Raw genomic sequence first — 121,896 nt, forward strand, 5'->3', positions numbered from 1 at the left:
GCAGGGAAGAGACCTGCCAACATGGTGATATGGTGATGGGGCCTCTCTTGCCCGGGGCTGGGGTAGGAGGGAGGTAGGGGAGGAGTCGGAGGTACAGGGAGGGCCACGTGCTCACAGGACAGGAGGATCTACATCTGCGGCCTTCCCCTTGGTTCCCACACGCAGGGGTGCGGGGTGCAGAGCCAGCCCCAGAAGGCTGCGGGGTGGATTGCTGAGCTCGAGCTGGAGCGGACGAGGGCCTGCCGGCCGCCTGCTCTGGAACCCGCGCGAAACGCTTCCCCAGAGATTTGCCGACGTGGCTCTTCACTGCTCTTGGCATTTGGCGCTGCGGGCGAGCGTTCGCCTGGGAGTTTGATTCTCTTTCCTTCGCAGGCAAACTATATTTTGCGTCTCTTTTGGAAAATGCTTATTTTTAGCCTTAGAAGTCGAATCCGTGTTTTTCAATTTGTTTCCGCTTTCTCAATGGTCCCGCCAACATTGGCGAGGCATTTTGAGTAAAAAATTCACATGATTCTTTTTTGTTGTTGTTTAAATTTATTTTTTAATGTTTCTTTTTGAGAGACAGAGAGAACCGAGCACGAGTGGGGGAGGGGCAGAGAAAGAGGGAGACGGAGAATCGGAAGCAGGCTCCAGGCCCCGAGCTGTCAGCACAGAGCCCGACGTGGGGCTTGAACCATGAGATCCTGACCTGAGCCGAAGTTGGACACTTAACCACCGGAGCCAGCCAGGCGCCCCCAAAATCCACATAATTGTTAAAAGTGGGGAAATGTTCTCTAGGTGCCTGTTTTTTTTTCTTATTCTCCATCTGCTGGCTGGTTTCCTGACCCTCCTGTGCACGAATATGAGGTCCCTTTGGTCTACTCTGTATGTCTCTTCTTTTAGAAATTCTCTTCCGTGGTCTTTTTGCTTTGCACCCTGGAATACTTATTTACCCTTCTAAATCATTATTTCCATTTTGGGGAATGTTTTCCCCACCAGTGCTTCTAATAACTTAAAATTTTTTTGACAGTTATGGTTTATTTCTAAGAAGTCTTTCTTATTTTTTATAAACAGTCCTTTCTAATGACAAGATTGATTTATTGCTGCCATATCCCTGAAATGTTTAAATCTTGTTAAATTGTCTTCTACTGGGGCCGCTGGGTGGCTCAGTCGGGTAAGCGTCTGACTTCAGCTCAGGTCATGATCTCACTGTGAGTGAGTTCAAGTCCTGCCTTGGGTTCTCTGCCGTCAGCACGGAGCCTGCTTCAGATCCTCTGTCCCCCACTCTCTCTCTCTCTCTCTGTGCACCTCCCCTGCTCGCTCGCTCTCCTTCTCCAAAATAAAGAATTTAAAAATAAAAAAAGACTTAAAAAACTGCCTTCTGCTTTCTGCATTCATTCTGTCTTATCGGGGCCATTTATGGACTATTAATTTGGCATCCTATTTCCAAGTGGCCAACCTGCTCAAAATATCCTGCTGTCTGCCTGTCTCCAATTTCACCTGTGATACTACAGCCCCGTTGTTTTGTTGGAGATGCGGGCTCTGTTGGTATCTGTTGGCGGGCCGTAGCTTAGGTAGAGAGGGTGTTGGGGTGATCTGATCTCTTGGGAGCTAAAAGTGACCCTCCTGAGCGGTGGAAGCCTGTGGGGGTTATTCTCTTCCCGCAGTGGCCACAGGGAATTTGCTGGGTACGGAAGCTTCCCCTGCAAGAGAATGGATGGTAAACAGGCCCGTCTCATCTGTACCCTCTCCATTAACACCTACAGCACCGAGCGCTGTTGATAGCACCCATCTCTGGTTTGGATGGTGAGAGAGTATTTTCTTTCCACATTAGGATTCCTGGGTGAGGAGCCAGGAGAGGGAGGAAGATCAAAACAACCTGTGTCTAGACTGCACTTTTGCTCACAAGTGCCTGATCGTTAACGGCTGGGGGTGGGAGGGACTGAGGCGTACCAGCTTCCGTGCAGTGTGATATTATTATATAATCCATTCAAGGCAAACGGTAATAGTTTAGGAAGAGGAAATCCTTGTTCTCTCGTAGTAGGTAATAATCATTTCCTACCTCAAGCCCATCAGTACCAGCAAATTGTTCTGCATGTGAAAGAGGTCGGAATGTAGAATCTCCTAGAACTTTCACAAACAGGGAAAAAATGTAAAATCGCAAGGGAAGAACTTCATCTAAATGGTCATATTTCATGGAAGCACGTGTGGGCTATATTAAAAACTGTATGTTTTATGGAATACTACTTGGCAATGAGAAAGAATGAAATCCTGTCATTTGCAACAACGTGGATGGAACTGGAAGGTATTATGCTGAGTGAAATAAGTCAGTCAGAAGGACAGATATCGTATGTTTTCACTCATATGTGGATCTTGTGGGGGAAGGGAAGGGAAGGGAAAAAATAGTTACAAACAGAGGGAGGGAGGCAAATGACAAGAGACTCTTAAATACAAAGAACAAAACTGAGGGTGGATAGGGGGGTGGGGGAGAGGGGAAAACGGGTGATGGGCACTGAGGAGGGCATCTGTTGGGATGAGCACTGGGTGTTGTATGGAAGCCAATTTGACAATAAATTATATTCATAAAAGAAGAAAATAAATTAAAAAAAACTGTATGTTCTAGTTAAAGACCTGACATTACCTGGCTGCAAGACTCACTACATAGAAAGCTATAATAATCAAAATAGCATGCTATTGGTGAAAGGATGGACAAGTGGACCAATGGAACAGAATAGAGAGCCCACGAATAGACTCACACAAGCATAGTCAATTGATTTTTGACAAAGGAGCAAAGGCAATTCAATGGAAAAAAGATACTCTTTTCCATAAATATTTAGTGGCAGAATTGGATGTCCTCATGCCAAAAAAAAAAAAAAAAATGTGAATCTCAACACAGACCTTGCACTTTTCACAAAAATTAACTCAAATGGATCATATACCTAATGATGCAACTTGAAACTATAAAACATCTGGAGTGTAACACAGGGGGGAGATCTACGTGACCTCAGGTTTGGCAATGAACTTTTAGATTCAACACCAAAAGCCTGATCCATGAGAGAAAAAGCTGGTTAACACATGGTTCAAAGGATGAAAAGACAAGCCACACACTGGGAGAAAATATTTGCACAACACATATCTAATAAAGAACTTCTGAAAACATGCAAAAAACCTCTAAAAACTCAGCAATATGGAAACAATCCGCTTTTTGGAATGGGCAAGATATCTGCGCAGACACCTCTCCACAGGAGATATACAGGTGGCAGATAAGCACGTGAAAAGACGCCCCTCATTATGTGTCACTAGGGAATTGCAAATGAAAATTAACGGTGAGATACCACCACCCGCCTTTCGGAAGGACTAAAATCCAGAAACTAACAATAACAAATGTCTGCGAGGATGTGGAGGAACAAGGACTCTCACTGCTGGCAGGAATGCCAAATGGTACAGCTGCTTTGGAAGACAGTTTGACAGATTCTTACTGAAGCTTACCATAGTCTTAAGATACGATCCAGAAATCGTCGGTATTCACCCAAAAGAGTTGAAAGCTTAGGTCCACGCAAAACCTGCACACGAACGTTTATGGCAGCTTTCTCCATAGTTGTGAAAAGCTGGAGGCAACCAAGCTGTCCTTTGCTAGGTGAATGGATAAACCAACTGAGGTACACCCCTACGATGGAATATTATTCAGTGATGAACATAAATTCGTAATCAAGTCATGAAAGGACTTAAACGGAGGAAACTTAAATACATATCGCCAAACGAACAAAGCCAGTCACAAAGGGCTACGTGCCATATAGAATTCCAACTATGTGACCTTTTTTTGGAAAAGGTAAATCTGTAGAGAGTAAAATGCTCACTGGCTATCAGAAGTTTGAGGGAAGCAGGAGACATGAATAAATGGAAGCTAGAGGATTTATTTTTATTTTTTTTTATGTTTATTCATTTTTGAAAGACAGAGAGAGAGCACAAGCAGGAGTGGGGCAGAGAGAGAGGGGGACACAGGATCCAAAGCAGGCTCCAGGCTCTGAGCTGTCAGCACAGAGCCCGATGCGGGGCTCGAACTCACAAACTGTGAGATCGTGACCTGAGCCGAAGTTGAACGCTCAACCGACTGAGCGCCCCCCAATCGCCCCTAATGGAAGCCAGGGGATTTTTATGGTAGTGACACTATTCTGTATAACTGGAATACCGGCTACACGATATCAAGCATTTGTCAAAACCCAATTTAACTGAACCACACAGAGTGGACCCTAATGTAAAGTGCAAATCTTAGTTAACAATAGCACATCCATATTGGTTCATTAGTTATGACAAATGTAGCACACTAATGCAAGATGTTAATAATAGGGAAACTGTATGAAGAGAAGAAGGGATATGTGGAAACTCTTTGAACTTTCTGCTAAATTTTTTGCAAACATAAAACTGCTCTGAAAGAATAGTCTATTAAAGACAGTCTATTAACTAAAAACAAAACAAAACAAAACAAAACAAAACAAAACTATATTTTCCTATCCATTCTCCTTCAATTTTTCCCAAGTGAAAATTGAGCCAAGTGAAACACGGAAGGAGCAAGAAAGAACATAAAAGCCTTTCTGGCTGTATTGGCTCTCTCTCTTTTAATTTTTTTTAATGTTTATTCATTTCTGAGAGAGAGAGAGAGAGAGAGAGAGAGAGAGCACAAGCAGGGGAGGAGCAGACACAGAGAGAGGGAGACATAGAATTCGAAGCATTCTCCAGGCTCTGAGCTGTCAGCACAGAGCCCGATGCGATAGTCGAACTCAGGAACCATGAGATCATGACCTGAGCCAAAGTCGGAAGTTTAACCAACTGAGCCATCCATCCAGGCGCCCCTGTATTGGCTCTCTCTCAAATAATGCCTGCACTCCCCACTCCCCACATGGCTAAGTAGTTGTGTGATCCGTCTTGCCTTTTCATTTGGACGGCATGTTCTTTAAGGTAGTTAGGTTCCTTGCATGTAGTAGATTCTGGATGGCAACTAGCTAGATCAGCCTAATTTTACACCAGTTTTTCAAATTACTTTTGATATTTCAGACCCAAAGAGGATACATTAGCAAACACACTGCCCTCAGCAGGGAGAGAATAAGACACAAAATGACACCATTGACCTTATCTTCACATGCGTTTTCTACTGGCAAAACGCTTTTACATGGTCTTCTTCAAATGCATTGTCCAGCCCAATTAAAGGATGGACTTTTAATAATTCAAAACTAACGTTTCATATTGTGAGTAACCGAAGAAAAGGAACTGGTCAAGGCGACAAAAAACTAGAGGGGATATAGAAGCTCCTCTGAGTTTTCACTACCCAACACTCATCACACAACTGTAGAGGTCTTTAAACTCCCTGGGCTTCTATCCAAGAAGAAAAGAAATCTTGATCTATGGTTCATTTAACTAATTATAATGTAGATTTTGAAGAAAAAGGTAAAATAGTTTACTTGGTGTGACAGGCTGAATAGTGCCTCCCCGCCCCTCCCCCAAATGTCCACACCCATCCTAATCCCTGGAACCTGTGAATGTTATTACTTTTTTAATTTCCAAGTATTTTTTTTATTTTATTTACTTTGTTTGAGAAAGAGAGAGTGAGAGCAGGGGAGGGGGAGAGAGAGAGGGAGAGAGAGAATCGCAGTCAGGTTCTGCGCTGTAAGCACAGAGCCTGATGTGTGGCTGGAACCCACAAACCATGAGATCATTCCTTGAGCCAAAACCAAGAGTCAATTGCTTAGCCAGCTGAGCCCCCCAGGTGCCCCAAATATGTTACTTTATATGGCAAAAGGGACTTTGCAGATACGATTAAGTTAAAAATCTTGAGGTGGCTCAGTTTGCTAAGCATCTGACTTTGGCTCAGGTCACAATCTCGCAGTCTGTGGGTTCAAGCCCTACCTTGGGCTCTGTGCTGACGGCTCAGAGCCTGGAGCCTGCTTCAGATTCCGTGTCTCCCTCTCTCTCTGCCCCTCCCTCACTCACACTCTGTCTCTCTCAAAGATAATAAATCAACATTAAAAAATTTTTTTTAATTTTGAGAGGGAAGGTTATCTGGGGTCATTAGTATAGGCCTGATAGGATTACAGGGTCCCTGTAAGAGGGAAGCAGAGGCGTCAGAGTCTGAGACAAAGGGGTGACATGATAGGGAAGTGGGGTGGGGGGAAGAGGACAGAGTTTTGAGGAACTTCCATGCTGGCCTTGAGGGTGGGGGACCGTGAGCCCCCCGAAAGAATGTAAGAATTTCAAAGAACACCACGGGAACGTAGGCATCCTTCAGAAGCCAGTGAAGACAAAGAAATGGATTCTCTTTCCTAGTGGCGACAAGGATACAACCCTGCTGGTGCAATGGCCTTACACCAGTGACACTGATTTTGGATTCCTGACCTCCAGACTATAAGGAAATAAATTTGAGCCACTATATTGTGGTAATTTATCATAGCAGCCATAGGAAACTCATATCTCCAGGCAAACACAATCCACTTAGTAGTAGTTTTCACTCTGGAACAAATGGATTTGAAATGAAGAAAACAACAATAAACAACAACAAAGGATGTGTTATGTGTGCACGCGAGCATGCACAGGAAAATACATGCAGTCGATCCGGGGACTCCAAGAAACTGAAGGTCTACTAGGGAAGGACTAGAAGATATCTAGGAATCTTGGATTCTACATCAGGAAAGAACTCAGATCCAACCAAAAAGAGTTGATTTATAATGACTGGACTTAGTTTAAAATCAAGAAAAATGCAAATATTTGTGATTCTTTGTAGATCAGACTTTTTAAATGTATTATTATTATTTTTATTTGAGAGAGAGAGAGAGAGAGTGGGAATGGGGGAGAGGGGCAGAGGGAGAGAGAGAAGCTTAAGCAGGCTCCACACTCAGTGCAGAGCCCAATGCCGGGCTCAAACTCAGGACCCTGGGATCATGACCTGAGCTGAAATCAAGAGTTGGACACTCAACAGAGTGACCCAGGTGCCTGTAGAGACAGGAAACCATCAAAACCCTAGAGGAGAAAGCAGGAAAAGACCTCTCTGACCTCAGCCGTAGCAATCTCTTACTCGACACATCCCAAAGGCAAGGGAATTAAAAGCAAAAATGAATTACTGGGACCTTATGAAGATAAAAAGCTTCTGCACAGCAAAGGAAACAACCAACAAAACTAAAAGGCAACCAACGGAATGGGAAAAGATATTCGCAAACGACATATCGGACAAAGGGCTAGTATCCAAAATCTATAAAGAGCTCACCAAACTCCACACCCGAAAAACAAATAACCCAGTGAAGAAATGGGCAGAAAACATGAATAGACACTTCTCTAAAGAAGATACCTGGATGGCCAACAGGCACATGAAAAGATGTTCAACGTCGCTCCTTATCAGGGAAATACAAATCAAAACCACACTCAGATATCACCTCACGCCAGTCAGAGTGGCCAAAATGAACAAATCAGGAGACTATAGATGCTGGAGAGGATGTGGAGAAACGGGAACCCTCTTGCACTGTTGGTGGGAATGCAAATTGGTGCAGCCGCTCTGGAAAGCAGTGTGGAGGTTCCTCAGAAAATTAAAAATAGACCTACCCTATGACCCAGCAATAGCACTGCTAGGAATTTATCCAAGGGATACAGGAGTACTGATGCATAGGGCCACTTGTACCCCAATGTTCATAGCAGCACTCTCAACAATAGCCAAATTATGGAAAGAGCCTAAATGTCCATCAACTGATGAATGGATAAAGAAATTGTGGTTTATATACACAATGGAATATTACGTGGCAATGAGAAAAAATGAAATATGGCCTTTTGTAGCAACGTGGATGGAACTGGAGAGTGTGATGCTAAGTGAAATAAGCCATACAGAGAAAGACAGATACCATATGGTTTCACTCTTATGTGGATCTTGAGAAACTTAACAGAAACCCATGGGGGAGGGGAAGGAAAAAAAAAAAAAAGAGGTTAGAGTGGGAGAGAGCCAAAGCATAAGAGACTGTTAAAAACTGAGAACAAACTGAGGGTTGATGGGGGGTGGGAGGGAGGGGAGGGTGGGTGATGGGTATTGAGGAGGGCACCTTTTGGGATGAGCACTGGGTGTTGTATGGAAACCAATTTGACAATAAATTTCATATATTGAAAAAAAAAAGAATTTTTAAAGGACAGTGCCAATTATTGGAAGAAGTAAATGTGACTGAGACATCAGATCCCACAGCTGGAGGCCAGGAGACTACATTTGACAGCTGTCCCCTTCACACTGTAGTCAAGTCTCAATTTTGTTTTTGAATGGTGAGAATGGACATATCCAGCCTGCAGAAGACGTTTTGTCAGGGAGCTCACTCCCTCAAAAGGCACCAATTTCTTCTTCTGGTTGGAGACAAAAGAAATATACCTGACCTCAAGTTCAGTAGGTAGGAGAAAGGAGAGAAGCAGCAAGAGAAAGTTTCGGTGTGGAAACTGTACCGGGAGGGTTACAGTAGGTGTGTGATAGAAGCAAGCAGAACCTTGTAAGATGAAAGGGTGCGTCGGACTCGGACAAGGAATTGAAGGATCCAAGCTGGAGTCAGGCTGGGGTGAACCCCAGACACTCCTTCACTGAGGGCTCTGCCTCCAGGTGACAAGTTGCTTCCAGACATCAGCAGACTTGGAACTAATTTTCTTGGTTCTGCTTTGCTTCCGTGTACGGTGTGGCCACACCCCGAGAAGACGAGGTAATTGGTGAAGGCTTTTGCTGCCGAGGAGGGAGGTTGGAGAAGGTTGGAGAGAAAAGGACTCCTTTATTTTTTTTTTTTTTAATTTTTTTAATGTTTTTTTCTTTTTTTTTTTTTTGAGACAGGGAGAGACAGAGCATGAACAGGGCAGGGTCAGAGAGAGGGAGACACAGAATCTGAAACAGGCTCCAGGCTTCGAGCTGTCAGCACAGAGCCCGACGCGGGGCTTGAACTCACGGACCTCGAGATCATGACCTGAGCCGAAGTTGGCCGCTCAACCGACTGAGCCACCCAGGCGCCCCAGAAGGACTCCTTTTCAAAGAACGAACATAAAAAGGAGAGAGACCTCTAACTTTTAAGAACTTGATTTGCTGGTATCGATTTTCGCAAAATACAGTTAAGTGTGTGAATCATTAGTAAGATGCATACTGTACGTGTAGCTCATAAGCAAATTCTTTTTACGATAAAAATTAAAAGGACACACGTGGGTTAACCATTTTTCCAAATACAATTAGCACACCATGAAAGACAATGAGCTCGAGGTAGAGTTTGAATGTCAGTATCTTGGGGGTACTAAGATGTTTGGGGAGATAAGAGAACTCAAGGTGTGAAAGGAGGGTCAATTGCTGAAGATCGACACAGTGAAATTATCTTATTTAATCTCCTTACTGATTATAGTGAGTGCAACTGCCATTCAAAATGCCTCCTCACTGATGTTTTAATTTTGCTCCAACATAATTTTAAATATCTTCTGGGAAGAGGAATGATGTAAGACTTCACAATGATCTAGACTACACTAGATCTAAAAGAGGAATCTTCCATTTACACAGCTGTCAATTGTCAAAATGCTGGTTTCTCTCTCAAAGCATTAGTAGACCACAGCGAGAGTGAACTTCTCTAATTGCCAAGTTAGGAACGTCTGTATTCAACTACAATAACAAAAGGAGTGTGTATATAAAACATTATCATTTATCTGGCATACACAGAGCGAATCAGAAAAAATTTGGCTTTCACCTTCTGGACTTGGCCTTCCCCTGGTCTTCCCCATCGCAGTACAGAGCATCATCACCCTCCTCCTGGTCCAAGCCCTTAAAATACTGTCCGGTTCCATCCTTGGCTTCCATATCCAATCAGCAAGAGTGCTCGAACTACCTCAAAAACATATGGCCAATCCACCTTATCATCTGAGTTCAAAGCCACCATTATCTCTTAAGGAGAATACTGTAAAACCCTTTAAATTAGGCTCTTGTCCCTCATTCATCACACTACTGTTTAAATTGCCACTTAAAATTTCAAGTTATCCCTCCCCTGATTAAAACTCTTCATTGGCTTCCCGCTGATTACATATATATTTTTTTTTTAACATTTATTTATTTTTGAGAGACAGAGCATAAGCGGGAGAGGGGCAGAGAGAGAGGGAGGCACAGAATCCAAAGCAGGCTCCAGACTCTGAGCTTTCATCACAGAGCCCAATGTGGGGCTCGAACTCACAAACCGTGAGATCATGACCTGAGCCAAAGTCGGATGTTTAACCCACTGAGCCACCCAGGCACACCCCGTACCCCCATCCCCTGCTGATTAGGTTTAAAATGCAAGCAAGCCAAACTCTTTATCAAAGGCTGAAAGACGTTGAACTAGCCCTTTACCTAATGTATTTGGAACAATTAGCTTCATTGAAGCCCAATTTACATACAATAAAACTTACCAATTTTAACAGTACACTTCAATGAGCTTTGACAAATATACATAATTATGTAATGTCTACCACACTCATGATATAGAACAATACCATCAACCCAAAAAGTTCTCTCCTGGTCCTTTTACAGTTAATCTTCTCTTCCAATCCCCTGGCAATTTTTCTCTGGAAAGGGCTAGACAGTTAAAGAATTTAGGCTTTGCACCCCATATAGCTTCTATTACAACTACTCAAAAGCAACCGTGATATGCAAATAGTGCATAAATGAGCATAGCTGTGTTCCAATAACATTTTATTTATAAAAGTAGTCATCAGGACAGATTTGGCCCACAAGGTGATAGTTTTCCAACCACCGATTTATAGTCACGAGATTTTGAAAAATGTAGTTGATTATTTCTTCGGTATAGTTTCAGTTCCTCTCTCTGGCTCTCCTAGTGGGACGTCAATTACACATATTTTAGATCATTTAAAATTGTGCTGAAAGTCATTGATGCTTTGTTCTTGCTTTGTTTTGTTTTGTTTTTAATGTCTCCATGCTTCCTGGATAGCTCCTACCCCTGTGTATTCAAAGTTGAGCTTTTCTGCTTTAATCTCACCCAATGTGTTTTTCATTTCAGATGCTGTATTTTTCATCTCTAAAAGTTCCATTAGGGTCTTTTTCACATCATCTGTTTCTCTCCCCTTTAGGATCTTCTTTTTCTCTCCTTTCTGAATACGTGGACTGGATTTATAAGAGCTGTTCAAAAGTACTTGCCTGCTACCTGCATCATCCCCACATTACGGGTCTGTTTCTTTTATTTTTCTACGGATTATGGGTCAATATTCTATTTCTTGGCCTGTCTGGTAATTTTTTTAAGATTTTATTTTTGAGGCACCTGGGTGGCTCAATCAGTTTTCAGCTCAGGTCATGATCTCATGGTTTGGGAGTTCGAGCCCCGCGTCAGGCTCTGTGCTGACAGCTCGGAGCCTGGAACCTGCTTCGGATTCTGTGTCTCCCTCTTTCTCTCCCCTCTCCCCCTCACACTCTATCTCTCTCAAAAATAAACATTGAAAAAAAATAGAGAGAAAAAGATTTTATTTTTAAGTGGGCACCTGGGTTAAATGTTCAACTTCTGGTTTAGGTTGAGGTCATGATCTCACAGTTCATGAGTTCAAGACTCGCATCAGGCTCTGTGCTGACAGTGTGGAGCCTGCTTAGAATCCTCTCTCTTTCTCTCTCTCTCTGCCCCTCCCATTCTCTCTCTATTTCTCTCTCTCTCTCTCAAAATAAATAAATAAACTTTAAAGATTTTATTTTTAAGTAATCTCTACACCCAATGTGGGGCTTGAATTTACAACTCTGAGATCAAGAGTTGCATGCTCCGCTGATTGAGCTAACCAGGCGCTGCTCTAGTTATGTTTTTTATTGGATGCCAGATATTGTGAATTCCATGTATTGATTGCAGAATTTTGTTGTAGTCCTTTACACACTGGTTCATAGTTAAGGTACTTGGACTTAGTTGGTAAACTTTGAGGTTTACTTTTGATCCTTGTTGGTGTTGGTCCAGAGCTGTTAGTCTACAGCTAATTTTGCTTTTCTTCTAAGTTGACATCCTTCTGAGGATTCTATCCAATGCCTTTGTTTTGTGAGACTCTTCCATTTGGCTGATAGGGGCATAGATGATTCCCAATCTGTATGGGCTCTGAGAATCTTCTACATTCTCCTTTCTGGTGGATCTTTCCTTGGCTTTGGGTAATCTCCTCTCATGAATGCTCAGGTCAATACTCAGCCAAAGACTTGAGAGGACACCTCTGCAGGTGTCCAGGGCTTTCTCCTCTGGACCAGGACCCACAAATTCCATCCAATCTTTGAGCTTGGACTCTTCAACTTAGCAAAACTCCCAGGGTCTGTTGGGGTTCCCCCGTCCCTGTACTTAAGCCTGGAAACTGCCACCCCATCGAGACCTAGCGCAATCGTAGGGATCACCTTATTTTTTCCCTTTTCTCAAGGATCACAGTTACAAATACATGTTTTCCAAAATCTGAAAACCAATGTCTTATATATAATTTGCCTAGTTCTCTAATTGCTTAGGGCTGGAGTGTAAATCTCACCCCTGTTGCTCCATCGTGATGGAAACTAGAATTCCCCCTGCCTGTCTTTTGACCTTATCTTCTACTTATTTCCCAGATTCCACACTGCTTGAGGTCTTGCTCTCCTTTGGCCCCTTGAATCCACATCCTTCTCTCTTTCTATTTGTCACACACTCTATCCAGCATGCTTTTGGTGTAGATTTTTGTTCACCACTCTCTTCGTATTTAGATCTTAGCTCAAATGCTACTTCCTTGGAGAGGATTTGTCTAACCACTGATACAATTCCTACTCCTCTGGCACTCTGCTCTATTTCCTTTATTGCACGTATCGCTCTGAAAACACCCTAGTTTATGTACTTGTTCACTAGCTTACTACCCGTGTCTCCCATCAAAATGGAAACTTCATGATGGCAGGCTCTTTGCTTTGCTATTTCACTATCCTATCCCAGTTCCTAGACCAATACCTGAAATGCAGTAGACACTCAATAAATATTAGTTAAAATAATACACATAAGGAAGCACTGGAGTACATCTCAATATCCTACGCTTTCTACATAATAACTGATGCCTCTGGTTATTTGAAAACAACAGAAAGCCCTACATTTCATAAGTAGAATAATGTGAGTAAATAGTGATACTGTAAGCAAATTAGGATGTTTATCAGGTAGAAGATCTGTCAAGGGCACCTCAAAAGCAGTCTCGCCTTGGGTAGCAGGTTGATAGACTCTCTAGATTCTGTCCAATGTTTCTGCTTTTGCGAAGGCAGCTGGTGATGTTCATGTTGCTACATCCTGATTGTCACGCTCATTGCTCGTCATACATGACTTACGATTTTTTTACATAGTCAGTAATTTCCTTCTTTGTAAATACGTTCTTTGTGTGGCTCCAGTGATACAATGCCACATTCTTTTGATGGTCCTCCCTTGGAAGCAGGCCACTTGCTTACCCTGACTCATCTGAGTCCCTTTCCCAACCTCTGAATGGCGAGGTGCCCCCAGAGCTCAAACCTCTTGACCTTTTCTTCTCTCTCTTTACTATCAGCTCTTCTCTCTCAGTCTGGGTCCTCTCAGGTGATGGATACCACACAGTAATATAAGTGAAGGAAGTTTAAAATAAGGAATTAGAAAGCCATCTTGGAAGACTATGCAGATTTCAAGGGAACTCTAATGGCCACCTTAGCCCAAGGGAGAGTGCTTGAAGGACAGGCTTGGCAGGGGTTCGGCCCTCACCGAGGAAGGCGAGGCTGAGGCCCACTGGAAGGAGGAGAAATTTGCTGGCCCACTGTCACCGGACAAGCAGGAACAGCCCTCTGGGATGCAGGTGAGCTGAGGCTGACGGGTAGGTGTGCTTTGGGGGCTGGGTGTCTATGTTGGGAAGGTCAACAGGTGCAGGAGAGCTGTGGTTGATGATGGGATAACAAGGAGTCAGTAGGACAAAGGGGGTTACAGGTGCAGAGGGGGTTGGGCCACCAGGCACTGCGGGGGCCGGGAGCTGGAGAGGCCTGGCTCTGCTGGGACCCGGTGCACTTCTGTGCCAGGCGCAACCCCGACGGCTGGACTATGGCACAGGAAGGTTGTCATGTCTCCCAGCACGTGTGCATGGGGCCGGGTAGGGTGAGGAGGGTGTGAGGTAGCAGTGATCCGTGCTGCAGTATCGGCCCAGTGTCTGGGGGTCTCAGCCAAGCTGCCACACCTAGGTCAAGGGCTTAAGAAAGCACTGGAGTGGGGGTGGGGCAAATGCTGGGGAGAAAGAAGTAGGCCCTGGGGCACCAAGCACCGGAAAAACCATGCAAGCAGCATGAAATGGTGGATGAGAAACACAAAAAGTGCCCTCCCCAAACCCAGTGGTGAACTCCAGACCCGGGACAGGAAACCACTCCTCCCGCGCTGCGTCATCAGTACCTCTAGGGACAAAGCTCCACACCGTGTCAGCTGGCAAAGGAAGACCATCCAAGGACCAGATCCCATGGCAGAGATGGAACGGGGTGTTGGTAACTGGCCGCGACCTTGGTGAGTTCTTCCAGTCTCACCGCTAAAAATACCATCTACAGACTCACAACTCCGAAATTCGTCTTTCCAGCCACACCCCTGCCCTAAACCCCTGCCAGGCGGATCCAGGTCCTGCTTGATGTCCACACTTGCTTGTCTACTAGACTGACACTTAAGTCTCTAAACAGAACTCAACTTACCCCTTCCTCAAGATGAAATGACCAATTCTGCTGTGAACCTAAACTTGCCCTAAAAATGACTATTAATAATAACTAATAAACTAAGTCAAAAACCTAAAAAAAAAAAAAAAGAAAGAAACAAAACCGCCTTACTCACCCCGACTAGGTAATGGTACATCTGTCTTGTCAGTTCCTCAGACTAAGAGCCTCGGTGACATCTCTTTCTCTCAGATCCCACACACTATTTATTCATCAGATGCTACGGGTGAAATACAGAAATACACGCAGAATCTGGTCACTCAACAGCCCGGCCACGTCCACCATCCTGGTCCACGCGCTCATCGTCCTCACCTTGGGACTGTTGCAATAGCCATAAAACACAGTGGCTAGAGCAATCTTGGGAGGGAGGGAGGTCTGTGTCATTGCCATGCTGACGTCCCTGCGACGGTTCTCCAATCCCCTCAGGTAGAAGTCAGGCTGACAAGTCCTGCAGAGCCCTCCAGGTTCCCATCCCCTTGGGCTCCCACATCTCCTACTTCTCACCCCTTCCTCCTCTACCCCCTGCCCCCCATACCAGTGATGTCAGCTTCCTCTCTGTTGAACATTCTGGGCAGGTCTTTGAACTGTCCTACTTCTTGGCCTGGAACTTCCTTTCCTGACCATGGCATGGCTTGCTTGTTCCTTGGCTTCCTTCAGGCCCTATCTAGCTCAGCTGTAACCTTTGGAAGAAGGCCTGGCTGATCATCCTAGTTAGGACTGCAACGTTACCTCTCCTCCACCATACCATTCCTCATGCCCTTGAGCTGCTTTATTTTTTCTCAAAGTACGCATAGTGTGCACATTATATAATTTATCATATTTGGCAATTCTCCCCAACGTATTCTTCTTTAGGGCAAATCTGTGTGTCTATTTTTGTTCACTGCTGAGTCTCCAGTGCCTAAAACTCTGTCTGGCATATAGAAGGTATATAGATAAATACATATGAAGATACATATTAAATATGGTTAAATATTTAAAGATATATAATAAATGGTTACCCAAACGAATTCCATGAAAAAATATTATTCAATATAGTTTAAACATTTCATTACCTTCACATTCTTTGAACATAGTAGGTTATACGTAATATACAGACTACGGAACAGATGGGGAATGTTCATTTAGCAACGACATTCCAACTCCACCTGCGGATGAACGGGAATTCCCACCACAAATATCATTCACTGCTGAAAAGATGTGTATCTCATAAATTGCATACGCTGTGTCTTGAGTAAATCAAGGAATAAACTAGAATTCTTTGTGGGATTTAGTATTGTCACCTTATCCTCCATGGTCCCTTTTCAATGCCTTCACTTCTTTGTAAAGAAGTCTTTTGTTTGTTTTCTTAGTAAAGCTGGAATGGCTGAAATTTGAGGAATCGGAGCGCAGGATACAGAGGCAATCTCACACTACACGCTTACGCGGTTATTCTGGAGGTTAGATTTCCCCTACACTTCAGAACCCAAACCCACATTGCCTCCCAACATCTAGGCAAACTGTCACAAAGTCAGGTCCTTTACTCCTCCCCAACTTGTGTCTTAGCCTCATTCACTCCTCGACAGCAAATGGGCTCTGCAATTGTTTTGTTTCCTCTCCAGTACAGGGGAAGCAAGGGGGCTATTAGAGGTGGGCACCCTGAATAAGGAGGCAACTCACAGCCAGACCGGGAGAGAGGCCAGACGATCCAAAAGGCACAGAACTTGAACTACTGTAGTTGATGCCCATGGATCCAGTCTTAGATAGATCAGTTGGGCATGCACCCAACTCTTTTCAAAAAGTTGTAGACATGTGTAACACTTGCAGAAAGCTGACATCTGAAATTATAAAAAGAATATAAATCACGTATTTGGTTGCGCTAGATAAATATAGCATTTCTGTATATACTGTAGACATCTCTATACGTGTATCTGCTTCTAGCACATTTTTTACCAAAGAAGGAAGTTATTCACATCATTATATCTGACAATGACACACTTAACCATGGGGAATTAACTTATAAATACAACTTTATTTCTTAGTCAACAAACTTTCTAAAGAGTTCCATCTATGTAGGCTTGCATGTACGTGTACATTTTTTTTGGCCTAACATAGTTTTAGTGATATTTAATAATACACTGTTTCTCAGCAAAGGTAATGAAACAAAACAAGCTTAACTCATTTTATTACTATGTCGTTTCCCATTTGATAAACTATGTATCTAGTAATTTCTAACAGAAGTTATCAATCTACACATCCACCATCTCCTACTTCTAAGATCTAATGTCACTCACCATGCATACACAAATGTGCACACACACGTGCACATGTACACCCGTATCCATATGCACACATACATGTGCAGATCATTTGCACAAAACTGGATTTCAACAATGTGATCGGATTGTAACTGTTTTAGTAACTCGCTTTTTGGTCATATTGATTGCAAAAAATAAATAGGAAAAATGGGCCTTTTAAAGGGCTGCAGGAAGTTCATAATAAGTAAGCAATATATTTTTAGTTATACGGGATCAAAGGAGAGGGAGAATAGTATGAACTAATTTAGTTTATAAACGAAAGTTTCTAGGCAATAAACTCAATTGATCAGAGTATGATGCATTTAATAAGGTTAACGTAACAGCTTGGGTTAATATGCAGGGCTCTTAACTACAGAAGGGGGAATGCTGTTACTGCCGGGTTGGAATGAAGTTAGCATTTATTGAGAACGAAGTTAACAGGCATGCTACCAGCTGCTCCTTCGCTCGATTCAAGCTCCGAATCTTCCAAGAGACTCTACTGAGGCAAATCCCCCTCAGGAACAGCAATGCTGTCTGTCACCCAGATCTACCCCTGGATTCACAGTTGAGGCCTACGGAGAAGTAAGAGTAACAAAGACAAGTGAACACTGATAGAGTGCATCTGCACTCGGGTCGAAGCAGCAGTAATCGTGGCCAGGGTCATGAGCACAACAGCGATAGTGAGTAATCTCCAGAGGGCACCTTCAGAGACCCAAGCACCGGCTGGAAGGGGGCCCTCCCTGTTTTACTAACCTTGAAAGTTGGATTTGCCTGTGGAGGAGCTTGTGGCTTTCCTTACGTACGTAAATCTTGCTGAGTCTACACACCAATCTGACGGAGCTATTTTTACGGGTCTTAATTTGGTTTTCAATAATGAGCAAAACAAGCAAACACACGTATCTTGCTTAATTACTAATACGGGAAGAAGAGAATGCGGATGATTCTATGAAAGCTCATTACTGAGAAATAACCCCAAAATCAGATTTGGGCAACAGGGAATTGGGAGCATTGTGTTTTTAAGGGAGTCACCTCAGGTCAGATCGAGCGGATGATCATCAGACCAAAGACTGAACTTCGCCAGGAGCACCTCACACCATCGGGATCACACCGATGACAACCAAGACTACGGCTTATACTTTGTGACCTCATGAAGTTGCCAGCACAGACACACCGATTTTTGTTACCCAGATCTCACTACCTGCTTCACAATCAATGGTTCTTAGACTAGAGGCATAAAGGCCCCTGAACTTTGAATACTTGGTTTCTGGATTCAATTTCTCCCGGGGGGGGGGGGGGGGGGGGGAAGGCCTGATTATAAAACCTTTAAGACCACAGGCTGCTCTTCAACTATGAGGACACTATTACTGACTCATCCTCCCCCCACCCCCAACCCCCACTCCTAGGAGGATCCACTGATGACCACTGGCAGGCTGTGATTAGTACTGTGATCTGTGACCATGACTACCTTGAAATTAACCAGCTCGACTTTGTGATCAAACCTCTTGGCTCGACCAACATGTTACCTTAACCAGCTGAGGTGTTAATTATGTGTAAGACGTTAAAGAAAACCTCACGACTTGCGTATCAAGTGAACTCAAACTGGGAATTTATAAGCTTTAATGCCTATCTATAATCAAAAGTAACGGTTCCCAAATTTAGCTCAAGAAATCACCTCAGACCTACTAAGTAAAAATCTACACGAGGCATTAGTTTTGTTGTGAAGCTTCCCTAGAAAGTCCTGGTGTGCGATTAGGTTTTAAGACACCAGGGAACTGCGGCTCCTCTTTTGGTGACAGTTTTTGAAATGCTGTGGCACTCTTGTGTAACCTGAATGATTACAACCCTTGATTTCTTTGAGAATGGACTGCATTATTTTTTAATTGGCTCAAGTCAGTTGTGGTGAATATGGATGCCTTATTACAAATTTGGGTAATACCAATTCTGGTTAAAAAAAATCATTAAGAATGCTTTTCTTAGGAGTATTGGAAAATGGGTTTGCAGGCAAACTTAAAATTTTTAAATGGGATGAAGACAGTGTGCCTAGATTTCTTACTCTGAAGGCCATTCATTCCCCTTCCTTCCACTTCTTGGTTTAGATGTTTAAGTTACAGGTTTTCAACAGACTTACTTAATAGTTATACACACTACACTGGGTGCCTATGGCGAGAGCTACACGGAAACAGGATGCAGATTCTGTCCTACTCCCCACCGGATCCCATGCCCTTCAGATAAACCTTCTCTTTTGGCCTACAATCCCGTTCCATTTAAAAATTAGTCCAGTGGTTATTTTTTTAATACAGAGGATAGCATCATCTAGGAAATAAGATTAATTCTACAGATATTGGTATCTGTTATCAGTTATATCAACTTAGTATAAACACAGTAATTTGCATATACCATATATACCAATACACACAGCTAGTAATACCGATTTTTCTCTTACGCACAGTCTGTTTCACGAGGTCAAATTCTCCAAGGAACACTTTCTAATAAATCAACACAAACTTTCACCAAAATACACACACAAAAAATCTACTTTCAGATTCCAATTCAGTTTCTAAAGTTCTGTCCATAGTTTACCAAATCAACCAGTTACTGGGAACACATGAACACTCATTAAAGCGTAGGTTTTGGAATCAGACAGATTTGGGGCCAAATCCCCACACCCTATTAACTATTAGTAGGATCTTAAATGGGTTTTTATATCACTAAGTGTGAGTTTTTTCATAGCGTGTTGTGGGAGTCGAGAGGGCTTTAAAATCAGTGTTAAATACCATCTGAACCAACAATTAGTCTACATTTTCCACTTTTTCCCTAGTTGAAAACCAAGGATGAAATCCTTTCCATTTATAGAAGTAAAACATATAATGCTTATACCATGGATATTGTCATGCCTCCAATAATGCAGTACAAATTTCAATTTATTAAGTTCTTTTAAAACTTTCTTCTAAGACACTTAGTGATCATTAAGCACATTCATCTGCGACTCACCGAGTGCCTACACCCACCGCATGCCAGACGTGCTGAGGCGAAGAATTGTAACTGCAGGAAGTTTTGAGACTTAGATTTTTAATTTTCTCACACTGCAAGAATTCTTGGCTTCATGTATTATTTGAACTACACTTTGTTACCCAACTATTCAAATTTGAGAATTTAAGTTACTAAAAAAGATACAAGCCTATCTGGAGCTCCTCAGATCATTACAAGGCCACTTTTGCATGGTTCACTGGAGGTTCAACTTAAGACCCTAATATTGGACGATCAAACATTTAAATGACACAATCACAAATTTGCTACTTGTCAACTTTTTCAATGACTTTCCAGGACTTTCTAGCTATTCATGTTCTCCTGAGAGCTAGCTTCGTGATGGACCTCTGCACTCCCACTTGCTAAACTCACGGTCTCTCTTAGGTCTCGCCTTACTTACTTCTGGCTGATTTGGTTCAGGGAAGGCACACAATAAAGAAAATGTTCTTTAGAACGCAGGATTTGATTTTGAGTTAAGCACCTATCGTCAACCACTAAAGTATGTAAAAGTTTCACTAGGATTCCAGAATAGGAGGCATCACCTCCTGTTTCCCTTCCTACCCAAACTGATTATCAGTAAAATATGAAGATGAACTACCTCAAGTTCCACTTTGAGACGTTTCATGTATTATCTTTTAAGTTTAGTTTGTCACACAACATTCTCTAACCTTCCTTCATGTGAATAAGATACGAAGAAAAATAGTGAGTTTATAAACAGAAAGCCATGTCAATCTACAACATGGAATTCAGGCTCAGCAGTCAGAACACAGGATCAAACCCAGGTCCAACTTCATGGCTCTGCCATCTCCCGGCAGTAACCTTGGGCAATGTTGATACAACGAACAGTTCTCATCTCATAGAGCTGATGTGACAACGAAGTTAAATAATGCACAGAAAGCGCTCAGAACAGTGTCTGGCACATGGTAATAAGGACTTAAATGTTTTTAACTGTTTGCTTAACACTAATTATCCCTGCTTCAGGGAATGGAGATAATTCATAATCATTTTGCTAACCTGGCACGTTTTAACGTTCCTATCCATGGAGTACAAAATACCAGACTATATGCACCATATAAATAAAGTGTATGCTCTTCAATTTTGACACCTAACAGTTTTCTTCCCAGTAAATACCAGACAGCTTATATAAAATTAGGCTTTAAAAATTGTCTTAAGTGACAGTAGACAGGCAAAAATAATACCCTGTATATTCGAAGGGAGTCTCTAAAACTGTGAACAAAAGTAGCATTATCTGGATCTAACTTATCAGAATTATTTTCCAGACTGAGGAACTAAGTAACATTTCGAAGGCTGAGACGATGCCAACCCAACAGCTTCCTAGGGATGTAGGTGTAATCTTAAGATCACTGGTTGTCTCCTAAGCCTTTCCTGTTACTCACACAAACACTGTGGGGAGTGGACCATCAACAGGGCTTTACTATGACAAGGATTCTTACCCAGAAGATGCATCAGCATCTTGGGGGTTTGGGAGTGGTACATGTCTGTGTGTATGAGTCTACACAGGTGATTCTCATATCCTTTACAGACGGACATCTCTTCTGCCGTCCCCTTTTAAAATTCACTGACATAAAAGAAATCCTTGCATTCACAACCACATTTTATTCTGTGAGGCTGTGTTCCCTAGTTGCAACGAATTTTCAATCTTATTAAATAATATAGCTATATAATAACAGTTCAAAGGAAACACCGTCCTGGGTTTCAAAATGATAGCAGAGAATTACAACTCAGCAAGTGAACACAGATTACATCATTTTTGTAGTTAGAAAACTATGTATCCACCCTCAAAATTCTTCAAGTAAGTCATCAAAATTTATTCACATCAACAGGATTAAGTGGTTAGGATGTATTCCTCTTTAAAATTAAGACATTAAAAACCAGATATTAACAGCATGAATAACCTCTTGCTGAAAAGACGGTAACGTCAGTATGTACCGTTATGAGCTAAAATAATACGAGTTAAAACATAAAACTGTTAGGGGACCCAATTTTGTTTTTCAATGCAGTACCATTCTGCAGCCATTCAATTCAACTGTAGCTCAGAAATGTGTTTCAATGTATTTGTAAGCATTTAGAGTATCAAGCCGGTGCTCCCAACTGACAAGTGTCTCTAAGCTCTAGATTTGATCTGTACATCCATTCTTGAGAAAAAAAACATAAATTTAACTCCACTGATTTCTAGTACTTTAAGATGGCACTTAAACTTTTGCTTACTGAGACTTCAAATGAAGTTTTTACCCCTTTCGTATTTATTAACTTGACCATCTGAGCTGTTCCATTTCCCGAGGTGTTATAATTATTTAATTCGGAATTGAGAGCAATAAGAAAAGCGGTGACATCTCAAGTACCAGTATCTTTCCGTAGACAAACACCTTCCCATTACAGAAATCCAGTTATGTAAACATCAGAAGGCTGAGCCCGCCAGCTTTCCATTTTACACCTGCCCTGCTGTCACTCAAGTGTGGTAACAGTACCCTGAGAATAATGCTCATGGTAGTTTTCATCTGCATCTTAACTGCATCATGTAAAAGTGGAAAATGTAGAGATTAAGAGCATGAGGCTTGCGATTCTACAGTCCAAAAGGAGACAGAATTCAATGCATTGCCAACTCTAAAAGGAAAATTATAACCCAAGACGCATGGGGAAAATATTTACGTGGAGTTTTTAATCCATATTAGAATTCAGTTGTTGTAACTTGACCATAAATTTAAACAGAAACCATCTTCCGAGACATACATTCTAATAAATGTATCAACAGTACTGATAGTCAACCAAGAGTCTGTTATTTGAACTCATTAGTAACATTTCGCTTTTCTATCAGACAGAAACCTATAGTGGTTTGCCCCGATTACACAGCTGAAACATTGTCTTATGAAAACAAAATGAGACAAAATTAAATAAAATTGAAGATAAAAATACTCTGGAGTTAAAGCAAACTATAATCCTTGGCGGATCAATCAGGTAAAAAACATTGGTGAAAGTTGGAAGCACAGGATAACTGACATGAATCTTCAGCACAAAGTACATCTTTGAGAACATGAAACGATGACTCTTTGGAGGACAATAGCTGAATACCCAAGAATCATCAGGTTTGAAAAATATTGCTTATCACTTCCCAAAACACAGCTGCAAGAACTGAAGATCTCATTAAAAAATATTAAGGTAATCATATTTATTGCATCTTGAGAATGCGTTTCAAAACAGAAAATTAACAGTGCACCCCAGCTTCACCAAAATATATATTTAAGAGAGGGGCAACCTAAGATATTTATAAACAAAGTATAGGCTGCATGTGCTTTTCAAAGGGTCTGAATTAAATACAACCAGCTGCCAACTTTGTGCTCTGACATACTTGAGTTAGTGGGTGTGTGTATACGAAATCATTTATTTTTGTCTACAATAAATGAAATAAAAACACTGCCCTATACAATCCACTATTAGCAGTGAGTACAACAGCAAAAAATTATTGTACAATTTATACATACTAAAATATTTTCTCTCTCTAGAGATAACGCAGAACAAAACCTAATCATTATGACTTAATGTGGGAAATCTCAAATTACAATAGGGAAAAACGAAATCAGGGAGTGTATGGAGCCCCAAATAAAGGTTCCTGGTCATAAGGCTGTAAGATTAGTAAGTGCAAGTGGTAGAATAAAGCATGCTCAAATGTATGCTTGGGTCTTTGTACATCTATCAAACCTTTAAATTAAACAAGACCAGCCGAAGAAAGGTCTTAAGCAGAGCAAGATAACTGGGGACTGTGTCGTTTCTTTTACCATTTTTGTTACCCAACTTATACAATGCGCAAAGTGCTAAGCAACACTACAAAACACATTTACGTCAACACTGAAGACCTGGGGAAATGAAATCCAACGATTTTATTTTAATGAGCTGTATTTTCTAAATTTTTGTTTTATTTTTTCCTGTTTTCATACAGTATTGAAAACAAAACGCAGCACATTCACATTTTCCCGAGGAACTGTAAAGATGATCTCTACAGGGATAAACGTAAAGCCTGAAGCTCAATCAATTGATGTTGAAAACTCTCAAAGGGAGTAAAGGCTTGATCTGAATGGTCTAGAACATGTACTGTAATTTAATAGCAGAGATGGCCGTCTTAATATTTAATGATTTAAAAGAACTTCTCAGTCCATGCGAAAAGTACAGTCCAATAAATCAAATTTCTGAACGCATTTTATGCTACATATGTGTATACTTTGCGATCCTCAGGTGTTCGTGCCAAATATTCTCTCTCAATAAGTCCTTCAATACGTTTCTTAATAACAACTGGACTTGGTAAGAATCGAGCCTTCAACTGCTGAGTTACCTAGAAGAGAAAGAACAACGAATTCCTACCAGAAAATTTAAAAAATATTTAACATTTCCATGTAAACACACAAAAATTCTTACCTCTGAACAGAACTGATGTGTCATTTTAAGATTCGTATCAAACTCTACTAATGTGATTACTAAAGTCAAAAATTGACTTTGAAAATCAAAATAGGTTTTATTTGAAAATGTGATGTATGGGTCAGAATATACCTCATCAGAACGTGAATGCTAAGGTGGGTCAGTAGTTGAATTAGGTGGAATATATCAGCATGAATGTATACCACACTATGGCTTAACCATTTTGATGCTATCATCTAAACTTCTGGGTTATTCTCCCATTCACAGAATTTCGGAATCATAACGTCTTTAAGAGCACAGACTCTGAACCCAGAGTATCTAGATTCAAATCCCAGCTCTTCCATTTACTAGCACTGGGACCCTGGAAAAGTTAACTTAACCTCATGAAACTGATGGCAACGTCTGGTCCGTTGTAAGGGCTACTGCTGCTGCTCTTTTCTCCAACTGCTGTCAGGATTCTAGGTATTGTGACATCGCTAATAACAAAACAGTAACGACAGCAGCAGCCGAGGTCTGACTGTGCACTGTGTATCAGTCACTCTGTATATGTTAACTTATTTAATGCTCTTAACCCTGCAAAGTGAGGACAATAGCCAGGCAGCAAGACTGACATAAACTGAAAGTAAACCGAACCAATAGTTAGAGATGAGAATCTAAACCTTTCCGCCCCCAAAGTTCATGCTTTCCCCACTGATCTACTCTGCCTCCCTGCCTCTCTTGCAGAACACCTGTCCACCCACAAGCCAGTTTCCTTTTTTTACTCCTGTTGGATCATTTCCTCAAGACCACAATGGATTGACAATTCTTTGAAATCTGAAACTTCAGTACTTTCCCCCTCCAACTAAAATCTATCTCCTTTCTAGTATGATCACTCCACTATCAACACACTTGTTCCCAACCCACCTGAGATCTCTCACCCTCTGACCCTTCCTTATGAGCTACTAGTAAGTAACTTCTTCTGACCTTACCTCCTTCTTGACAGGGTCTGGATCACTTCAGCTATACTGTCAACAGTACCCTCAACTCCCAGATTCCTTTGGTTCTCTTCCACAAACACCCGTTCCACGTTTACGACACCATTCAAAATCCACTACTCAGTTCCCTGCAGGGTAAAGTTGTTTTTACACCTTTTGGGCAGACCAGGAATCAACAAGATGTAGCCCACAGGCCAAATACAGCCCCACTGCCTGTTTTTCTAAATTCTTCCTGGAACACAGCCACACTTAACTGTTACTGGTGGCTGCTTTCGCACTACAACTGGCCATTGAAAAAAAAGTCGGCCAATCTCTGGTATAGACTGATAACACACATTTAATGTGTTCTAGTTCAGCAAGTTCCTGAGCACCATCCCCTCACATCCTGTTTCACGCAGGGAAGAGAGACCACTTCAGTATACAGTTCCTTCGACTCCCACCTCCTTACACATACACATTTATTCACACTCGTATCCGCCCTTGATCAGCACACACCCTGCATCCTGCCCTGGGTCCCAAGAGGGGCACATTCAGTAGCATCTTTGTTAACACATCTACCATCCGCCTGTACTCCTTACACAGCTCGCTCTCCCTTCCTCTCCTAGACTCTGTACGTCAACTGTCCCTCAATCCCATCTTCTTTCCCTTCCTTCCTTAACCTTAGCGTTTAGACACGGGGAGTATCTTCCCGCCAGAAAAACAAAATCCAGGACGCCTCAACTTAACACCCAGTCCTCCAGGTTTGCTCTGCGCCCTTTCCCATGAGCCAACACCTTGAAGGACAAGGCACTCTCCTGGTTTCCCCTCCACTTCCTTCCTCTGGCCCGGCCAGCAGATGTCCACTCTACCAGAGCAATGCAAATGCCAGGGAAAACCCATGAGTTACCTAATTGCCAACAGGTCTTAAGTGTTTGACTTTTTTCACTTTTTGAAAATTCCTGACCGATCACTCTTGTAATTTTCTTCCTTTGCCATGTGATATAAACTCAGCTCGTGCGAAATTCTGCTCACGGACATGAAGAACACAGCGGCACACGGTCCCTCCTTCCTCCTTCGCCAGAAACCGACGTGTACTCGACTCCTCTCCTTTCCCACAGACGGCCAGTCGGTAAATGGTGACTTCCCGTTTGTCTTCACACAGCTCTCCCCCCTCTACCAATATTTATTCAGCCCTAATCATTGCAATGGCCTTTCAAGGAGGCTTCCCCTTCTTCGTTTCCAAATTTATAATATGTAAGCACTCAATAAATGGTAAGTTTATTTATTTTTGGAAATAAAAGTAGACTGTTTAACATCAAAGCATTAAGTAGCAGCAAAATTTTTTTATCCTTCAAGTGACAATATTCTTACTACTTTTATTACAAGGACATTAGTTCTCAAAGTGCACACATATCTGGATGTACCCCTGTGCTCAGTTATCAAGTCAGTGCCATACTTTGTAAGTGTTACCTGACTATGGTTTCCTTATTGTAAAATTAGATTTCAAATAACGTGAATATAGTTCTTCCCTAAATTTGAACCGTTAGTATTATTTTGCCTTTTCGACCCTGATCTAGCCCCGCAGCGCCCTTACCTCTGCTACTAATACATTGTGCTGCATCTTCTTTCTGGACTTCATTATCCGCACTATAGCAGCTTCTATCTCATGTTTTCTGTCGTCGTCTACTTTCTGCCTCGTTTCTTTCCTTTCTGGGTCAGATTCACCTTGTTTGGCAGCAACTAAAAGACAAAGACATTTACCATGTAATTACCACGTAATGCAAAAAATGTAGTTTAGAGACAAAGATAATTTAGTATTATCCACATAGACCCATTTCAACCTGAGTATACACTTACACTTATTAATTCTAGAGAACATTGAAGAGAACATTCAAGAAGAACATTCAAAGGGGCCTACTTCAACGTTTATTTTCACAAATATTTAAACAAGTAACGATCACTGATATAAAAATTCTGCTTATTCTTTTTAAGTATTAGGAATTTAATTTTACAGAGATAATAAAACCAATTTTGTTTTTATTAAATACAATGATTCCTCTCCTGGAAGAAAAATGGTAGCTGGATATATTTAATAGAAAAATTATCAGTAAATAATTTTCATTGCTGTGACTTCCAGAGGTCAACTCGTACTTTACCAACATAATGCCAAGATATCTTAAGAGGAGAAAAGAGTTCTATATTGCCAAGATGTAGTTAGCTCAATTTAAATAACGAGAAAGCACCACTGGGGTGTCAGCTGAAAGAACTCCAGAACAAGTACTTTATTTGTTCCTCTCACAGATTATCTAAACAATTTATCGTATGTCTTAATTTTTCTTTATGTCACAATCTCGCTATCACTAATGCATAGTACATTCCAACCTTTCGGAGAAGAGAAGTCTTACTCTGTTATTGCCTACTGTCTTCAAGGCAACTACTCAGGAATAAATACAGAAGTCCCTTTCTCTTAAAACTTTGCTCTCACTGAAGTAGCAGAAAAAGAAAAGTAACAGATTTTTTGTTTATCTGGTCATCAATAAGAGATAGATAATGAAGTTTTGGAAGGCAGAAACTGGAAAATTACAAAGAACCGCCTAAGACACTGCTGGCTTAGGCACGGGCACATCCACAAGAGAGCGGACTGTACAGTTCAGAAGATCATTCTGGTGTGTATGTCCACTCAGCGGTTTCTAATTAGAATCCCTTGGTTAAGAATTCTTTCAGTACCTTTTTCCAAGTTAAAGATAATCAGTATCTTTTTTTTTTTTTTTAATTTTTTTTTTTTTTCCAACGTTTATTTATTTTTGGGACAGAGAGAGACAGAGCATGAACGGGCAAGGGGCAGAGAGAGAGGGAGACACAGAATCGGAAACAGGCTCCAGGCTCTGAGCCATCAGCCCAGAGCCTGACGCGGGGCTCGAACTCACAGACCTGCGAGATCGTGACCTGGCTGAAGTCGGACGCTTAACCGACAGCGCCACCCAGGCGCCCCAAAGATAATCAGTATCTTAAGAAGAGAAGAATTAGATTAAAATGACCTCCTAAGAAAGAATAATGCTTTTACTCAAAAAAAGCCAACGTCATTAAAAAAGAGAGAGGGGGGGAAGGAGAGAGAGAGAGGGGAAGGGGGAGGGGGAGAGGGAGAGGGGGGGAGGGGGGGGAGGGAGGGAGGGAGAGAGAGAGAGAGAGAGAGAGAGAGAGAGAGAGAGAGAGACTTAGACTTAGAGTAAATAAAAATCAATGTAATGGGGAAACCTTAACTAAATCCTGGACCTAAAGAGTAAGATATGAAAGGCATTTTATTTTATTTTTTAATGTTTATTTTGGAGAGACAGAGTGTGAGCGGGGGGGTGGGGAGAGAGAGAGAGATGGATGCAGAATCTGAAGCAGGCTGCAGGCTCTGAGCTGGCAGTACAGAGCTTGGCACAGGGCTCGAACTCATGGACATGAGCTGCAAGATCACGCCATGAGCCGAAGTCAGACGCTTAACCGACGAAGCCACCCAGGTGCCCCTAGAAAGGCATTTTTGAGGCAACTGTGGACAAGTGAGTGGAGGTGGTATAAAATATTTATTTATACAAATAAGTATTATGGAATTATTAATTTTCTTGGGTGTGATACAGTATTACAATTATTTTAGAAAATACCTTATTCTAAGGAGATAAATGTATGCTTAAGTATCATGGTGGGGGAGTGTAATGTTTGCAGATTAATTTAAAATGCTGTAGCAAATATATACACATATGAAGGGGGAGGGTGGGGTCAAGGGCACCGGAGCAAATGGGACAAAAAATTTAATGACTCATAAATACAGGTGACAGCCATACATACCTTTGTCCATTATCGTGTTTCTCACTTTTTCTATGGATTTGAAAATATTTAAAATAAAAAGGTGGAGAAAAGAATTTTTTAATTTTTTTTTTTAACGTTTATTTATTTTTGAGACAGAGAGAGATAAGAGCATGAACGGGGGAGGGTGAGAGAGACAGGGAGACACAGAATCTGAAACAGGCTCTAGGCTCTGAGCGGTCAGCACAGAGCCCGACGCGGGGCTCGAACCCACGGACCGCGAGACCATGACTTGAGCTGAAGTCGGACGCTTAACCAACTAAGCCACCCAGGCGCCCCAAGAATTTTTTAAAAAACAATCTGTTGTGTTCTGCTAGATGTGACCACCTAAATAGGCATATTCCAAGATAAATGGGAAGGCTGTGGTGATACACACTGGATTAGGAGGTTTTATAAAATGTGAGGGCAGAAGCTCACTCTCAGTCTCGCACAATACCCTTCCCTTAAGAAGAACATAACAGAGGCACATGCTTGTGTAAGGGGGTACAGATGTATCTAGCTATATCTGGGAAAGGGTTGGGGAAAAGTGGGATGCAGTAGTGGGGAAAACTGTTAACTATGGAAATTGCTGCAGATTACAGTGAAATCTAATTTTTTTTTTTTAATGGCTATTTATTTTTGAGAGAGAGACAGAATGCCAGCGGGGGAGAGGCAGAGAGAGCAGGAGACACAGAATTCAAAGCAGGTTCCAGGCCCTGAGCTGTCAGCACAGTGCCTGACGTGGGGCTTGAACTCACAAACCATGAGATCACGACCTGAGCTGAAGTCGGACACTTAACCAACTGAGCCACCCAGGGGCCCAGTGAAATCTAATTCTTCTCAAAGGTTGCGTTATTTGAGTAATATTTTTAACTTCTTTGTCTAAACTTCGATTCCTGACTATAGTAAGAGCAGCATAATTAGGTTAGGACAGAGTCTTTGCATCTTCGATTATGAGCCAAAAGGCAAGGATGTATTTTGACAACTTAGGAAACACCCATGTGGTCACATATCACCAGAAAGAAAATTTTAACTTCTACAAAATATTTTTAAGAGCCATGATAATCTAAGTGCCATTCCTAAATGAAAACATTATTTATTCCTAGAATTTTATAGCTTAAAAGAACTTTAAGAGATCCAGCTGAATTCCTTACCATACAGAACTGTATTCCTATTTTAATTAAAGTGTTATATACGCACATTTAACATCAAAAATAAAAAATTCTATTTTCATCAGATCTAAAATACTACACACACACACACCACTGCCACCCCAAATTAAAAATCCAGAGAGAAGACTATTTTTTTTTGAGAACAAAAATAGTATCTGAAATTATTATTGCTGGACATAATGGAATCTAGGATTATAAAGAGTTACTTATTTAGGGTAAAGCAGGGTGAGGTTTGGTAATTCAGATTATGTATCACCATACATCTTCCTCTAAATCTAGAATACAAACAAGTCCTGAAATCCAAAACCTGTATCTACCTAAACCTGTAAAGTCTTATGCCCTGCACTGGGGAAAAAAAAGATATTTTATTCCATGACTTTTTAAGCATAGTTCTGTTTTTATTTTCAATTTACATCTGTGTCCAAACATGAGGCTATTTTTGGTGATGAAGGTACAATGATATGGTCTGCAAATATGGGACAAATTAGGTAATGCTTTAAAAGAGACACCACCCTGCTTCAGAAGGCATACAAATCCAATCAGGGTCAAAAAGGTCAGTAGAAGTGTGCATACAATGTTTTTTTAATGTATTCTGGTAATCAGTTACAGATTTAACATTAAAATAATTTTTAAAAGACTCTTATAATATAAACACAATTTTTTAAAGTTAAAGAAACTACAGTCCTTTTAAACTTATTTTAAGATACTATTTTTTTTTTTTTTCCAACAGTAATTTATTTTTGGGACAGAGAGAGACAGAGCATGAACGGGGGAGGGGCAGAGAGAGAGGGAGACACAGAATCGGAAACAGGCTCCAGGCTCTGAGCCATCAGCCCAGAGCCCGACGCGGGGCTCGAACTCCCGGACCGCGAGATCATGACCTGGCTGAAGTCGGACGCTTAACCGACTGCGCCACCCAGGCGCCCCTAAGATACTATCTTTCTACAAAGACTACAGAGCTGTAATGGATGAGTCAGTCCTGTGAAGCTTATCTAATAGTAATTTTGAAATCAGGGAACAAACTATGTTAGAGGTTTAAACATGAGCAAAGGTAAAGTGCTTTTTTCCCCTTAAATACATAGAAAACACACGTTGTACACTATGTTGAGTATATAATAAACAGGATGCTCATTATTAATTAAAAATAAACACATTAAAAATTGTTCACAATAGGGTCATTTCTAAGCTTTTAAATGAGAGATAATATGGGTTTTTAAGGTTTTGCAACTTAAAAAATACCCATCAAAACATAAACAGCTGCATCTAAAAATCAAACTTTAGATAAATTAACCCCCAACTCTGACAAATTTGTAAATCAGTTTAAAAAAGATGTCCATCATTAGTTAACTCAACCAATTAAAAACAAACATTTTATAAATACTAATCTATAACAAAATTGTATTTACCTGTTGAAAACCAAATGGAAATAAATACCTTGTTCACACTACAAATTACTTTTTAAAACGCTCACCGTACTTCGATTCAACTGTATTTTGACAGGAACACATATGAATAGAGCTGCTTTAGTCCTTAAACCTCCGTGTCACACAGCATCAGAAACGCAGTACTGCTTTTGAAGAAAGAAATCCAACAGATAATAATTTTTTCAGAGGAAAAATATAATTCCAGATACCTGTTTGAATCTTGACTCTGTGTAGTTTGGATGTGAACTGATCATTAACTGTAAATATGTGACCATTTTCTATTTCCTTTGACTTGGGTTCTTTCGTGAGAACCCGCTGGGTTGGTTTACCACAGGCGAGGGACTGCAAGGCTCGAACAAGCTCTCTTTCAGGAATATCGGTCTCTTGTTGAATTTCCTGAAATTTCACCAGATTGACAGAATTAGACTTTTTGAAAGATTAAAGCAGATCAGTTAATTACTAAGTAAAATCAACCGAACAGGAGAGAGAGATAATTACATGAAAGAAATAATTTACAACAAAGAATTCCCTGATTATTAGGACACTTCACTAAAATCTCACTTATTTGAACAAACTAGAGGAAAAGGTGATTCAAATCACAAAATATTGAAAAGACATGTACTTTTTTATTTCAGGAGATATAAGGCCTAGTCTGAAAATGTCATCCAGCAGAGATTATTTGGGACCTGCTCTACTATTTAAGTAAAAAAAACCGAAACAAAGTGTTAACAAACACGATTGCTTTTGGAAAAGCTCTACGATCCTACAAGTGGACCCACACTACTTCTGCTCAGCAACTTCTTTTATAGAAAGAAGCAAAGTCAGCCCAAAGCTAAGGCACTCTACCATACAATCAAAATTGACAATCCGTGTTGACCATTTACTGCCTGTATGACCAAATGAAAAAAACGTTAATAAGTTCCTGGTAATTAACATTAAACATGAAAAGAAGTAAGAAATGTTTTCAATCCAGGTGATAATTTTTGCTTCTTACCATGGTATGAATAAAATGCAATAGTAAAAACAAAAGCAGTTTAGAGAAGAATGAATGTGTAATGTCTTGATTCATCATGCTCCTCTTTGGTCCACGGGACAGTAAGGGAATTGCACATGTATACGATGTAGTTCCTACATGTCTACAGATGTATGATGCCACCCAGTCTTCACAGCAGGGCAGATCGCTTTGATTTACTGTGTAAAAGCTATTCTTTCTCAAGAGCAGCTCAGGAAGAATAGGCATATTGATCGTGTAACTGATCTGGAGAGTCATTCTCTCTTTCACAGGAGTCTGAGCACCAGCGTGGGTTTCTCTAAAGGACTATCAGTGAGGAGTGAAAGAAATGCGAATTTTAGTGATGATGAAGCACACTCCTTTGCCTCAAATGATCTCTGTATGTCTCCATACTTCAGCCATTTCAAATACTATAAATGTTAAGTCCTGGCAAATTAAATAGGTGCTATTATTACAATGTTGATTATAATTATTATTATGTGTGACAAATGACTTACTCACATATTCTATTGTTTAGTCATACTGAGAGAAAACTAGAAACTCCTTCTTAGGTGATATTTTACAATTACAGATCATTCCCAGAGGTGACTATTGCAATTCAGTGTGCATCCTTTAGGACTTTTCCTATACATCTACATATCCACACAGGAATACAAATCCATACACACATGCGTATGTACAGGAACATGCCCATTAATACACCAGTATTAATGTTAAATATAAATGGGATACCTCCTCTGTAACATGTACTTTTCCCATTCCGGCACATGTACCCTTTCATTTTCTTTTGCTTTATTACCTTTTTGGTAGAAGTCTTCTACCTTTCTCGCTAAAATGAGTCCTAGGAAACGATTATGATTCTTATTAAAATATTGCTTTCCTCAAGTTATCTTCTGATTAACTGATTTTTATATAAAAGTTGATTTTTCATCTGAACTCTTCTATAAGAATGTTCTCAGGTGATTATCATAGTTGACAATCACCCTGCCTACAAAATTTTGTCAACTCCTGATATTTTATAAATTTCACTTTTTCTTAGTGTTAGGACCTGCAGAACAATGCTGAATAATAGTAATAATTAGGCAGATATCCTAAAATCTGTTCCTACCTTTCATGGGCAGAGGTCTAATATTTTACTACTAACTACTGCTTGCTTATTAGGTCTCTCGTTAGATATAACCTTATGACTGACATTAAGGGGATTTCGTTCTATTCTTAGGTGGCTAAGAGTCCCCCATATCCTGGAAATATGAAATGGAGACTGGCTACTACAGATGCTTTTTGTGTATCTATAGAAATCATTAATTGATTTTCTCCTTGAAATGTCTGGCAATACAGCAAATGCTCAGTTAACTTTATGATGATGATGAAGGAGGAGAAGAAACCTTAATTATGTTAACAAATTCCTTCTTTGTATTCCAGGGATAAATCCTATTTGGACACACGGAATCATTCTTTCAATATGCTGCGGAGTATGACTTGCCAATATTTAAGATTTGCGCATCTTTTTTTAAGTTTACTTATTTATTTTCAGAGAGAGCACAAGCGAGTTGGGGAGGGGCAGAGAGAGAGAATGCCAAGGAGGCTATTCGCACAGAGCCTGATGTGGGGCTTGATCCCACGAACCATGAGATCATGACCTGAGCCAAAATCAAGAGTCAGACACTTCACTGACTGAGCCACTTCAAGCGTCCCAAGATTTGTGCATTTAAAGTTGAATAACCTATAGCTTTTTCTTTTTTGTATTCTCCTTGTTCACTTTTAGTAATAAGGTTATGTCAACCTCACATATTTCCAAGAGCAACAGGTGTATTTTGCTTTCTGAGGTGAAAAGTTCTCTGTACAGCTTTCAATTTTAATTTGCTAATTATATTATTCAAATCTTCTAGAAGATCTTTTTTATTGTCTTGTCAGGACATTTGTGAAGGATTTCTGTGATTGCAAATTGTCTATTTCACCTTGTATTCCCAAACACTTTCCTTTATATGATGTGAAATTATGTTATTAATGATGTTAGCACTTCTTCATGAGATACCAATTATCACTGGTTTTTAACTGATTTCTATTTAAGTGCTACTGCCTAACATTAATTTTGCTATTATCCATAACTAGTTTTTATATTTCAGACTCACTCAAGAAAATTTAAGAAGTATAATAAAGAACATTCAGAAAAATATATATTAATTAATATCTACATGCCTTTCAAAAACCAAATGCTAGTTACTATAATCTAGGGTAGAAACTACCACTTTATGTATTTCCTGATTTTAGCTGTTTTAAACCGTAAAAAACTTCTATTCATTAAAAAAATACATAAAAAGAGAAAAAGCTTCAGCAGCTTGACTACCATGGATGAAATGTGACACAACATATAAATGCCACCTTTTGCAGGCAGCTTCTGAGATGGCCCATAATGATCCTGGTATGTTTTAGCCTTGTGTGATCCTCTCACAGTATTGGGGCTAACTTGGGTGATCAAGAAAATAAGAAGTGACCGTATGAGACTTCAAAGGCTAGCGTCATAAAGGCATGCCAGGTTCTGCCCGGGGCTCTTGGACGGCTCGGGTTAGGGAGAGCTTCCCACTGGTATGCAAGGACAACTGAACAGCTATGTGGTAAGGGCCACGTGAAGAGACACGGAGACCTCTTTTATCAAGAGCTGAAATGAACTTGCCAGCTACGTGGAAGGAAGAATATTCCAACAGCTTAGAAGTGTATTTTCCAGGCACAAACATTAGATGACTGAAGCCCCAGGTGACATCTTCACAACCTCATGAGAACCTGTGAGCCAAAACTCACCAAATGAGCCCCTCCTAAACCTCTAACCCACAGAAACCAGGAAAGATGATAAATTGTTAGAGGTTGTTTTAAACTTAAGTTTTGAGATGTGTTATGTAGCATTAAATAACACATACACCATTTTACTGAACTTATAAAGAGTACTCAGAGTTAAAAAATCAGCCTCCTTTTAAAGTATTATTTTCAACTATCCTCTCTAATTTGTGGAGGTGAGTTGTGTAAAAGAGCCGGCTAATAACGCTTACACAGCAGCCTAGAATGCAACATACGGTGCGAGTACAAACTTCAAGTGCCTTCTCACAATGCCCCCTGTTCAAGATGCAAGCAGCCAGAAGGCTTTGGAGCCACAGGAATGGCATTCTACATATGCCATTTATGCTCAGGCATCTGGTTTGTTACTTAGCTAACATTTGAAATATTGGAGGAATTTTCTGCCTAATTTTACCCTCTACTTAATGATGCTCATTAGTATCAGTGATCCCAAGTCGGTTGGGAAAGAGAAGAGTAAGCCTGAACCACTAAAATTACTAGCAATTCTAATAATGGCTTTAGAAAATGAGTTTATGTTTTTGTCTCATTATTTTCACCAGCTCTTTATAAAGTAGGACTGAAAACCAACATTAATTAGCATTTATCAGCAGTTTACTTTGCTTAAAATATATTACCCATGGTAGCTGCAGATTAAAACAGTCAAGCTGTTAGAGATCATTTAATTCCACCTCTGTTTGAAAAGGCTTACAACTTGAGCAAGGTACTCAATACTTGCTTAATTAATACCCTTGGGACTAAATCATATGTAACTTGCGCTGGACGGTTGAGGTTACTTCCCTAGGTAAGACACACCTGGAAATAGATAAGACCAAGACCTCTTGACTTAGCCACCAGACCTACAACACTTGGGTTTCAAAGCCTTTCCTTTAGGTGTATCCCATAAAAACAATAATCTCTTAAATGCAAGCACGAAGGTAGGTATAAAATAGGCCTACAGGGGTGCCTGGGTGGCTCACCTGACTCTTGATTTTGGCTCGGGTCATGGTCCCACGCTCACGCGACTGACCCCTGTGTCAGGCTCAGTGCTGGGACACTGGGCGTGGAGCCTTCTTAAGCTTTCTCTCTCTCTCCAAAATACCTACAATTCAATTCTGCCCTAAATTTCAATTGAACTTATTTCTATGTTCACGGTATCTGAAAATTAGATTTCAATTAAGAATAAATATGGCAATAATTTTACAGCTTTTATCTTAAATTTACACTTAAGAATCACATGATCTTGGGGCACCTGGTTGGCTCAATCGGTTAAGTGTCCGACTTCAGCTCAGGTCACGATCTCACGGCTACTGAATTCAAGCCCCACATCAGGCTCTGTGCTGACAGTTCAGAGCCTGGAGGCTGCTTCAGATTCTGTGTCTTCCTCTCACTGTCTACCCCGCCCCTCTCATACTCTGTCTCTCTCAAAAATAAACAAACATTAAAAAAAAAGTTAGGAAGAATCACATGATCTTTATTTCCACTCAACATACCTATTAAAGGCATGGGAAAAGACTAATTGCATTTAACGTAATCAAAGGTCTTGGTGGAGGAAAGAAAAAAAAAGATGGGTATAAAAAAGAAATTTGACACTACCAAGATAGTGTAAAACTAGCACTAGACATAGAAAGCGATCAGATGTGATTGCTCAGAGTGCAGAAACAGACCTACACATATATGGTCAACTGATTTTTTTCATAAAGGTGCCAGGTAATTCAAAGGGAAAAGAACAATGCTTTGGACAAAGAACAATGGAATGAATAACTGAATATCTGTTGTGTGGGGGGAAATAATTCTTAATTTTTACTTTATTTTTTGTAAGTAAATTCTAACATTTCTTAGACAGGATATCAAAAGCCATGAACTATAAAAGGAAAGTGGCAACTGGACTTTTTCAATATTAAAAGCTACTGCTCTTCAAACAATATCATTTAAGGAAAATGAAAAGGCAAGTGACAGTGTGAGAAAATATTCATACCACGCAGATCTGACAAAGGATTTGTATCCAAAATTTGTAAAAAGCTTTCCAAACAACCCAATAAAGACAGGAAGAGGCGCTTCACCAAACAAGACATGTAAGCGGCCCAGGAACACACCCAGGATTCTCTGCGTCTTGATCGCCATCAAGGAAAGGCAAGTTAAATCCACAGTCACATACAATTACACGCCAAATAAAACAGCTACAATTTAAAAGTATTAAATTCTGTAGACGATATGGGGCAACTGGAACTCTCCTACACTGCTGGCAGGAATGTGAAAGAGCACAACACTTTGGGACATCGTTTGGCCGTCTCTTAAAAAGTTCAACCCATCTTTCTCTTCCTAACAGCCTAAACCTGAGAATGACTCAAATGCCCATCGCTAGGTAAGTGGGTAAAGAACATGTAGTAAATCCATATAATAGAATATCATTCAGCAATAAAAGGAACGAACTACTGAAACCATACACACACCAACATGGATGACTCAAAAACACGTGATGGACAAGCACAACACATATTCTATGATCCCATTTACAGGAAATTTTAGCAAGGCGAAACTCATGTATAGTGATACAGAGCAGATCACTGGCAACGTTGGGACAGTGAGCTGGAACACACTGCAAAGGAGTATACACATTTAGGGGGTAATATTCTAGATCGTGATTGTGATGGCACTTATACAAGTTCACAGATCTGTTAAAACTCCTAAAATTATGCACTTAGATGGGGTATGTTTTATCATGTAACACTCATGCTACAATAAAGCTGGTTTTTAAAAAAATGAAATGAAATGTGAGCCAATAAGTATGTGATGGTCAGATAGTTCCATCGCCCAATTTTACGTTGTTTTCTCTAATGGTACTCAAAGGTTACTTAATAAAAATAATACTCAGGGGCGCCTGGGTGGCGCAGTCGGTTAAGCGTCCGACTTCAGCCAGGTCATGATCTCGCGGTCCGTGAGTTTGAGCCCCGCGTCGGGCTCTGGGCTGATGGCTCAGAGCCTGGAGCCTGTTTCTGATTCTGTGTCTCCCTCTCTCTCTGCCCCTCGCCCGTTCATGCTCTGTCTCTCTCTGTCCCAAAAATAAATTAAAAAAAAAAAATACTCAAATGATAATAACTTTAAAGGTTATTCAAATAAAGACCCCTGGTAACCGGGGAGAATCAGAAACAATACAATTGCTTAAAATTTATATAAGCGACACATACCTCAAACGTGTATTTTTCTCTATTGTTAAAGAGCATTAAAATGGTCATCTGGAAAGTGGAGACCTGCAGTATGTGCTTCCGTGTATTAGAGCCAGTTACTTGGGCCCCTCCAACACCAACTTCGGACCCATCTTCCTGTTTCATTTTTTAAAAAATACAAACAAGATAGAATTATCTCGTGGTAACTTTAACAGTATGTTTGAAAGGTAAGCACTGTAATATCAACAACTGTTCCCATAATAAAACTACCTAACTTATTCCTACATAAAAAGGAAACAGAACTTAAAAAAAAAAACAGGTACGTGTATATGTACGTATGCGCACACATGCACACACACACGCACACTCATTCATTATTTAGGACTGTCCTTTTTTTTCCCCATTATGAACATTTTAATATATCTGAGCAAGTAATGAATCAACAATTCCTTATAGTGATAGCTAAAATTATTTTAACAGTTCAGGATGGAATAAGACTTAAAAGACAACACTGTCATCATACTCCTACAAAAAGTAATAGGGGCTTCTTTCTGTGTGGTCTAAGATCAAATAACAGCACAGGATGAGGGAAAAAATCTCTGCCATCCTTAAGCCTGTTTCTGCTCTATGATTTAAGTACAAAGTAGAAAGTTAAGCCTTCAGCAATTAACATGCGAATTGTTTTTTAAAACCCACTATCTATTTAACCCAACTTCAAAAGAAAACATGATTATTTAGGAAAAAACCCTCTCCTTTAAAACAAAAGCAAGCAATAATTAAAAGCTGAGTTCGTTAGTATCCATAACCTTACTACTTACGCTCAAATATTTAATAGTGTCAAACATGAACTGTAAAGAATATTTTCCATTTCATTTAAGCATAAAAATTAGAACAGGTGTAGACATTAACAATATTTAAAAAAGCGGGGGGGGGGTTAGAGTAACTTATATAAAACCATTAGGACTATTCTTAAAATACGGAATAAAACTGTTATTTGCTGCCTAGATGACAGTTCAGGTATTTTTCTTTTAATGTTTTTCTAAAAGATTTATTATTTATTACTTTCTTATTTGAAGGCAAATGACTTTGATTTGAATAATATCCAAGCAATGCAAGCAAGTTATCAGTCTAAACTTCACAACGTTGGATGTAAAAAAGCTATTACGTTTTTTAAACAAAAGCAATTCACTAGTGCCTTGCTAATTTTTAAAGTAAATACTTTGGTAGTATTTTGTACATCTCACAAATGCCATGTTAATTTTCCTGGTTTTGATTTACTGGAAACAAAGATTATAGGAGATGTGAGAATTCTGAAAAGGGAACTAACAGCTTTGTATGCTCTTAAATAAGCTTTTATTAGCTTATGCAATACTGTCTCAAATCTAATCTTATACATAAAATGCATCATTATATTATTATACATTCCTGAAGGAAGGCTACTGAGTCTTCATAGTGTCCAATAAAGAACAGAAGGAAGGAAGTTAAAGCCAATTTCCCCTTGTGAATATTTCAAACAGGTAGGAAAATAAGAGGAATACATAAATTACCCAGGTCAACAAAAATCAGAAATCAATTCCATAAACTAATTTCCAGTTACTTAATGTAAGTATGTTCCAACTGTCAATAGTTACCTTTTTAACTGGTCCGTAAAAGGTGGCATTGAGATCTGCAGAACCCATATGATGCTGGAGCGTGAGCTGTCGACCACTGTGTTTGGCTAAGTAAAACCTTTAGCAAATCAAACCAGGTTTTAGAGAGTCATGTAAACTTACATATTTGAAATTATAAACTACAGGATAATAACCCTTAACAAGTGTCTATGTGTAAGGGCGATATTAATTGCTATTAGTACACTTTGCCCCTGGCCTGCAGATCAGCTGCTACTGTCCCTAAGACCACTTTTCTCCACAGTAACCCAACAATCCGTTTGTTCAAAGCCATGGGCAGACGTCCACAATACAAAATACACTAAGGATGAAGACACTAGTAAACTGGCCCTTTGAAAAGAGTTTACACAACTCATTCTCACACATTAAAAAGCATGAAGAATACGTTTGCCTTTTGAACATTAGGTAAAACATGAAGTACAGTCATCCTCAATCAGGAACACCACTAATGCTCAAGTTTATTTCAACTTTGGACAATTACGTGTACTTACAAATACAAAGTTTGATCTATGTTTACCTTCTGAATATCTCAAAAGCATGTCTTGGTGCTGGTGGGATGTTGCACTTTGGTGTGGCTGACTGAGTGGGCCAATATCCTGTTGTGAGCACCCGGACTGTGAGATCAACACCACCTAAAGATACCTGTGTAAAAGATAAAAAGATGTCCCCCACAAATTAACTAGGATTTGTTTTCCGTTCCATATAGACACTGTGTTAGAGTTATCCAAGTAGCTCGCTCCTTGTCCAATATCTAGCAAGTAAAACTTAACTTCTTAAAGGCTAGAGCCATCAGTGTTTTCCAAATTTTAATTGTCCTGGCAAGTATTTGCAATGATTGCTTAAGATGTTGGCTTTAAAATAATGACCAAGAGAGAATTCTTACTATATAAACAAAAGTGTTAACGGTATCACTGAGAAGCATAAAGTTTTGGCCGTTATGTCTTTTTAGATACAACGTCAAGGTGTCATGGAAGTATCATTTTAGAGAAAATTCTAAATCTTTCATCTTAAGGTATCCACTTTTCATCTCAGCTTTTAAATATTTTTACCATCTTAACACACAACCTAATATCTCACGCTAATATCTCATTCACATTTCCACTACATTAATCAAAACTTTCATGTTTTCACATGTAGTTCTTATTTTAACAGCCTCTGCAGAAGACGCTGCAGATCCAGTTCTACAAAGTGTGCTCCACAAATACTGCAAAATGGGTAACTATCTCTACAAAATAGATGCTAGCATTACTGTCACAGTGAGGTAGTTTCTTCTTTATCAACAAATTTCTAAGAAAACAAGAAAGCACATTAACAGTAACTTTTTAAAGTTTTTATTTTGAGAGAGAGAGAGGGAGCATGTGCGAGAGCGAGTACGGGAGAGGGGCAGAGACAGAGGGAGAGAGAGAATCCCCAGCAGGCTCCATACTGTCAACACAGAGCCTGATGCAGGGCCCGAACTCACAAACTGCGAGATCATGACCTGAGCAGAAACCAAGAGTCGGACGCTTGACTGACTGAGCCACTCAGGGGCCCCAACAGGAACTCTTAAGCGCAAATGAAATATTGTTATTGATATTCACAGCTTGTTTTAAACCATTATTCCATATTTATCTAACCTGGATGATTAGTGATACAGATTTTTTTTTTTTAAGTCTTTATTTTTTTTGAGAGACAGAGCGTGAGCAGGGGAGGGGCAGAGAGAGAGGGAGAAACAGAATCTGAAGGAGGCTCCAGGCTCTGAGCTGTCAGCACAGAGTCCGACGCGGGGCTTGAACTCACAGACTGTGAGATCATGACCTGGGCAGAAGTCAGACGCCTAACCGACTGAGCCACCCAGGCGCCCTAGTGATACAGATTTTTTTAAGGAGATAAATTTCATAAATATCAAGAAGTATGCCCCACTCAGATCTCCTGAAGAACTACTCAAGCAGCTGAAGCTAATAATCTTAGACAATGCACGGGAGAGCTGACCACAGGAGACTCTTAGATGACGAACAGAGGTGGGCAGTGGCAGCGGTACATTTCCAAGTGGCAGTAATGGCGCCACAACTTGGTTCAATCCCTTCTCCCACATACCCATACATCTTGCTAATTTTCTTTTTTTTTTTTAACATTTATTTATTTTTGAGACAGAGAGAGACAGAGCATGAACGGGGGAGAGAGAGGGAAACACAGAATCTGAAACAGGCTCCAGGCTCTGAGCTGTCAGCACAGAGCCTGATGCGGGGCTTGAACTCACAGACGGCTAGATCATGACCTGAGCCGAAGTCGGACACTTAACTGACTGAGCCACCCAGGTGCCCCCATCTTGCTAATTTTCAAATCTTTCCTCAGAATGTCATTTTTTAAAGGAGGCCTTCCCTGACCACTCTGCCACTACAGATTTCCTATTACCTGTCACCTGCTAAGGTGCTACGTGCTTGTTTATCTCGTTCTCATCTGTGACCCAGATTAGAATGTAAGTTCCATCATGGGAGGGAATTCTGTCTGTTCCATTCTCTGTTGTATACCCAGTGCCCAGAACAGTGCTTGGCATAGAAGGCACTTAATGCATTCATTATTCATTAAGTGAGGGGAAAAAAAGGAAGAACCTCAAAGAAATATTCCTTTAGTGGTCTGCATCTCCTCTTCCTAGCTGTCTTAGTAAGTAATATTTTGAAGACATTCACCATATATTCAAAGGCAGTACACGACAAGGGCAAGTGTACTGGGACTGAAGTAACAGAATCGGCTATTGAGTTAGGATACTACCTGCTGATATAAGTAAATAGAAATATAACAGCAAGTCTGTTTTTCCTGCCCCTCCCTCAGTTTTTAAAATAAAAAAACAAGAGAAGTGCCCGAGTGGCTCAGGCTGTTGAGCATCTGACTCCCGATTTTGGGTCAGGTATTGATCCCAGAATTGTGGGATCGAGCCCTACGCTGGGCTCTGCGCTAGGCATAAAGCCTGCTTAAGATTCTCTCTCTTCCCCTCTGCCCGCCCCCTACTCAAAAATAAACTCTCAAAAATAAGCAAACGTTTAAAAAAATATATGTGTAAGATTAGTGGAAGAAAAAAAATAAACAGGAAAAATAATTACATCTCATGAAAATATATTAGTATATCGGAATTAAGTATAAATCTCTAAATAATCTAAAAAAGAAAAAAATACCTAGGATAATCATATTATTCAGTTCCTGCCCAACCAAATTTCTATTTGTCACAGACTTGTATCTTTCCTGCTCTCAACCCTTCTCCACAATCAACTTTGAGGCAAATCATACAACTATATATAATGGGGAGAGACCAGAAGTCCCTCTAAGTCAGAATGCCTTAATATATATAAATGTCCATTTCTATAGAATTAGGTATTTTCACATAATTTGGCTTGTGATGACAAACAGAAGTGAGAGTCTCATATCTAAATGTCAGAGGAAATGACCTCCAAATTTTTTAAATGGCTGTTATGTCTTTTTTTTTTTTAATGTTTATTTAATTTTGAGAGAGTGAGACACAGAATCTGAAACAGGCTCCAGGCTCTGAGCTGTCAGCACAGAGCCCAATGCGGGGCTGGAACTCACGAACCATGAGAACATGACCTGAGCTGAAGCCGGACAATTAACCGACTGAGCCACCCAGGTGCCCCGGCTGTCATAGGTCTGAATTACGAAGTTGTATAAGGTCACTCGAGAAAAAAGGGAAAACCTGTGGAGTTCTCTAAACGGAAAGTTTAAGGTGAAGCTGAAAGACAGAGGGGAGGGGAGGGGAGGGGAAGGGAGGGGAAGGGGGGGGAGGGGAGGGGAGGGGAGGGGAGGGGAGAGAAGAGAATAAAAAGAAAATTCTGAACTTCATTAAACTCTCACAAAAACCCCACCAGACTCCAAAGCTGTTTAAAGCTGCAGCTTTACTGTCTTCCAGGAGGCACAATACAAAACCACATTTACAACACATTAATGTCAGCATTTTTATACTCTTGATCGTTCCCTAGGGGCTCTGAGAATGTCAGACTCCCTTTATGCTGATCTTATGGATGAGAATACTGAGGTATAGGAAGGTCAGGCAACGATTCTAAGATAGCACAATCCTGGGGGTAAGGTGAGAGGAAGAGTGCAAAACTCAGCAAGTTTGCCCAGGCCCCATATTCTTTCCACAGTCTGCAATGGTTACGACAGTGAAATCATTCTATCAAAGTTTCAGAACACTCCTTCAAGGAGAGAGGATAAACTAAATTTTAGAAGAGAAAGAAAAACCTACTTTAACAGTAATAGTTAAAAGAATGCTTATATGGCAGAAAATGATCTTTAAAGTATGCACAGACAATACAAATGTTGCCACTAACAACATTTGAAGAAATGACACCAGCAGTTATCTGATACATGGATGAAAATGCCCATTACAAAAGACTTCACACAGATACACACATACAAGTAGAAATTAATGGAGAATCTTACCCCAGTTGCCTGTAGATGCTGCCTGAATTCATCCATAGTTGTGTTTGAGATGCTCATATCCCGAAACATTCCTTCCAGTTTTGATGTGAACTGACATCCGCATTCAGTCTGTGGAAGAAAAACACAAATATGCACAAATAAACCATGGATGTTTCTATCAGCAAATGTGCAAAGAAATAAATTAACCATGGAGTTTTCTATGAGCGAACGTACAAAGAAATTCTTCCACGTTACTGACATCCTTTCTAAACCTTTCCAATAGTTGCTCTATGCCTGTGGGCACCCAACTTTAGCGGATTTGGAACAGTGTATTTAAGAATAACCCACGAATAAAATGCAGGCTCCCAGACTCTTTCGGAGATTCCAATACACCTCATCAAAGGTAGGGACCAGTACTCTACGTTTTTAACAGGCACCCCAGGCGATATGAGTACAGGTGGTCTATGAACCGCACTTTGTGAAAATGAAACTACACAGTGATACTCTTCTTAGTACTTCCCTTGCACTAATCCTCCCCCAAATCTCCATGAATGTATCCTGCCACACCAAGAGAAATTTCAGCACACTCTGAATGTCTCAGAACCGAAGCAAATCTAAGTGCAATCTGCTGTAAAACATCTAGCTTTATTAATTTATAGAAATATTTTAGGGGCGCCTGGGTGGCGCAGTCGGTTAAGCGTCCGACTTCAGCCAGGTCACGATCTCGCGGTCCGGGAGTTCGAGCCCCGCGTCAGGCTCTGGGCTGATGGCTCAGAGCCTGGAGCCTGCTTCCGATTCTGTGTCTCCCTCTCTCTCTGCCCCTCCCCCGTTCATGCTCTGTCTCTCTCTGTCCCAAAAATAAATAAACGTTGAAAAAAAAAAATTTGAAAAAAAGAAAAAAAAAAAAAAGAAACATTTTACATCAACTAAACATTTTCTAACTGCATGTTGGCGTTCAATCACATAACAAACATTAGTTAGGTGCACATCATTCCAGTTTATATATACACCTTACCTTTAACTTAGATATCATATTTTTTTCAGAGTCATCAGAAACACTTTTATTTGTGAGAAGTCTCCTTGCCAAGTGTTGTTTATAATAACGTTCAAATACATCTTTTTCTTGCATAAACCTAAAAAGGACCATTGCCTTATCCAATATTGTTTCTACTTCCTGTTCTGTTAGCTGCAAAATCAATTAAAAGACAATTTAGTAATTATAAATCATCTGCAGTTATAAGACTGATAACAAATGTAGGCTGGTTGAGAGATGTCAGAAGGAGGGACCCAGCTGGAGAATGTGCCTCCTCCTTCAGAGCAGCCCCATTCTTAAGTCCTCATCTAGTGTAGCACAGTTCAGGGGCCAGGGTAGAGTTCTTTCCCCTCCCTAGAGGGCTACCACTGAATGCAGCAATGAGGTGATAATGGCTGCAGTAAAGGATGACTGAGAACAAATGAAATGAAATTCTAATCACAAAAAAGAATATTACAATGCTTTTCCATAGTATTTAAGCAGAGATTTATATGGGCAAAAGACAGGTATTTTGATGCAAGCTCATTCAAAATCTCAACTGTGCAAGCAGAAGCGGAAGAATAATTGGCTGTAGCTCAAAAACTAAAAAGGCCCCTGCCCTCATCTTTTAAGTAAGGTAAGATGCTATTATAGCCAATTAAGCATATATTTAAAAAATATGGAAGACGAAATGCTCTTTCCTATGGTGATCTTCCTCTTGTCTGTTCTTCCGTTATAGCTGCTTGGAAAACCTGCATTTACTGCTTTTCCCTTTTGCCTCACAAATTCTAAGAAGTTGTTAAAAAGACCAATGTATGGGTGACAACAATATGCTTAATATAATAAGCATATATAATTATATATAATATAATAAGCCTGATATATAATAAAGGCTCGCAAACTACTTTCTGATAGCTATTCGAATCTACTCCTTCAAATTCTAGGCATCCAAGAGTTGTTGGATACACAACACCCAGGACAAGGTGACAACAGCAACATCCCAAGCTATGAATAGTGCGGTCTTCTAGTCGCCTCTCATCTCTACAGCACATCTAACCCTCATAGTCTATAAAGATTGTTTAACAACTGTGACTGTGTAGTTGCTTGGTTTTGGTATAAATTATACATCAAGTGAAATGTCAAAGGACTTTGGACCATTTCAAATACCTTAAGCAATCCTTTTCAAAGATCACAGCACACATTTAAGCACAGCAAAGGGCTAGACTTAATTTTATGTCTACAGAATTCCCTAATTTTCTATTTTGTAGTTCCTAATTTTGTATACAATTTTAAATCTAGAAATAAAATTTCATGTGTTTTCAAATGCATTAATACTTACCCCTTTGACTCCCTTTTTCAGCTTATCATCAATAAATAATGAGAGGTATTCAGGGGACCTGGAGTTGAGGTTGAGAAAATACTCAAAGTCACCCGCAATAGTTTGTTTAAAGAGCCGGTCATTATTGAACGATTCCTGGAGGAAGCGATCAAACCTACTCTTCAGATCCAGTAATCCCTTCCAAATAAAAACAAAGAAATCAGGATACATCATAATAATTTTTTTCCATAAACAAGACGCATACGATCAGGTATGTGTGCCTTAAGTTTGCGGGCTACAAATGTGTGCACTCAGTGTTAAACTTACAGGTTCCATATTATTATTTTCAAGCCTAGATCTAAGCCTGTATTCAAAATGTCAGCCATGAGGGAGCAGCCTGTTTGCTATTCACGTATCACTCTACCAAAGACGTCTAAGAGCTTCTGCACCACTTCTCCTCATCCTTCCCTGTCCTGACTGAATGGATACAGCCCAAGAAAATCAGCTTTAAAAATGCACAAAAAAAAGCTGGTTATTTATACTGAAACATGAAAAACCTGAGGCATAATTTATTCACAGTATTGCTTAAAAGAAAACATTTTAGAACAAAAAGGAATTTAATTGAGAAGTTATTTTTTCTAATACCCGGAGTGTGAACACTGAAGCATAGGAAAAGTAGTAACTTTCATTCTTGAGACCATGTAAATAAGATCTTCAACAAGCAGGTTAATTAATAAATGAAAAGCAGCCGCTGAGTTCGGTTCCCAGATATAAATATACACACTTTGCAAAATTCTAAACTATTTAGGAGAAGTAGACATACTTTTCCACTGGGACAATGAAGGTAAAAAAACACGTAATACATACAGCTTAGTAAAAATGACCTTTCTTTTTTAATTTTTTTTTTAATGTTTATTTATTTTTTTGACAGAAAGAGAGAGCATGAGCAGGGGACGGGCAGAGAGAGAGGGAGACACAGAATCCGAAGCAGGCTCCAGGCTCTGAGCTGTCAGCACAGAGCCCAACACGGGGCTTGAACTCATGGATTGTGAGATCATGACCTGAGCCGAAGTCAGACGCTCAACCGACTGAGCCACCCAGGTGCACCAGTAAAAGTGACCTTTCTATTAGCAGGTGTCAAGTTACTACAAACATACAGAGATTCTGCTGTATTCACTCACCTGGATATAGTCAACAGGATTCTTTCCTTCTCCTTCCTCAGAAACAAGGGCTTTACCCTGCTCCCTCAAATAGGAACTCATACACTCACACATTGTTTTCAAGCCATTTGGCACGCGACTAAATAACTTGTACATGCAAGCGAGGTCTGCAATCAGAAAGAACATAAAAATCGGCTACATTAAAGATTAAGGGAAAAAATGTGAATCTCTGTTCATTCTGATTTGTGAAACTTAAAGAAGCTTATCACTACTACTCGCTGACCATGCGAAAAATTACTAGAAAACATCCAGCAAAATAGACAAAAGGAAAAAAAAATTAGGCTGGCTAATGGTTATTATTGCAATTTATGAAATACAGCTTTCAGATAAGATGCTTTGAGAGCATTAATAAGATATCTCAGCAAATTTCAGTTTACGTGGAATATGCCTATACAGTGTAATAAGAAAGCCACAAAAAAACCTGTAATTTTGAGTTCCTATACAATCCTAATCTAGAACCCAATCATATACTATGAAATGTCTATCAAAAGGATAACTTTAAGGATAACTATGGATTAATTAGTAGTCAACATAATAAGAACCAATGAAAAGTCTTACAGATATTTTTAGGTATGTCTATCTCAAAGTTCAAACAATAACATGATAAAATAAAATAAAACAAAACAAAACAAAATAAAATAAACTATACTAGGATTTATTTCATTACACACCATGGTAAAGTGTATATGATATTTATGATATTTATAGTTTTATATGTTCCTATTCCTTAGTATTTTCCTCAAAACAATCCCTAACATTTTCCAGGGGATGTCCTAGGCCAATACTTGTATTTTAAAACTTGATGTCTCGCTATATTGTTTTTATTTAGAATGAAAGTTCTGGACTCTGTCCATTTTGTATATCATTTTTCACAAGATCAAAATGTGGAGGTAGGGGCGCCTGGGTGGCTCAGTCTTGGTTAAGTGCCCAACTTTGGCTCAGGTCATGATCTCACGGCTATTGAGTTCAAGCCACACATCAGGCTCAGTGCTGACAGCTCAGAGTCTGGAGCCTGCTTCGGATTCTGTGTCTCGCTTTCTCTCTGCCCCTCCCCTGCTCGTGCTCTCTCAAAAGTAAATAAACATTAAAAAAAATTTTTTTTAATGTGGAGGTAAAATGCTTTGTTTCCCGTATGTCTGGGGTTTCTCTGAAACTTACTGGGAGACTCTAAGTGTAAGGACTGTACAATAATATAAAAAAAGTTTTATCATCAAGAACTTTTGAAATGGAAGTTAGAATAGCAGCCTCTAGATCGGGGGCTGGGAAATTTTTTTCTGGAAAGTGCCAGACAGTAAATATTTTATAGACTTGTGGGCCATATGGTCTCTCTTGCAACTACTTCAGTTCTGCCACTGTAACAAGAAAGAAGCCACATATAACACATAAATAAATGGGCATGACTGTGTTGCCATAAAACTTTATTTATGGACACTGATATCTAAAAATTTATGTAGTTTTCATAAGCAATAAAACGTTATTTTTCTTTTGATGGGGGGGGGGCCTCTAATCAACCTGCTGGTGGGCCAAGCTTGACAGACAGGCTATAATTTAGATCCTAATACTGAAGTTTTTCGTATTTGAGAAATACTTAGAAGCGAATTTTAGAAAAAAAGGGCTTCTAAAATTTGTTTCACAGACTTTCAAAATCAAGTTTTATTAAACACTAAGTTTTCAGCAATAATACACGTCCAAAGTCATCTCCACACAGCAAATCTTACAGTTTCTCACATTTGGCATAAACTACATCCAAATTTCCCATGTTAAAAACAGGTATTAAAAATGCAACAGTTGGGGCGCCTGGGTGGCTCAGTCAGTTGAGCGTCTGACTTTGGCTCAGGTCATGATCTCACGGTTTGTGAGTTCAAGCCCCACGTTGGGCTCTGTGCTGACAACTCAGAGCCTGGAGCCTGCTTTGGATTCTGTCTCTCTCTCTCTGCCCCTCCCCCAACTAGTGCTCGGTCTCTCAAAAATAAATAAATGTAAAAAAAAATTTTTTTAATTAAAAAATAAAAACGCACAGTAATTTATGGAGATTTACTATAATAAATTTGGCATATCAAACCCATCTCTAACAAAATGGTTCTCAACTTGTCTATTTTGTTCCTCTGTTGTTACAGTTTTGCTCAATTATATGTTGCATATTTAACTGTATGGAAATTAATACAATTTCATTGTATTGAATTCACCATATATAAATGTATGGTGTAGTGGGTAATGTGAAAGAGAAAATTAAAAATACTTGGGCATTCAAAAATCAAACGTTTTTGTACAAACTTAGTAAAATGAAGTGCTATTTGAATTTAAATTTCATAGAGCTATCTGCATCTAATAGCCAATCCAATTCAGCCTCCATTCATGGTCAGAAAGCTGTTTCACTTTCTGATTTATGAGCCGCTTGGCTTCATAACGGTTAAGTTGTGCCTCTGACATATTCTTGACTTACTGTTCCAGAGCAGGGCCTAACACAATGAAGACATTTTGCAATTAGGTCCCTAGTGGGAAGCTGAAAAAATTGAAGCCAGCGTTTTAAAATTTAATTTACAATCACAGATAGCTGTTTACTTGCTAAAAACATTAAGTACTAGAGAACTATGGTTAGTATTCTGCTATTTCTTCATTTATGTACTTATTAAGCACTTGCCATGTTGTCAGGCATACTTAAAGCCTTTAACACAAGTCTCCATGCAGATTTCAGAGATACTGTAATTTAGGTATGCCCAACAACCTCTCCATCAAACACTTCCTAAGCTCTACTCTCCAGCCAATTTAATTCACCCTCTCCCACCTTCCCCCAGGGTAGACAAGAAAACACTAACTCTGGATGAGCATTTAGATCAGGGTTTGTCGAACTATAGCCCCTGAACCAAATACAGCCCACTGTCCATTTTTGTGCATCTCGTGAACTAAAAATGGTTTCTACATTTTTAAGTGGTTGGAAAAAAAAAAAATCAGTGTTTCATAGGAACACAGTCAAGTTAATCCATTTGTGTTATTGTCTATGCCTACTTTCTCACTACTACAACAGAGAGGAGGAGTTTACTGTATGGGCCTTTTACAAAAAAGTTTGCCAGCCCTTGACTTAGACTTTAGACATCCAGGGATAGCTTAGTTTAGAAAACATGACACACATAATTTAAAAACGATTTTTTTTTTTTTTGGCTTTTACAAAAGGTTTACCAGAAGCATCTTTTCTCTGGTTTAATAAAAACAAATTTACATACAACTTTCAGAAAGAAATATATAGAAATATAAGCATCTCAAAACAGAAAGCAAGAATTACACTTGAGGGCAGCACAGAAAACAACTACCTTTCCTACCATCTTACTTTTCTCTCCTCTTATATCTACCTCTTTTTTAAGTGATTCACTTAAATATTGTTTTCATTCCCTGCAAGCTTACAACCTTGAGGCAGCATGTGTTTCTTTTGTAATAAGTAAGCTGGCTAAAATACTGCTAAGAGATCATCTAAGAAACAGGAAAATACCAAGAGTACCATGTTTATTTTTTTTAATGTTTACTTTTGAGAGAGAGGGCAAGCGAGTGCAAGTGGGGGAGGGGCAGAGAGGGAGACACAGATTCTGAAGCAGGCTCCAGGCTCTGAGCTGTCAGTACAGTACAGAGCCCAACGCGGGGCTTGAACTCACAGACCACAAGATCAAGACCTGAGCTGAAGTCGGACGTTTAACCGACTGAGCCACCCAGGCACCCCTATTTTTTAACAGCATATTAGTGATTCCTAAAGTCATAGTTTTAAGTAAAACTTCAGAAATTAAGAATAAGGACAACATGACTGTTATTCTTTTATTTATGATTTCTCATAAGGTACTTATCACAAAATATTGTTTTCAGGAAAAAAAGGGTAGAGGCACCTGGGTGGCTCAGTTGGTTGAACGTCTGACTTCAGCTCAGGTCATGATCTCGTGGTCCATGAGTTCGAGCCCCGCGATGGGCTCTGTGCTGACAGCTCGGAGCCTGCTTCAGATTCTTTACTTCCCTCTCTCTCTGCCCGCCCCCCGCCCCCCACTCCTGCTCTGTCTCTCAAAAATGAATAAACATTTAAAAAATTTGGAAAAAAAAAAAGGGGGTAAATAGCCAACAAGAATAAATGCTACAGTTATCTCAAAACTGTGCTTTCACTTTTATGCAATTTTCCTTTCTCTGAAGTCTGTAACTCTGGAGTTCTCAAAACCAGTCTACTAATTTATCTAAAATGTCACATGAAAGACACATTAATTTTTGCATTTTCAACACCCTTATCACAACTAACTCCCAAAGGAAAGCCTATACAAATTTTATGATTGGAATGTCAGATTTTAAAAGAATCACAAAAACGAGAGAGTACATGGCAATGAAGACAGTCCAACTCCCTTGTATATAAAAAGGACAATAACAGAGGACCTCACTGGTCTCACCAATAACACAGACTTCTGGGTTAAGAAAAACACAAAAAACGAGGGAGAGTAAGATGAAAGAGAGGGAAAAAAAGCCATTTAATTAAAAGAGGCACCGAAAATCCACATTAATAAGTGTAGAGCTTTCCTGTTAAATCCTATCAAAGTAACAGCAGTTGATACATTAATGACACACACAACTTGAGAACTGACATTCATAATCTATTTTCATTATAGTAAAATAAAAAAAAATTACTAAGATCCTGGTAGAACTATAAACATTTAATTATTTTTCAATTGCGGATACTTACCTTCTGTCTTTCCATTTTTCAGCATATGTACTAGCCCCGAATTCTCCATTTCTACTATAGTTTTCATGTGCTTGGAAATGAGTTCCCTCTCAACCACCTTTACTATTGGCTCTTCGGTTGATTTGTCAAGGCAGTGCATCACCCGTTCTATTTCTTCATTAATTCTAGCTTCTACTTTCTTTATATATACTGAAGCACTGTTTTCTGCTAAAAATTTCTGGCTTTCCATCTGCAAATAAGAAATACGACTTTTTTGTTTTTAAATGTAGAACCAAAATGCGTTTCTGCTTTTAAGTGGGTTTCTACAATCTAAATATCATTAGCACTATTAACATTTTATGTAGTTTCTTATCACACATACTCACATGGCTGAATTACATCCTTTAAAGCACTGATTACAGAAGAAAAATCAATACATTATCCTTAATCAGTGTTTTCAAACTTTGCCAATATACCTCCAATAACAGAAAAAGTGAGCAAATGCTAGTAAGGGTCAAAAGTACAGAACGGAGCATCTGACCCCAAGTCAGAGTAGGAAATTCTTCTTTGATTTGTTTTAATGTGTATAAATTATGCCTATAAGGATTTTTCATGTTTATCATACAGTTTTGCTCACACACTGCTAGTTACTAAAGTCCAACTGCCACCCACTCCCAGTCTCAAAGGAGAGTGTGTGTGTATTATGTACGTGTGTGTGCACGCATGTGTCTATAAACTTATGATTGAGAAACAGAGCTTTTATGTAACTCTTAATCTTGTCTGCTAACACCAGCCTTACCGAAGTTCCACTAAATTATAAATGTTAACCCAGGTGATTTTAACCTATTTGATAGGAGGATTAACAAACACATCTAAGAATCACAAATCAGAAAACATGCTGATATAAACCACGTATAAAATTCAGTAACACGTTCCACTTTTTGACAACAAGTAGTTTTAATCCTTGAAAACAATCAAGTTTCTAAGAATAGACATTAACACACCAAATGAAACTCCAGGTAAGACCATCTTTCCACTCACTGTTAACAACAGTATGTACTATGTATATACATACATGCATACACATTACTGCAGCACATCTGGGAATCTTGATGATTAATCTTCTCTTGGTATGTCGACAATGTAACGAAGGGAATTAAAACGAATGCACAGGTCAAAAATATCTAGAATGAGTTGCTGCATTCTTAGAAAATAGAAATTGTTTCCTACATTATGAAATTAACAGCTCATAAAGCACACTCCAGGCTCACCAGTGCAGGCCACAAACGTCTTCTTGATGGGCTACACACTAACTTAACAAACAAACAAACAAACAAACAAACAAACAAAAAAAGGCAGCAAGCCTATTCTTTATGTGTAAAGGACGCCAAAATTCACCATGTTCCATCTTTGTATACATCTAATGGCTCCTATGAATGACCTACTGAACTATTAAGAACTATTGTAACTTTGTATTCATTTATTTTTTAAAAAGCCTCCTACTGAAGTAAAAACTTTCGGTTAGTATTCAGCCAGGTCTGTTTTAACAACAGACTTAAAGCTCCTACTAGCAATGAGGTTTTCAGGAGGATGCATGGTTATCACGATCTTATAAATACGCCTTCCATTTTGTAACTTCATTACAAACTAGTACTAGTTTAACTTCACTTTTAGCAATTCAGTTGGTTTTGGGTGGTATATACTGCTGCAAGTTTCTATCAATTATACTTATGACCTCTAATTTCCTCATCAATAGTTTTTAAGATATAGATATACAGATATATAGATACATATATGTGTGTGTGTGTGTGTGTGTGCGCGCGCGCGCCATGAGATGTGTATTTCTATACTTATTTTACCAGTAACTTATATTCACAAAAGACTGAATAATGGGACTTCATTAGTGATGCACTGCCTGTGAATTTATGGTAAATAATTTGCAACATATAAACATAATAAAATATTAAGGTTATGTCTAAGTTTGTATGTTTCATTACACATAATTTAAAAAATCGTGTGTCTGAGTCCACGCTCTTCAATTTTTCTTTAATGGGTTCCTTCCCTGGAATGTGAGAATGGGGAGTAGGTGGGGAGTAAGTGCACTAAAGGGTATTTTTTGTACCCTCTTTCCCAAAAGGGCCTCAGTAGAAAAAGGTCAAATATTCAAATCAGTAACTGTACTCAGTAACTTTGAGGACATCTTCAAAGAGCATTTATTTAGATCTTCACTGATTACCTGAAAAAATTCTGCAGACATTTCCAAAAAAGGAGCTTCAAAATCTTCTTCATAGACGGATCGTCCTTCGAGACCTAAAATCATTAACATCTGGCAAGCATTTCTTATTGCGCCCCTGTCAAAAGAAGTTAAACCACTTGATCACCAAGTTCCATTAAATATTCATGTAAAAAAACTTAACAGAACTTGTTAGAAAGACTTTGAGAACATGTTTTAAATCAAAGTGACCCGTCTCCCATAAGCAACTTATTATACGTAAGGATGTAGAGTCATTTTAATTGGAAAGCATATCTTGCCTGTACAGCTACTGATCTCAGGTTGTTCTCACATTGTTATAACCTTAAAATCTGCAAGAAAACAGGTCTAAAATGTCTAAATATTCCTGTTGATGTAAAAATACAGAATATAAAAAGACTATGAGAAAGCAGGCAGGAGAAGTTACTTGACACGGGCATAACACACAGCTACTCACAGGCATTATAATTTTTTTGTACCGAATGGCTTCCGGGCAATTCTGATCAAGCACCCGAGCCGAAATAAAAAGAACTTTACAAGTCTTCCTCTAATAGCTTCTCTGAATACAGAGAAATAGAGAACGCAATCTTGTATGTTTCAAGCCACTCTTAACTGCAGTGTAACAAAAACTGGGCTGCAATCATGTAAGAAAGGGGGAGGGAATGTGACTTAACAGAAGGAGTACAGTATTTCTTAGTCATTGTAGACTATGTTCAACATTTTTCTTCAAATATGTTAAGAATGAAAGCTAGAGAGCCTTTTAAAGATAAAGACAAAGAGAAGAAACAAAAAAGTTATCACACAGCAAAAAAGAACCAAATGCCAGCATGACAAAAAATAAATGAAAAATAAAAAGAGAAGACTAATGGCTGATTTGCTTTTTTAAAAGTAAATTAAATAGAAGCTTAGGGTGGACTCTTCTAAAAATAGATATGTGCTTTAAGTTAAAATCTAGGTAACTTCGTTAATTGTGAAAAGATTTTTGAGGATTTTCACAATGTGCCGGACAATAAAACTTTTATTTCAATAGGATTACGAGAGCACATTGGTTCCCAAGACACAACCACTAAAAAACTAAATACTGAAGTAGAAAGAGATGATTATACCGATCTACAACTTCTCCTTTCCGCTCTCTTGCGATCATGTCCAATAGTGTTTGTCGTAGATGATCCCTAATACACCCATAACGTACAACTTGATCTCGAAAAATAATTAATCCCAAATTGTAGACATTCTCCACATTATTTTGTTGTACATATACACGGTCCTGCAGTTGAAACAAAATAACAGAAACACTGAGCACAACTCTTGCAAACATAAAAATAATCACCGTGAGCTACCATAATACAGGACCTAAAATTATAAAAGCGGTCCATTTTTTAGGTGAGAAACATTTCACACTATCTTAAGCAACACAGAATTTTCTAGCACCTCCCAACTTACATAAAAGTTGGTCTTTACAATTTACAAACAATTGGTTATATATAGTTGGTCGCCCATTTCACCTTAAGCAAAAAGGGGGTGGGGGAAGAAGGCACCAGCCGCAGGGAGAATCAGGTAAGCAGAAAGCAGGGGAGAAAGGGAGGCAGCAAGGTAGGCACATGCACATCTCCCTTTCTCTCCAAAGCCATACCATGCCCAAACATGGTTCTTCCTTTCTTAAATACCATACTTGAAGATCATATTCTCTGAAGAGCCAAAAGAAATACCGATCCATGTAACTGAAGTTGACTGCTTACTGGTAAATATTAAAAGGCTCTAATGCTTATAATACAGCAGCGTTAAGTATTACATAATTAAAACGCTTCTAGTTACCGTCCTTTCAAACAGATTACTTGCAGTCCTCTTAAAGTTCTTGCCAACTTGATTACAAGTGTCTCACTCTATAGAGCACATACAATCCAGAATTATTGGCTATAGAAGTCCTATTTTGTGCATTATTTGAAAATCCACATTTACACCAAAACACACCGGAATACTGTTTTAATTCACAAAGGATTAACAAGAGAATTCCTTTCTGTTCTTAACCAGGATCTCTCTGGGCTTTGGTGAGTCTCTGAAGAACTAAAAATTGTAAAATTACTGTGTGTTTGCTGGTACATAAGTATTTTAGAAATGGAGCCCATAGCTTTCACCAGGTTCTTAAAGGCATTTGCAATCCAAAACCAGTTAAGAACCACTGAAAACTGTGATCCTGGAACTTTTAAAAGGCACACTATCATTGCAAGCAACACCAAACAAAGCTACCAGGTGAACATTAACAGAAGCTGGACCACTATCAGTGATGCAACTAAAATGGCACTGACCACATCCTATCCTCCCGACAGTTTTAACTCAATTCTCCAGGAGTAGCACTCTCTTCATGTGACCGCACTCCTCCGACCTTATTTCATTCAGCTCCCCCAAGGGTACACACCTAATGGCTACAAGGAAAGCCACTCTTTGATTAGTATCTTCGCCGCTCACATTTCTACATTCCATACCATCTCAGCACAAGCTCACGTTTTCAAAACTGTGCATCCAAGTTAGTACGTCCAAAATTTTCACTGATGACTCTCCAGTAAATTCTTTCTTTCCTTTTTTTTTTTTTTAAACAGCCTTGGACCTTTTCTCCCTTGTATAAAACTATGTGGTGCCCACAGCTGGAGCCTGGGTCCTCTGCATGGAGACTCTGGTGTGAGTCTTTCCAAGATGTCAGTGAATTCCTGACAGGGAATTGGTGAACAGAGTCTTTCCAGACATCAGGGGTGAGGCAGCTGTAGGTCTTGGAAATGGATCAAATGTGGCCTTGGCAGAGCTGCCCAGGGTGGCAGTGCAGCCCCTAGCTGAGGGGCAGCAGTCGTCAATATGAGCCACCATCAGTAGCTTCTTGGGCACAGGGGCTGAGACAATGGCAGCGCCTCTGGAGGCAGGGATGAAGAGCCACGGTGGCCGGTCATCTTGCACGCAACAGTGTGGGGCTTGTTGATCTTGTTCCCCCTAGGAACCCTGCCACACAGGGACACTAGAAAAGCTTGGCCAGGATGATGACCCCAAGGATGGCAGTGGCTACCTCCCTGGAGGACTTAACACCCGGACCAACGTGTCCGATGATAATCTCGGATGGCAACGAACGCCTTGAACCTGGCCTGCGGGCCAGCGCAGGTCTGCTGCTGCACAGGTATTATCTTCAAAACCTCATTCTTAAGGGATGCTCCCAGGAAAAAGTCAGTGACCTTGGATTCTTTGATGGGCAGGGAAGAGCGCAAGATCTCCTCCAGGGACTTCACCTTCACGTCCTTGATCAGGTGGCTCGGCTTGGTGATGGGGATCCGCTCCCTGTTTTCCGCCTTGCCTCTGCGAGCTCCGTGGCCCCGGCCTCACCCCAACCACCAACCACCGTCGTGACCCCAAGCCCCCCCCCCCCCCCCCCCCCCCCGATGGCACTGCCAAAGCCAACGAGGGAGACTCTGTGGCCTCCTAATCCAGGGCCACGGGCCCTCTGGCAGCACCAGTGTCTTCTCTCATTTGGTGTTTTCTTTCTCTGGTAGATACTTTTTAATGTTACTTAAAAACATTTTTTTAACGTTTTATTCTGAGAGAGAGAGAGAGAGCACACACACACACTCGTTGAGCGGGGGAGGGGAAGAGAGGGAGGGAGACATAGAATCCGAATCAGACTCCAGGCTCTGAGATGTCAGCACAGAGCCTGACGCGGGGCCTGAACCCGGGAACCTTGAAATCAATGTCCTGAGCCGAAGTCGGACTCTCAACTGACTGAGCCCTGCAGGTGTCCCATCTCTCTGGGAGATTCTTCAACTTCACACTTCCATCTCAAGATCTTAAATTCTGAGTGTCTCCTGACTGCACCCTTCCTCCCTTCTGACGGCCTTGTTTTGTAGGTACTGAAGCCACTCTCTACTCCCCTGCAGGCTTAGTCCTCTCCTACTATCATCCTGACTCTGGCTTACTTTTCTGCATAAAATGAGACACATTCGGGGTGCCTGGTGGCTCAGTTGGCTGAGCATCCGAACATGGCTCAGGTCATGATCTCACAATTCATGAGTTCGAGTCCCTGTGTCGTGCTCTCTGCTGTCAGCACGACTGCTGCTTCGGATCCTCTGTCCCCTTCCCTTGCCTCCCCCCGCTCTCTCTCTCAAAAATAAACATTAATAAAATAAAACAAGATACATTCAATAAAAACAGTCATAAATCTAAAAATTTTTAAAACAAGAATCCTCTTTATTATCAAAATATTCTATCACATAAGTTATTTATAAATTTGATGTTTATGTAGTTTTGAATAATACCATATACAGAATCACTCTCACCCTATGGGATCAAAACCAATAACTGGCTGCTTAATTGCAGACAGGTGGTAAAAGAAAAACAAGCGTACACACACGTCTGCATCTTAAAATTTTTAATTTAAAACATAATACATGTTCATAGAGATTTCAAGACTTTTGTCTTTGAACATGAATCCTGTGATTAGAGTTCAGTGTTACCTTTCTTACACACACCCTCACCTAATACACTTTTCTACTTTGTTTCATTAAGACGGAGCATGAACTAGAGACATTTGTGAAGCAATATGAATGTCAAAACAGTCCTTCTAGAGTTCTACAATCCCCACTCCAGTCTTTTAAATTACCCACACTTAATTCGAACCAATATTTAGTGATTAGCCTTTGTCAAGTCTTTCTAAAACATCCAATCTGTTTACCAAGAAATTCTACTGCTTCTAACACCATTTTATTGGTTTACACCATATTAAATTATGTAATAACAGGTACAAGTGGCATAAACAGGTTTGAAAATGAATGCAAAAAACTCTCAGTGAACACAAAGCTCGACTGGTGAGAGCAAAATAGAGAAGATATACTAAAAGTAGTGAAATAGCAGTGAGAGAGTTTTTACTCAGGCTGTTTTACAGTGAGAATAGAAAACACTGGTAATTGTGGCAAGCACAGGAAGTTCCAACTCTACTTCAAGCCCAAGGGACTTGTAGGGTGTGTGGGGGTCATATATGTATATACCATATATGATGTATATATGACATTAACAAGTTTAACTTCTTTAAGAAATCAAATGTTCTTAATTAAGAGAAATGTCTAGAGAATCAGGTCAGATTTTATCGTTTTTGGCAAAAGGCGCAATACCAGTAAGAATTATAGTATATGTGCTGCCGAAGCGAGCACTACCAGTAAGAATTATAAAACAAAAGGCACATACAGCATAATCTTCAGAATAAATTAGAGTGGAGTTTTTTCAGAGTGAAATTTTTTAATGTTCCCCTTTTTTGGCTTTACTGCAGTATAATTTGCATGCCATAAAATTTACCTATTTTAAGAGTACCCTTCAATAATTTACAGTAAATTTCTATAGTTGTCTAACCATTGCCACAATCTAGTTCTAGACTATTTCCATCACTCAAAAAAGTCCCTTAAGCCCATTTGTAGTCAATCCCACTTTCAGCACACCTGCTTTCTCTTTCTACAGATTTCCTTTTCAGGTCATTTAAATGTAACTGAATTATATATAATCTTTTGTATCTGATTTTTCACTAAGCATAAAGTTGCTAAGGTTCATTAATGATATAACATTTATCAGTATTTCATTCCTTTGTAGTGCTGAATAGTACTTCATTGTATGGATATGCCACATTTAGTTTATTTTACCAGCTGATGGATATTTTGGGTTCTTTCCAGTTTTTGTCTACTATGAGTAATGTCGCTAGGCACGTTTGGGTACAATCCTTTGGTGGATACATGCTTTCATTCTGCTTGGACCAGATTTCTAGAAGTGGAAGTGTTGGATCATATGGAAATTGCTAAACTGTTGTCTAAAGTGGACTTATCAGTTACAGCAGATTTTTAAATGGAAAAATACTAGATGTGGAGTTAGGAATTTTTCATATGAGCTCTGGCTGTATCACTATTAACCGGCTGGGTGACCCTGAGTAAGTCATTTATCCACTCTGGTTCTGGGTAACACAAAAGGTTGGTAAAGATAATCTCAAACTCTAATATGATTTCTTATGAAGCTTTACTCTCTGATCAAAAGTTAACATATATGAAGGACCAAAACAGACTTCAATATTACTTATTCCCTTTCTATTTGTTACCAGTATCCCTGGCCTGGGTTTTCTTCTTCTCATTCCCACGCACAGTGATGTGGGTGAATCAATAACCTTATGGCCTATAATGCCATCTAGCTCAAGTCCTCTGAGAAAAGCCAAAAGCCAAAAAAAAAAAAAAAAAAAAAGTCAGCTGCAGCTGATGGAATTCTCCAGGTATACGCTGTATGGGGAGAAACAATGCTTCAGTAAAGGAAGCCAGGTATGATGGGAACACATGGTTAGAGTGTTTGAGGGTATGCAACATTTAAGTCCATGGAAGATGACTGGAGACAAAAGAAATACAGATGTTAGTGTTAAGACCTCAAAGTTTGTCTTTTAATGTGAGACTGTCAAGGTGTATATGATGATTATAATTAAATGACATATAATATTAAAACCTGTCAACCCCAAAATTTGATTATCGATAACAGAGCTAATAAATGGAGAAGAGAAAACCCACAAAATTGAGTGTGGCTGTTTAAATCAGTAATACTAAAGAGTCATTTATATTAAATGTTTGGTATGTATGATTAATTACCATCAATCAAAATTAAGAGTGATGCATACATACACTCAAGTGTTTATAATAAGTGTACATGTTAAATGGAAATGCATGCACACGTTCACAAACTTATGATGTGTGCATAATATATATTAAAGTACTTGGTAAATAAACATGCTGAATCTTGTTTACTGCTTACTAGTACTATCTGAAGGAATTCAGGCTGTGGGTACACAATAGCATTTTCCTAACAGATTCTAACAGGAATGTCTCTGTTAAAAAAAATTAGTGCCTGGGGGGCCCCTGGCAGGATCAGTTAATGGAACATGCAACTCTTGACCTCAGGGCCGTATACATTGGGTATACAGATTACTTTAAAAAAAAAAACAAACAGTTTTTTTAATTAATTAAGTGGCTAGATTTATGCAATATAATATTAATGCAGCTCTAATTGTTTAAATCACTGTAGGACTTTCATTTTGTATATGTTTCTATGTGAATATTTAATTTAAAAGATCTATTTAAAAATCCCACCCCTAGTTAACCTCTAACTAAGAGAATACAACCTCAAAGTAAGGACAGATATAAACTCATACCAAAAATGAAGAAAAAAAAATGTTTAAAAAAACCTAAAACTATTATTTTCATAATCTCAGGCTTTTTGACCAAAATATAGTTTGTATGAGTTCACAATTAGGCATTGATCTATTGAGGAAAGCTAAGTAGAGATAGAAAGTTGGTGGCTGCTTCCATTTGCCTTTTTAAGCCAAAACAGTGTTTTAAATATAAAATGTTCTAAAAAACATGTTTGAAAGCTTAATGTCTGAGTCAAACATTACATTTACTAAAGGGATATGAGCTTCAACACCACAGAGATAAATTACATTTTAAATCTTTATTTATGGTTCTGTCTCAGAGGTTGCTATTTTTGGCCAAGCAAATCTACAACCAGCAAGACTCTTCACAAGCTAGATGAACCCAAGGGTGAGGAGGAGGAAATAATGATGGGACCATCTCTTTGTCTTTCGTTTTATAGACCTGGGAAAAAGCCAGACTGCTTTTCCATCTGACTTCAACTGCAACACAACACCTACCTCACAATGCTATCGCACTTGTTTCCATGTCTAGTCTTGAAAGAATAGCTTTTGGAAGGCCAAGTTCCCTGCCAAGAACAACTATAAAACCTAGATCAGAAATTAAAAAGTACTGGGGCACCCGGGTGGCTCTGTCGGTTAAGCATCGGACTCTTGAATTCAGCTCAGGTCATGATTTCGTGGTCTGTGAGATCGAGCCCCATGTGGGGCTCTTCACTGACAGTGCAGAGCCTGCTTGCGAGGCTCTCTGCCCCTCCCCCACTCGCACGTGCTCTCTCAAAATAAATAAACTTAAAAAAACAAACAACTGATAATGAAGTTCAAAAAATAACATTAACTCTTACTAGTTAATTTACTTGCAAGAAGTAGTTCAAGTATCTTTAACCAGCTGAACATTTTTTTGTTTATTTTTTAAAAACAGGAGGATGAGGAATATAAACAGGTTTAAAAATCTTTACAAATAGTAAATATTTGTCCTGCTCATAAACTAGAGATAAACCCTAAAAAGTTTAACTTATTAAAAAAAAAAAAAAAAAAGTAAATGACTCTGTAACAAGTAGCTATTGTCTGTTAGAACATGCTTGAACCTGCTTTCCCAAGCTTAATCACTAGGCAATCTTCTATCAACAAGCAATAAATATAAGTGTTTTCAAATAGGGTTCACTTTCAAGCCATGAAATAAATACAAGACTTAACACTATGAAAACAGAAACAGAAAATTAAAAAGCAAAACAAAACCCAGAAAAATAACAAAAAGTTTCTAGTGCAGAGTTATAGTAAAAAAAAAAAAAAAAAAAAAAGTCTAATTACAGCAAATTTTACAGAACTGTCCCAATATTTTCCGCATGAAAGGGCACTAGTAAGAGATGATATAGTAAATTGCAGACAAATTAACATTTCTGGACTTAACAATGTTACTGCGTAAAGTACATGGAAAAAAGCACAGAATACGGTTGGCTTGAAAATTTAGCTCCATGACTAAATCAAAGTCATAGTTTCCACCACTGTAAAATTAGTTCAAAATCTCTCATGGCTGTCACAGTTTTAAAAAATATATATATAGTTTTAAGGAATTTTATTTAAAAATAACATTTGGGGCTCAGTTAAGTGTCCTGAGTCTTGACTTCGACTCAGACCATGATCTTGCAGTTCATGGGATCAAGCCCCACATCAGGCTCTGTGCTGGGCATGAAGCCTGCCTGAGATTCTCAATCTCTCAATCTCTCTCTCTCTCTCTCTCTCTCTCTCTCTCTGCCCCTCCTCCACTTGTGTACACACTTGCTCTCTCTCTCTCAAAAAAATAATACATATGATATATATGTATTATATATATAACTTCCATTTATTTTAAGAATTGTATCCTAGTCAATCCAACAAATCAAAACCCTAGTCAAGTTTCTCTAAAGCTGTGTTAATTGTACCAAATCATAAATAAACACAATGTTCCCGATTCTAAATTTTGACAATCTTAACAGTGTGGGAGAAAAAAGCATCAACACTAGAAAACAGTCCCTATTAGAACCATACGAGTAATCACCCTCAAGGTCTTGGAACAATGAGATTATAAGACTTTAGGAAAGAAGACCTGTATCAGAGTAGCAACATAATTCAGTGGTTAAGAACTCAGATTTAAGGGGTGCCTGGGGCTCAGTCAGTTAAGTGGCCGACTCTTGATTTCAGCTCAGGTCGGGATCTTGCGGTTCGTGGGACCAAGCCCTGCAATGGGCTGTCAGCAAAAAGCCTGCTTGGGATTCGTGCTCTCCCTCTCTCTCTCTCTCTCTCTGCCCCTCTCTCAACACGTTCTCTCTCTCCCTTTCTCTAAAGATAAACAAATAAACTTAAAAAGAAAAAAAGAGCTCAGATTTAAGAACCAGATGGGTTATTTCATTCCTATCACAGCTATTTACTAGGTGTGACTTTAACATCTTCGTAGTAACATCTACCTTAAAATGCTATTTCACTTCCACTTCTAATATTGAAAGAAAGGCTTTTACAAAACCAATTCCTCTGGCAAGAACAACTATAAAAACTGTATGAAAATAAAAAGCTACACCCCCTCACACCCATCAAAACAGCTACTATTAGAACACAAAACAGGGGCGCCTGGGTGGCGCAGTCGGTTGAGCGTCCGACTTCAGCCAGGTCACGATCTCGCGGTCCGTGAGTTCGAGCCCCGCGTCGGGCTCTGGGCTGATGGCTCAGAGCCTGGAGCCTGTTTCCGATTCTGTGTCTCCCTCTCTCTCTGCCCCTCCCCTGTTCATGCTCTGTCTCTCTCTGTCCCAAAAATAAATAAACGTTGAAAAAAAAAATTAAAAAAAAAAAAAAAAGAACACAAAACAAAAAACAGAAAATAACAAGTGCTGACAAATATGTGAAGAAATCGGAACACTTGAGCATTGCTGGTGGGAATGTAAAATGGTGCCATCGCTATGGTAAACAATATGGAGGTTACTCAAAAATTAAAAATGGATGCCACATGATCTAGCAATTCCACCATCCAGGTATATTCTTAAAATAACTGAGAATAGGGTCTTAGTGAAATATTTGTATACCCATGTTCATAGAAGCAGTATTCAAAATAGCCAAAAGATGAAAACAACCCAAGTGTTCACTGACAAATGAATGGATAAGCAAAATGGGGTACACACATGCAACAGAATATTATTCAGCCTTAAGAAGGAAGGGAATTTGCGGGGAGCCTGGCTGGCTCACTCGGTTGGGCATCCGACTTCTCAGGTCATGATCTCGTGGTCCGTGAGTTTGAGCCCCGCATCGGGCTCTGTGCTGGCAGCTCGGAGCCTGGAGCCTGCTTCGGATTCTGTGTCTCCCTCTCTCTTTGCCCCTCCCCCGCTCACACTCTGTCTCTCAAAAATGAGTATGTGTAAACAAAAAAAAGTTAAAAAAAAAAAAAAGGGAAGGGAATTCTGAGACACGCTACAACCGAGATGAACCCTGAGTCACAAAAAGACAGACACTCTGATTCCATTTATATGAGGTACCTAGAGTGGTCAAGTTCATATAAACAGAAAGTACAATGACGGTGCAAAGGTTCAAAGGAGAGTGGAAAGGGGAGTTACTGTTTAACAGGTACAGAATTTTAGTTTTGCAAGATGAAAAGTTCTGGAGGTGATGGAGGTGATGGGTGCACATCAGTATGAACATACTTAGTATCACCCAACTGTACACTTAAAGTTGATGAAGACAGGGGCGTCTGGGTGGCACAGTCGGTTAAGCGTCCGACTTCAGCCAGGTCACGATCTCGCGGTCCGGGAGTTCGAGCCCCGCATCAGGCTCTGGGCTGATGGCTCGGAGCCTGGAGCCTGTTTCGGATTCTGTGTCTCCCTCTCTCTCTGCCCCTCCCCCGTTCACGCTCTGTCTCTCTCTGTCCCAAAAATAAATAAAAAACGTTGAAAAAAAAAAAAAGTTGATGAAGATAATAAATTGTACGTTATGTGCATTTTATAACAATTTAAACAAAGAAACACCAACTGTTTAAAAGCATCAAAGAACAACAAAGGCAACCTGGATTTGTGGGGCCAAGATTCGGGACAAAAGGCAAGTACACTGACAGGAGGCCGACATTCGCCTTCAATCATTTGTTTTATTTGGAGGACTGGAAATGGGAGGCTAAGAAGAATGTCACAGGTAGGCTGGCTATCAAGCAGCTAGGACTTATGAAGCCAAAGTCTGCAAAGGAAAGAAATGCAAAGAAGAACCAGAAATTCCGCAAGTAATTTTCATCAAGACATTTCCTGACCTCCTACCTAAGCGCGGGCAAGACACCAATACACTAGAGACAAAGCAGCCCTGGGAGGCTACAGAGTGCAACAGACACCACGGGTAGACCTGCAGGGGTGAGGAGACAGAAGATGGAATTGAAGGCACAGTAACATGAAGAGCAAACTGGTAAACACCTCAGGCTTCTAGACCCCAGCCAGCTATTCCCTACGAGCAAAGAGATGCCCTGGAATAAAGACAAACTCAAACAGAGGAACCTTAACAAAGCCTAAAGTCAGCTCCAACTAGACCATAGTAATCTGCCCATGCTGTACCTGCCTGCCAGAACTACATGTCCTTTGAAGAAAGATACCACCACCCAGTGCCTCCCCAATTTTTTATATACAATGTTAGAAAAATTACCAGGCCTGTCCCACACACCAAAACAAACACCCCAGGATTAAATATCTAAAAGCCAAGGGGGAAAAAAACTCCAGGAAGTCAAAGTATTCTGAAATTCTTACCCAGGAAGTGGTTTAAAATATACACATACGTAAGGTAACTGTAAGTCGGGAATCTATGTTATAATCTCTAAAGTAGCCACTACAATAATAATAAAGGAATACATAAATAACAGCTAATGGGGAAGGGGTATGGATAATAAAACATACTTGATTCACACAAAAAAGGCAAGCAAGCTGGGAAAATCAATAAAGAACAGGTGAGACAAATAGAAAAAAAAACCAACATAATGGCAAATTTAACCCCAAATATGTTAATAATTATATAAACATAAATAAACCATATGCTTCCATTTAAAAACAAAGATTATCAGATGGGGTTAAAAAGCGTGTTACTGTATGGTGTTCACAAGTGACACACCTTAAATACAAGGACACAAAAGCGTGAGAAGGAAAGAAAGCTGCCATACAAACATAAACTGAAAGAAAGCTCATAGAACAATACTAGACAAAGTAGACTTTAAGGCAAGAAGTATTACAGGGAATAAAGAAGGATATTTCATAAAAAGAGTCTTTTCAACAGGAAGATAAAACAGCCCTAAATTTTTATTTTATAGCAAAACCTCAAAATACATAAACTAAAAGAAGAAAAAGACAAATCCATAATCAAATCTAAAATTTTAACATTTCTCAGTAGCTAATAGGACAGACAACAATATTTAGTAAAGACGTGGAAAATCTGAACATGGTTAATAAATTTGACCAAACAGATATTTATGCACTTTACTGAACAACTACAGTTTAAAAACTGTAATTAATGTAAATTTAAAACTTCTCTTCGGGGAGCACCTGAGTGGCTCAGTCAGCGGAGCGTCTGACTTCGGCCCAGGTGATGATGTCGGGCTCTGTGCTGACAGCTCAGAGCCTGGAGCCTGCTTTAGATTCTGTGTCTCCCTCTTTCTCTCTGCCCCTCTCCAAAATAAAAAAATAATAATAATAATTAAACAAAAAACCACACACATTTTAAAACTTCTCTTCAGGGTGCCTGGGTGGCTGAGTTGGTTGAACATCTGAATTCCGCTCAGGTCATGATCTCACAGTTTGTGGGTTCAAGCCCCGCGTCGGGCTCTGTGCTGACAGCTCAGAGCCTGGAACCTGCTTTGGATTCTGTGTCTCCCTCTCTCTCTCTGTCCCTCTTCCACTCACACACTCTCTCTCTCTCTCAAAAATAAACATTAAAAAACAAAACTTTAAAAACTTCTCTTCAAAGACATCATAAAGAGAGAAAAGGCAAGCCCAGAGTGGAAGACAATATCTTATAAAACATATATCTACAAAGAACTTTTATCCAGGATCCATAAAAGGCTCCTACAAGTGACTAAAAAGCAAACAAAAATCCTAGAAAACTCACATTAAAGAAAAATGGATAAAAAAAGGCTTGTGCACTTTTATTTACATTATATATCAACAAAAATGTCAAAAAAATTAGAAGAGAAAAATCAGATAGTACACTGTAGGGCTAGTGTACTACCAAGTGGATGAAATAACCACTAGGGTATCTAATATTTTGGGTGAGTTTCTAAGTATTCCAGTATTTCTGGTTTTAAGTAACTTCTGATGACAATTAGGAATCTTAAGATCATACACCAAGTTACTTCTTCAAGGAGAATTTTAGTATCAGGTGCAAACAAAAAAATGAGAAAAGAAACACAGAATACTATTCTACTATGCTTCAACAGCTTACACTGGGGGCGCCTGGGTGGCTCAGTCAGTTAAGCATCCGACTTCAGCTCAGGTCATGATCTCAGGGTTCCCGAGTTTGAGCCCCCTGTCAGGCTCTGTGCTGACAGCTCAAAATGGAGCCTGCTTCAGATTCTGTGTCTCCCTCTCTCTCTGCCCCTCTCCCGCTCACATTCTTTCTCTCTCTCTCTCCCCAAAATAAACAAACTTTAAGACAAAAAATTAAAAAAAAAAAAGCTTACGCTTAGATCATGGAAAAAGTCACTATTCTTTGATTAGGTTTAGGGAACCAGGATTATCTGCCCAAATGGAGGTCCACAGCATACAACTGCCCAATGACAGAACTTGGAAAAAGGAACCACAATTGTTTAGAGCAATGCTTAATACATAATACACACTTGCTGCATACTTGGTGAATGAATGAATTTATCCTCATAAGCACAAAGGTGAATGAATGTTAGCTCAACCCTGGGTAAATAATCATAAATTCTGTTAAGCAGAGTTAACATACATAATTTTACACTGAGGTAGTACACACAAGTGGTAAAGACCATGGGCTTTTGACTCAAAAAAGACCTGGATTCACAATTCCAGTAACATAGTTAACTGTGTGATCTTGGCAGGTTAGTTAATCTCTCTAACTTCGGTTTCTTCATTCGTGAATTGGACAGTATAATAACACCTGGAAGGTCAGGTATTTAAAACATTTAGCACAGGGAGGCAGCCATGTAGTAAATAGTATGTGTTACATATTCAGAAAAATATTTTTACTTTTTTATAATTTTTAAAAATCTTTATTTATTTTTGGGAGAGAGAGAGAGAAACAGAGTGCGAGTGGGGAGGGGCAGAGAGACAGGGAGACACAGAATCTGAAGCAGGATCCAGGCTCCGAGCTGTCAGCACAGAGCCCGATGCGGGGCTGGCACTCATGAACTGTGAGATCATAACCTGAGCTGAAGTTGGACGCTTAACCAACTGAGCCAGCCAGGTGCCCCAAAATATTTTTACTTTTTAAAAGAAATTAAAAATGCAAATTTTCTTAATAAAAAAATAAAAATTTTATTGCTTTCCCAAACTACTGCTTAAAAACAACAATCAAAAGGTATTTTAAGGATTAAATGAAATATATTTAAATATGCTTAAAACAGTGCCTGGCACACGCTAAGGGCTTTGAAAGTGTTATGTGCTAGTATAAGGAATAGTACTGGGGAGACTCCTAGACAACCAAGGCTTCATGAACCCACTTTAAGAGTTCCTAAAGAAACTGTCATCAACTTAATACTTCTCTACTCACACCTCCTGTTTTTTCCTTCATTACAGACAACACAGGTAGATGTTCACTTTCGGTTTTAAAATAGTATAGGGGCACCAGGGTGGCTCTGTTGGTTCAGCGTCTGATTGTGGCTCCGGTCATGATCTCACAGTTTGTGGGTTTGAGCCCCGCAATGGACTCTGTGCTGACAGCTCAGAGCCTGGAGCCTGCTTCAGATTATGTCTCCCTCCCTCTCCATGTCCCTCCCCTACTTACATGCTCTCTTTCTCTCTCTCTCTCTCAGAAAGTGAATAAACATTAGTAAAAATTTTAATGGTATTAAAAACACCTTCAGAGTCCAAAGAACTTGAAAACTTAAAAATGATCTAACCAACACATCCTCCACCCATAGACAGGCCCATAGACAGACAGGCCACAAGGAACCCATAAACCACTTGAAACTGTATATAAAAGTGTATGTTGCGTGGTGTGCAGATGCACAGATGTCTACTTTTAGTAGACGGTCCATGACTCTTGACCATTCTTCCAAGGGGTCTAAAATCCCAAAAAGATAAAAACCAGAGTTCTTACGCAACATATCTTTTTTACTTACAAATAAGGAAACAAGAGTTTTACCCAGAGAAGCTAAATAACTTAGGCAAACAATGACAACACAGGAACTGACAACATAGGAACAACATAGGAAGTGGAGGACCTCTTAATTCATCATTAAATATTTTTTCTCCAGTTCTCCAAATTTCCTGGACCCACACACACAAAATATGGAAGCAGTCCCCTTTATGAAAAAAAGTTTCATTTCCAGGGAGCCTCGGTGGCTCAGTTAAGCATCCAACTCTTGATATCAGCTCAGGTCATGACTGCGTGGTCGTGTGGTGTGATCAAGCCCTGCGTTGGGCTCATGCTGAGCATGGAGCCTACTTAGGATTCTCCCTCAGTCTCAGTCTCTCTTCCCACGCCTAGCCCTCTTCCGGCTCGCGCTCTCCCTCTCTCTTAAAAAAAAAAAAAAAGTTTAATTTCCTTTACTACCTCAAGAAATATGTGCTGTATTTCTGACTGCACCACTTTATGCTGAATAAATACTCGCCTCCCTAAAGTCAACGTCATGCACTGCTACATCACCACTGCATAAACACAGAAAACAGTTCACAGGGCATGGTAATCAAGGCGTTTATGAGTCTATTAATTTGTTAGAAACAGGAACTGAGATGGAAGGCAAGGAAGAAATGCTAATTACCAAGCACAACACTCTTGACCTTTACAGTATTTATGATGATGCCCTGTTTTGTTTTGTTTTTTTATAACACAAAGGCCTGGTACTTGGATTGTAATCTAACCAGAAAAGGATGCCTCAGTATTTATATTGTCAGTCGCAAATGTGAAAACTACAGTACATATGGGTAAAATGTGTCTTTCCCGGGTCAGAAAAAATACTGAACAGGTGTGAAGCTCAATAATCTCAAAGCCACTGGATCCTATTTTCTATTATTTTGAACTTAAGAGGTCATTTTCAAGGCAGAGAAGGTGCCAAAAGACTCCTAAGCAACCTGCGCTCTTCCAGAATATTGCTACTTTCAAACTTCTCTAAATGTGCAATCTAGAATATCGTAAAGAAGAAATGTTTTTTGGACCTAAAGCATTAGAACCTAGCAGAAAATACATGAACACAAATTCCATCATCTCCATATTCTCATTCTATCATCTGACCTCCCAAAACACATAAATCCTTGGTAGCTTCAGCAAACAGCTTACTTATTTCTCTCAAGTCGGTTCCCTGCCACCTATTGTCATTGGTAACTCCAACACTGACAATAATGACCAATCTGACACACTCTACGGGTGCCTAAATTTTCACCCCCCACCTTATTTTATTCCCTTCACCCATATGTTGATATGGGTAAACCCTGAGCCTCATCATTAACAAGACACCAAATATCTCTGGTGCTAAAATATCTTCTCTTTCCTCCTACCTTTCCTACTCTGTTACACTGAAAGGAACCTGCTCCTCACTCTCACCAGGTCTCCAGGTTTACTGATCCCTAATAGCTAATACTTCTATTTTCTAGGATCTTATGATTCAGTTGCCTACTTATTAAACACCACAGACCCACAATCAACCATTTCAATAATGCTACTACCCTTAGAATTCTCCCCCATACCCAATAAGGCTAATTCCATCGGTAGGTATTCCTGATTTTGAACATTCTTGTCTGAAACTGCCAAGTATACCTGGAAAAAGTACAAACTCTGCTGACCGCCTCCACTATGCAAACGTTGTGCCAACTCAACTAAATTATCCCCTCACAACTACAGATGACCCATTTATTATTTTTTTTTAATTTTTTTTTCAATGTTTATTTATTTTTGGGACAGAGAGAGACAGAGCATGAACGGGGGAGGGGCAGAGAGAGAGGGAGACACAGAATCCGAAACAGGCTCCAGGCTCCGAGCCATCAGCCCAGAGCCCGACGCAGGGCTCGAACTCACGGACCGCGAGATCGTGACCTGGCTGAAGTCGGACGCTTAACCGACTGCGCCACCCAGGCGCCCCTGGATGACCCATTTATTTACAGATGGCAGACCCCAGCACAGGGGATATTTCAAACTTTGTCCTTGTGTGAGATTCCTATTACTGCTGAATAAATGACCATAAATTTAGTAGCTTGCTTACTTTCTCATGGTTCCAGAGTTCAGAAGACTAAAATTAGTTTCCCTGGACTAAAGTCAAGATGTCAGCAGGGCTGGTTCCTTTGAGAGGATCTGAGGAGGAGCCCAGTTCCTTGCCTTTTTCAGCTTCTAGTGGTTACCTGTATTCCTTAGCTGTAGCCCCTCCTCCATCTTCAGAGCACATCGCTCTAATCCCTGCCTCTGTCATCACATCACCTCTGTCACCTACTGACCCTGCTTTTGTAATGACCTGTGATTCCACTGGGCCCACTGGGGTAACTTAGGACAATCTCCTCACCTCAAGATCCTTAATCTAGTCACATTTACAAAGTTCCTTCTGCCCTATAACGTAACAATCCCTAAGTTCCAGATACCAGTCATGGGCATATCGGGGCGGGGGGCGGGGGGGGGGGGGAGGGCAGGTTACTCGGCCTACCACTTGACCTTTAACACCTCACATACTTCAGTTACCCTAAGCCAATGGTCCCACCTTCTACTTTACTAAGGAGACTAAGAGCATCAGAAGTTCCTCAGCTTCTCTCTTCACAAAGTTGCGGCTACATTTTGCTTGATCTCTTTACTCATTCTTAGCGACTTTCCAAATAAACAGCTTAAAGAAGCAGTGAGACCCTCCTTTCCAGGGTGAACTCTCTCCCTATGCCTATGAATTTACAGCCTCGATCTAACCTTTCAGGAAAACCTGCACTACTACCATAGCTCTATTTGTGAAAATGACTGGAAATATGGACAAATTCAAGTAAAAATATGCAAATAATTTCACCATAGAGTTTTATGCAGAAAATTTCTCTATTAACCTTCCAGTAACCCTATATATCACAATAGGAAATGCTTTTCTATTTCCTTTGGCATTAACTCTAACTGCTCAAAAGTAGCCTACAGAATACCATCCGTGTATTGACTTTCCCTTCTTATGACATTCATTTTTATAGTTTAAAAAGAAAAATCAACTGAGTAGTAATATATACTTATGGTTTATATTCACAAAGTGATTACAGAACTAGGACAGATTTTCTCCATAACATGCTCAACTCTTTCCCCAATCACTAATCTTTTAAACAATGAAAACTGACAATGAAACTTTTACTAAGCAGCCTCAAACCAATCTTACAAGTTCAACATGGCAAGTTTCAGACACTAGGAAGGGGTGGAGTGGCAGAAACCAGAAGTCATGTACATTTAGAGACATGTACATTTTTCTTTTTGAAACACTGCACCTGCCAAACAACAAAGTTACATGAAACAAACTGTGACCAGTGGCTGCCTCCATGTAACCAGTGATTCCACTTTCCAGAGTCAGTGTGTCCCATAGTATCTACGCATCCAGTCTGCAGCATGACATTTTATATCCAGACACCTCCTTGTTAAGAGTAAAAGTCAGCCAGCTGTAAGTAGGTGGTAGGGTGGGTAGACAGTGAAGCATCTTCTCTCCTCCCTCTCTGAGCCTGAGATCTCAAATTCCACCAGTTAGAGCCAGTATTCATAGGAAGAAAATATGTGTCTAAGATCCATGACGGTACAGTCAGTATACTTCAGGTATATGCACTATCTAGCAGGTAGTCACCTGAGAAGTCTGGAATGAGGGTAAAAATCTTCAAGGAAAATAATGTAAACATCAACAGAAAAAAAAAAAATCTTTGTATTTTTGGAAAATTAAAAGCATTTCTACTTCTTAACCAAAGTACTGGGTTACATAAATGCACGTTTGTCAAAAATAATTTATACACGCCAGTTCTGCACATTTCAATGCATAAACATTACCTTAATCTTAAAAATCACTTATTTAATAAGCTCAGACACTAAACATAAAAAGACAAAACAAAGAAAATGAAGTCTATGAAAATGAAAGAATTCTATTTTGCAGGATGTGAAGATATCTTATCAATACTTTAATTTCTTTCCAAATCGACAGCAGCATATTTTTAAAAAGCATTTTGCAAAAGTGTATCTATAATCTGTTAAAAACCAATCTGTGTGAATTTATTTAAACTACATGTGAATGCCTGGTTTGTTCCAAGAGATGTGCTGCGTGTCGGGGACACTGGCCCCTCCTCCTACAATTCAGTCTGGCACGGGCAGCTGGATGGCTCAGTCAGCTGAGCATCCGACTCTTCATTTGGGCTCAGGTTATGATCTCACGGTTCATTGGATCAAGCCCCAAGTCGGGCTCCGAGCTGACAGCATGGGATTCTCTCTCCCCACTATGTTCTGCCCCTCCCCCTGCTTGCCCGCGCTCTCTCTCTCAAAAGTAAATAAACATTAAAAAAAAAAAAAGTTTGGTCTGGCAGAGAAATGAGGCCCTAAACAGTTAGTGATGATTATGGCGAATGCCGCAAAGGAACAGCACCGGGTACGGTGAGACGACTGCAGTCGGTGGGCAGCACACAGCACAGCTCAGGGAAAGCTGCCCAGAAGCTGAAGCTGAGACTTAAAAGGATAAGTAGGAGCAAATCACGTAAAGAGAGGAAACATTCTGGAAACATTTCCAGACAGAAGACATATGTGAAAATTTCAAGATGAGCCACACAAATTTCAGCAGGGCAGTAACTTGATCATGTGGCTTTCAGATAATAACTCCAAGAGCAACACGGAAAAGAAAATAGCAAAGGACACAGTGAATGTTCTAAGACTAGTTACTGAATACTCCGAGAGAGAAACGAAGGTGCTTTCATCCTGGGTAGTGAGGAAAGTGGAAAAACTGCAGATTGCAGAAATCCGTGAAGTAGAGAGAACGGGGAAGATACTGACAAGAATAATTCCCAGGTTTCTGGCATAGAAAATGGAATGATCAACAGGTTCATTTGAAAACGCCTATTTTGAAGTAGCTCTCAGACAACAAATACAAAGGTAGCCATCAACTTGACAAACGAATGTACCAAATCTCAATCTCACAGAACGAGGCTAGAGATGAAATGTGGGAATCATGTGCACAGAGGCACTAACTGGAGCTATGGTAGCAAACGAGGTATGCCAGGAGGAGGAAAAGTCTGGGTTACTACACCCCAAGAAGGCCTCCATTTAAAGGGCTGAGGAGAAAGAAGAGTAAGTACTTGAAAAGAAACAGAAAGGTAGGAGGCACACCAAAGGAGTGCCAGGTCACCGGAATTAAGGACCCAGCACACGAGAGGAAGAGCGAGCAGCCATCTGTGCCAAAGGCCGCTGCAAACAGTCAAAGAGCAAGAGCAGTATTCACAGTGATCTCTGCCTTCAGAGATGTGCAGACCTGGTGATTCTAGTCAGAGCAAGGCGGAACAGCACAGTTGAGGAAGCAGGTGGAACTGGAACGTACCCAAAGTGATGAAAGATGAGAGAAGGGAGACGGCAAGTGGCGACCCTGAGAGGCAGTGCAGGAGTCCAACAGAAAATTTAGTAGAATTTTATTTTGAGGATGTGAGTGGCCTGAACATGTCTCATGCTGATGAGTAAGACTCAGTAAAAAGGCAGAGCCCTGAAAATACTTTAGGTTTTTGACAAGGTAGAAAGGAATGTGATCCTTAGCACAGGAGGAACACTGGCCTTTAACAGGAGAGGAGACACTGCCCTCCGTTAAAACGGGAGGGAAAGAAAAAAACACAAAAGGGGAGAAAATACAGACAAAATTGTAGGTAGAACGGTAAGAACCGAACACGGGTTCTACCCGATGCTTCTTGCTCTTTCCCCTGGGAAGTGGAAGGCAAGATCATTTATTTATCAAGAGCGAGGAGGCCAGCAGGAGAGCTGAACGCCTGAGGAGAAGTGGAGGGAAAAGACGACCGCTGGACAGTGTGAAGGGTCAACTGGAGGTCCGTGACAAAGGACAGACAGTGGCACTGATCCACCCCGTGTGGGGTTTCCTCCAGCAGAGGCCCAGGAAAGGGAGCTTGCTGGGTTTAACCAGGGTTGAGGCACTATCAGACGGGTCTGATGAAAGAAGGGACAAGAAATACTAATCCTAGTAAGTTGTGACGGAGCACATGACACTGCGGTCCAGGTGCTGTAAGTGCTATATGCATGAATGGCACCTTCTAGCCTCGTGGCTACCCTACCCGGTGAGTACAACAGTATACTCGTTTCATAAATGAGGAAGCTGAGGAATAAACTAATTAGTTTCTGGACTGATGTTATGGTCACATAACAGGATTCAGGCTTGAGATTTCACTTGGGAGCCCTCTCCCCGCGCCCCCCCTACCCCAAAAGGGAACTGAAAGAAAACAGAAGTTTTTAAAATAATATTATGTCAGAGTGGAGGGTGTGTATACTATTAAAATCTTCTTTTATCAATAGAGTAATGGACCATGAAATTACAAGTGGTTTTCTAGCTTAGTGTTTGTGTTAAAATTTAAAGACTCCTCAAATCCAGAACTTAATGAGACTGTGCAGTACAAGCTAACTTGTTTCACATTTACATCCCAGGCAGTAGGATGGATGTTTTCACAGGTGATGTCATTTACCTCAAACTGTCAGCACAAGATGAATCTATATCCTGAAGAGGAAAATGAGGCTCAGAAAGGCTAAACGATACGTTATACCTTTTAGCAAAGCCCTGAAAAGTGAAGTGGCCTTTCCCTGCCCGTCTTGCCACTGAGCCCCAGGAAACCAGGGCTCACAGGCCTGACTGGACTCTGCGCAGAACGAAACACTTCACGGCTGTTTGCTCTCGTGGGAACTTCTTTCCAACCATCGCTTTACTCTATCAAGTGAAAGAAACTAGGCCACGCTCTCACCACTATAGCTAAAATCAAACTAAAGAAGCTGAAAATAAAAATTTGAAAAGCAGAGTAAAACCTGAGAAGAAAATCTTATGTCCAATTCCCAAATATAAACACTAAAGCAACAAGAAAAGCCATCAGACTTGATCATTCTGCAGTGACACAATAATTAAGCTTGATGAATGCAGCTCCCTACCATGAACACACCAAGGTAAGAAAAAACTTGGTTGTTTAATCTCTTTGAAAGTTATTAAACAGCTCAAGTCGATGTTTTCCAAATTGTCTTGCTGAACAAGATATTTTTCTTGACTCATAAAAACATAAAACAGTCGCAACAGATAAAAAATGGAATATGTATCTGAATAACATATATACAGCAAAGATTTACTATGAAGTCAGCAGCTATTAGAGTGCACTTATTACAAAAATATTTGTATAAAACGACATCCTCATCACTGAAGATGTAAGGACATTATTAAGTTTTAAAAACTTGTAAGAGAATACTCAGCTTTCATCTGTCTGCTCGCATTCAACCAGTTACTCAAAAAGAGATGTCAGTAAGGTTTTCAGTATTTTCCATTTTGAAACACAAAGTGCTAGATACTGAGAAAACAAAATTAAATCTTTCTCTTTCAGTTTTCCATTCTAATCATTAAATATAAACAAGTAAGATTTTAGTTCACACAAGCTAAGGTAGGTCCTTGCAAAGGAAATATGTTTTATTTAAAACAACAACACATTCCACACTGACCTGTAGCATCCAACTAAATGTGACAGAAAGACACCGTGTTTTGAAATGGCTAACTTCTAAAGGAAAAACAAAAAAGCTCTACTTACCATATACATTAGTATGTCTCTAATCATCACCATAGCTGTTTGATGATCATTCCAAGCTTGATTTAGCGTTTGAAGAAAGTTGTTATTCAATGAATTTAGTACATCTTCTCGCACCTATTGACAGAAGAGTTCATTACAGTTTGTTGACACGCCTACACGCTCTTGTACGTATACATGTACATATCTGTTCAATAAAACAAAGTGGAAATCTCCCATTTTCAATCAAAGAAACACATATTACACCAGTGGAATTATTTTAAGCTCTAATATTACCTCTATACAGACAATTAACAAATGTGTCGTGTAGTCCAGACCCATCTCCTGACCTCCAGAATCAGAAAGCCACCTCCTGGGCATTTCTCAACCCTCCAACAACTTAACATCACAGTAAGAATAAAATGCTAAATACTGGTAAGGAACTACAGGGCCCCACATAACTGGCCCCAGGCTACTGCTCCAACTAAATTTCCTACGATGCCTCCCTTTCCCCATCTTTATAGAATGGTTGAGAATGCTGACTTTGGAGTCAAACTACCCGGGCTCAAATCCCAGCTCCCTGACTAGCTGTGTCACCTTGTGTTAAGTTATTTCAACTCTGTGCTTCAGTTTCCTTATATGTGAAATAGTAGCAACACACTTAGAACAGTGCTTGGCACTCTGAACACTGAATGAGCATCAACTATTAACGCAGTGTGCTCCAGCTACAACGGAGCCGCACACAGCAACCGTGCTCTGCCCTTTCTTCTGCAGCTTCACAGAGCTCACGCCCTCACTTCTTTCTGCTCAAGTTTAACCTCCACACAGAGGTCTTCCCCGACCGCCCTATTTCAAACAACAGCCTCTATCTCCACTCTTAACCCTAAATTTTTCCTAACAGTACTTGTCACTACCTACTCTGTCACATATTTATCCGTTTAATGTCGCGCTCACTAAAACGTAAGAACGACGGCAGCACGGATTCTGACTTCTCTGTGTGCCTCCCACACCTCACAGTGCCTGGCACCTGTAAGACCCTTTACTTCATTCACCCTGCCCTTGAACACCATGATCCACCTCCAACACCGTAAGCTTTTTCAGGATATCAGCCTTTGCACATCAAGTTGCCCGGAGTCTGAAATGCCGTCCTAATGCAATCCTGCTAAGACAACTCAGCCGTCAAGAATTCCTTCCCACCGTCTACAAGCATACTGCCACCTTCTCTAGTAAGAGGTTCCGGACCACTATTTCCTGCCGTGTGATCAGTCCAAGGGGAAGACTGCGGACTAGAAAACGGAATGCGGACTCTGGTTCTAGCTTTATCATGAAGAACCAGTGTGCCTGTTCTCTAAGTTCCTACAACACTTTGGGACCACACTGCCAACCTCTCAATCATTCACACCCAACCAGTCCTCTGTGGTCTAGCTCAACTCCCAACTCCAGTGTCAGCAGACATGTTCTATCCCCAAACATCTGCAGTAGTGGTTAAACATTTTTAGGTTGGGGAGAATCTGAAGTCATGGTGGTCTGTGAGAAATGATTTCATATGTGTGTTGACATATACAGAGACCTATCAACTTGAACTATAAACAGTAAATAAAATGCCATCGTGTGTTAGCACTAGTATAAACAAGTATAAGCAAGTGGTTGGAAGTACCAAAGACTGAAAAAAAAATACATGAAACACACTATTCCCAACAGACGAGAAAATAAGTTCAAACTGAGAAAAATGCATCTATCTTTTCTTCTACGTTAGAGGAAAAATGGTCATTAAGAGGTTTTAGTGAGGAGACAGTATGTCTGTTCTACTCTACGTGTCTTATGAAAACCACTAGCCTATACAACGTTAATTTAGAATTTTATTTTATATATAATCTTTTCTTCATAAGACTAAGTTCCTTGACTTCAACACATATCACCCATCAATATTTGGACTATATCAAAAGTGATAAAACACTCATGTAGGTTCGTAGACAGTACTGTGTTAAATAAATACATTTTTGTAAAGTGGGTAACGTATCATTTATTTCAACTCATTAAGTCTACCACTTGTCAGATGCAAATTCCCAAGGTAGCTAACGGTAGAAAAACTACAAAATGAAAATACACCTATTTATAAAATTTTTCACCAAGCTTCATATTCGTTCACTGAAACACTAAATTTTGAGTAGCAATTAAATTAAAATCATGACAATGCCAGAGAAATCGTACTATATGACAAAAATAAAATGTCTGTATTCCAAACATCAGCATATCTAGCAATTAATTATTCTTAAGGACTTAAATGAACTTTGGTATGACCCTTTGTTATAAAATCAAGTTACACTTAAACTGTATTAACGTCACCCTAATTTTGGAATGCAAAAATGTGCTTGGTATATCTGTTAGATGAATGAAAAACTTGCCAATTAAAAATTTTAAGGTTATTTAAAAAAAGATGTTTCCTAAAATCACTAACTTATATACACTTTAAAATAAAACATACCAAGTACTTAAGTAATATTCGTATTTCTTGCTGCCTTTCAACAAAATGAAAAATGTGATCAATGAGCACAATGTGTCATAAATTATAAAACTGCTTTATTTGCATACTTCAAAAACTTATCCTGACATATCAGTAACAATGAATTTTACTTAGCAGAAAATATCTGCTATTAAGTTAATTTTGTTGTATTTCATTTGTCTGTCTACTACTGAAGTGAGATGTGGCCATGGATCTGCTTTGGCCAATGACAGAAGCAGAAATGATTCATCACTTCCACATGATGTAAACTTTACCAGCTTAATTTTTAAGTGTAAAGTTCGGCGGTATTAAATACATTCACAATTAGCTTTTATAACAGGACATGGGAGTTCTAAGAGGTGTCCCAGAAGATCTGTTTTTCAGACATACTCTTACATTTATTTTTGAATGACTATGCACACACAAATACAGATATGTGACTGGAAGACATAAAATAAATGCCTTAGATACACTTGCTGCATTCTCCTCTTATTCAGATCACTCTGTGAGCAAAAAAATTCTTCTTCTAATGCTGCCTCAGAAAAACGTTTTTCTACTGAGACATGAAGAGTGAGCAAGTATTTGTTCAAATACATACCATAAAAAGGAGGAAGGAGATGAAAATTCAACCTTTATGAAGATTAAAATGGGGTTCTTAAAAGAAGGTATGTTTGTACATAGGTCAAAAAACACATTAAGTGGGGAAAAAAAGACTTAACCCTTATTTTACAAATCGTTAACAGAATACAGAAAATTTGAAATAAAAAGTGGGGTCAGTTTCTGTGTGAATTAACACTGTTCGTCTCGCTCCCTAACACACCCCTGCACTGGTTTTTGCACCAGCGAAGGCAAGCAGGAAGGAAGCCTGCCGTAGAGGTGGTCCAGTCCAAAGTGGACCTGCAGCTCAGGTATGTGCAACATTGTTATGTAAGAAAAGCTACATGAAGGTTGTCCAGATGAAGACCTGGAATTTGAAGTGTGAGACAAGGAAAAACAAGTAACAAAGTCATGAAAACAGAGAGTAGGATGGGACCAGCTGACAAGGCTAAAATGAGCAGTTGAAACCTGATGGCTGTTCATGGCCCTTGGCCTTGCAAAAAGCAAGATACAGACAGCAGTCAAGAGCAGCAGATCACAAACCTGACAGAGGATTAGAATCACTTGAAGAGCAACAGATTTTGCTGAAGAGAATGAGATGACAAGACACATACTGGGAGAAAATATCTGCAAAAGGCCTATCTGGCAAAGGACTATTACACAAAACATACAAAGAATTCATAAGACTCAACAAGAGAACCCAATCTAAAATACTGGCAAAAGACCTGGCCACCTCACCAAAAAGATAACCAGATGGCATACTGAGAGATATTCAATCTCTGATTAAGAAATTGCAAGTTGAGGGACCATCTGGCTGGCTCAGTTGGTGGAGAGTGAGACTCTTGATCTTGGGGTTGTGTGCTCAAGCCCCAGAGATTACTTAAAAATAAAATCTTAAAAAAAAAAAAAGAAAGAAATTGCAAATTAAAACAACAATGGGACATCCTTTACGCATCTATTAGAATGGCCAAAATCCAAAACACTGACTACACTAAATGCTGAGGTGGATGTAGTGAACAAGCTCTTCTACTCATTACTGGTGGGAATGCAAAATGATACGCAGTCTGGCAATTTCTTACAAAATTACATGTACTCCAACCATACGATCCAGCCATGATGCTCCTTGGTAGAAGTACCAAAGGAGTTAACAATTTATGTCCACACAAAATCCCACGTTCAGATGTTTACAGTAGCTTTATTCATAAAGTCCAAAACTTGGAAGCCATCAAAATGTCCTTCAGTAGGTGAAACAATAAACTGTGGTGCATCCAAACAATAGAATATTCTTCAGTACTAAAAAGAAATGAGGCATTAAAGCCATGAAAAGAGATGGAGGCACCTTAAATGCATATTATCAAGTGCAAGAACACAATCTGAAAAGGCTATCTAACGATATCACTCCAACTACATGACATTCTGGAAAAGGCAAAACTAAGGAGACAATAGAAAGATCAGTGGGCATTAGGGTGGAGGAAGAGATGAACAGGCAGAGCACAGAGGATTTTTAGGAGAGTGAAACTATTCCGTATGGCACTACAATAGTGGATACATTTCATTATACAGTCACTAAAATCCACAGAATGTACAACACCACGAGTGACCTCTAATATAAAATATGGACGTTGGGTGATAATGATAAGTCACTGTGGGTTAATCATTATAACAAATGTACCACTCTGGTATGGGATGCTGATAGTGGGGGAGACAGTGGGAAATATACAAAATGTCTGCACCTTCTCCTTAATTCTGCTATGAACCTAAAACTGATTTAAAAAAATAATAAACTGAACTTCATCAAAATTAAAAACTTCTGTTCTGAAGACTGTTTAAACAGTAAACAAGCTACAGAATGAGAGAAAATACCAAATAATTTGTATCCAGAATAAATCTCTCACATCTCTCTCTATATAGAGATACACAGGGAGAGAAGAACTCTTACAACTCTGTAAAGAAAGTAAACAATTAAGAAATGGGCAAAAGACCTGAATAGACACTTCACCAAAGACGTTATATAAAGCAATTTTGCACGTGAAAAGAGATGTCCGACAACACTGGCCATTAAGGAAATGAAACTTTTAAACATGAGACACCACTACGCACCCATTACGATAATGGCTAAAACAATTAACAATACCAAGTATTTGCAAAGATGCCAAGCAACTAGAACTCTTCTTATATACATTCCTAGCGGGAATACAAAATGGTACAGCCTGACAGGAAAACAGTTTGGCAGTATCTTATGAAGTTAAATATTCACTTGCCATATGACTCAGCAATCCCACTCCTAGATATTTATTCTTGAGAAATGAAAACTTCTCTTCACACAAAATCTATATGTGCATGTTTACAACAGTTCTCTTCATAATCATAAAACACTACATACAACACATAAATGGATATGTAAACTGTGGTACATTCATACAATAGGATATACCATTCAGCAATGAAAAGGAACAAACTACTGATACATACAACACCTTGGTTCAATCTCAAAATAATTATGTTGAATGAAAGACATTGGTCTCAAAAGGTTCTAGACTGTTGTTCCATTTACGTGATATTCTTGAGAAAACAAAACTATAGTGATGAAACAGATCAGTGGTTGCCAGGTACTGGGGTGGGAGGACGATGTGATTATAAATGAATAGGAGTGTTTGGGGTGAAGAAATGTTCTGTACTGATCATGACAGCATTTACATGAATCTATACATGGGCTAAAATTCATAAAACTGTACATAAAAAATAAAAGGCTACTTTTATTGATATTGGCTTTTTAAGAACTTGCAACAATTATGATTCTCAAGTTAGACCATTTTATTATTATATACCCTAAACATAAGCTATGATGCCACAATGCTTATTTTTAAAACTAACTTGAGAGGTGCCTGGGTGGCTCAGTCAGTTGAGTATCCGACTCTTGATTTCAGCCCAGGGTCATGGTATCGAGCCCAATGTTGGGCTCTGTGCTGAGCATGGGGCCTGCTTAGGATTCTCTCTCTCCCTCTGCCCCTATCCCCCACTAGCATGCTCTCTCTAAAAAAAAATAAAAAAATCATCTCTTAAAAAAAAAAAAAAAAACAACTTGAATGCCAAACAATGAAAGAATTATTATTTTGAGAGTGTAAACCTATGAATGACTCTGGAATAATTCATGTTGGCATACTACATTCTTCATTTCTGTGAACATAGCTTTTCCTGTCCTTTTAATTATATCCTTAGCAAAGATTAAAGTGGAATTACTAAGTCAAAAGAAAATGTTTATTTTTCAACATTGTGATAAAATCTGTTCACTGATAAATTAATGCCCAAGTTGCAGGAAACACATTCTCAAATCAATCAAATTACTGGCAAAAAGGAAGAGAAGGATGGAAAGGAGGATGACAGGAGAGGCCAGCAGGCATGAGCAAGACCTCTAAACTCCCAGTCTTTGCCTTGAGTTTTCTTAACCAAATACCTTCATGGATTGACAAGGAGGCCAACCCTGGGCCAGCAACTCTTGGCTAGTTGGACGTCAAAGGACATTAATGATCTCACAGTTCCCCTCACCCTCTAACAGCACTAGTACCCGGCGGGGGAGGGGGGCGGGCACACACACACGCGCGCACACACACACAAATTAAATCATTAATTAAGATTTTTTCGCCCTCTGTAAGTTTCAATGTCTGGGCAAAATCCAAGCCAGCCAATCCTAATTAAATATTTAGATGACACAAAGAAATTCATCAGCTAACACTAATTATAAAGATTTTGGCTGTGAAGTCCGCTGAAACTAGAACTGAGCCATATCATTAACGATGATATGAACTACTGAAAATGAATGACTTCCTTCTTAAAAGTCTCAAAATGCAGGACAATTTCAAATACAGACAAATCTCTGAAGTACGGAAAATTGTATTTAGCACTATCTTGCATTGAAATACACATTGTGTATTAGAAACACAAAATGGGTCATGGAGCACATGCTAATTACACAAAGAACATTCTAAAAATATCACAGAGAAACTCTAACGTTAAAAGCTGTAACCTCCTAGAAATCTGTCAGATTTTAACAGTCACCCAAGAGTTAAAACAATCAAATTAGTATTTGAAAACAACTTTCCAGGGAAGTTAGTAACTAGGACTTTGAATAAGTTACTTAACCTATCTGGTCTAGAGCTCCTCTCACCTGTTGTATCACTGGGGTTGACAAGAACAATGGCATTCACATCCTGCTCCACTAAGATGTCTTAGTACCACTGCAGGGCAGGCTCCATTTCACTGAGCAAATATGATTTATATTGGTTTTGTATGATTTTAAAAGTGGGGCTTCCCACTGTTTGGAAAAGAAAAAAAACCCTGAGAGCCACAGGACCTGCTAAAAAGTACCTCTCTGGCTCTAAATTCTAAAACAAATATTGCTTATCTCATCTGACTGAACTATTTACATAAGTGTGCAACATTTACATGATCACAAAATAGCGTTTAAGTTCCCACTTAACAACATCTGAACTTTTTCAGAGTCCCGCACACATGATTTGAGGGCTTGTCACTTTACAAATTTTACCAGTTAGGGAAACCCTATTTTTCCAAGGAATGTCATTAAAGAGTTATTCTTGAAGATCTCAAAAACCTTTCAACCACACCAGAGTGATGTGATATAAACCTGCAATAAAAGTGGCTACCTACAAGAGTGATCTCCAGAGAAGCCAAACCATGGAGTATAGAAGACATGTCTCTTAATCGGACAGTTTTAAAAAAGCTCCACAGCTCTTCCCTTTCTCCTGAGAATTCCTGAATTAAAAGATTAAAAATAGCGTTATGTTTTGCTATGTTTATGCAACAGTTCCACAGAGCGAATAGTGGCAACACCGGAGTGCAGAGGCTGGAAAGCATGCCTGCCTGATGCAAATTACAGATCCAACACTTAATAGATACGTGACCGTGAGTAACTTAATTTCTTTGTGCATCAAGTTTTTACAAGAGAGGAACAGTAACAGCACCTGCTGCAAGGAGCTGTTGTGTGGATAAAATCAGTTAATATACAAATAATGCTTATAACAAGGCCCAGCCCACAGTAAATGCCATATAAGCATTTGCGAATATCAAAATGTTACTTGTATTACATATTCATATTATTAGCACAGATATTTGATCTTGCTATTCTATAAATGTCCACAGAGCACTGTCATCGTCAAGATTCATCATCATCATCACCTGGGCACTTATTAGAAATGCACAATCTCAGGGGCGCCTGGGCGGCTCAGTCGGTTAAGTATCCGACTCTTGGTTTCGGCTCAGGTCATGATCTCACGGTTCGTGAGTTCAAGCCCCGCATCAGGCTCCGCACTGACAGCACAGAGCCTGCCTGGGATTCTCTCTCTCCCCCTCTCTCTGCCCCTCCTCTGCTCTGTCTCTCAAAATAAATAAACATTAAAAAAGAGAGAGAAATGCACAATCTCAGATCCTATGTTAGCCCTACTGAATCAGAATCTGCATTTTCAAGTGCTTGAGATTTTGAAAGCATGGAACATAAAACATACATACATACATATGTTTAAATACTTTATACAATTATTTCCTAAGCCTCAATTCCCACTTGATTCTTGCTTTCCTTTCTTCTAAAACAGTTATTTCTCCCTGTAACTGGAAGGTTTCCTTTTATTTTACAGGTTGAGGAACTTGTAACGCAGCTAATATCCTATTATTTGTGTATTCAATATATGGCTGGTGAACAGATGTTGCTCTCTCTCATAATACATATAACCACCTCAGAATTTTGTATTTCAAAGCAAACTTCTACCAAGGTTGGGAGAATTCATCTTAACTTTTGTAGAGATCTTAAACTTTCCAAGCATTGACTAATGACAAGAGATTCCTGAATGATCTAAAGATCACTGACCTTTCAATATTTCCTAGACGGTGTTGTTTCTCATTTTTTCCACTAACTTTTAGAATAAAGGTGGCCGTCTTGATCAGAGGAATCATACCAGTATCACTGACCGAACAGTAAGATAGTGACTACAGGGAAAACTTGTTTCTTGACTGCTATCAGAAGACTTTTCTATAAGTAATTTTACTAATGTATACGTAGTTAGTAATAAAAGTTTAACCATTTTACAAAGAGCACATTACTTGTAATTTTAACATAAAACTCATTCCTAGTGGCAATATTCCCTCACTTGCTCTTTAAGTGTCAAAACGAAGCTCTTAACTCAAAAGGGTAACATAAAAATCTTTCTTCGAACTATCAGTTCAAGTATTTAATGATTACTTCCGACAAACAAACCAGGGTGCTAGCCACTATGGGGGATACAAAATGCATTCAGCCACTTTACAGTCTCTATGGGGGAAGGGAGAAAAGAGGAGCCTAACATTAGCATTCATATGACCTTAATACAAAGTACAGTATGATGCGAAGCACTAGAGAATCACGAGAGGCTCAAAGTAGGGGCACAGAGTGGGAATTAGGACAACATACTTTTTATTTATTTATTTTTTTTTTTAAATTTTTTTTTTCAACGTTTGTTTATTTTTTGGGACAGAGAGAGACAGAGCATGAACGGGGGAGGGGCAGAGAGAGAGGGACACACAGAATCGGAAACAGGCTCCAGGCTCTGAGCCATCAGCCCAGAGCCCGACGCGGGGCTCGAACTCCCGGACCACGAGATCGTGACCTGGCTGAAGTCGGAGGCTTAACCGACTGCGCCACCCAGGCGCCCCGACAACATACTTTTTAATTTCATGCATGAAGAATATCTGCTACATATTTAAGTAACAAACTGTCTAAATTTGGCTTCATTTTTAAAAAATAAATTCACAGTATTATTAACTTAAAAAAATAATACACCTTAGAAAAAGCCTGATTTCTCTTTGAGTACAAAGTAGTACCATGAAAACTGGTACCTTTTTACTTAATGGAGCCCAAGTGTACCACAGAAGGGCATGAATTATCTAACATTTGTAGAGTATTCCATTCACAATGGTTAAAACAAAAGATATGCATAAAAAACCATTATAGCACTATCATAAACTTTGAACAACAGGGCCACTCACAGAATAAGTTGTAAGACATATACAAAGCATGGCAATATGGCAATCAGTCTTTTCGTTTCTTGAGTTAACGTGGAGGAAAAAAGTCCACGGTTCCACAGGATCACACGATCTGGCTGCCAGCAGAATCATCTCAAAAAATGAGAGATATACAACCCAGAAATTACACTGTGCTTTTAAATGGTGAAATACACTCTGCTTAAACAGGGTTTGGATTCAGCAATTAACTTGGGTAGGTGTTAAGTATCACTGCACATGTGGAAGACAAAACAGGATTTGGCAGTTCGTGGATATAAAGCAGGGTTTCCATTTGACTGCTAGTATTCCCAGGGATTCATTTCAATCGACAATTACTGAGTGCCAACTATATGAAGGAGAAGGAGACACGAAGATGAATAAAACAGGTCTTACCCTTGGCTCATCTGCTTATTTTATAATTAAAAAAAACATCACTAGACATTACAACAAGGCAAGAAAGCAGAAAAGGTAGGTACCTGCCCTCACAGTGCTTACAGGCTACTTAACAATTTAAGCGGGAATAGCTGATATGTAACACATGGGTGAATTTACCAAATAACCTAGGCCAAGCTTTAAGCCTGGTGCTCCCCCAACATCATTTCTCTGCCAGTCCTTTCAAAGTAGTAGCTACTCAAGTTCCTATTCCCCTCATATCCCATGGTTGCTATCTTCCTGACTCTCTAATGGTCTCTGTTCCCTACGCTATCCCCAGTAATCTCTTCCTCTTTGGGGATTACTCTATTCCTATTCAAGCCACCCTTCCAAAACATATTCATTAAGGGTTTGTACCTCTAGCTCACAGCCTTCTTCCTCATCATCACCCCAAGCAATATTCAATGAAATGGATTGTTTCTTTCAACAACTTTTCAGTTAGAAAAAAAGGACAAGACAAGATGGCAGGCGAACGAAAGATGCCCAGCAATGAAGCACTGAAGAAGGAATGCCTACTAAATCTTTCGCTCCATCTCCACCCTGGTCAGTCTCTTTTAGAAGGTTAAAACCAATGGTTCCCACCACCCACAGGATAAAACCCAAGTCCCCTACCATGTTTTTCAAGAACGAGTCCAACTAACTTTAACACTCTCATTCCCCAAAAATGCCATCAGACACCTTTTATATTCCATCTACACTGACCATACCTGACTGTGCTCATCGTACCTACCTGCCTTTTTTAACTCACACCATTTTCTGGACTATCGCCTTTGTTCACACGATGAATCTTTAATAATTATTTAAGGCTTGTCGAAAATGACCTCCTCTTTCTACTCTGCCCTGAATTCTTCAGCCAAAATAATTCTCCTTCAAATCTGATTACCTCCACTAAAATTGGGAGAGTCTTGCTGACAGGCATAGTGTCTTAATTATTTTTTTGGCAGATGAAACACAAGAGACTCAGTATCTGTGGGCCTCTAAAATGAAATGTCTTTGCTAAGGAAAATCTTATTCCCGAGTGTTTCTATCAATGTCCTCTTGTAATTCACTGCAATCATTGTATTTATATTTTGAACATAAATGCCATTTAAAAAAAAAAAAACCTACATTCATCCACATTTGCCTAGAAAGAAAAGCACTAAAAAGCTTTCTTATAAAAAAATCAAGTCTGTTTAAATAACTGACTTATAAAATAGTCCAGAGCTTACCGGGAAATACCAACTTCATTTTCACATGCAATTAGTACCCTCACAGAAACACTTTAATTTACTGGTGAATACACAGTATTTAAAAGTCTGGCTCTTCTCATTCTCTCTTTAAAAATGGGAAGAAAAATCAATATATTGAAAGAATAGTTTACCCAGAGATACCATTTTCAGCAAAGGAAACCCTACATACAAAAAATAAACAGTAGTGTGTTACTTCACAGAAAGACTTTTCAATTTACCAAACATACAAACAAAACAAAAAACCTCAAACAAGAAAGCCATTTAAAAATTCAAACTATTCTTCAAAGCTTCAGTTTTTCAAGTGCTGAAGTCCAAAACTTAAGTTCCCCAAAGGCAAGGGCAAGGACCTTTGATATAACGTAAATGCTTATTAGAGGAGTGCCTGGCACATGATAGGTCCTTAGTAGTTTTCTAAATGAATGAAAAGTGAGCGGAAGGAACCTCTAATCTGACTAATCTGCCTTCCTTCCAAAGTAAGATATTATTTGAAAAACACAGGTTATATGGATGGATTTTTTTTTCATTGTGTGGATATAATTCCATTTATTGAACAGTCTATTAGTTAACATTTAGAGAGTTTTCAGCCTTTTTGGCATTTAAATACAATATACAATACTACAATAAACAGCAGCATACTCTTTATATACATATTTAAATATATCTACAGGACGAATTCTTTTTTCTTTTTTTTTCTTTTTCTTTTCTTTTTTTAATTTAAATTCCAGTTAGTTAACATAGAGTGTAATATTCGTTTCAGGAGTATTTAGTGACTCCTCACTTACATATAACACCCAGTGCTCACAGAAAGACTTTAAATGTTCTTTTTAGCAGTAAGAAGTTGTTTCTAGTAGAGCTAAAAAGTCAGTATCTTTTTTGTTCAAACTTTCAAAGCACAAGAATTAGCTCATTTATGAGGCTCCCACATTACTCAATTCTTACTACAGAGTTAATAATTTGAGAGAAAGAGGAGAAATTAAGCATAAGGCTAATTTAAGAAACTATTAAGCATCACGAAATTAGAATAAAATTTTTGCCACATTAAAATAAGAGTTTCTCCCCTGATTTTAAGAAACAATTAAAAATGTTTTTCTCTCTCAAAAATAAATAAACATTTTAAAAAGGAAGGAGGGGCGCCCAGGTGGCTCAGCTGGTTAAGTGTCCAACTCTTGATTTTGGCTCAGGTCACGATCTCACGGTTTATGAGTTTGAGCCCCATGTTGGGCTCTGCGCTGACAGTGCGGATCCTGCTTGGGACTTTTCTCTCTCTTTCCCAAACATAAATAAATATTTTTGAAAAAGAAAATGTTTTTATTCTAAATACTTATAATGGCACAGGAAAGAACAATGGTAAACTTTAAAACTATAATCTTCCTAAGTCTTAATAAACCAAAATTATCAAGACACACAAGCCATTATACAATTTTAAAGCCCATTGAGATTATTAACAAAAACAATCCCAATCTCATTTTATAAATTAATAATCTGAAATCCAGGAGAACGTCTAGTAATTTGTTCAAGACTGTTAGTGGTAGAATTAGGCCTAAAGCCCAGTTCTTCCTTCTTTCTACCCAGTACTTTTTCCACTGCAGCTACTTCTAGGTTATTTATTATTAAATATGGAGTGTTCAGTAGTGGATAAAGAAGAAAAAGAAGTCCTCAGTTACTTTACTATGAGCTTAAATTAAAGGCTTTCTGTCAAGTTTAAATCCCAAACAGCAATCTTCTAAAAGATGACTCCAAAAAAACCCAAACCCATTAACATCTTAACAATTTTGTCAGCTACACCTCAATAAAGCTGAAGGAGGGGAAAAAAAAATTAAAAACAGGATGGTTCTAACCTTACCTAACCCTGCCCACAAGTAACAGAACTGACTGGCACTACACTGAAATTTAAAGTAATCTTTAGGGGCGCCTGGGTGGCTCAGTTGGTTGGGCATCTGACTTCAGCTCAGGTCATGATCTCACGGTTTGTGAGTTCGAGCCCCGCATCGGGCTCTGTGCTGACGGCTCAGAGCCTGGAGCCTGCTTCGGATTCTGTGTCTCCCCCTCTCTCTGCCCCTCCCCTGCTCATGCTCAGTTTCTATCTCTCAATAATGAATAAATGTTAAAAAAAAAAGTAAATTAATTAAAAAAAATAGTCTTTAGCCATTACACACACACACACACACACACACGCACACACACACACACACGCACACATATATACACACAGACAAAATGATTATGAAAACCAAAACTGCTAAATAAATGTTGACATTAAATGATTTTATAACTTAAGGTGAGAGCTGAGTCTTAAAGTACCTGGCTATTTTTCAGTTTCCATTGCAATCCTTAAATCTACATGAAACATTTAAATTCCTCAGGGTTAAATCTGAAGTCCCCATTCGTTCTCTTCTGTGTGAATTTATCTACTTCCAAAGCTTTATGTAGCATCTACATGCTCACAATTCCCAAATTTACATTTCCAGTCAAAATTTCTCAGACAACTAGACTTGCATATCCAATTTCACTGGCATCTTAAGATTAATATATTCAAATGGAAACTCCTTTTTCTACCCCAAACCTATGTTGAGAAAAACAGAAACACCTTGCTGTTCAAGAACCAAAAACCTAGAAGTCATCTTGGATTCCTCCTCCTCATTCCCTACACAATCTATTCAGAGGTAACAATCTTTCTATATTCAAAGTATCCTGAATCTGAAATGTCTCTATCCCCAACGTCACTACACTCGTGTAAATCACCACTATCGCTCACCTGAATTACTAGATTACTCCTTCCTGCTCTGCTCACTTCAACTCTTGGGCCCTCTGATTTAGTCACCACATAGCAACCAGAGTAGTATTTTAAATATCTGCATCAGATCACGTCTCTGTCTTGCTTAAAATTCTTGAATGACTTCCTAATGCACATATAATTAAGTATGAAACCTTTACACCATGGTTTCAATGCCTCTCTCCAAACCTCATCTTGTCCCATTCTTCCCCACTGCCAATACTTAATTCCCCATTCACAACAGGCTTTGTTTTCAATTTCTCTATTCCAGGGATTGGCAAAGGATGGCCTGCTGTCTTTCTAAAATAAAGTTGTACTGGAAAACTGCCACATCCATTCATTACATATGGTCTACTGCTCCTCCGGTGTTACAACAGGAGAGGGCTGAGGGACTGCCGACGGAGAACATACGGCTCAGGAAGTTGAAAATATTGACTATCTGGTCCTATAAAGAAAAAATATTCTACAGCCATCCCCTTTGCCTGGAATGCTCTTCAACCCACTTTTGTCACGAGCACCTTCTCACTCTTCAAGTCCCAGTCTAAACATCGTTACAAGTATTACTTACTCAGAGACCCCTTTCTTGGCCTACATAGTTACCCTCTTCTTTATCGCCACAGCCCATTTTCTTCACTATGTTTTGTAACTAAACATTTGTTTACTTGTTAATCTGTTCCATGTGTGCAGGGATCAAATGCATCCCAACTAATTTTTTACACCTAAGTCAGAGGTAGCAAATAACATTCAGTTTTGAATGCTGAATTCTGTACTGATAAACCTTATGTGGATATTTTTGAGGCTTTAACAAAATGATCTACAATTTAAAAATCCTTAAAATTAGAAAGTAGCAGAACTTTTTTTTCTCTAGTATAACCATGAATTTAAAGTTATTTTATTTAGAAATAAATGTTAAAGAAAAGCCAATCTCTGTGAATTCTGAAATGTTTTCATATTTTCTAAAATAAGACCAGAATTTTTTCTTATGGCAAGGCACAAGAGCCATATCACACCCTAAGTTTTGCTTTGTGGTCTAGAGAAATCTACTGAATTCCTTTGGATCTCAGTTTCCTCAAAGGGACCATTCTTCCAGACCTAGGAAGAATATACTAACCAAGTAAGAGAAAAGCATTTAGCTTTTCTATGTCGGCTTCAATTTTGAGAAATTACTTCTAAAGCCAATAATCAGTTACTTTCATCTCAAAGAAGTTCCTCCATTCATGTGCTCTGATAGTTTACTTATGCCACTCTGCTTTACCAAAGATATTGCCCCGATGTTTACTATTCTCATCTTAAATCCAGGGTACTAGCAACTATGATAAACCAGCCCCAATTCTCCATAAAAATGTATTTCATCTGAAACCTTCAACATTAAAAAAAAAAATAGGTTCTGGCTGCCTATACCATAGCACTGAAATGTTCACTTGAGTAGGAAATAACTTTGCTTGAAAAAAAAAAAATGTTACTGCTTACGCAGTTCGGCAAACTGCTAAAAGCACAGTGAACAAAAAAACCCCTGATGACTAGACCACACAGTAAGGCTTTCAGAACCACAAAAAGGAACACATTCTGTGAGACTTAAGATGGTTACTTTGATCCCACAGAACCCTAAACCATTCTCTCACCTTCCTGTCGGAGAATTCAACGTACAAACAGGTAACAGCAATTTTCGTGCAAACTACACTTTTGCACATTATGTTAGTAACATTCCTAAGTCCCATTTGGTAGAAAAAACAGAGATTTCCTGCACCAGGGCACATTAAGACTACTGTATAATGGCCCTGTTCGTGTCCCCTTCATATAGTAGTACTATATTTGTGTGGTTAAGAGTAAAAATGAAATAAGTTAAGTAGAAAACCCAAAAATGAGCACAGATACTAGCAGAGGTTAAAAGACTTAATTCAGCTGAAATAAAGAAATGAATTCTGAGATAAACTAGTATTGGTACATCTCCTAGTCAGAAATTGCCTAGTTTAAACTTGTCAAATGAGTGTTTGTCAAAGAAAAAAAAAAAAATCGACGAACATGTTGAGATGCTGGTGATGTATCATTAATGCCTATGTAAGAGAAATAAAAAGAACGTGGCATATATAATTTCTTCAGCACAATTAACTTGACTGCATGTTCTCTGGAACATATTATAGGGAACTAACTGCCTATATTTCGAAGTAACAATTAACCTTAGGTATGGGACCACCTTAAGCAACTCACAAATATGCTGAAACTCTTACAGTTAGCAGAGAGTAATGTTCACATGACTTCAATTTCTACCTAACCATGTTTCAGAGTTGAAAAATCACTTAAACACGGATTTTCCACTCCGGTCTCCCCTCCTCTCCTTGCTTTTTGGAGGAGCCAATTCTCAACACAGCACATAACTACAGATGTTTTTCCCGCATCTGTGCCCAAGCTGCAAAGCAGCACTTCAAGACAAACAAAAACGGCAAATCGCACCTTCAGGCCAACTCCTACTGAGCTATCTTTTTCCTCACTTGCCAATTTCTTAGTATATGCCCAAAAAGGGCTACTCCGAGTCTCTTCATCACGTTTCCAGAAGATGCCCAGTTTAATTATTAGATTTGTAATAGTTTTAGAACTAAAGAACCTCAGGAGATATTACTGCCAGCTCCTTCATTTTAATTATAAATAAAGCAAGAGCTAGAATTTAAAGGACTATGGCTTTACAACACTGAGGCAATTTACTTGAATCCCCTCATTTTCAGTGTGTTTACTGCCTCTTGATCCATTCATTATGCCTCAGGAGCAGATCTACAGAGAAGTCAAGGGCTCAGCCTGAAGCCACACTGCCTGACTACTGTTCCAGCTAGGCCACTTACTAGCTATGTTCATCTGGACAAATCACTAAGTCTCTGTGCCTTGGTTTCCCCACTTGTAAAACAGAGGAGAATCGTAGTATCTGGCTCATTAGTTTGTGACCAGGAACTAAAACATGTAAATGCACTAGAACTGAACCAAGCACACAGTCACTACCATCATTCACCATGGAATCTCTGGCAAATGAGAACGTGCCTCTGTTCTACCGTTAATTCTCAGTCGTTCTCAATTCCGCACTCTCTCCACATCCAAGAACTCCGATGCTCCAGTCTTCTCCCCTTCAACGGCTTGAAGCAAAATTCTCCCACTCCACATTTCTTCTTTCTTTTGATGCCAAGTTTCTTAAATTAGACTTCTTCATTTCCCACACCTACGTACCAGTTTGTTTTTGAAGACTTGTCCTTTGGCTCTGGGATTTTTGTTCTCTGGACTCTAACACTTAGTCCTCAGTACGTGCTACCACACGTCCAATCTCGATCTCCAGTTCGGAGTTCCTGCTCAAGCTCTAAACCTGTATATCTCTAAACACAATTCTGTGATGATCTCACACTCAATTTCCCTCACATGTGAAATGATCTCTAAGGCTGCTTCCAACTATAAAAATCTCTAATATTACCAAAAACAAAATTTGTCACCTCCTCAATCTATTCATTTCTAGCCTATCGCTTTACTCAAAAATTTCCAGGTTCTCCCCTGGTTCTAGCAAACAACCTCCCAATTCTACATTTATATATCATTTTCATCCTAATCTTCTTAAAATATTCTGTCACATTATCATCCACTTAAAAATTTCCAAAAAAACTCCACTGTTAAGTCCAAATTCCTTAGCTTGACATTCAAGTCTTTCTCCAATCTGTTCCCAAACCACCTTTGCAACATTACAATCTATTAATCCCCACAAATTATTATATACCTCAAATTCTTATTTACCACCTTTAGTACACATCAGGTATACCAAATTTATTATTTCTGTATAATCACATGACATCTGCCATCCTGGAATGCCTTCCACATTGTTCACTTATATCCCAAATTTTTCACGGCTCAGTTCAATTTGATATCTTCCCATGAAATCTTACAGCCCAGGATAATCTCTCCCTCATATGAATTCCTAAGCCATTCACTGCTCATTCAATTCACTTGCCACTTAATTATATAACGCCTCACACTGGTATCCAAATGTCTGCATCATCTCTTACATCACAGTAAAGGCAAGGGTATCATAACCCTTCGCACCCACTGCATTTTCCTAGAAAGCTGTGGAGAGCAGGCACTAAAAAAACCTGTTGATTGCATGAACACCACAATCACTTTGCTTCTTGAAACACTAGCTACCTGCTTACATAATCCCATTTAAGAGAAAGAAATTATGGAAGGAATAGTAGAAACAGAAAGTGACTATTTTGTAACCACCATAGTTACAATGATTCATGCAAGAATCATCAATGGATGCTAAAACCATCACATGAAAGTTTCTTGGGGAACAGGATATTTATACAGTCTCAAAATATATCTGAACAAATTACTTATGAATTACAAAGGGAAAAAAGGTACCTTCACAGTGGAGAAATCTGGCGGACACCAAGTGATCAAAGTTAACATCACCAATAATGGGATAAACTGACATCATGTGCCTCCTGATGTGATGCACTGAGGACACAACATCACTTATTATTCCTGCCAAAAATGCATAACCTGAAACTAGTCATGAGGAAACAATCAGACAAACCAAAAACCGAGGGACAATCTACAAAACAACTGGCCTATACTCGTCAAAAATGTCAATGTGCTGCAAAACAAAAAGCTGAGGAACGGAGTGTATGATCCTGGATTGGATCCTGGATCAGAAAATGAACTGCTCTAAGGACATCACTGCTACAGAGGACAACTGATGAATATGAATGTGGACTGTATTTGATAACAGTATTATAGTAATGTTAAACTGCCTAATTTTGAACATTGTTCTTTGGTTAAGTGAGAGAATTTCCTTGTTCTCAGGACAAACATCCCAGAGTATTTGAGGGTAAATGATTTTAAAACTTATTCACTAATTGTTCAGTAATAGTAATATCAATAATAGTAATAATAACAAGTATCAACAGCAAGATTGGCAAAATGTTAGCAACTGTTGAATCTACAAGAGATCACTGTACTATTTGGTGCAACTTTTCCATTTCTTTTCAAAATAAAATTTAAAAAACGAACACCCTACTACCACACAAAAACTTTGAGAAGTTTTTATTTATCTGTGGTATTTTACATTTCATCAGACAATCTTAAAAGCAAGACATACTTGCAATAGAAAAGTTTGCTTTATATAAAGATTTATTCTAAAAAAACAAAAACATCATTTTAGAACCAAAGAAACATTTTCTAATTTTAATAGCCCAACACTAATTTATGTTTGTTTTTTTTTTTTTAAAAATTCATGTTCGCTATGGAACTTGGTTAAAACAGAGTCAATTTCAACTGGTGAAAAGTCTTAGACGATATTTTTTAAACACTGTAGCTTTATTCCTTTCAAGTATACAGAGGAAGTAGAGAAAGCTAAAATGGGCTGACTGATTAAGCATTTCAAGGAAAAAATAATGATCTGTAAATCACACATTAATAAACAAGCATTTATAAGTTAATCAAAGTCTGTTTCCTTAATAATGACTACAAAGAATGTATTTATCATAAATCACAAATTTCATCTTCCCTCAATTATCAAAAATTGTGACTTAGCTGGTTAGAAATTCGGAGTGAGGTTTTAGAATACAGCCACTAGTTATTATTTCTCTAGGCTTCCTACAGCCTTTAAAGCTAACACTGCTAGTCACAGTACTATATAGTATATAAAGGATTTTCTAGATTCCATAGAATTAGCAATAGTCCTTTAAGGTTGGATACCTTATTTATGAGATGTTCGGTAACAACTTCTCTTAGTCCAGTGTAGAGCTTTTCTCCGTGTTTATGCAAAACCATTGTATAAGCATTTCTATAGAGCTCCTCAAAACTAAGACCACTGTTATTCTTACGCTGGATTTCTTGAATTGCATTTTTCAGAAGGTCCCAAATGCTGTTTACATATTTTTCATCCATGGTCATCTGTAATATCCAAGAGAGACAAAAAGACAAAAAAAAACACCAATGGTTGAAAATCTTTCTGTATTTATCCACAGAGTAATTATTTTATCATATGGCTAGGACTATAAATCTGCATTACTTAATAAGGATGTTAACAGTCTGTTCTAACAAAAATTAAAAAATACACATAAGAATAGTTTTTAGAGCTGACAAAAGCCAATTTTTTAAAAAATCCTTAAGACTTTCCTCCTTTCTTACATGCATCAAAACCCTCCAATTTAAATGAAATCATAATCCCCGATGTTAATACCTGGCTTTAGCCAAAAGTGTTAAGACATCCTTCCCTTAGTTTATTTAGTGGAATACAAGCTCAGAGAGATGCTGAGACAGAGTTCCCTAATTAAAAACAAAAAAAAAACGAAACTGAGGACATGAACACTATTTTCCTCTCCTGAAGATTTACAGAGCTCCTTAGCAAATTAAAGATTGGAAGAAGACGTGCAATTAAAAACAAAACAAAAACCCCACATTTTCTGTTTAACCTAGGATTCTCTTATTTTCTTCCTTTCCCAGTTCAGATTCCACAGTCCCATCATTTGTAGCTACCTTATATACACCCATGAATCACTTGCCCCTCTCCCCTCCAAAATACTTACCATTCTAAACCACATCTACCCACCAACTCCTCACACTCACCCATATGTGTAGCTGAGAGTAAATGAGTAACACACACACACACCCATATTCAATAGGTCTTGGTTTAAATTCATAACCACTAACCACAAGTGGGCCCAGAGTACAACCCCACCATCCTACATTCTAGACTGTTAACTCTACCAAACAGCTGATTTTACACCATCTCCTTCATCCTCACTCTAGGATAATGACTTGCTTCCTGTTCTACTGAGAAAACAGAAACAATCTGAAGACACAATGCACAAACCCCAACCATATCCACCGATCTATAGGATTATGAATCAATATACCCTGCTAGTCCTGGTTCTCAAAAGTACCGAGTTCTTCTGCTGAGTTCTTCTGCTCAAATTATAGCACAGGGACTAGAAACATAGACATCATCAAGGACTTACTACAGAAATGCAGAATTTCAGGCTCCACCCCAGACCTACAGAACCCTAGTCAGCATTTTGAACCCAGGTGATACCTATACAGAACGAAGTTTAGTTCCATGCCAACTCACCTATAAAGAACCTCCCTTTAGCAATCTCCCTTCTCCTCATCATCACCACATTCTTTCCTCTCTGCTAGATAATTTTCACCCACATTCAAAATCATCAGTTTCCCATGTTAAAAAGAAATCCTCACAAACCCTCATACTTCTCCAGTACCATCAAATTTCTCTTTTCCATTTACAGAGAAATCACAAGACTTAAGAGATTTCTACATTCACTGACTCCAAGCCCCACTTCCCCCACTGTATCTTGACTCTACTCCAATAAGGCTTTCATTTCTACTGTTTCACTGAAACTACTTGAGAAAGTCATCAGCGACTTCCATCCTGCTAAATGTAAACGGTCAGAGTTTTAGTTCTCATCATACCTGACCCATCTGGCAGTTAATGAAAAAGCTGATCATGCCTACTCCTTGAAACAGATTCCTTGCTTTGCCTTCCAAGCATTACAATCTCTTGTTTTTCTTCCTATTTCTCTAGCTTCTATTTGTCAGTCTGCTTACTGGTTCCTTCTCACAGCAACCTCCCACCCTAAACCCCTCTGGCCACAACTCAGTTTTCAGGTGAAGCTGGTCTCATCTATGTTCACGGCTTTAAGTTAACCTCAAATTTATAGACCTCATTTGGCCTTCTGCCCTTGATGCCAGAGTCCTACATTCAGCACCTTTTCAATGTTTCCACTTGAATACCTACGAAGCATCTCAAATTTACCGTGTCCAAAACAGAAATCCTAATCTTTGCCCCCAAAGTCTGCTTCCCCTGCAGCCTTCTCCAAATGAGCAAATGTCCACACCATCCTTTCGGTTGCTAAGGCCAAAAGCTTGTAATCCCTTGTATTCCCTCATCTTGATTCTAATCCAACAGGAAATTCTGTTGTTTCTACCTCCAAAATGTACCCAGAATCTAACTCCTGCTCACCTCTTCCACTACTACTAGCCTTATCCAAACCACCATCAACTCTCAGACCATCCCAACAGCCCCCTAACTGGTCTGTTTCTGCTCTTGCCCCACTGTCATGCCACTCTTCTGCTCACAACCCTCCAGTGACTTTTCATTGCTCTTGGAGTTATAAGTCAAAGTCCTTATACAAACTACAAAATATGACTCAATCTGATCATCTGACTTCATCTATTCCTCCTTGCTCACTCTGCTCCAGCACACCAGCCTCTTTGCTATTCTTCGGAAGGTGTCAAACAAGTTCACTTTGAGGTGTTTGTATTTGCCACTCTCTATTGTCTCTCAACTGTTCTTCCCTAAGGCATCTCCATAGCTCAATCACTTTATCAACCTCACAAACGCTGCTCATCACCATAAAATAAAGCTTTAACTGCTCACTCCCTTTAAAATAGCAGTCTACTCTTACTAGTGACCCCCAAATTCCAATACTACATTCCATACTTCTTTTCCTGGCCTCCCTCTTCCAGCCAAATGTCCACTCCATGAAGGCAGGGATTTTTTTCACTGTGGAATCCCTCACCAACTAAAGTAATACATGGCATATAACAGACATTCATACTTGTTGACAGAATGATTTCCTACTAATCTCTAAGGAGCTGTTATTATGCCACATATAACCCACATGTTCTGCATTCACAACCTGGGAAACATGGCAACAATTACTCATCAGCTCTGCAAATATTTCTGACCTGAACTGAATAGAAATTACTGAGCTAATGGAATCCTCTCCAAAGAAGGTAGGAAGAAACTTTTGGAGGTGATGATGAGTGTGTTTATTGCATAGGTTATGTTGAAGGCTTCACAGGTGAATACTTACCTACAAATCTATCAAGTTGCACACCTCAATGAAGTGGTTTATGGGAAAAAAAAAAAAAAAAAAACCCACAATCCTTTCCAGGCTATGTCCAATGGGTATGAATGTGGAAGAGTAAGGAACATAGGCAAAATAGTTCTTTCCGTCACCCTAGCAATAAAATATCAGTTCAACCCTCAATCATAGAGGATTCTTAAGCAGAGGACTCAAACTGAGTCTTATTATTCTAATCTTTTCTGGGGTGCTTAAAAAGGAACTCTTTAACAGAACAACTTTTTTATTATTCAAATCTTATTCAAATCCCAGGTCCACCAGAAACTTTTCCAAAATGGCCTTTAAAGAATTTACCCCAACATCAAAACTACTATCTATTTTTATCGCATATCCTGACACATAGGATGCCATCCATATAATATATTTTAAGATGTAGCTGGTTGTAAGTTCCCATAAATAAAATATACAAGTCCATGTGATAATGACAGCCTCAAGTACTCCATGTATGTGTGCAATGTGGTTTTAGTTTGCTGGCAGCATATAGAGATTATTAAAAAGCAGACTAAAAACATCTCTTGACATTAACGAATGAATAAAGCAAAACAATTCCAGAGAAAAACCAAGTTAATGTGGACTATAAACTCCAGTGATAACTGTATTGCTAATAGTTGAGCAAAACTGCAAATGATCTTTCCAGGCTCTAAATAAGTTCCCATGAAAGCTAGAAAATGTACAAAAATATCTCTACCCATCATGAATTACTAAATTTGCTATTAGAAACTAAAGAATTTTAAAAAACATAAATCAGAGACTTTGACTATTGTAGGAATTTCCTTTACATTATAATAAATCATTTCTTTTTTAAATTTTTTTTTTTTAACGTTTATTTATTTTTGAGACAGAGAGACAGAGCATGAACAGGGGAGGGTCAGAGAGAGGGAGACACAGAATCCGAAACAGGCTCCAGGCTCTGAGCTGTCAGCACAGAGCCCGACGCGGGGCTCGAACTCACGGACCGTGAGATCATGACCTGAGCCGAAGTCGGACGCTTAACCGACCGAGCCACCCAGGCGCCCCTTACATATATAAACCAAGAGTCATTTTATAATCCAAGACTGTATGTAGTATTTTCTTCAGTATTCATGTTTTATGGACAGAGTAGAGATGGAGCAAAAGGATAACAATGTTTAGGTGCAGAAATTTTCAAGTAAATAAAAAGAAAATAGACCCAGAGAGACTGAATGACTTACCCCAAATCACAGAAATTAGGATTTATATATCCCTAAATCTAGTCCAAACTACTGGAATCACATTACATTCCACTGTGCTAATTATGGTATAGTAATATCACAGTGTCAGTCACTGATTTTCCTGGGAAACATAGTGTGGAATATTAGTAGAGTATCTAACTTTTGCTGTCCAAAGGCCTGGATTTGTGTCATGGTTTTGCTAAATTAACAACCCAAGTGACCTTGGAAAAATTACTTAAATCTTCATTTCCTCACTTGTTAAGGAGGTTTAGTGACAGTATCCAGCTCAAAGGACTAACATGAAGATTAAAGGTCAGAAGAATTTAGCCCAGCCCAGGACACAGCACAATCCCTCACATGTCGACTAACAAAAGTTTCCAGTAATAGAATCTCTTGAACTCTCATCAATGGGAATAACTGTCACAAAGAAAAAAAAAAACAAAAAAACAAAGAAACAAAAAAAAAAAAACCAAAACTTTTCAAGCTTAATAAAAAAAAATAATAAATAAAAAAAATAAAAGCATGAGCTAAAACAACAATACTTAAGGGTACAACTATGCTAAATGCAAGTCAATATAATGAAGCCTTCTTTCAGAAACAGTATTCCCTACTTCATATCTCCTATTCTTCCAGTGCCATTTTAAATGGCATTTTAATCCCCAGGGCTCTGTCTTTGGCTGTTTTCATTCTCTACTAGGTCACTATGCATTTCCATCCATTATCATGATTACAATTATTACCCACACATCTAAAGTTCAAAAAATTGTAAGACACCAGATTAGCAAGGGATTCTGAAGCTTCCTAAAACTGCACACAAAATTTTGCCAAATAATGTTGTGTGCATTTTCTTTTTCTGGATGATGAGTCTTGAGCTCTTTCAGATTTCCCACGAAGTTTGGCCCACATCTCAAAGAATAAGTTACTGGCTTGTGTGTTAATTGCTCCCAAATCTGTACTGCCAGCCCAGATGTTCCTCCAAAACATGAAACTACCGTATTCAATTGCCTGCTGGACATCTCAAACTAAATGCTCCAGAAACAAATCAAACTTACCATGTCCAAAAGCCCTGTTAAACTAACCCTCCTCCTATATTCTTTAATTCACAAACCAGCTAGTTTAGAAGCATGTATAACTAGCTGGTTTGTGGATTATTTATGTATAACTTTTCTTCTTCCTCTCTCATCCCCATCTCATCCAATCATCAGGTGCTGCTAACAGTAGGACCAAAATATTTCTCAAATATGCTCCCATTCTTTCATCCTGCATACTACTGTCCTAAAACCTTCCTCTAGATCACTATGACAGCATTCCAACTATCATGAACTCGAATACCTCTCAGAATCTATCTTCCTCAGAATCACCATTTAAAAAATAAATATGAGCATCATGCCCCTGTTCAAAACCTAGTTCTCATTAATAACAGGGTGGAAGGATGTACTTTAAAAGTGTACTTTAATCATATTCAAAATCTAGTCTATTCCTACTTCTCTAACTTCATCTTTCACTCACTACTACATTTATTCCTAACAACATTAAATCAGTGGTTATTCCCATCCAGTGAGACACCTCCCCCTCATTCACCACCCTCCCATGTCGCCTTTTTTTTTTCATTAAAATTTTTTTTTTTTACTTTTTCTTATTTTGAGAGAGACAGAGACAGCTTGAGCGGGGGAGGGAGAGAGAAAGAGAGAAAGAATGAATCCCAAGCAGGCTCCATGCTACCAGCTGCAGAGCCCAATGTGGGGCTTGAACCCACAAACTGTGAGATCATGACCTGAGCCGAAACCAAGGGTCAGGTGCTCAACCGACTGAGCCACCCAGGCGCCCCATCTTCCCATGTTTTCTTAAAATCCTCTCCTCTGCCTCTTCTATATCTGATTCTTTACAAAGATTCTGAACACAGCTCTGATGTCCTCTATCCCCCAGGAATCCTTCCCTGACCTTCTATCGCAGAGTGGACTCCTTCTCAGCTCTTTCATAATACTCAGGTCATATCTATCACTACACTCCATACTGCTTCATAATTATCTGTGCATCTTTTTCCTCCAGTAGACTACAAGATACTTAAGGAGTTATATATTTTTCTTCAATGTCACTTAGAAGGCCATAAACAAATGCCTGGTGAAAGTACCTTGATTGATCTGTATTACACTAATGCAATTTTGAAAACACGAACATCTGAATTAGTAAGCATAAAGATATGGAAATATATTTTAAGGTGCTTATCTACTGCAATTAACGTAATTTTAAAATAATCAAATGTCCTTTTCAAATAAAGTATAATCATGTGCAAGCAAGCAATAAACCCTTAAATTTCATTTATCAAGTAGTATTTTCAGATTTTCCTATTCACTTAACTACTTAATCATTAATTTTATTAATAAATATTAACTAGGAAGAAAATCACAGGCAGAAAAGCCCCTTCAGGAGAGGATCCATAAGCTACAATCTTTCCCCTAAATCAAAAAACTGAAAACAAAGGAAATGGGCTTCAAAAGCAGATTCTTCTATATGTATGCTTTTGGTCTTAGAATCTACTGAACATGTCAGTAACAGTGCTAAAATAATTATGTTATTGATGAACTTCAATTTCTCACCCATCCTTGGTACAGAATACAACATTAACTGCCAATGAAAGTTAAAAGAACTAAATGTTAACCTCTAATCTCATCAATATTTTTTTTTATATTTTTTTAATGTTTACTTATTTTTGAGAGCCAGAGTGTGAGCCGGGAAGAGGTAGAGAGAGTGGGAGACAAAGAATTCGAAACAAGCTCCAAGCTCCGAGTTGTCAGCACAGAGCCTCACATGGAGTTCAAACTTGCAAACTACGAGATCATGACCTGAGGTGAAGTCTGATGCTTAACCCACTGAGCCACCCAGGCGCCCCAAATTTCATCAATATGTTAACCATAAAAACATCAGTCTATATACTTCACTCAGAGTCATAAAACTTAAAGGCCTTAACATTGTGTACTTTTTTAAAAAGAGTAGTAACATTTTTTTTAAAGTGATATTCTAAATTATTTGAGCAGGATTTTGATCTCATTGATGAAATTGCTTTACTTACGATCCATTAATTGCAAATACACTCAGGAAGGAATGTAATGCCTCAACAAAACAATAAAATAATGGAATGCATACACACATGTAATGTTTGCTCATTATTAGGCATATACAGTATTCTGCTCCAACAAGTTCAAGTTATAAAGTGATCAGCAAGGAAGGTAAATTCATTTAGCAAGAAAACAAAAGTTCTTTTTAAAAGGAAAGCTATAATTAAGTATTCTTAAATGCTTATGGTTTAATGAGACTTTTAAAAAACAAATCAAGAGTTTAATTTTTAAAAATGACCTCCACCCTCTTGCATCTTCCTAATCCAGGATTACAATTCCCTCATTAGTAAGTATCAATAGCAAAAATAACCTTAAGTGTTTATTTTCTTTCACAAATATCTTTGGTTATTCATCTACACTATTTCAAATGATGTAAAAACATAACTTTAAAATGTCTGAATTTGAAAGGATGTCGGTCTGTTATATACTTACACATCTTGAAGGTTCTGTAATTACCAAGAGTTGGAGAGAACTACAGCATGAGCCAATTAAACTAAAATGAAGAGAACTGTATTCTTCACATCCACTGTATACAAAGCACAAGAAGTCTTTAGTCCCCTGTGAATAATTTTCAACAAGAAATTTAGAACAGGGTGGGTGGGGGAAAAGGGTGAGAATTTGAAATTCCAAGCAATTCAGAATGACACAGCTAGAAAAAAATAAACAAGGAAAAATGCTTAATCTTAATTTTGAGCTTCAGCCTCAAAAAAAAAATTGCTCTGGTACAAATATCTGAGGAATGACAGTATTCTAGTGAGACACAACTAAGCCATAAATTATGTAAGGAAGCTGCCTTCCAGATTATAAGCAACTTAGAGTAATATAAAGTCTCTCTCCCTTTATTTTATTGGATCCTTTATAACACATGGGACAATGCCTAGGTGACTCTCAAAAACTATGATTTGAATGTAGTCCAGTTACAGTTAATGATGATGATGAGTCTTATCTGATGACCAATGACTATACAACGGCTTATGACATCTGCAATAATCCCATTTATCCATCAGTTAATCTTTAACCAACCTCAACCATCAAAAATACAACCAAAGACTCAAGTATTAAGGAAAACAGTACCATGCTATGCATTCATATTTTGGACAAGTTATTTAACTTTCCAGAGTTTACTTTCCTCACACGCTTGTGGCAGGAGAAATGGGAGATGATGTAGTGTGTGGCAATTAAGAAAGTTTGTGAAAGCATCTGGCACACAGCACTTACTCAATACATTCGCTTCTTTACTACACAAAACTGACGTACAGCCTCACTTAAGGACTTAAACCTGCATGTAAAGTTGAGACTGATGTTTCTTTAACCAGTTTCTCTGTGGTTACAGTGGAGATCAGATGAGTGCAGAACCATGCTGCCGAAAGTAGGAACTAATGTCAAGGGAGCAGAGAAAAAGATGATCAATTAGAAAGGCACAGGATCCTGGGACAATTCTGTGAAATCACAAACTAAACCCGATCCACATTCAGCTGGCCTCTAATACCATTATAGAACAGTATGTTTATAATGAGAAAGCTAAATCATCAGTAGAAGGTTCAATTATAATCTGCATTTCAGCACTCGGCAGTAGGAGGCTGTTCAAAAAATCAATATGGAAATTTGGAACAATTTTTTTTCTTTCAAATACCAAAGGTCAAACTTCCAGAGTAGCCTATTAAAGTCCATGTAAGTCACAAATGACTTGACTACGACTAATATATTTCAAATATATCTCTCCATGAATGACTTTTGCATATATGAGAAAGGATATGTGTGACATTTCATGGTTTGATAATAATCACAGTAAGATGCAATTTTAAGTATTCTCACTGAGCCAAGAAGTTTGTCACTGTCCTACTGTGCTGTCCTCACTGAAAAAAGGAAAAAAAAGGGGGGGGGAGGGGGACGGGGAGGCAGGCTACATGCCTGGTACACGGAAACACATTTTATCCAAAGAATACAACATTCATTGTAACTGGAACTCCTCAAACATCATAATTAGAGACCTTCCCCCCATTAAGAAAATTACTTATACTTTTTTTTTTTAAATGTTTATTCATTTTTGAGAGAAAGAGAGAGAGAGAGAGAGACAGACAGGGCGTGAGCAGGCGAGGGGCAGAGCAAGAGAGGGAGACACACAATCTGAAGCAGGCTCCAGGCTCCAAGCTGTCAGCATAGAGTCCAACGCAGGACTTGAACTAGGAGCCGTGAGATCATGACCTGAGGCAAGTCCGACACTTACCTGACAAAGCCACCCAAGGGCCCCAAGAAAATTACTTATACTTTATATCTGAGCGTATGTTTGAGTTCCATATTTCCATCCTAACAATCTAAAAGTATCAATTTTAATCAAAAGTGACAATATTTTCTTCTCTTTAGCCTAGGTCACTAAGTGGTTTTGAAACGGGTAAACCTTGTTTTTTTAAACTATGATAATGTGTCAAAAGCCCTATAAATTGTAAGTTAGTTTACCCTGAAATCAGCGATACACAGTCCAAAGGATGAGGAAAAAAATGTGAAAAAGTATAAATTACCTGTCAGCTTTGTCTTTGAATGAATCTAAACTGTAATCAAATGAGACAGGATACCAAAAGTCCATCAAAAAAATTACTACAAAAACCTGGTATCAAATCTGCTCAAAAATTCCTTGAAGCTACCAATTCACACAAAGTATGCCAAAAAAAAAGCAAAAAAACCAGAGCTAATTTCCCACTGCTTCATATTACTATTTAAGCATCATCACTGAAATAATACCATTCTTTTTTTTTTTTTTTAACTTTTTTTAATGTTTATTTATTTTTGAGAGAGCAAGAGACAGAGTGAGAGCCAGGGAGGGCAGAGAGGGAGGGAGACACAGAATCCGAAGCAAGCTCCAGGCTCTGAGCTATCACACACAGCCTGGCCCAGGCTCAAACTCATGAACCACGAGATCATGACCTGAGCCGAAGTCAGAAGCTTAACCGACAGAGCCACCCAGGCGCCCCTTAACACCACTCTGATTTTAAAGAACATTCTAAATCCAAAAGGTAGGTAGGTGACTACTGCACCATCACAGAAAATGTTTTAAACCATGGGAGAACACACCAGCATTCAGCAACTAGACTGGTGTATAAATGCACCGCCTTTTACTGAAAGTTTTAGAGCTGGAATGAGCATAAGATAACCACAAGTTAAAAATCTCACTTTACAAATAAGGAAACTGAGGCCATGTGGCTTATTCAAGATCACACAGCTAACTAGAGCAACGAAGAAATCCCAGGGTCCTAAACTAAGTGTCCTTCTGTTGTTACCTCCATGTCAACTCAAATCACTTGGGTGCACAATTTTAAGACAACATTTAGTAACTGAATAGGCTAACGTTAACACTGAATTATTATGGCTATATGATTGTTTCAGTCTGGTCTAGAGAAAAGACCTTTAACTGGAAATCAGGCTTCTAGTCATGGTTCTGCCATAAATTCAAGTCATAAGAGTATCCCCTTGGGTAAATCATCCTCTCTAGTCCTCCCTTTCCCCATCTATTAAGGAAGACTGGCACAGATTCTCTCTAAAATCCCTTTTAGCTTTTAAAAATTAAAATATGAATATAAACAAGAGCAAATAAATGACTTGTTTAGTTGGCTAGGGATAGCTTCATCAAAAAAAACCAAAACAAAACACTTTTTTCATGTCTCATTTGCATGTACCATGAGGAAAAGTGAATTATTTTTAAGTGCTCTTTGTGCTTCAAAATTGATTTTACTGTTTAACCTACTTCTTAGTATATTCTCAAAGACAAAAATTAAGGATTATATTAAAGTATCATAACATGTTAATTTCAAAGAATCACTTTTTTCTAAACCTATACTTAAGATGAATGTCTGCTAATTGGAAAAAGTTTATAAAAAATTGTGCTATCAGTCTTCTAAGTTTAAAAAGGAAAGTGTTAACTCACAACTGAATCAACTAATGTCTTTCTTCTAAGTTATGACTTTGCTTAATTCAAGTCAGTACATATAAGGATACCCTTAACTTATCAACACAAATTTTACTGAATATACACTTCCATTGATTTCAAGTTTTTAGTAACTTTTATTCTCTTATGAGAGATGCATTTTATCTTCAATCTAGCAAGGTTTATACTTTCAAAGGCTCCTTCCAATGACCAAAAACTAATTTCGATTTTTTTTCATCAGGAGTACTGCACTGTATAAATTTTAGGGCCCCTGGACCTGCCCCTGGTTAATAATTTGAACAGCAATCTTAGAATTAATTTTCCAATATATTCCTATTGAGAAAGTAAATATTTCAGAACCTAGCAAATGCTTAAAAGAATACACCCGGGGTGCCTGGGTGGCGCAGTCGGTTAAGCATCCGACTTCAGCCAGGTCACGATCTCGCGGTCTGTGAGTTCGAGCCCCGCGTCGGGCTCTGGGCTGATGGCTCAGAGCCTGGAGCCTGTTTCCGATTCTGTGTCTCCCTCTCTCTCTGCCCCTCGCCCGTTCATGCTCTGTCTCTCTCTGTCCCAAAAATAAATAAACATTGAAAAAAAAAAAAAAAGAATACACCCAAGCAGTGTGGTACAGCGGGAAGAACATGAAGTTTTGAATCAGATCTGGGATCTAAATCCCGGCTCTGCCCTTTCTTAGATGTACATGTGATATTATGCATACCTTACCAGGTATCTCTCAGACCTAAACAGATTTAAAACAGTAACATCTAAAGGATTTGAGATATAGTTCCAAGTACCTAAAACACAGCCTAACATAAAATAGACATTCAACAAGTTGTAGTAATAATCTTATAAAGCAATTTCTCATACTATCTATAAATTGAAAATAAAAAAAGAAAAAGAATTTATCATGATTACTGTCAAGAGGATAAAGCAAATAGGAGAGGTTAAGGGTTGCTCAGTTCAGAGTTGCTTCAGAAAAGAATGACGTGCAATCATTACGTTAAAGAATTCCTCTTACGATTGAGGGGTTGCTTTTATAGAAAAATATCTCCAAAAAAGCTTGTATTTTCTTAAAGTAAAGACATTCCTTTGAAGTCTTCTTCGTTTGCTTAGCAGTAACCTTTGTCACTTAAAGAGTAAATCTGGGTCCATTCCTTTCTCGATTGCAAGTACTAAACGAATGAAAATCAAATTTAAGAAGTTTTACTTAACTACATTTTCAACTTGAAACTGACTTAAAAAAATAAAGGAATGCTTTCTAGTAGCAAAACCTCCGGATAAGGGGTTAAGGCCAATGAAAGGAATCCGTTCTCAATTTGTTAGTAATTGTCCCAACTTGGGCAAGTAGGGCTCTCCTTGACTTTAAAAAGGCTGGATTAACGACTAGTGATTTTAAAGCAGTGGTTAATAGAACTTTTTAAAATGAAATCTTTTGTACAAATGACAACTACAGATGGCTTTAAATAACAAGAGAAGGAGATTTTTGAAGATACACCTACTCCACTCCTCCTATGCCTCCTAGGTCTTGGAGACCCTGTAAGTATTTGAAAATGACTGTCCTCCATCAAATGTATTACTTTTGTTTGGAAACTCTGCCTTATGATTAAAAAATTCTTTTATATGTCTCATTGATGCCACTGTTTCTCAGAAAGCACTTTCTCATAACTAACCTGTGAGAAAGACTGCTGTAGTTTCCCATCTTAAAGACAATAAAGCAAGAGTGTATTTATTCACTGATTCATGCAACATTGCTGGATACTATGGTGCTACACTGACAAAGATCAGTACAAAAAGACTTAACGCCTCCTCTAAAGAAAATCATGTTCTAATAAAGGAGATACAGACTATATACTTTGAAGACTTTTGAAAATAAAGAATAATAGTATGATAGCCAGTTACCATGATAAAACAAGAAAAGAACATCTTCCTTCTCTGAGCCCTGAGGAAAGGGGCAAAGAATGAGTAAAGACAGAGGTTAAAGGCTATAACTGAAAGGAAAGAAAGCTGAAGGAACTTATACAAGATAACATTAGTTTTCACAGTGAAGCAGTGGTTAAACTTCTGGAAGACAGATAAAAGAATTCTCAATAAAGAGCTTAAAGACAGTGATTAAAGTTCGGAATAGCTTGCACAGGAAAAGGAAGCAGGAGCTTACCAGGGACACACAAAAAAAACCTGCCCAGAGGCCCTGGGAGTCCGGCTTAGATATCACCATCGTCCAATTTTCCCCAGGAGTGCACAACAGCCTAAAAAACATAAGCAGTGAAGGCAGATGGGTGGAATGATCCAAGACACTTTGTGCTATTTCTGGCCTTGCTCTGGGGAGGTGGTATGAAAGAAGAGGCAACTAGTAACTAGCAACTAGTTAACTAATAAGGAGGCACCACGGCTTAAAAGAATGAAAGGGATCTTCTTGAGATCCAAGAGCACATTAATGTCAGAAGGAAAACAAGCAACAAGTACAATAGAATAATGAAATAATGACAACCTGCATTTATTTAGAATGCTTACGTTGTGCCACACACTATCCTAAGAGCTTTACATGTATTAACTATTCTGAAGAAGTAGGTATTGTTTTCTCTTCTTACAAAACAGGAAACAAGTGATTTGCTCACTACATCTAACAAATGGAGAAGCTAAGATAGAACGTAGTATCAAAGTTTAAGATTTCTAAAGCAACAAAATGACAAGCTCTAAGACAGAGTGAAGACCACTGTAATAAGAAGAGGCCAGGTCTGTCTGATCATCCTGTTTGATCCTGACCCCCAGGAGGAACACATAATAACTGATTTTAAATTGAATAAATGAATGACTGTGCCACATGTATTGGATGAAATTAAGATCTGAACTGGAAAGAATGTGAGGAAGGTATGAAAGTCTTCAGTGACTAAAGGAACACGTTTAAGAAGTTAGGACACAGTCACAGGGAGTGCCAAAAAAGAACAGTTCACAATGGCCCAGGCCACAAAAGGTGACAGATGTGGTTAATAAATGGTTTCTGGGCCTAATGATTTAAGAATTACAAGGAAAACAGACACACCAACTTAAGAAGATAAGCCTGAATTCCCAGGGTAAAGCCAGGTTTCAGATATAAAGAAGGCAAAGAACTCTGAGAACAGGCTGAAGATACAGAAGAGTCAAGCTGCAATGAAAATGGGGGAATCACAGTGGGCAGCTCAACAGGCTGAGAAGAAAAAATCATGGAGAAGGGAGTCAATTGCAGAGTACAGCTAGTGAACCAAAAAGACCGGGCTACAGGTTTGGTCTTCAAAAGCTCAAGCCAAGGTTACTACCGATGCATCATGCTAGCTCTACTTTCAAATCATCGTTGTTTCAGGAGACTAGGCTGACTACGCTTCAAAGGAAGTGCCACAAGATCATCAATGACCTACTACACCTTAAGACTTCACTTATAGTCGCAAAGAGAGTTCAAACATTTCAGAGCGGTACTTGCATCAACTTATCCAATTAATCAATTACTATGGTTTAGCTTAAAGGCCTAGTTTCTCATTTAATCAATCATTCACTAACCAGCCACACACTGTGTCTGACACTAAGCTAAGTGCTTCGTGGTTCAAAAGGGTGTCCGGTATAAGCTTTGGGCAGGGTCCACAACCTAGTTCATGAGAGAAACAAAAAAAGAAGGGAACGGAAAAGAAAGGGAAGAAATGAAGAGAAGCAAAACGTATTTTTAGATAAATATTTGGCGTGTACTTTCTATTATGTACATCACACTCCCTCAACAAAATTATCTAAGATGTGACATACTTATTCCAATGATTATGCAAGAATCATTATCACAACTTTTCTGAATCTACCCCCAAGAGCCAGTAGCATTCTTTGCAAGTGTCCCAACGGTACCAAACCTATATCCTTTGGGACTGATTTTTAGTGTGGTTCAAACTGGCCATGCAGGCTTTTCAAAATGTAAGCTCTAAGAATTCTACCAAAAAAAATGGCAGCATCACTAAAATGAGCATTTAGTATTACAATATAACAACCTGTAAAAATAACATTCAATCTTAACATTTAACTTGTGGCATAACCATGGCTAAATAGTGGTACAAACCGCACCTTTGAGCTAGGTAGTGTTCTAATGCTTTATTCTATTTCACAACAACCCTGTAAGGTAGGTCCTATTAGTATTTTCATTTCAGAGGGGGAAACTGAAGCTAGAAGAAGTTAAGTAACTTGTTAAAGATGATGCTAGAATAAGGTAGAAATGACACTCAAAACCTGGCAGTCCAAAGCCTACACTCTATTATATTCTCAGTCTATTTTTTAGTCAGACTCCCAACACACATGTTGAATAAAGTAAAACTAAAGGAAAATTCCCTACAGACTATCCATAGTTTTATTCTTAGGAGTCGTCAAAGACATGCAAATTAAAGTATTAAAGTACTATTTTTTCACCTATGAAATTAAAGATATAAAATGCTGGCTAAGGCACTGCTACACAATAGAAATACACTAATATAACCTTGACTTGTATAATTAATTCTGAAGAGCATTCCCTTTAGAGCCAGAGGGTCTGCATTAGGATCCTAGCTCTGCCACTTACGGGCACAGTGACCTTAAGAAAATTTCTTAGGTTTTCAAGGCTTCTTTTGTAAAACAAATGATGATTGTATTCCATACAGTTGTGCAAATGAAATGAGTTTACACACGCAAAGCACAGTAAAAGACAAAGAACAGTGTGTGTGGCACATGATAAGCATTCATTAAGTGTTATGAATTCCTACCTTTCTGGAGGTCAATTTGGCAACATATACCAATTCTGTCTGGCTCAGTAATTCCATAATCATGGATAGGTTCAGTATTTATGTGCCTAAATAATCACAGTTGCATTATCTGTAGCAGAGGAAATATGAACTAACTGGAATTAATCAAAATACCTGGCAGTAGGGAAATGGTTAAGCAAACTGAGGTACCCTAGAGTGTTACTCTGTACAAGTCATATTGATATATTTAACATGAAAATACCAGATTTTAAAAAAAGTTTATAACATGACATAGTACCTCAATTTTACTAAGGGTTCAGAAGTGTATGAAAAATTAAAAGAAAACACATCAAAATGTAAATATTGCTTATGTCCAAGCAGTAGAACTAGAGGTGATTTTTAAAATTTTTTTAACATTTATTTTTGGAAGAGACAGAGCACAAGTAGGGGAGGGGCAGAGAGAGAGGGAGACAGAATCTGAAGCAGGCTCCAGGCTCAGGGCTGTCAGCACAGAGCCCAATGTGGGGCTCGAACTCACAACTGTGAGATCATGACCTGGACGCTTAACCAACTGAGCCACCCAGGTGCCCCTAGAGGTGATTTTTATTTCCTTATTTATAAATTTAGATACTTAACGTTTTCTATCATGAATATGCATCACTTTTATAATTAGAAAATCTACTAAAATGAATTCACTGCTTTGACAGATTATGACTGGTTTTCACAATACACTGACAGACACTAATTACAATTCCTATTATAGCTCAAGGATTTGTGCTTACTAGTAACACCTTTACTTTTTTGTTGCATTTACAATGAACAAACGAGAACTACTTTCAAAACTGGATTATTCAAAACTACAAATTGTCGAGTAACTTTTACAAAAATTTAACAAAACTGCTAACGAACATCAGATGATCTTGAAAGTAACAGCAAAAAGTATCTCAAAGGGACAGCTGGGAGCAACTTAGAATACAAAGGGAAGGCATACTACTTTCTCTAGTCTTAAACATATCATCCTCATAAACTGGAAAAGTGCTGTTATGACTTAGCTACATTTAATGAATGAATAACGTACAAACAAATGAAGCTTTCTCTATTTTGTCTCAATGAACTGACCTTGTGACTGAAGTATTATTTAGAAGGTCAATTTCTACAGTATTTTCTACACTCTAAAATACTTGCAAATTTAATATTGATACTAATAATTTTCCAGGTTCCTGTTAAGGGTTATCTAGGAAGATAATGCAAATATACACATCTTATAGATACCTACTTTATGCTTTTGTTTTTTAACTTCTAAAGCCAGAGAGGTACTAACAGCTACAACACAACTGGCTGTCCTGGAACTATTAGAAAGAATCAGTCCAAGTTTAAGTGACACTTCAATGAATCTGTTACACCTTACTCCTTAATTTCTCTACACTAGAGAACAAAAAATAGTTAATTCCCCACCCTGTGTGATTTGTCAGACTGTCATTCAGCTTTCCCGTCTATACACTCCAGTAGTCCTAGACAACAACTATGTTCTCTAAGGAAGGGAAATCTATTATGAACATCAAGCTATTCCCCCAAATTTAGCAAATTTTACTCTAGCCAGGAAAAACAAAAACCTTAACTGTCTCCATTTGTTATTAAACTCTTGTGCTCGCAGGTATATCACAGATGATCTTAAAACTCATCTCTCTCTAATGTTACTCTGTGCTTTCCACCTAACAATAACCTCCACGTCACTTAGTGCCCATGCCACACAGACAGGAGCTCTGTGAAGCTCATCTGGAATTATGGTGTGGACATCACAACCTGAGACTCTTCACCATGATTTAGCATGCGTCTATAAACTAACAATCGAAACCATTTCCAGACCACACTCTAAAGACCGTCACTTTCATAACACGATTCCTACTCTGACGGCTAAGCCAAAAAAGACGTACCAGAAGAGAGGCCAGTATTTTCATTCAAACGTATCTCCTCCAATCCAGTCCAATCCAATCTTTCAACCCCATGTGCACAGAACCCATGTGGAAAGTACAGATGGTGAGGAATGGCTTTTCAAACGTAAGAACAAAAGGTTCACCTGACAGCAACTAATCCTACATAGCGGAACAAAAGCTCAGGGGTGAGACAGACGGCAACAGCAAGGAAAGAAGTGCAGAACTTCTTGGGGCAGCACTCTGATCCAAATCCATAGAGCTTCCAGGAGCTTCACAACTCCAGGCTCCTTTCTTAAAAATGTTTTGTGGCCCTTGCTGTTATTTAGGGTACCAAAAAAAAAAAAAAAAAAAAAAAAGAATGTGAAATGCCATATATTTTAGTGCACTGCAGGAAAGCTAACAAACTGGGATAAACTTTAACTCCATCAACAATTTATAAATCCAAAAAGTCCTTTATTGTTTTCCATCTCAAAAAGAACTCATTTCTCTTAAAATCTTATGAAAAGCTCTACTTAAAATGCAAATTGTGTATAAAACTGTGGTATGGCATAACTTTTACTCTTGTGAACAATGATGAAGGCACACTTACAGTATGCCCTAAACGCTAAAAGGAACTTGACTTTACTGATGGGACTGTATGTGCAGTAGGCTTAGACATCTATCAAATACCTGGAAGTCCACCTACCACTCTATTCTGCAACGAAAACAAAACAATCTCAATACATATTTTACACTTTCTGCATCAATTTATAAAACAGAATCTGAAATGAGCACTTGAGACCTCTGGTAAACTACAATTTTCTTAGACTACAGTATATATCCAAACAGTAATGCAAAATACAATACCTGTAAGTACTATACATATGTATACACATAAATACTATTTTTTCTTTATGGAATACTATGTATTTGCTACTAGAAGATTGCTAACCTGAAAGAAAAAATTTGAAGGTCTAGGAAGTACTCAAACATTTACCAAAGGATAAGTCAGTGAAATACCATACCACCAACGCATGTATCTTAGTGAAGGCTCAAAGAACTATGACTTAAAAATGTATGTATTAAAAAACAGGATTCTTTTCAGTGGAAACTACTTAGGAGTATGAAGACTTATGAAATGAAAAATTATGCTTTTAAAAATTAGCAGATATTAAACCACTGAATATCAAACACCTGTCATTTACAAACTTCAATAAAGGATTTTAGAAAATCTTAGATGGCAACAAGTTATGGACAGAAAAGGTCCAAATGAGATCACAACCATAACACTACGTTAAAAAAAAAAAAAAAAAAATCGGTTTCAGTACTCAGCGCTAACGTATCATATATTATAGTCCTCTGCTAAAGGAATAATGAAATTCTCTCCTGCCTCTTCCAATAACACAACATCCAGAAAGAAGGAGTCTTGATTCTTCAAGCTATACTGACATATTCCAAGCCCCTAGAACAGTGTGTGGCACACAGTAGTATTTATTGAATGAATGAGGGAATGAAGACCAGGTAGGAACGGGTAAACCTAAAGAGACGAAAAAACTGATCACACTTAAAATAAAAGTACAAGTGGTTACTCACAGTATTAACAAAAACGAGTTAACGTCAAACGTGAGCTATTACAGATTTTACTAACAAATCTGATTTAGAAGAACTCAAGACTTCAAGAATAGCAAATTTTCCTAGAAAACTTACTGTATAAAACTATTTAAGATTCTGTTTAATTCTAAGTTCTGCTGAAAATGTTCACAACTGATTTAGTAGCAAAACACTACCTAACCCATTACAAACCCAGCTCACTTCATTATAAGGGAAAACATGCTGATCGACTTCATGAGTTCTCTTCTGTCAACATTTCTCACTTTCTTTTTCTTTCTCGTATTTACTGGGGAGAAAAAAAACTTCAAAAACTCAAAATCCCTTTAATTGGTGTGTCAAAACACTCAATTTTCCTGAGCATATCCTATCTTTACATGAAGGCTGGAGTCTCTATGCAGTGACATCACCACTCAGGTTAGTACAATTTCAGAACTCTGCATCAGGTCCATTTTTTTTTTTTTCTTAAACGTTTTAAGAATTCAGAGCAGTCCTCAAGTTCTCTGGGTGGGCTTCTTACTCAATTGGGACAACTGTATTAGTAAGTCTCCCCTCACTGCAAATTGCCCTTGTGCAAAAAGCATGCTCTAAGCAGCACATGCAAACCACACCTTTCCCCCTTCGCAAGCTACGGGTCTATGATGCTAAGACACTGGAGATCTTTCTCCAGTTTTGGTGCTTTACAATCTTCCGTCCAATTGCTAGTTTGTCTATCTTGACGTAGACCTGTTACTGTAGCGACATGAGCAAGTATGTCCAGTTTCTCTGTTACAACAGTACATTTTAATTGCTTGCCATTGGCTACCTGGATCAGATCTGACATCCAAAGTTATACCCCGTATGCTGAACGCTGCAAGCGCCTGTAACGCAACGTAAGGCTCAGAAAGAAAAGTTTCTAGGCAGAACCCGTTGGCGGTCACTAAAACCTACAGAGACGAGCAACTCGGGGCGGTGACTACTCGTTCTTTTGGGCTTCCAAGGCTAAAGAAGGGGCGAAACAATTGTCCAGTGCGTTTTCTCTGGCTTCGCCTTGACCCTCCTACGAGTGGCGAGGCAATTCCTGCGCAAGAGAGTTTGTAAAGTGCTTCGGCAGCCTGTGGACGAAAGACGCTATCAATACACCTGATGTTAGTCCACAACTAGCGAGCGTTACGTGGAACCACTGTCACTGCGTCGGGGGGCAGGTCGGTGGCAAAAGCCTCCCCGAGGAGAGGAAGGGAGAGGGAGAGGACAGTCCCCTTCATCATCCGACAGGTCTTGGTTGGCCATCTTTGAGGCCAGGGGATTTGTGAAACGGCAGCGAGCCCACACGTGAAAAGTTACACGCACGCCCCACACACGGAGGACTTCCACGGTCCCCGTCCCTGCGGGTCCGGTGGTCCCGGGAAGCGGGCCGGGAGGGGAGCGCCAGGGGCCGGGCCTACACCCCCAGGGACGTGGGAAGGTGCCAAGGGGCCCCGGCCGCGGCCGCCGCCCGCGGCTCGGCTGGAGGAGCAGCCCCCGGCTGGGTGCGCGGCGCCGGGCGCGGGGAACGGCCCGGGAGGGCGGCCGCGCAGGGGCCCCGCGCCGCCCCGTTGCCGGGAAGGCTCGCGCCCCGCGGCCGGCGGCGTGGGGGAGGGGAGGCCGGGCCTGCGGCCTGTTGGGGGGAGTTCAGCCCGGGCCTCGCGTGCGGCTCTCCGCCGGGCCCCCGGCCCCGGGGTCCCAGGCGCCAACGAGAGACTCACCGGAAAGGCCCGGATCCGCATCTTGGTGTCCTTCCGGCTGCCCGTGCCTTTGCTCAGATTCGACATGGTGCTCGTCCCCTCCCCGGCGGCGGCTTCGGGTCGCACTCCGAGGCGCCGGTGTCACATTTAAGGCGGGCGGGCAGGCGAGGGGCTACGCTGGGGGCGGCGGCGCGGCCCCCGGGCTGGGCTGAGGAGCTGGCCGGCCCCTGGGCGGCCGCGGCGGGGGCGGCGGCGGCTCGGGCTCCGGCGGCTCGGGCTCGGCTGAGGGGGGGCTGCGCTGGCGCGGCGGCTCCGCGGGGTCCCCCTCACGCCCGGCTCGGCTCCCTTTATCGCGCTCCTCCGCGATGGCGGCGGCGGCGGCGACGGACAAACATCTCACTGCGCAGGCCGAACGTCCTCCTCCTCCTTCTCCTCCTCCGCCTCAGCGAGACGAGATCCGGCCCAGAGGGTGGAGGGGGGAGGAGGGAGGGAGGAGAGCCGGAGAGTGGAGAGATTGGGGGGAGGGGGGTGGGAGGACGGGAGGGGGAGGAGGGCGGCCGCGGCGGGGACGCTCAGATCTCGCGAGAAGAGGGCGAGCGCGCGGCCCCGAGTGGGGCGGGGCGAAGCTTGGGAGCGGGAGGGGTCAACGGGAGGGGAGGAAGGGGCCGGGGACTTAGAGAAGTGGGAGGGACCAGCAGGACGGGGAGGTGGGGAAAGGGGCGGGGCTGAAGGCGGGAGGAGAAAGCTGCCTTTTTGAAAGGGGAACGTCGCGGACTGGGCTATGGACAGGGGTGGTTGCTAATTGGTGGAGCTCGGAGCGGGGGGGGGGGGGGGGGGGGTTGGCCGTGATCACATGAACGAAGTGGGCGGGGGAGGTTCAGCGAGCCGGAGCGGGACTGTAGTGGGCTGGGTCTTCCTGGGCTGGGCAGGGCTGCGACGGGCCGGGCCGGGCCGGACCTGGGTTGGGCGGGGCCGGGGCCGCCGGACGGTAGTCTCGGGGAGGAGCGTAGGGGTGCCAGGTGGATAACCAAGTCCTGGAACTGGTTCCTGTGCTTTTCTAGGGCATGTGGACTAGGGAGGTGTACTTGAGCAGAAGCCAGAAAGTTGAAAGAAGAGTTTGTGCAGGAGTCACCTGTAGTGTTAGAAATTAGAGGTCTGTATGCCTTAGGAGGTATTGTGTTTGGATGCGCCGACCCCACTTCTCAGCCCTGAGGGATGGGAGATGGTTAATCCATAAAATTTCCCTGAACTCCAAAAGTTCCAGGGCCTCTTGATTCATTGATACTTCCTAGGGGAACCCAGGACTTAATAGCGTTAAAACCTCTTTTTTCATTATCATTGAAATAAAGTGACAACTCCCTTGATGTAGTGCAATATTTTGGTTAAGTGGTGAAAAATAGGCGATAGGATGATAGAAACCGGCTTTAACCTGCCAAGTCTTTTTTACCATTACCAAAGAGGATTGTCGGCTTTGAAAGACAAAATTATTGTCCTTTATTCCAGTTTTCTGTAATTTGGGGAGTTATTGTAGTCAAAAGGTCTAGTTGGATTCATCAGTTTTGCTTTTTATCGTTTATTTATTATGAATTTTACCTCCTAACTTCTGTCTTTACCCAAATTAATATTATATTTAGACTTCTGACAGCAAAGTAATGTATGAGTTTTCACTAAACTTTGCAATCTCCTTTTAAATAACCTATTATTGGGATGGGTGTCTACATTTGGAGGCTGAGGGTTTAATACTTCATTCACTTAATACTTTTTGATACCTTTTATAAGTTAGGCTTTTAATACTTTTTATAGCATTTGGAAACTGGTTTTTATACTCTTTTAAG

The 121,896-nt window shown here is 39.4% G+C and overlaps 1 protein-coding gene and 1 pseudogene across 3 annotated transcripts; both read right to left on the minus strand.

Annotated features, from left to right (window-relative positions):
* Positions 1–23,833: 23,833 nt before the first annotated feature.
* CUL3 (cullin 3) lies at positions 23,834–120,574 on the minus strand. Of its 3 annotated transcripts, XM_043577987.1 has the most exons (16): positions 120,083–120,574; positions 98,701–98,898; positions 78,420–78,533; positions 56,432–56,592; positions 55,311–55,425; positions 53,096–53,324; positions 48,355–48,500; positions 47,195–47,371; positions 45,859–46,029; positions 44,865–44,972; positions 40,951–41,075; positions 40,398–40,494; positions 38,788–38,922; positions 31,971–32,157; positions 26,932–27,077; positions 23,834–24,301 (listed from the first exon to the last, which is right to left on the minus strand). In XM_043577987.1, exons 1-16 carry the CDS (start codon positions 120,146–120,148, stop codon positions 24,170–24,172), a joined length of 2,307 nt encoding a protein of 768 aa, XP_043433922.1. In that variant the 5' UTR covers positions 120,149–120,574; the 3' UTR covers positions 23,834–24,169. The 3 variants fall into 3 exon arrangements, with proteins under 3 accessions (XP_043433922.1, XP_043433923.1, XP_043433924.1); XM_043577988.1 differs by lacking the exon at positions 98,701–98,898; XM_043577989.1 differs by lacking the exons at positions 98,701–98,898; positions 120,083–120,574 and adding an exon at positions 97,363–97,425.
* LOC122481846 lies at positions 57,311–58,912 on the minus strand (annotated as a pseudogene).
* Positions 120,575–121,896: the final 1,322 nt, after the last annotated feature.

Source organism: Prionailurus bengalensis, chromosome C1 (assembly GCF_016509475.1).
Source record: "Prionailurus bengalensis isolate Pbe53 chromosome C1, Fcat_Pben_1.1_paternal_pri, whole genome shotgun sequence".
Taxonomy (NCBI): Eukaryota; Metazoa; Chordata; class Mammalia; order Carnivora; family Felidae; genus Prionailurus; species Prionailurus bengalensis.

What these genes read in the sequence shown, in the direction of transcription:
- CUL3 (XM_043577987.1), bottom strand. Translation starts at nt 120,148, where the DNA reads ATGTCGAATCTGAGCAAAGGCACGGGCAGCCGGAAGGACACCAAGATG. An exon ending in CCGAACATCTCATAAATAAG is followed by an intron (nt 78,534 to 98,700) that starts GTATCCAACCTT and finishes TTCTGTCAATAG; the next exon opens with GTGCGAGAAGATGTACTAAA. An exon ending in GAGAAAAATACACGTTTGAG is followed by an intron (nt 32,158 to 38,787) that starts GTATGTGTCGCT and finishes GTGAAATTTCAG; the next exon opens with GAAATTCAACAAGAGACCGA.